Genomic DNA, 144179 nt, shown 5'->3' with positions numbered 1-144179 from the left:
GACAGTGAGATCACCATTGGTGAGGAGGGGGTAGAGGTGAAAATGGGTATGCTTCCTTAGGCTGGGTGGGGTGACTGATGTCTTAGCAGGTGCATAATGGCTGGTTTGCTCAGTATTCTGGTAAGAGAAAGGAGGACACCAGTGCCCACGTGCCATTGGACCTACAGGGTAACCTTGAAGGCCACTTCAAAGCCCATTTCCACCACAAAGCCTCTTTTGACTACTCCTATACAATGACCTTACTCCTCTCTAAATTCTATTTAAAATGTGTCCCTTGCATAGTTTTTGTTTCATTACTCCTCTTCTCATCACATCTTGTTTCTTTTTACAACCACTATGAATTTTGGCTTCATTAAACTCCACCCCCTTTCAAATTCCTGGCACTGGGTGAACAAAAGTCAAAAAAGCCGTGGTGACAGTTCTCCAAAAAGATTGCTCTCATTTAAAGCGGGACAGAAATGTATTTCTCCAACAGGAGACAGGGAGGCAGTCTGGGGCTGCATGACAAATGGCTGGAGAAACAGGTGAAGGAATTTGAGTAGTACTTGGCAGACAACAGGGTTATTAGTGGTCCTATAAGCAAGAGAGGAGAGCCAGGGACAAGACAAATCAGTCTGACCACAGCCTTGCCTACTTCTCACAGGTATTAGGGTTCCATCCCATTGTTCCCAGAACTTCTCAGGTTTGTCCCTACCTTAGGACTTTGACTCTCAGAGTTTCTACTGACTGCAATGCTTTCTCCTAATCTCCACCAGACACACATCGGTCCCCAACATTCAGAGGACAGCTCAGCTGCCTTTTCCTCAGGGATGCTGGCCTGATTCTTCACCCAGGATGGGTTTCATCCTTGAGTACTTTGGCAGTTTCTGAGTGTGCTTTAATTCGTATTTTTCACTTGTGAAATTACCTTCCTTGATTGTTCCACTGACTATTCCAGCCCTTGGATGTAATATCCATAAACCCAGGAGCTGGTTTTCTTATTCATTGCCACATCGCCAGTGCTGGCAAGATCTGTCACATTACAGTCCCTCAGAGTAACTGTATTGTTCCAATGAATGCTTACATGTATGAATGAATGAATAAATGAATGAAAGCTTAGGATGAATTGTGAGGATGTTGGCTCAGCAGTCAGGCAACACCAAGAAACCTGGAAGGCAGGGAGATCAAGGGGAGACTCTGAGAGCCCAGCCCCAAGCAAACAAGGGCAGGGCAGGACCCTGAAATTGGCTGAAAGCTGCAGAAGATGACAAGAGTGAGAGCACACAGCACAGACTTTCTAGTGTAGCTGCCTGGGAAAATAGTGGACCCAATCACAGAAACAGAGAGAGCTGAGCAGAGACTATAAATGGTTCTGTTCTGCTACTTATTAGAAATCCTGGGGTTTTTTTTTAAATCATATCATAAAAGAAATCATTTCAAGGAAAACAAAGTGACTACAAAATGGAAAATATGTATGAATATATCTGGGGTTTTGTTTTCTCTTTCCACTGAGAGTTAGCTTAAGAGCTGCAATATTTTCTATTTAGTGCAATGTCTTAACCAATTAGAGATTATTTCATTTAATGCTCAAAGAAAATCCAAAATACTGGGATTTCTTATTCTATTCTCTATAGAGAAAATGGAGAGAAAAAAACAATGATTATGTGGTAGAGCAGAAATGTAAGTCCAAGCGGAATAATTACTAACACTATTCCCATACTAATTTCATTAAACAAAAGTGAAGGCATGTTTACAACTGTATCTGTTATACCAAGACACAAATTGCCTTGCGCTAACCAAACCAAGCCTGACAATCACTGACAAACTGAGCACATACAACCACAAGCAGACACCAATAGAAATCAATGATCCCTAAACCACGAAATTGAAATTACATAACAAAACAAGGAACTAAAAATTTATGTGAAACGAAGAGCACTCACATCAATAAAAGAATTAAATGCACTGAAGCTCTCATATAGTCAACCAAAGCTGTGGATGCCCTGTGTGGCCACATGGAACTTTCCTCCAATGTCTGGGTGTAAAGTTGCAATCACAACCCCACTCTAAACAGTGGCAGTCCCGAAGATACAAAGCACATTTCCTAATTTGTCTTGTTTATTGTGTCAAATCTGCATTGTGTAAACTCACTCTGCAAGAGAAATTTCCACAATGCTTCAAACAAACTGAGCATGATATAAAATGAGGTGAGTTTGAAGCAGGTCAGTAGGTTGGTATTGGTCAACTGATTGGTTTGTTGACACAGTTCTTACCTCTTACATGTTAAAAACTAACTCAGTGCCCCTTATTTTCTCCTGGCTCTTTGGCAGGTGGCCCCTCTGTAAATGAAACGGATCTCTACCATGCAATTCACTGAAGCACCCCTGGACAAGAAGTCTGACCAGGGAGACACTTTAGGAAATGACCCCATATGCTTAGCACTTTGCCATGTGCTGAGACAAAAGGTGGCAGCTTCCATTTGCAGGAAAGGTCAGAGACCAGCTCCCCAGAGTTCTTCCCTGGCTGCTCTGCCCAGATTTGAGGGGACAAATCCTCTAATTAACTCTGCCACTCCTGCTGCTCCTAGAAGTTCACCCAGAGTCCTTGCCTGGGTGGACAAAATGTCATAGGGCTTTGTGACACATGGAGAGGACCTGGGCCAAAAAGAAGCAACCCTCTGCAGGGATATTGACTTTGGGCTCTTTCTTTGAGTCTTGTGAAGCTACTAACTCCCTGACATTTTTCTCTGACCAAGGCAAAGCCTACCAGCCTCCATGGCTTTAAAACCAGTCTCCTTGGTCTCTCTCTTTTCTCTGGTGTGGTCTTTTTCCAGATTGTCCCATCCCTGACTGCCCTGCCTAGTGCTTCAGAAAGCAACACATCCTATTACCCAGTCAGTTCTCTGGAACATTATTCTAGTAACCCCCGACTATGAGAGCCAGGTGGACCCTCCCAAGCCCCGAGGCTGTGGCTGTGGCTATGGCATGGGAAGAGTAGGTGTGCCTCATATTCTCTGGGTAAGAGGGAGACAAGCTGTTCAGACGCAAGTACACAGAAGCCTAACCTCAGGGCCCGTGGCCCTAATGATAACAAAGCAGGCATAGGAGCTTGCAAGGTTGTTCCCCAGGGAAAAAAAGGTGACCAGCACAGCCCATCAGCCCAGGGTCGCACTAGATGGAAAAACTCAGTGTCAGAGGTCTGGCAGAGTCTGCTCATATGGGTTTTATGCACCATCCCCGGGAACAAGGCTTCTAAAACTGTCGCATGAAAATGGATGAAAAAAATGCAAAGTGGTTAATGTGACACTTTTTTTTGTAACTAAGCAATATACTCCTTGTTTCTCTCTCTTTCAAAACAAATAACTCAATCTTGCTTTAAAAGCAACTAATGCTAAGCAATCATGTTTCTGGGGAGGAAGTTTTGAGTTAGAAACCTCCCTTAAGTTTTCCAAGATTTTTGGAGAAGTTATTAGCTTGGAAATTGAACTTGTTCCTCAGCATCTCCTTTTACTGTCTGTTATACCCCCGAACAGGTGCAACATCTGAAAGACCAAACACCTTGTTACTGCCCAACTCTAAGAGGGCTCTGCTGACTCCTGAGTTGTTCGAGACTGGAAAACAAGACCTCTGCTCTCTGTTCAACGTGTAAACGTTTAGATCCCCATGAGTGCACATCTGTGGGAAATACATACAGATAGCTCTTATCAATCTGCAATCAGGGGAGATTGGTCCAGTATTCCTCTGCTACCCACCACTTTTGTGCCCCTTCCATCCCTGGCTCACCTGTCAATAGCAATGGCCAGCAACGCATTGGTGGAGACGTAGAGAGAGACAGTACGCAGGTAATTGACAGCGGCACATAGGATGTGTCCATGTTCCCAGGAGAGCTGGCGCACGACGTAGTAGTCCATCTCAAAGGGGCAGCAGACAATTGCCACTAGGAAGTCAGAGATGGCCAGGTTGGCAATGAGCAGGTTGGTGAGGTTGCGCAGCTTCTTGTACCGAGCAAGGGCAATGATAAAAACAAAGTTGCCAATGCCACAGACCAGCATGATACCCACCAGGGCCATGCCAATGACAATCTTGGCGGCAAAGAAAGTGCGGGAATTGGTCACATCCTCATCTTCATCCAAGGGCATGTCATAGTCACCATAGCTGAAGTTGAATGGGACAGAAGCAGTTTGGGCTCCCTGAAGGTCAAATGTGGAAAGGAAGGTAGTGGATGCGTTGGTGGCATTTTCATCCATGACCCCCATCACAATCTCCTGGCCATGAAACGCTGTGAGCAGCATTGCTCGGAATCTCCGCAGGTGCTGTCTGTAAAGCTGAAGGTTTCTCTGTCTCCCGACACTCAGCTCTCGCTTGGTGAGTCAGGGCAACCCTGCCAGTGCCCGTAGTGTACAGCAGCTGAGCTCCATCAGAAACCTTGGAAAGACACAACCAGTTGGCTACAAGCTGGAGTGAAACTGGCTCTGTAACTTAAGCAGCTCCATTAGCCACATTCTCTGAGTGGCATCTAGTGATGGTGTAGAACTAAAGGAACCAGCAGAGAAAATAAATGAATGACTACCATCTACTCGCTTGTTGGGAAACCCTGGATTGTTACCCAGGCAATCAGGACTGATGCAGATTCTGGGAGCTCCACTGAAGAGAACAGAACTGACCTTCTCCAAACTCCAGGTGCCATCCTGCCATCCCGAACCATGCCCTGTGGAAAGGCCCCATTCTGGTTACTTACAGCATCCCAGGGCGTGAGGCAACCCTGTCTGCTCTCTTCCGGTGACACACAGCTGTAAATGTCCAGAGCCTATTCTGCAGCCACCTTCCCCCACCTTGCCAGGCTGACTCAGTCGCACAGCCCAAACTGTCATGACCTGAGCAGTCAGGCTTAGCCTTTCCCCAGATTTCTCCACAGCCAGTGACTGCAGTCGCAGCCATGACTGACTGCATGGATCACAAGGGGATCCTGGAGCCCCATCCTTCCTTGGCTGGCATGGCTCCTGGGGTCGAAAGCTTTTTCACTCGGGGCTTCCACACTTGCCAGGTGAGAGATCAACAGTCTGTAAAGCCTAGGACTCGCAAGAGATGCTAGACCCTAGCCCTGCAAGGAATTACCACTGAGTATTCCTCACTCAGATTTTAGGAAAGAGAGACGAATGGAGGGGAGGGGAAGGGGAATCCTGACACAGATTCTACCGTAGCACCTGTACGGGAAGCTGCAATGCTGGGGATAGAAAGTGAGAGCTCTGAAGTCCCTCCCAGGGCCAAAAGACATTAGATCAAGGACATCAAGAGAACACAAGGCAAGAGAACAGTAAGTCTGTGCTTGCTAGCAAAGGGAGACACTGGGAAATCACCTCCTTCTACTCACCCCTAGGATTTCCCAGGAAGCCTATTGGTCACTCTCTTCAAAGCAAGACATGGGAGCTCATCTGTGGGGGGCCAGGATTTCAGTCCCTCTGCACACTGAGGCTCAACCCATAGCTGCCTTGCTCTTCCCATGCCTGAACCCTATTTCTGCTCCTTCCTCTGAGGTCAGGCTGCCTGGCTTAGCCATCCTGCCCTTGGAGTCTGTCAGGTGCAAGAAGCAAAACTAAGACGGGAGAAGTCAGAGACGGCTGCAAGTGGAGGCTGCAACTGGGATGAGACAGACCCTGTGTCTTCGAGGCAAGCCGCTGCTGCAGGAGTCCCGCAACAGGAGCCATGCCACCCCCAAAGGCTCCCAGGTGATAGTAACTCCCTGGGAAGGGCGGACGTCGGAGGTTTAGGTTTGGAAAGAAGTTGTCCAATAATCTTTCTGCTTCATTTTCATTTCCTGGGGAGAAACCCCACTCCCACCCACTGTGGACCTGCTAGAAGCCTCTGTGACCAGTGCTCAAAAGCCCTCTCCAAGCTCCCAACTTTCTCCCGGGAATCTGAGCGGCTGCGCCTACGGACAGGAACCGCAGCCTGGCCCTCTTGAAGAACTGCACAAAGGTCAAGTGCCTTGAACCCCCATCTAAAGCCCACCCCCGCCGCGTGGTCCCTGGAGCACACCGCGAAGAGCGCGCCATACCTGAGCATCCCGCGCCCAACGCACAAGCTTCTGTGTCTTCACTCCAGGACCGCAGGGGAGGCGCTGCTCCCTGGGCTCGCAAGCCGTCTGCAGCTCCGCTCTCGTTCCGGTGCTTGGGTCGTTCTAGCAGATTCGCGGCCGGGCCACCCTCAGCTCTGATCCGCCCCCAATGTTTCTCCGCCCCGCTGGTCCGCGCAGCGCCCGGAGCTCACAGGAGGCTGGCTTGAGGCCGATCTACGAGGTTCCGGGAGAGCGCCAGAGCCCGGCTCTCGAAGCGGGAATTCAGTAGTTGGGGATCAAAGGGGCACACGTGAGGTTGGGCGACAGGAGGGCGCCCCAGGGCCAGAGTGTCCCAGACGCGGAGGTGGCAGCTCCAGGCGTGTCCTCGCCTAAGGGAGCTGGCCACGCGGGCGGCGCGTTCCGATCCCAGGCTGTGTAGTGGCAGCCTGGGTGCTGTAAGCCCATCCGACGCTGGAGGTCTTTGTGCTATGCGGCTGAGCCCGCCCCAGAGTATCCGACGCCTCTGGTTGTACACCTAGCATTCTAGCGCCACTAAAGAGGGCGGACACACCCGCTTAGCCAGAAGCGTTCAAAGGACCAAGAGGGACCTCTTCTGCTGCCCACAACACCGCTCTCACAACACCTGCAGAGAAAGGCCCAAACTCATCCCCTACAAAGCGATCCCAGCTGAACACTGGGCACATCTTCCTTAGTGATTGTGGGACCTGCTTGGTGAGAAGCTCTGCGAGAACTGCTTGCTGGAAACAGTGAAGGTGGCGAGTGCGCACTGGCAAGAGAAAAGACCCCCCATCTGGGTTGGGAAGACTGCTACGACCAGAGCTGATTTACAGAGCACAGATCTGCTTCTGTAACCTGCAGACTCATCAGGAAGTTCAGCAAATGGTGTACAAACAATCCCAAGAACTGAAAGTCACTGTTTCAACAACTGTCACCCCCACAGGTTGTTGGTCCATCAACCATTGACAGATAAACAAAATACATAAGGCATATACACACGATTGAGTGTTTTTGCAGCCTTGAAAAAGAGTGAAATATCCCAAGTGTTGGTGAGGATGTAGAGGAACCCGAAGCCTTGTATGTTGTTAGTGGGAGTGTAAAATGGTGCAGTCATTGTAAATAGCATGTTTCCACAAAACAATTTAAAAGTAGAATTACCGCGTGATCCAGGGTTTTCACTTCTGGATATTCTCCCTAAGGAACTGAAAGCAGAGGCTGGAGATCCATGCACCCACAACATCGCAGCTTTATTCACAACAACTAAAACATGGGAGCAACCCAGCTCTTCCCTTGATAGCCATATAGATCAATAAAATAAGGTGAATATGAGGACTCTTCGAAAAAGTCATGGCAAGTGTGTATGCAGGATGTTTATTTTGATGCGAAAATTGATAGTCATGCAAGGTTTTTTCATACATAATATCCATTTCCTCAAACTTTCTGGAGATGTCTTTTTTGCATGGATTTTAAAAATTAACTTACCTCTGAATCCAATTTCTGCTAACAATTTTTATTTTTAAATTTCAGAATTAGAGAGATAAACAAAAATTCACCAGTACTGGGCCAGGCTGAGGCTGGGAACCAAAACTCCAACAGAGATCTTCCACGTGGGTGGCAGAGGCCCAGTTACTTGGGTCATCACTGCTGCCTGCCTGGCTGCACACTGGCAGGAAGCTGGAACCAGGGGCCAGAGCTGGGGCTCAAATTCAGTCTCTTCGATATGTTAAACAGGACTCTAAATTACCAGGCCGAGAACATGCCCCTGCACTTTTTAAAAATACTCTCATAAATGTTTGTGATTTAAAAGGAAGGAAATTCTGGCATATGCAATGACATGAGCATACTCTTTCAATGACTTAACGTTGAGTAAAATAAGCCAATCACAAAAAGACAGTATGCTATGTTATTCCACTTGCGTGAGATAGCAAAAGTAATCAAATTCACAGAGAAGAAAAGTGGATTTGTCTTTTCCAGGGCCTATCAGGAGGGAATTTTAAGAGTTAATGTTCAGTACTTGTTACAGCAGCACATATCTAAAACTGGAAAGATACAGAGAAAATTAGCATGGCCCCTGCGCAAGGACGACATGCAAATTTGTGAAGCGTTCTGTTTTGTTTTGTTTTTTTTATTTCTTCAGCGATACATTGGTTTTTCAATAGCATGTTATTTAACTTAATGTAGTTGTTAATTTTCTATTTTTTCTTCCTGTTGTTGATTTTATTTTATGGCTTTTTACTTAAGGGGTTGTATAATAACTGTGTAATAGAGACTATCATATCCAGATGTGAAGATACAATGCAGTATTCATCTCTACTTCCACATCAAAGATGGAATCCCAATGAAGCTGTGAAATATATCTTGATAATAGGATGCCAGACTCTCTGCGGTTCTCCATATCTACAATGTCAGGATACACTTAAATCGCAGAATGATGGGCTATACTATTGTAATAATATAAGGGAAGTCAGTGTGGGAGTGAGGGTTTAGGGAGGGGGAAGAGAAATCTCAGAGCCTATGGAATTATATCAGAAGATAATATAATTAATTAAAAATTTAAAAGAATGTTGAAAAGCTAGAGTTTCAAATATGCAAAATGTAGAGAATTTTGGAGGCAGATGCTGATGATGACTGTGCATGAACATAATTAATGCCACCTAGTTATATACTTTGCAATGGGTATATGCGTATTTTATCACAATAAAAATGGAAAAGTAAAAAGGAATAGAGAGCTGGCATATGCTAAACAAGGGAAAATCTTGAAAACATCACACGAACAAGCCAGTCACAAAGAGGCAAAGATGGCACGATTCCACATATACCAAGTTCCTAGAGAAGGCAGATTCATTAGTACCAAAATACTTACGTCATTATCTTCTGCCTCTCAAAATACACACTACAGGATACTGGGATCAAAAGCAGAGCCAGGACACAGGCCCTGTTGTAAAAGGAGAATATGGCAGCACATTTGGTGCTGTAGCAGGAGAACAGAACAAACTGGACAACTACCCCCAAACAAACGATGACAGCAAAATATCTCTGCAGATGGAGTTAATGGATATTGGGAGACTTACATCGTCCTTGGATCGGTGAAGTTGGCAGCATTTCAGAACTATGCAAACCACTTGAATAGGACCCTCAGAATGTATACACATGGAGACTTTAGGTTGATATGTGTACCTCATCCCTGAGTACTGTGATGTGTGGAAAGTCATGAGTGGTCTCCCCCTTTGTCTTGCCTTCTCCCAGGAACAGCAAGAAGAAATAGCAAGTTTTGAAGTAATAAGTTCACCCAATTTATTCCCTTAAGCCTTGATCCTTCCCACCCTGCTCAACCATGTAATCATTATTAAAAATAAAATTTAAAGAAAAAAAGGAAGAGCCAGGACTTGAGCTTCAATGTGAGGTGGGTGTTCTAGTGTCTTGAACATTGCATCAAACATCTCTCTATTCCTGAATTTTTCCAACTGTCTCTGTATGTCTTTCCTAGCAAAGCTTCTTAGTTGGGCAGCCATACAGTATTTGACATTGACTTTCTTTTTTTTTATTAAATTTATTCATTAATTACATTGTGTTGTAATTACATAGAATCTGGGATTCTCCCCCCACCCTCCCCCCATGGTGGGATCCTCCACCTTGTTGCATAACCATAGTTCAAGTTCAGTTGAAATTCCCTCTTTGCAAGTATATGCCAAGCATAGAGTCCAACATCTTATAGTCCTGTCAAGTCCAACTACTTATTGGGTAGACCCTCTCTGGTCTGAGGGCAGAGTCAGCAGAGTATCATCCCGGTCAAATAAAAGCACTAATATACCATCTGCAACAATTAACATCGTTATGGAATTAATTGACATGGTATTGAGCAGTCAACATGTTAAAAATAAATGCGATTTCTTAACCACTTTCTGTGACCCCCCCATTCACAGTTCAATTTTAGTTTATATACTACATATGACATAATATCCATAACATAACATGATATGCTTAACATCATATCATCTTAAATTAAGGCAAACATGTGGTATCTAACCTTTTGGGATTGGTTCATTTCCCTTAGCATTATGGTTTCCAGTTTGGCCCATTTGGCCACAAAGAACTGCATTTTGTTTTTTTAAATAGCTGAGTAGTATTCCATGGAGTAGATGAACCATAGCTTTCTTTCAACTGCCCATAACAGAAAGCATGCTGCCCAGCTTCTCGGTCTCCCTTATGTTTTAGTTAACTGATGTGCCATTAGACAAGTCACATAATCTCTCATACCTCCTTTCCTCATTTACAAAACAAATGAACTGGGACTAGAAAGTCACCATCATGTTCCAGCACTTTAAATTGTATTCCCCCTGGTCCATTTTATTCCCTGTATATCTCCTGTCATTTGTGCAAATGTCATGCCAATTGCAGAAACATCACAACACTTAAAACACATCTCTGAGTCTTCAGTATCCATGAAGTAGATCAAAGAGGATGATAGCAGCATGGGATATGGAGTCAGCTGCATCCTCTTTCCCCAGCTCTGTGCATAGGAGCTGCTTGATCTTGGGCAGTGTGCAATGTGCTAACCAAAGCCTAGCTCTCCTCCTGTGTAAACTAGAGATAGCAATAGCTCCCACTTGATAAGGTTGTTGTGATGCTCATAGAAAGGCAGGTAAGGTACTGAGCACAAGGCCTGGTTCTTAGCAAGCACTAGAAAAATGTCAGCTATTTCCATCCTTCTGGTTCTTTCCCTGCCTTGCTCTGGGAAGTCCTAGCCAATCTTTAAGACTTGGCTGTTTTGACATTTCTCCTAGGAAGTGTTAATTTCCCCAATGATTTTCACACCTTCCTTAATACTTGATGCTTCTCTTTAAATGCATCTCTGTGTGCCAACTGGCTTTTTCTCTTGCACTGTTCCCTGAGGAAGGTCTATGTCTTAATCTTTTTCACGTTCTATTCTGCAAATTCTCTCAAACTTGCTGATGATGGAAACTATCTGGAGTGTTAATTGAACCTACCTACCAAACTCTGGTTCCTCTACTCCACAAAGCAAAGAAATGGGCATAGAATCTGTACATCTCACACCCCAGGTGATTCTTATTATCAAATGTATTGGGGAACCTAGGGCCCAAAACAGAACCTGGCAGAAGAGGAGCCATGGTCTTTTATGTAGCCTACATTTGCCTAACTAAATTTCTCCTTGCTGCAAGATGAAAATCAAAATACAAAATGCATTAGTTATCTGTTGATGTGTAACAAAGGACCTCCCAAATGCAGCAACTTCAACAGAATGTATTTTCTCTCACAGGCTTTCTGAGTATCAGAGATCTAGGGGTTGCTGAGCTGAGAGATCTGGCACAAGGTCTGTCATGAGATCTGCAACAAGGCATCCGTCACAGCTCTGGTCTCGTCTGAATGCTCAACGGATGAAGAATGCACCTTCAGGCTCACTTACATAGTTGTCAAGCTTCCGTTTCTCAGTGGATGTTGCTGCAGCCTTCAAGTCCGCATCTTGCGGGCACAGCTTGTGTGCTACCTGTGTGTTCTCACACATGTCAGCTGATCATCCCGCACTTCTGACATATACTGTTCATCACAAAACAAACTGCGGTTCAGTAAGGAAAGGGAGCCACATGTGTGCAAATCAAGAGCTGACGATGACTGGAGACTCACCTGGAAGCCATCTCAGAGGCTGACTACTCCACAGAACTAAGAATTTTCCTTTCCCTCCTTCAATGTCTTGGCAGGAAATGGCAATTGAAGCAAATGATGAGGTTAACCACAAGGAAGACTCTTTGAACTTCAGAGTGGATGACTTCTAGAGATGGAGCCAGGAGGGCGTAATTGGGGTGATTTATTGTCCAATGGCCTCCCTCACTTGTCCCCTAGAGGAAATGAAATAACACAAGTGAGGCAGCCTGGCAGCCTCTGCCCTATTGTGGCCCCCTTTGAGAAGGGGGGGTGCCTTCCACCCTCCCCTTCTCATTTGAGAAGCACACAGCCATCTGGGGTTCTATGAGCTGTTCACTCAGTTGGAGTTCTAGTATCTCTGTAACAGAGTCAAATCAACCCTTCCTTAGCTTAAATTGACATCTTGGACAGAAAAATAAAAGTTTGTATGAAATCAAAGGAAAAGAATTATAACCAAAATCTCTTATTTATTTATAATTTTCTTCCCAATTCATAGCCCCAGGAGTGGACAATGTGACACAGTGGGTTAAACTGCTACCTGGTATATCTGCAGCCCGCATCAGAGGGCCAAATTCGAGTTCCAGCTACTTTGTGCTACTGACTTGGCTTTCTGATTTACACACCTGGGGAGTCAGTGGACAATGGCTCAAGTACTTGGGTTCCTAATACCCACTTGCAAGATCAGGATGGAGTTCCTGGCTGTCAGCTTCAGCCTGGCCAAGCCTTGGCCATTTGTGGGCATTTGGGGTTGAATCAACAAATGGAAGATCTCTTCTCTTCTCTTCTCTTCTCTTCTCTTCTCTTCTCTTCTCTTTCTCTGCCTTTCTGCTTCTGTAACTCTACCTTTCCAAAAAAAAAAAAAAACCAACTTTAAAAATAACAGCAATAACTTCCAGCCCCAAATACACCAACAGCATGAAAATTTTGTCTTTGGTAGCAATCCCCAGAGATGAGGGCCGAGGGGCCTTGTCTCATCCTGTCTTCAGAGTCCATACCTCTGAGTCAGGAATTTGCCTTGGCAGGGAGTTCTTGCCAAATAAGACAGCAATGACTTGCTTGGGAAGAAGTGCCTTCTTTGGATGTGTCTGCTCCCTGGTGAATAAAGACCTTCCCTGGGCTATTTCTCTCCCTCCTCTTTCTCCTTCCTTCCTTTCACAGGAAGCATCCCAAAGTCCATTTTCATTTATTCATCATTTATCCCATAATTATGTCCCCTGGATTTGGACACAGACATCTTTATCATCTTAGGGTTTCTTCTGCCATGCAACCACTGTGATATTCCAGAAAATACCACACAGCAACATGACTCATGCAGGGCTTTTAAGGTCTTTCAGTGAACACTCACATTGGACAGAAGCTCAACAATGTTCCAAAGGGAAGGCTGATGCTAGCAGTGCTCCTCTTCAAATCCGGTCTCTTGATTCCTAGCCTGTCTCTCTAACTCAGTTGACAGCCACACTTATATCATATACCTGTGTTCCCCTGTGTTCCATTTGCTATTCAGATCCATGATCCATGGTTCCAGGACCTACCCACAATTTGTCCTGTCTGGTAAATTTATTAAATCAGCTTATTTTCTGCTTTCATCAAATTTGTTCTCTCAGCACACACTCTCATCTGATGCCATGAAAGAAAATCAAGGATTCCTGGAAGATGTCAGAGCTGGCTCAAAATTCATCCTGCCTCCTTTCCCTTTCCAATTATCTCTCCAGCATCCAAGTCAGAGATGCTTGGTAAGCTTCCCAAAGCTCACTCAGCAGCACACTGGGACTGCTCTCTGCCATTGCCTGCCACCTGCCCGACCCTGCTGGAGGAGCTGGACAGGAAAATTCAAACAGTGCATGGATGTGTTCTCAGTCCTGATGAAAGTCCAAACACTTCAAGAATGCTCACTCTGTCATTAGTTGCACCATCTCTCTCCTATCCCAAATAAAATAAAATCAATTCATAATGGGATTTTAGAAGCTGACTGAACCATTCATATGTTTATCTGGAAAAATAGGTAACAACATACAGATTTTTTGAAAAAAGGGGGGAAATCTGCTACATTTAGTGTCAAATATCACAAAGATGCAAGATGATAGTGAATGTGAATGTACAGTATCTCCTTTTTGAGATCTGGATATGCCCAGGCGTAGGATCTGATGAGTCAATGGAGTCACCATTATGGGCTATTTTATATAGGGGAAGGGAAGGGAGACATGAATGATGAGGTCTGAGCTCATGTGAATGATCTTTTGAACGTTTATTCTCTTTTGATTCTGAAAGTTAAAGCCTGAAGTCAAGTATTGTTGGAGGTCGGTTCCTTCTGAGACACCGGGTAGCCTCCTTCCTCATCTCTTCCAGTTTCTGAGACAGGACACCTGTGTCTTGATCACAGTTGCATCCCTCCAGCCATGGTCTCCAATGTCCCATAGCAATCTCCTGTGTCTGCCCAGATAAGCAATGCTCCTTATACAAAGGTGCTGGTTATAATGCACTAAGATCCACCCTAATGACCTCATCTTGACCCGATGGCATCTGCAAATATTCAATTTCCAAATAAGCTTACATTCACAAGATTTAGAACTTCTACATACAATTGAACCTATAACAAGTCTATTATGGTCCAAATATGCATGGTGGAACACAACACAGCTATCAAAAGTGGTATGGACTCTTTCATGGTTTATAAATATGATGATTGCATTTACATACCATCAAACCTCATTACAATGTCAGCACATTATCTAATTTAGAAAAAAAAAGAATGCAGGATTGTGAAATGAATCTATGATGCTAGAAGTTAGGATTGAAGTATAGTGGGTACATTTGCAGGAGGGAGATTACTGGAGAGCCAATTCTTGGGGCTTTGTGGGTGTAATATTCTGTGTCTTGGACTTGGTAGCTGGTGACCTGATATCTCCAGGAGATAACAATGCATCCAGCTGTATAGCTAGGACATGTGCAATTCTGGAGTGCACAGTATGTTTCAACAAAAAGCTAATTGGGACACAGTGCTATAAAGGTATATTGATTGGCATGGAAAGCTGATCATGATAAATTACTGAATGGAAAAGCATATTGCAACATGATTCCATTTGGAAGGCAAATATGTGCATGCATCCGAAGAAGGAAATGTCTGGAGGGGGGAAGCAAATAGCTCAACTCAGCTCAGATGAGAAAGAAAATGCAAATGTTTTTTCTTTCACTTCAATTGTCTGCATTTGCTGATTTTTAAAATGAAGCAACATTTTGTCCGTCTTTACATTTTATAAATAAGAAAAAGGTGAAGTAACAAAAACACACAACTATTAGGAACACTAATTTATTTAGATCTTTGTCTTACCCTGTATTTCTTACTCCATATTGCATAGTGCATCATGGAAGGATTTTTTAAAATTAAATATTTTACTTTTATTATAGTAAAGAGAAAATGGCAAGATGATAGAGCTAAATTTAAAAACATTAACCATTTCTGTTATTCTGCCTTTCAAATAATTCAGTTAACATTTTTAAGTCAAAAACCAAAGGAAAAAAATGGACAGTAAAAGATATTCCAAGAAATATATTTGTAAATCTTTTGACATTAAACTATAAGCCCTTCAAAGTCAGAGGGGAAAAAAGCAGAAGCAAAGCTAAAAGATAAATGTCAAACCAGAAAAATATTTTTGAAAAATACAACAAAGAATTGACTCAGCATATTAAATACTGTAACATTTTAATTAGGAAAAATTAATATCTCAAAAGAATAATATGCAAAGTATATGTAAACAGGCAGTTGACAAGAAGAAATGTAAATGGTAAGATGTGTTTCAAAATGTTTATCCTTGCCATTAATCAAACATATGCTGTCTGTGATACCAGTTTATCTATCAAATTAGCCAAGAATATGAACTATGAAAACAGACATTGTTGAGTATTCAAATGAGCACTCAGGAAGTGTTTTAAGCTTTCCCAGATTCTTTCTCCCTTTCTGCACTCTGCCCAGAGCTGCTCTGTAATAAATGCTGGTTAATTTCATACAACCGTTTTCTCTTTTCCGACGTTAGTTCTGCCTGACATTTACTTGAGTCGCTGCCAGAACAGTCAGAGGCACAGAGCCAAGAAGATGACATCATTCAAAGTCAAGTGTCAGAGCTCTGTGCTGCCCGATGGCCTGTGTGTGTAAGAGACACACACACCACACCGGAGAAGGGTGAATGCAAATTATACCTAGCGAAGTTTTAGTCTAAAAGTGTGTAATTAAATCTATCACCTGGTTTATTGAGTAAGTCACAAATTGGCTTCTATTCAGGTAGTTTTCAAATCACATGCTTGTTCATATGTGCATGTTGAGGTTGGGGAGGAGTACTATACTTGACAAAAACCCTGAAAGCACTTTTTGTGAAAGATCGTAGTTGACTTTATGTTCAGTAATAGAACCAGCAACACAGAAGTACTTCCATCAGTAGCCAAAAGCCAGGGGTAGCAGTACCGCTCTGAACAAAATACTTTTCCCTATTAGTAAAGCAGTTGTCAAAGAGCACCAGGAGGGCCCGGCGGCGTGACCTAGCGGTTAAAGTCCTGGCCTTGAAAGCCCCGGGATCCCATATGGGCGCCGGTTCTAGTCCCGGCAGCTCCACTTCCCATCCAGCTCCCTGCTTCTGGCCTGGGAAAGCAGTTGAGGACGGCCCAATGCATTGGGACACTGCACCCGCGTGGGAGACCTGGAGGAGGTTCCAGGTTCCCGGCTTCGGATTGGCGCGCACCTGCCCGTTGCAGCTCACTTGGGGAGTGAATCATCGGACGGAAGATCTTCTGCTCTGTCTCTCCTCCTCTCTGTATGTCTGGCTGTAATAAAATGAATAAATCTTTAAAAAAAAAAAAAGAGCACCAGGAAAGCAAGAGGATTGGGTGGGGAGAGAAAAAAAAGACGGAGATGTGTACCAAGTAAGTAAAGCAGTCAGAAGGATTTGAAGGGAGCTGAAGAGGCTAGGACAGACGTGGGAGCACTTGTCTAACCTCTCAGCATCGGCCACTTCACCAGCTTTTTCTCTGCTGCTGAGCCACCTAATTCAAGCTCTGTTTGTGTGCATCACCTGCTCAGTTGCATATCCCCATTCCTTTTCCTCCTTGCACCAATTACTATCCCAGAAACAATGATCTACATATTTATGTTTAATTGGCATATGAAGTATATAGTCATGAAAGAGACAGGTGTTACTGCAGGAGAAAAAAATTAAAGCATACCAAGTACAGAAAACAAAAATGCTCATCTCATATTCACCTCTATCCTAAACTTCACTATTTGCACTTGGATATGAATATTTTTCCAACATGTAAGGTGCCTTAAAATCAGCTAACATAGAATTCAAATTAGTGTGTCATTTGCATATATCAAAAGTCTATTTGGATAAACGGGAAATTTTAATGAACAGCAAAAGGACAGACTGGAAAGCCACAGATGTTCTCTTGGTGCTAGAGTCTAGCATGCCAATGGTGCCCATGGCTGGTTGGAATATAGTTCATTAACAAGGGTCCAAGATGAGTGAATAGAGAAAAGACATGCTGATTTTAACCACAGAAGAGAAATGAAGCAACTGCATTCCCAGGGGACAGCTGGAGAGAAGTTTGCAGAAGGAAGAATAACGCGATGGAGCAGCATGAACAACACAAAAGAACAGCACCAAGTGCAGACAGCACTGGCAACTCTGGCAGTCAGGGGCTGGAGGAGATACCACCTTCTTAGAGAGAGGTGAGAGGTACCTGTGGCAACTTGTCACTTGTGATAACTTCTAAGGGAGAACCTTGCAGACCACGCTAACTTTGAGTCTGGCTGGTGGGTGGCTGGATGCCCACCTACCCCTGTGAAGGCAGAGCAAATTGCTTTCTTCCCAGCCCCTACAAGGGCACCAACAGCCAGCAGGGAGGTAACACCACCTTAAGTAATAAATTGAGGCTGCTTTAAAGCATAAGTGCATGTGACCAGGGAATTTTTATTAGTGGGGTAAATCTGTGGTCCCCATTGATCATGAGTCTGGCCTGATAGGTTGATAAGCAGAAGGGCACAAACTTAGGCATATAAGGCACGCCCTTCCCCTACCACAGGTGTTCATAATCAGACTACCTAAATGATGCATCGACAGGCATTTGGCTCTGGTACACCTTGGCCTTCTCTGTGAATGGGGCAGGCTTGCAGGGCAGAGAGCAGATCCCCTGCTCCTTGTGAGTGTGGGAGCCCTGTGTGCCATGACTGTAGGAATTTGGGACTGCACAATAGGGCATGGGCTAGAACTGTGGTCCCTGGGCAATCCCTGAGTCTGACTTCAGAGGTACAGAATTCCCTGAGTGACTAAAGTGGGTCATAACTGAGGGCTCTATCCTTTGCATACTTCATGCACATGTGGTGTGATGTGTAGCCACTGTGAGCTTGCCCTGGGAATTGATCAGCTTAGCAGAGAAGAAGTGATACTCTGGTCACTCCATGTGATGAGATCATGTCCTCCCTGCCACCAATAACAGAGGTGATCTACCATGCACCAGACCCTTGCCCTACCCTCTAGCACTGACTAGAGCTCTCTGGCCCCACACAAAACACACTCTTGATATCTACTGAAGTGACAAACACTCCAGTAAGCCACAAAGGCTTATTTCAAAGATAAAAATCCTCAGAGAAGAAAAACCAACAAATGATTCCAAAAATCCCCAAAACTAAACTTGAAAGTACAACATGAACCGAGAAGACAATATGATTTCTCTAAAGGAACACAACACTTCAATATTAGAATATGAAAATAAAGAGATTGAGGTGATGTCTGAAAAGAGATTCAAAAGAATTACTATAAGATTACTCAAAAAACACAGAGGAGCAAATATATGAGTTAAAGAAATCCATACATGACATGGATAAAAAATTTTGTCGGGAGATAGACATTGAAAAGAAATCAAACTGAAACATGGGAAATGACATTAATATATCTACTTAAAATGCACTTGGGATCCTGAACAAAAGACTTGGTAGAAGAAAGACTATACAACGTGGAAGCCAAATCTTTGGAAATATGTCACACAAAAAACAAGAATAAAATCAAAAGTCCTTGTATATTCGAACAATGCCATGGTTGATAAAGAACTTGAAAGATCAATCCCATTCACAACAGCCAGAAAAAAACAAACAAACCTCAGAACAAACGTAGCCAAGGAGGTGAAAGGTCTGTATGTTGAAAATTGCAAGGTTAAAGAAATAGAAGACACTCCCCCCAAATGGAAAAAGCTTACATGTTTGTGGACTGGAAGAACTAATATCAGAATGTCCATATTACCCAAAGCAATTTACAGATTAAATGTGATCCCAATTAAAACCAAGGATGTTCTCGGATCTAGAAAAAACAATGCTAAAATTCATACAGAAACACAAGAGACCCTGAATACCTAAAGCGATCTTGAGCAATGAAAAGCCAAGAGCATCACAATAGCAGATTTGAAGACACAGCCAAGCAGGTAGGAACATTAGTCACACATGAGGACATAGGCTGACTTGACCATATGACAGCTGCCACCTATTGGCTGGATTTGCTGCTGGTTTGAAGATTTCCTCTGGGGCTCTGGATTGCCCCAGCTGCTATGAAAATGTGTCCTCTTCATCCCAAATAGTACTGATTTGCTGCCAGTACCACCGCTGCTCCTTCTGTAAGAGATGCTTCAAGCCTTGGCCAAACACACACACATACCTTCTGTATAACATGTGAGTCATTCTTGACACTGTATGTTCTGGTTATTTCTGCTTTCTGTCCTTTGGTGTTTTCCACTTCAGAAGCTTATTTTCTTGACAATATTTTTAATTTGTCTTCCTTCCCATCATTAATGAAACATAGCCATCAAATCTCTACTATCCCCATATATAACACAGGATCAGCTCTTATAATACACCCCAATATCCTTTGGGGTTGCCTACTACACTGTATAGCTCTGAGGCTGTCACCGTATAATCTTTCACCCTATCTCATTAAAACAGTAAGTCCTCTTGAATGAAGCAATAAGTATTCTTCTGTCAATGTGTTACTTGTATAAGTAGCTTATGCTAGCAGCCAGTTACAGGAAACAACAAGCCACATATTTTATTGAATTATAAAATTCACTGGATCTGTTTTTGATTCCTTGCTACTGGTGTGATAAAATAGCAGAAAATGAACTCAAAACAGATCTGGGTCCAGTTCTGCCACTGTCTGTAGTATTGACAATGCTACCTACTCATTCACAAAACATCAGGTGGGTATTGCATATGTCGAGTGCTGTATTAACCACAAGTGAAAAAGACTCAGGACATAGTCCAGACCCTGTTGACAAAGACAACCTAAATTGAAAGATGACAAAAGGAAGAAAGAGTAAAACACAAGACGAAGGAAGGAAGGAAGGAAGGAAAGAAGGAAGGAAGGAAGGAAGGAAGGAAGGAAGGAAGGAAGGAAGGAAGGAAGGAAGGAAGGAAATCTATCATCACAAATGTGAATACAAAATGAGTGTTTTATAAATTTTTTCTTTGGCCAGAGAGGTCTTCGTCAAAGAGGAACCTAACACAGCCTCACTTGAGCTGTGACACATGCTGACCAGTTGGTTTCTAGCATGTGGTCCAACAGCACTTGTCCTGTATCACTTCCTGACATCTTTCCCTCTTCTTTGGTCCCAGCTCAGAGTCTGGACACTTGCTGGTGCCTTCACTTGTAGCATTGCCTGTCCATGCCCTGTATCTTCAGAAGGCCTGACCTGTACTTCATGTGTATCTTCACTCATACATCACCTCTGAGGAATCTCTGGCACCTGGTTTTAAATTCTGTGTCCCCAGGTGCCTTCCTTCCATATTCTGCTTTATTTCTTATATTTATTCCAACCGAAATTATGTGTTTATTTGTTCATTCTGTCTCTCTGTGAATTTCACAAGAACAGCTTTTTATTCACTTCTATATAGTTCCTATGATCTGGCTCAGAACAAATTAGGATTTCCATCAGTGTTTATGAAATGAATATAGATGAATAAAAGCAGCATGAGTTTTGGCTTGGTTTTGTTGAAACCTTGGGGTAACCAGCCAAGTCCTGAGCCATCCTTTTCCTCTCCATGGAGTCCCTGGTGATACTTCTAGCCCTCATACTGCAAGAATCCATAAATCTTTCCATACAGAAAAGGGATGCATGAAGTTTATTCCTTACTCATTTTTAAATATCAAAACGTAAACTTTGGTCTAAAAGTTACACTGCAATATTCAACCCAAAGACACAAATAACACAATCTATTCTGGCTTGGAGTCCACAGCCTCGTGATGAAAACTGCAGGGTGGATACTCTGATATCCCAATAGTGGAACAGGTCACACCAGAAACAGTAACTGCCTGCAGGACACCTTGAGCTCCTCCTCAATGGGAGCATTTACTTTTCAGCTTCAAACTTTGTTAGAATGAAATTAAAAAGTAAATATAAAATTGCTGAAAATACTGGACAACACTTTTTACGACTTCCTTATTTAAAAGAGCTACAGAGAAGGGTAGGGAGAGTCAAAGAGAAAGGTGTTACATCTACTGGTTCATTCCCCAAGTGGCTGCAACAGCCAGGCCAGGCAGAAGCCAGGAGCCTTAGATCTCCTACAAGGGTGGCAAAGTCTCAAACACTTGGGCTGTGTCTTGCTGCTTTCCCCAGGCGATGAGCAGAGAGAGCTGCACTGGATGTAGAGTAGCTGAGACACCAATGAACAGTCCCCGGGATCTTAAGGGATACCACGGTTGCAGGGCTGGTTTTATTTGCTGCACCACAGTTTCAAGCCCCTGGAGAACATCTTCATATACCCAGTGTGTATATGATTATTCAAAGTTAAATAGGAATGGGCATTTAGCATAACAGTTAAGATGTGGGTACCAGAACACTTAGTTTGTGTGCCAGTTCCTCTGCTTTTGGTTATCTTCCTGAACTACAACACGGGAAGTAGCTTATGATGACTCAAGTAATTGGGTACCTGCCACCCACATGGGAGACCTAGATGGGGTTTCAGGCTCCTGGCTTCAATGCTACTCAGTACACTTAGTGCTGGATATTGTGGATACTTGGGGAGTGACTGAGCAGATGGAAGCTCTTTCCCTATCTGGATAGCTCTCTGCCTTTCAAGTAAAATGAAAATTAGAAATTAGGAAAATTAAATAGGCTGTCATCAAAATGTCAGAGTAAGGAACTCCTAAGTTTCACTCCTCCAAGAAAGCAATGAAGACAAAAACTACTATCAAAAACTGCTATAATCAATATTCTGTCACAAGCATTTGCTATACAAAGAACACTTATTCAAGCAAAACTATGTAAGAAAAGTGAACTTTCTGGTATGTTACTTTTTTGTATGCTAAACCTGTTTCCAGCTCAACAGCTGCCATGGTACCAGAGGAAGCAGAATGGGCCTAACAGGGAATTTTCATCTTTATCTAACCTGTAAGACTCTATGCCATTTGACTTAATACTTACCCAGAGCTACAGCTGCTACCCAAGAAGGACATTCAGTAAACATGTTTGTAACCAATGTCTTAGTCAGTACTATCAAAGGCAATGAACAACAGTTAGACAAATAAGAGACTAACCTCAAAACTTAGAGAAAAATGGAAATCAAGAGCTTTGAAAAGCTCCTGTATAGTCCTGGGAACGTACAAGATGAAATACATGCTCAGAGCTGTGCACCTGCTCAAGAAAGACTTGAAAATGCTCCATATTTTCATGTCTAATTGGCATTAGATGCCACACAAGAGAAATTGAAGCCTGGGAGCAAAGAAGTGAAAGCAAATAGAATCTAAGAGACCTCTGAAACACCATCAAGCACAAAGGAGCACACAACAAAAATACTAGAGAAGAATAATGAGAGATGAATGTAGATAAATTATTTAGCAAATAATGCATATAAACTTTATTTTTAAGATGACCAGATTACAAACCTACACATGCAAATTCAGCAGATTTTAAGATGAATAAACTTAAGGAGAGCCATACAGACAGAAAATCATGCATGCAGTAAGAGAGAAGCCATCCAAATCCAAGACTTGCTCATAAGATTAACAGCTTGTTTATCATGAGATACTATGAAGCCCAAAAGGAGATGGAGAGGCATAATTAATATACAGGAAGGAAAAATGCTGTACAAAAATTAACACAATATATTAAAAATATGGGATGGAGTGAAAAGAGTACTTGAAATGAAATTTATGATGCCATATCTGTACATAATAAAGATTTCCTTTCAATTTAATAAACTAGAAAAGAAAGTAATGATTAAATTTAAAGGAAGAAAATGATAGAAATAAAGATTATAATGGTAGTAAAAAAGAAAAGAAAAACAACATGAAGAAATTTGTGAAATGAAATTTGGTTATTTGGAAAGATTTTAACAAATATTTAAGTATATTTGTGAAAGAAAACTCCAAATTACTAAAATCAGAAATGAAAGTAAATTCATTACTATTGACCTTACAGATATAAAAAGAAGTATACGGAAATACTTTTTTTCAGAGTTTTAGCATATTTCTATTTTGAATTTTGAATTATGTGGTACAATTTCATATAAGCTGGGATTCCCCCCAAACTCCCACCCCCTGACAGATTTTCCCCATTTTACTACAATAGTGTGGTCCTTCATAAGGAATCATAATTCTATTAGTCTCTTATTTAAGTGTACCCCGACATTGTTGGTACAGAGAATGTTAGTCCAGCATCCCAAGGGAAATGCTTTTAAACATTACAATATGTAATCTCTATGAAATGAACAAATTTGTAGAGACACAAATTAACAGAACTGACTCAAATAGAAAATCCAAATAATTGGATGTAAACAGGTATAAATGTGACTAAAGCAACTTTAAAAAGTGTAACAACAAAATCACTTCATTAATGAATTCTACCAAAAATGTAAAGAATAAGCATAAATTATTTTTGAAATCTTTCTGATATTATCATTCCTAACTCATTCTGTGAAGTCAGTGTTACTCTAACCCAAAAGTCAAAGTTATCAGAAGAAAATGAGAAACCAATATCTTTATGAATACAATGGCAAAAATTCAAATTCAGAAAAAACAGCAACAGAACCCAGAGGTAATTTAAAATAATTTTAAACCACCACCTGACAAAAGTTATCCTAATAATGCTGGTTCAGTATCATGGGACTTCAGCAAATTAAAGGAAACTTTGCATTATATTCTGTTTCCAGTTTTTCCAAGAACTTTTTAAAATCCCTCAACTTTGAAAATCAATTAGTAAAATAAATATGATTAAAAGGCTATAGGGCAAACTATAAATGATCATCTTAACTGATACAGGGAAAATTGACAAAATCCAATATGACTTAATCATAAACACATTCAACTAGTAATAGAACTTTCTCCATATCTAAGAGAATCAGGCCATGGAAAACATAAAGCTAGTATCAAGAATGGTGACAAATTAAAAGCTACCATTCCAAAAACAGGAAGGAGACAAAGATGTTCATCCTTATTGCTTCCTATTGGGCTTCTACCCATAACAATCAGGAAATAAAAATAAATAGACCTAGACTGCAAGCAAGAAATAAAACCACCACCTCTATTTGCAGAAGGTATGAATTTACATTAAAAATTCCCAAATTACAAAAATGTGACAATAAATGAATTTTAATAAGTGCAATATTCAAAGATACTTCAAACTGTATATGGAAAATAGAATTAAAAGGTAAATCTCTTCTGGTATAAAGAAAAATTAAGTCCATGCACATTTTTTCATAATGTATATTTTCCATGATCATGAAAATCATCTCACATGCATGCATCTCCAAATTTTGATTTTAAAAAAGTGTCTTTTAAATTCTACTTCCCATGAGTGTTTTAAAAATACCCTCATAAAAGTCAATATTCAAGATCAGTCATATTTATAGACAGAAGAAATAATCCTAAATCAAACTTTAAAACAATTCTATTTACAATAATATATAAAATATATTTACAATAACATATATAAAATATATTTAGAGGTAAATTGTTTAAGATTTGAAAGGCAAAGTCAAAGAGCAAGAGAGAGAGAGGGAAACAGAGATCTTCCACCTGCTGTTTCACACCAAATGTCCACAACAGCCAGGTCTGGGGAAGACCAAAGCCAGGAGCCAGGAACTGCATCCTGCTCTCCCTTCTGGTTGGCAGACACCCAAGTAAATTGAGCCATCTTTGGCTGCCTTCCCAGGCACAGGAAGCTGGACCAGAAATGGGCCTACCACAGCTCGAATTGGCACTGTAGTATAGGATACCAGCATCACAAATGGCAGCTTAATTTTCTGTGACACAATGCCAGCCCCTAGAAGTAAGTTTGATCACGGAAGTATAAGACATACACTGAAAGGTTTAAAATTTTAAAGACCTAAATGGAAAACATCCTATATTTTATGGACTGGAAGATTTAATATTGCTAAAAGAGCAATATTCTCCACAGCAGAGTATAAAAATCAAAGCAATCTTTCTAAAATTTCAACTGTCTTATTTCAGGGATGAACAAGCAGATACTAAAACTTAATCGAAGTACAAGGGCTTTAAATACCTTGAAAAAAATAACACTTTCTGGCTTTCAACCTTACTACAAAGTTTTAATAACCAAGACAGTGTGGAATCAGCGTAAGAATCGACAAAGAGAGCAATGCAATGAAGTTGAGTCTGAAGGTAAACACATACATCTGTGCTCACTTGATTGTGACCAAGGAAGCCACACCTGCTCAAGAGGCAGGAACAGTCTTCAGATGATGTTAGGCAATTAGATATGTACATACATATAAATTAACATGGATTATCTTACATATGATATACAAAAAACGTAAAAAATGATCAAAGGACTAGTGTAAAAGCTAAAATTATGGAACTACTAGAAGTAAACACCAGTATAAATCAGGCAGTTTTCTTAGATAGGATATCGAATAGGACAAGCAACCAAAACCATAGATTGAACCGTATCAAAATAAAAGCTTTTATATATCAATGCACATTAAAAAGGAAAAAGATAATTCACAGAATGGCAGGAAATGCAAATGATAAAAATCTAGTATCTAAATATATGAAGAATTCTTCATCAGCAAGAAGACAAAAAAGCAGGCTGGATTTTTAGTATAGTGGGTTACGCTACCTCTTGCAATACCATCACCTTATATGGGTGCTGGCTTGAGTATCAGATGTTTTACTCCCAATTCAGCTCTCTACTAATGTTCTAGGGAAAGCAGAAGGTGTGACAAGCGCTTGGGCCTCTGCACCCACATGGCAGACCCAGACTAAAACCAGGAACTCCATTGGGAAGTTAACTAGTACTAAAAGACCTCTTTATCTCTCCCTCTCTCTCTTTCTAATGAACAAAATCTTAAAACACACAAATAAGACCTACAGAAAAAAAACAAGTTTTAATTGCACTTTAAAAGAACACTTTCTGAGGATATTTCTCCAGAAACTGTACAGTACTCAGTGAACACATGAAAATAGGCTTACTATATTTGTTACGGGAAATATAAAGGAAAAGCTTCAGTGAAATACCACTGCACATACACCAGGGTAGGTAGAATGAAAACACCAGGAAAAAAACTACTTTTGGTGAGCATGTGAAGAAATTAGAACCTGCATTAGTTGACGAGGCTGTAAAATGATATAGCCATCTGGCAATTCTCCAAATGCCATTTTAAGTCATCCAGAAATTCCATTCTTATATATACCCAATAAAAAGTTCAAGTTCACTCATAAAATTGTACACAGGCATTCATAGCATCATTACTCATAATAACCACAGCTGTCAAAATATTCATCAGCTAGCAATGAATGTAAAAACAAAATGTGTTCTATCCACAGTGGAGTGTTATTCGGCCACAAAAATAAATGAAGTGTTGTTTGTGCTACAACATGGATAAACCTTAAAAACATCATTATGCTAAGTGAAAGGAGCCAGACACAAAAAGCCACATATTGATTTTTCATTGAATATCCAGAACAATTAGGGACAAAAGGCATAATGATAGTGGCAAACAAAAGGGGCGGCAGGAAAAATGGGTAGTGACTGCTTGCTAAGTGATCAATGTTCCTGTCTTCTCAAGATCCACATGTTGAAGCCTTAGCCCCAGTGTGATAGAATTTGGGGATGATACATTTAGGAGATAACCAGAACCAGAGGAAGATAGGAGGGTGTAGGGTCGTATCTTAAATCTAGGATTGCCATTAAACGTTAATAACAGAAAGAATGGCTTGAACAGACACTTATGCCCCCCCCCCTCGGTCCCTATAGTTATGGAGATTGCAAAGTTGAAGCTCCCAACATACTTGGAGTCTGTTAAATACCCTCTTCCAGGTTTTTGGTTGGCTCTGTTATAATAACGTCATGATGGAGAAAGAGATCATCTCATGTCACTCCTCAAAACAGCACTTCTCCCATTCCTGAGAGTCTACTCTCACAACCTGGTTAACTCCCAAAGGTGTCACCACCCAATATCCTAACAATGAGAATCAGAATCGTAATATATGAATTAGGAACAGGCTCAAACATCCAAGTTATAGCAAGCCGTCATGATGGGATTAGTGTCCCATCAAGAGTCAAACACTGGAGTTCACTTTTTGTCATGCAAAGATTACAGCAATGAAGTAGTTCAGGACATTCCGCTCAAACATGGGGCTGTAGGAAACCAGAAGATGCCATCCTTACTTCAGGTGGGGAATAGATATGTTAATGTCACCCTTGTCTCCTGGGGGAAACACTCCTGATAAAATATGCATTTGTTTTGGGAGAGACGTGTTCTGGTGAATCCAAGACATGGTGGGGAAAATACCCCTTTATATTTGGGAAGAAAAATGACTTGGGGACCCAGAATACCCTAACTGCCTACCACCCAGTCTAACTCCTCTCACATTCCGCCCCCCAGAAGAAGTGACCTTAACTGCTGTTAAGGGGGACAGGGACGTCGTTCGTTCTTAACTGCTTCCTGCTGACAGAGGACGTAGTTCAAGGGCAGCAGTTAGGTACTCCTCTGGGGGCCGGTCTAAGGGTCCCCAGTAGAATGTAGAAGTCATCGGAGGTGCCTGGTGGGTTCTTTCCTCAGCTTAGTATAGAAATAAAAAGCCGGGAATCTGTTGCAAACAGATAAGTTTATTTGTGAAGGGACCAGGTGAGCAGGGAAGGGAGAGGAAGGATTATTTTGAACTGGTTTTTGTGAAAAACGGCAGGCAGGGGGTAAATTATGAAAAATTATTTCTTACCAACAGCAATGCACATCTATTTAAAAATCTGCATTTGGAAGTGTACTCATGTCTCCCTCTCTGCATCAGGCAGACAAGAATAACAAACGCGCTAGACACTCTCAATCAATGGAATCCACTTAAGTCTGAGTAACAAACTTTTCCCCAGTGTTGTGGTGCCTTCCCAGGCTGCTCATCTCTGTCAGGCCTTTTCTCACAGCCATTTCTGTCTCAGAGTATCATAAAGTCTAAGATAGTTCTTTGAGATCTACTCCAGAGGTCCACTTGGCATTCTGGGTTATCTATCATGCATATAGTAAGTATCCAAGTCACTGAACTTCTTTTTGTTTCTCTCTTGATCATCTTTTTCGTGTGGAATCGCAGCTAAAAACTTGTGAATGGAAGAGAAAATTAGTTTTTCCTCCTTGACAGCAAGGAAGCCAGCCAGCAGGAGTCCTTGGCAAGAGTCTGACTACACTGGAAACCTTAAAGTTCTCAAACTCCAAAAAGAGAAATAAATGTTTTTGTTAAGCCACCCAACATGTGGCATTTCTTCATAGTAGCCCAAGATGACTCAAATACTGCTTAAAGGGAATAGAATTTTCTTTTGGGATAATGAGAAGGTTTTGGAACTTAAAATAATTTGTGGGTGACATTGTGCATATAACAAATGCCACTGGATGGTTTATTTCAAAATGAGCATTTTATGTTGCATAAGTTAAAGTCACCCTAGTATCATAGAGTCTCTCACATAATTTGAGAAACTGAGTTTGCTTAGAATCAAAACTGAGTTTACGCTGAAAGTCTGGGAATGCTCTTCCTAATCCTTTCCTGGCTAGAGTACTGATTGTGGTGTTGCTCTTGTCTGTAGAAACCTGGTATTCCTGATCACTGTACCCACTGTCTTCATGAGTTCTCATATTCCTGATCGTTCTGTGAAATAAAAGGGTTTCCCTCTTTAATTGTATTTGAATTTTTATATTTAGTGATCACTACAGAAATAATGCCAGGACCTTTACCTATGGGCCAAATACTATTCAAATGTTTTTAACCCCACTCACCATAGCTGGTTTAACTAACATGTTAAACCAATGTATTTCTTTTATTGCCATCTTGTTCTAACAAAATAAGCAGGTAAGTTCTATTATATATGCCATATCCTGTCCAGAGCCTGGGATAAAGATTTTGGCTATAGGGCATGGCTAGATTGACTAGCCTTTCTAAGGACCAGAGTCCTGCCAGGCAGATGCTTGTGAAATAAAGTTAGTAAGTGGTTTTTAAGATGTATTAAGCTTTTTTTTCTTTATTGCAAAGACACATGTCAACAATACCCCTATGCCCAGGGCCATGAACCATGTCCCTGAGAAAGGGGAAATGAGCCCTATGTGAGTATAGGGTAGCTCCAAGAGGTTTTTTTTTTTATTTTTTTGTGACCTGTGGAGTCTTTACTTCTAACACGGGCATTTTCCATGATGGAAAAACCTTCTGCCTCTGACTTACAGTGATTGGTTAAGTAAAGCTTAGCATAGCTGGGGCCAGCTTATAACCCTTAGTAAGTTCAGTTTTGTTCCAGTATCATAAAAGCCTATGCATAATGGCTTATGTCCATTTACATAGTCTGGCTATAAAATGGTATTATAATTTAAGTTCCCATTTCCTGATCATGTTTCCTGTTCCCCTAATTCATATTGTGGGGCAGGAAGTATAACAAAAAAAATTCATCCCTCCTGTAAGATCTGGGGATGAAACCATAATGCATTTAAGAACACATCCTAGAGGAGGGCCACATCTTAAAGAAAATAGAAGATAAAGGAGGCTACAAGTTAGGTTTTCCTTACCATTTCTCAAGAAATACTGGAGAGAACGGAAGTTCTTATTTGCTTTCTTACTTAGACAGACTGGTGGTCTTTCCATGGGTTTATATACTTAAGTAGTCCTTACCATGTAACCTAACCTCCAGTGATTTTACAGAATTAGCTAATCTTTTCCTCATAAGCTCATCTCCACCACCTCTAAGTCTCTTCACTGAGAGCTTGCCCCCTCTTATGGGGCAAGGCTCAGCTCTGGAATCCAGTTCTAAGAGCAGTGACTAGCCCTGATACACAGAAGTCATTGTCAGCAAGGGCAGTCTTGAAAATGTCAATATGGGATCTCATGATTGGAAAACAATCCATTTACTTAGGGTATTTAACTAGAATAGACCATATTTAATTATCTATAAATATATTTATATTATATAACTGGTAAATTACACTGCATTTCAAATTAGGCAGAAAATCTTAACTCCTTTTAGAGTTAGTTCTATCCTATCAAAACTCAGCAAAGACAACAAAAAACTCAAGAAATTATTCCCATGACACACAAAAAATCCTTACTTCCTAGGAAAGTTACGGAAATAAGAAGTCTTGGTTAGAAGAACTAACACATCACACATCAAGTAAGTGGAAAAAAATCAGTCCTGTTTCTGGACTTCTAAGATACAAGAATTGATGAAAATTATTTATTTCTAAACTCAAGCAACACATAACATAATCTCACATAACATTCAGGTTCCACAAACCTTCTATGGCCTTATTTTTCTTTTTATTACTATTATTATCATTTTATGATACAGTTCCATAGGCCCTGGGATTTCACTTATCCCCTCCCCAATTTCCTCCCACCTCACTGAGTTCCCCTATATCATTACTATAGTATAGTTCTTCATACACAGTCATATGTCCATCATTGTGGGCATGGACAATGGCAGAGAGTCCAGCATCCTACTGTCAAGATACAGTAAACAGTTTCATTGGGAGTCCATCTTCGATCTCGAAGTAGTTACGCATACTGCATTGTATCCTCACGTTTGATTATGACAGGCTCCATTACATAGTTACTATACATCCCCTTAAATGAAAAGTCACAATATGAAATCAATAACAGGAAGAAAAAAAAATTTACAATGCCATGAAGTTAAAGAACATGCTACTGAATGACTAATGTGTTGCTGAAGAAATGAAAAAAGAAAATCAAGAAACTTCATGAAGAAAACAATGCTACTGTATGACCTATGAGTCAGTGAAGAACTTAATATGAGAAAAACTGTTTCAAAGATATGAAACTAAAAACAAGAACATCAAAATCCGTAAGAAATAGTTTTTGCTGACTTTTGTTGGTGAGAGGTGTCTCCTACAAGCAGCGAATAGACAGGTTTTGTGTTTTAAATCCAGTCTACTAACTGATGAGTTTAAGCCTTTTACATTCGAGGTCCATATGAATAGGTAGCAACTTGGTCCTGTCATTTTAGCAATTGTTTGTTCACTGATTTATTCTTCTGTTGTTATTTTACGGGGATGTTCTTCACATTTGCCTTTGGTTTTGGTGGGTGCTATTCCTTTTTTCTGTCAAGAGAACATATTGTTTGTAGGGCAGGTTTGGAAGAGGCATGTTCTTTCAACTTTACTGTGGAAAAGTTTTATTTTCAAACACAAAGGAAGCTTTGCTGGATACATTATTCTGGGTTGAAAATTTTTTTGCTTTTAGAATCTGGAATATGCTGTTCTATTCTCTTCCAGCCTGTAGAGTTTCCTGTGAGAGTTCAGCTCTGAGTCTGATTGTCATTTCTCTATAGGTCAATTGATTTTTTTTTTCACGTGCACATTTGAGGATCTTTGCCTTATGCTTGATTGAAGAGCACTTGATTATCGCGTGCAGTGGTAAACATTGCTTTTGGCCAACCCTGTTGGGAGTTCTGTGACCCTCCTGGATGTTGTTTCCCAATTCTTTCTGTAGATTAGGGAAGTTTTCCTTTATTATTTCATTACATAGGTTTTAAACCCAGCTTCTCTTTCTGCTCCTTCTGGGACTCCCATAACTTACATTTGGCCTTTTAATAGTGTCTCTTAATTCTTGAATAATTTTTTTAGCTTGACCCAGCTTTGCTTCTAGGTTTTTTTTTAAACATGAAATATTTCTGCACTCAACTGTACTTGAATTCTGAGTATTATTTATACTTGTAAAATAATGATATATTATTAATATTTATAGACTTTTTGAAGTAGTGATTTGTGAATGTTTGGTTATCTGAAAAGTCTTAGTAGGAAGGACTTATCATTCAATGGCTACTGGTGGCCTGTAAGCTTAGGAGCAGTTGCTGCTACAGCAATCTTGCAGGAGATAGTCACAAAGTTGACTTGAGGTTAGCCACTTGAGGTTCAAATGCCTCATCTGCAGGATGAACCTCTAGAGAATTCAGATGTTGAATGGTTTCTTGATGGCATTAGTTACATAAGGGAGTCAGAAAGACAGATTAGGCCATTGTGGACTTTACCCAGGTAATAGAAGCTCAGGCTGAACTTCAGTGCTTTTCAGTTTTTATAGCAAACCCTCAGATCTGTGGATACTCTGTCTAAACAGTTATGGATAACTGACAGGCCTTAGAGTGCTTATTTGTTTTATTCCAGTTTTGCTCACACTAATTGAAATTGTCTATTTCAGAATCTAGCAACTACTTGGGAGAACACCAACCACGTGGGGGCACAGCCATTGGCAGTGACTGAAAATTATCCAACCTCATGAAATGGATCCACTAACTAGATGAGATAGAGATTTCCAAACCCCAGAAAGGCAGTGTCTCCACCCTAATCAGCAGCTACAGAAGATAAGATTCTGCATCCTCAACAACCTTCAATATTAAGGGTTAGGAAGGGGGGAATGTAGTGAGATAGGCAGCTAGTTCAGGACCACAGATTTGGAGGCCATTCCCCCACCACCACCTACATGTACCCTCCTGCTCACCTGTGATGCTCACCTATCATCATCTGGACCTGAGAGGGGCGGTATTGCATTCAAGCACCTATCAAGATCCATGATAGGGAGGGGCTCACTCACTTGGTCATGTGCTTCCATCACTCTAGCACTCTGACTCTGACCTTCCGAGTACCAGCTTACTCTGTGACTTGACTTTCTAGGACAGACTGAGTGAGGACAGGTACCCCTGAGCATGTCCCCAGTATGTCTGTATTCCTCACCCTCTGTTCACTGCTTGGGTGGGACAGTAAAGATAGCAATGCTAATATGCTTTGTATTTACAATTTGTGTACTTTCAAGAGTTCCAGGAGAGGTGAGGCCTAGCAGTAATGGAATGTGGGCAGAGAAGCCAGGGAGAGGTGAATGTCTGCAGCTTTGTAAGTGTGCCCAGGTTATTCGCTGTAAGTCTCTCTCTCACTCTGTATATATACCAGGGCCACCGCTGGAGCTTAGCAGCTAAAGTCCTCACCTTGAACACTCCAGGATCCCATATGAGCACCAGTTCTAATCCCAGCAGCCCAACTTCCCATCCAGCTCCCTGCTTCTGGCCTGGGAAAGCAATCGAGGACGGCCCAAAGCCTTGGGACCCTGCACCCACATGGGAGACCCGGAAGAGACTCTGGGCTCCTGGCTTCAGATTGGCTCAGCTCCTGCCATTTTGGCCATTTGGTGAGTGAATCATCAGACAGAAGATCTTCCTCTCTGTCTCTCCTCCTCTCTGTATGTCTGACTTTCCAATAAAAAATAAATAAATAAAATCTTTCTTTGGTTCCTAGAAAAAAAGCACTAATAAAAACAGTGAGAGGATCAATTAAGTTCAGAAAAATGCACTGAATACAGAATAGATCTTAATATAAGGGCTAAGTTATTGGCTGTTGAAGATGTAACAAAATCTCAGTGGGTTGGCATTTTGTTTTCTTGTCTATAATTTCTCGGATAGAGAAAGGTGACCTGGGTCTTCTTTAACAGCTAACTTGAAAGAACTGTTCTTTTTTCTGTCCTCAGTTTGAATCATTGTTTAAAATGCTTGCTATTTGAAAGGTTGCTTTTTTAAAAGTCACATAAAAACAAAACATTAAATTCAATGAAAAAAATAAGCAACTTGTACTGACTTTATGCAGAACCTGACTGCCATACAGCAGAGTAAAATGCATCACTCCAAAAGATGCTCCTTTGGCACATTGCTGGATGGCTATACAGCTGTACTTCAGATACAGAAATAACTCTGAAGAGCTGTCCTTTTGTGGGAGATATTTGCATCTGTAAAGAAATCTGCATAAATGAGCTGCAGATGCAAGTAGACTTCCTTCTCAAACCCCCCATCTGCCTTAGCTGAATCCACCAGAGATTCCACATCTCCCCCTCAAGGCTCTTACCTTGAATCTTCCGATTTTTATTCAGAACATAGTTCTTTCCCTCACTTTCCCGTTAATCTGTCGCCGCCATCCACCAGAAGCCTCAATCCCTTATTTTCTTCTGTAACTCAAAATGTCACTTAGATTTTATCCAGTTGGTTCGTTCTTTTCATCCATGGATCCCACATTTAATGCCTTTGGTTTTCTCCATCAGTTCATTTTATTAACAATTATTGGGATTGTAAAGGCACCAGGCAACAAAGGTCTTGAATAAAGGAAAAGAGAAGCAGAAGGGGGAATCACAACTCAGGGAAAGGGAAAAGCTTACATAACATTACAGAAAGGCAAAATGATCTGAAGATCTTGATTACTATAACTGTGATCAGTTATTTAATATATACACATATATATACACACATAGTGTGGACATGGAGTATATTAATTTCTGCTGCAGGTTCTTGCACTTTACAAAGACAAGTGCAGCCACATATAAGGTGCAAAAAGTGATAATAAAGTTAGTTCGAAGGGTAAGAAAAGGAACACATGTGCACACATGAGTAGGGGTCACCCAACACAGAGAAGTATTCATCATGGGTAGGCAGGGGCAAGAGGTTTTACCAGAGTGAGAAGGGGTGAGGGAGGAGATACAGAACAACTGAACAGCACCTCCAGCCATGTTCTACTGTGCAAGAGAGAGCCCACTCCATTGTTGGCCTACTTTTTTTTTTTTTAAGGAGAGATTCATTTTTATTGGAAAGGCAAATGTATTGGAAGAAGGAGAGACAGAAAGATCTATCTGTTGGTTCACTTCCGAAATGGACACAACAGCCAGAACTGAGCTCCTGTCCAAAGCCAAGAGCCAGGAGCTTCTTCCAAATCTTCCACGTGTGTGCGGGGACCCAAGGCTGTGGCCATTCTCCTCTCCTTTCCCAGGCCACAAGCAGGTTTTTTTTTTTTTTTCAAAGATCATATTTTCAAAGTCAATCAGGGTGAGAAGGATCAAGGGTTAGGGAAAAGTGGATATGACCATTATTTCCAAATTTTCTATTTCTTTTTCCTGTTTCTGGGGAAAAGGGAAGAGACAAGGGGAGGAGCCATACCAAGAAGTGAAGCCATACCCAGCTTCCCAACCACCCCAGTACCCAGGGATGGCGAATGGCCACCCCGGGTCCCAATGTGTCTCTCACTCTGAGGGTTCTGCCCAGGTGGTTTCAATAGTTCTGAAATGCTCTCCATCTTGCCAATCCAGGGATGAGGAAATCCGTCCAATGTCCATTTGCTGAAATAGTTGACCTTACAGTCTTCATTCACAAGCAGTTTGCTGGAAGGGAAATGGAGCAGGCAGGTCACAGACCAGAGCCCACTTGAAATCCCAGCGCATGCAAGGAGAGAATTTAGCCACTGAGCCATTATGAGGGCTTTCTTGAGTTGTTTTAAAGCTAGCCTTAAGTGTGGCCTCCTCGGTTGCCCTAAGCAGATTTTCTTTTCTTTTAAACTGGCTCCAGGAGGAGCAGGATCTTCTCCTATTATAGTGAAAGAACTTATCAAATTTTCCTAACCGAAAAAAAAAATCCTGACAAAATCAGCTGTCTGTATCAGAAGTAGGTAAAAAAGGAAAAAAAAGTCTTCCTTAAAGTGCAGCAGCCTTGACATGACAAAGGCAAGCATTTGTCTTATGTTCTACATTGTGAATAGATATTTGAGGCCTTCAACTGGCTCACAAGAGTAGTCAGACTTGTGCTCTTCAACTACCTGTGAAAATGCAGGAAGTAAAATTTTAATTATTGACAAAGGTAGCCATCTTGGAATCCCCTCTCATGTAGCTGCAGTAGGCAAGCTACAATATACTCAGGGAGGGTCACTTTCACTTAGGTGGTATTGGTCAGTAGGAGAGACTTCTTGCCACTTAACTAAACCTCCTGGGGAAAAGGCCTGTTTTTGACTTTGGGGATCTGGCACTGGGACAATTTTGTTATCACACTCCACACTTCAGAACCTTTTGTACCTGGCCCAGAATGGTGATATGCTTTAGTTGATCTTTGAGTTTTTCAGAGTCCCAAATACTTGGGCAGTCTTCCACCCTGCCACTAATTCTCTCTTCATCTGAATGCAATTATAACAAAGTCATCCTCCCTTCCCCTTTTCTCATATTTTCTCTAACAAAAATCAATTGTGGCTTATATGTGACCTCTGTATGAACAGCAGTGTCTGCATTACTGGAGCCTGTTGACAAGAGAGTTTGTAGAATGGCAGCACTCAGATCCAGCTAGAACAGAAACCTCTAACCAACTGACAATAAGCTCCATTATCAAGAAACCTCCGCCTGGCTGAGGCCCTGGGTTCCCCAAACAATCAAGAGAACAAAGCCTAAAAAAGTGTCTAATTATGCATGGACTGTGCTCATTGTTTTATTTTTTCTAACATCCACTGCAATTACCACCCCTTCCCTTTAAACATCTTTTTTGCTGGCTTGCCAGTTAAGAAAGAGCGCATTTCAGATCCAGAGTGCACTCTTTCCCCAAGGCTACCGGTTTCCTGAAATGAACCCTTTCCTCTTACCAACTCTCATCTCTGGTGAACTGACTGTCTAGCATCAAGCAATAAGGGCCTGATAACTTGTCTGGCAGCGTATATAAATTTCTTAGACAGCAATGGAAGCTGAAAAAGGTTGGGAGGTTGCATGGAAAGAATGAATGTTTATAGGTCTATTAATTATTGATTGCTGCATAAAAATTCTTCAAACTTTGTAGTCTCAAACAACAGCTCTAAAACTATGAAGTGCTTCAAACCTAAAATGCTTACGGCAGGACCTGGCAGCCCTTTACGGACAACAGCTCTCATTATCATCCATCTTCTGTGTTCTCGCCAGTGCTTAGAAACATGAGCAAGCATGAGGAGCCTCCGACAGAGCCCGAGTCTGAGCATCAGACAAGTCTAGGTCCACGTTCTTATGCTGTCACTTATTAGTTGTGCTTTCCATTGCCATTTCTGGAAGGCGACTGGCACTTTGCTTCTGTCACAAGTACTTGAGGAAGTAAGTAGATGCATACTGTAACTATCAGAAATCACCTAGAGAAGTACAAGAATGAAAACAGAAATCCACTGTGATAGAACTGGATTGCAAGAACTTTGTTTCACAGAATTATTTTTATGTATGTGAAAGAGTTGCAGGGAGAGAGGGGACAGAGGGAGAAGGAAAGAGGAAGAGATGAAGAGAGAGAAAGAGATCATCTACTGGTTCACTCCCCAGATGATCAAACCCAGGAGCCAGGAGATTCATCTGGACCTTGCACATTGAGTACAGGGGCCCAAGAAACTGGGCCATATTCATCTGCTTTATTCATGCCCTTAGCAGGGAGCTGGATCAGAAGTGGAACATCTGAGACATTGGCACCAAAATGGGCTGCCAGCATTGCAGGCTGTGGTTTGATCTGCTACTTCACAATGCTGGCCCTTCAAGAATATTTTAAAATCAATGTTTGCAAGATCAGATGCCTGTCCAGAGGCAATGTAAATAGTTGAAACTGTAAGAGACAGACAAAACTAGACCTCAAGGTTATCTAACTCCTTCAGGTCTTCCTGTGATGCTAGACATCTTCAGTGTTAGTGTTTATACCAGTTACCAGTTAAATCTGGCTGCTGAGCCATGGTCCATACTGTGGCTGGCAAATACTCCAAGCAACTGAGGGAGGCTGATGGTAATTGTCCTTACTGAAGTCAAAATGACATCACTGAATACACTAAAAACAAGATGCAAATCTGCTAGAAAAGCATCAGCGTCTACTACAGGATGAGAAAGTTCCTAAGAAAACTATGCCAGGGGTCACACCAGGGCATGGTAGGCTCAGCCTCAGCCCGCAGCACTGGCATTCCATATGGGTGCCATTTCATGTCCCAGCTATTCCACTTGGGCTCCAGCTCCCTGCTTATGGCCTGGGAAAGCAGTGGAGGATGACTCAAGACCTTGGGCCCCTGTACCCATGTGGCAGACCAGAAGGAAGCTCTGGCCTCTGGCTTTGGATTGGATCAGCTCCAACGTTTGTGATCATTTTGAAGAGCGAACCAGTGGATGGAAGACCTTACTGTTGCTGCTTCTCTCTGTAACTCTGCCTTTCAAATAAAAACAAAAAATTAAAGAAAGAAAATTGCCAAATTTAACATATCCAACCAAAAAGCTCTATTTAGATATTATTCCTTGACATGACTTCTTATTTAATTAAAGGACTATTCTGAGTTAAACTCTAATCTCATTCAATGTCTTTTGGTGTGTGCAAACAAATAAAGCAATGTCTACTAGCTCTAGTGTGAAAGAAACATTTTGTATGCATGTTAATAAATAATCCTAACTGAAAGCTGAACTAATTCCAGTAAAGGTTTGATGACATTTTTCCCCCATCATTTAGAATCATAGTAAATTTTATGGATATTCATTCTGGCAAATGAAGTGATTTGGCATTACTGTAAATGTTATCATAAATTCAAGTGATAAGTTTAACATTGAAGATGAAATTATTTGATGTGGTGTAGGAGTGAACTGAAACACAGTAATATGGTGAAAACAGCATTCTTATTAAGTTAAGAAGCATACGAATAGAAATACATCTAGAATTACTTGTTTTGCACATAAACCCACATTCATACTCAAAAATTTCAATATTCTAAAAACCAGTTAAAAACTGTGGTTGTCAACATTTATAAATATTACATCCACACAAAATAACATAACAGTCATGTTTTTAAATTATTGGTAGCATTAAATACAGAAAATCCTTTAACTGAGGAGCAGGTGCATTTGTACTCTGCATCTGTTATCAGTCATAATTTAGAAATATTTCTGTCTTTGTAAAGCTACTCGGTAAATTAGTGTTTATTGCAATTGTATGAAAATTTTTAATAACTTCTCTGAGTTTTGGTTGCAGCATAAGCACAAGCTTTTGAAAATCTTCAAATAAAGCACTACAATATCAAAATAACTTAAATGTGAACCTTTTAGAAAATTATAGTTTTTGATTGCAACCACCAGCTGACCGGGGCAATGGACTGTGCCGGGCCCTGCACTTGCTAGAACATACAAGAATTTGGTCTGGGAACACCTCAGACAAAGTTTCTTTGGGGATCCCCCCAATCGAAATGCCGGATTCAGAACCCTAACCAAGAAAAGACAGAAGACAGAACAAGTCAGTCAACCACTTCAGCTATATGCTGGCAGCAAAATACTGGGCAAATGGAGACTCTATGATGGACTATGTCAATCAGTGGATTCTTCAACGACCTCATCGTGCTTGGAGTGGTGAGATTGGCAGATTCATAACTAGTGAACTAGCAAAACCACTTGAGCAAGTATCTCAGAGCATGCCCCACATCCGGGATCTGTGGTGGGTGGGTGGGAAACTGGGTGGGGCTTCTCCCTCAATATCCCCCTTTACCTCAGATACACGAAGGAAACAATATGGAAATAATAGTCTTACCCACTTTCCTATAGCCCTTGAACCTTTTTACCCTAATTAACTATGTAAAGATTGTCAAAAATATAATTAAAAAAAAGAAAAATAAATAAATAATTTTTTTCAAAAAAAAATTATAGTTTTGGAAACACAGCTTTTGAACAGAAATGTTAAAAATTTATCTATAAAAAGATAGAAAATTGCAAAATTAAATGAAAAATTTAGCTGTAAAAATGCTTTGGAATATTTCTACTTGTGAAAAATATTTTTTAAAATTATAGTTTAGAAATACATAAATGTAGAATTCAGTCATCCTAAGTATACTCACGATATCATGTAAATACTCCCCCAAATTCTCCCTCATCTTGCCAAGTTGAAATTCCACAACCGTTAACTGACACCCTGTTTCTTCACTATCCCAGGGCCCTGAATCCACAATCCTACTTTCTGTCTCTATGAATTTGACCACTCTGACTACTTCACACGTGAGTAGAATCATGCAGTATTTGTCCTTTTATGAATGGCTCAGTTTCAATAGCACAAAATCCCCAGGGTTCATTCATGCTGTTTTAAGGCTAAATTATACTCCATCCAATGAGTACACCACATTGCTCATGCAACTATCCATCAGTGTTTATTTAGGTTGCTTCAGATTTTTGATTATTGTTAATAATGCAGTTATGAATATGAATGAACAAATGTTTCTTCAAAATCTTGCCTTCAGTTCTTTTGGATATATACCCAATAGTAGTACTATTCAACTAACTTGCATTGCCCTGAGAACTAGCGATGACCAGCAACTTTTCATAAGCTTAATGGTTACTGGTCATCTTTTGAGAAATCTCTCCTCATGTTTTTTCTACACTTTTGAATATTCATTTTTATAGCTGTTGAGTTGAAGGAATTATTTATATACTGCTGACAACCAGATGTATCATAAGCAAATACTTTCTATCATTCTGTAAGTTGTCTTTTTTATTTTATTGATTACTTAAGATTTAAAGTTTGGATTAAAAAATGAATTTTGGATTAACCTTATCTATTTTTATTTTGTTGCTTGTTCATTGCTGGTATGGAAAAACTCTTTGCAAATCTAATGTCACAAATTTTTCTCTGCATGCTTATCAGGAGATTTCAAGTTTTAGGTCTTATGCTTAGGACTTTGATACATTTTAACTTAATTTTTGAATATGATACATTAAGTATCCAACTTTTTTTTTTTATTTGTGGATATCCAATTTTCTTGCACCATTTGTTGAAAAGAAAATACCTGCCCCATTGAAATGTCTTGCTAGCACTGCAAAACCTATTTCACTGCATATGTGACAGTTTATTTCTCGGGATATTAGTCCTATTCCACTGGTCTGTATGCCTCTTATTATGCTAGTATCATACTATTTTGATAATTGCAGCTTTAGAATGGTTTTCGAAATCAGTATTGTGAGACTTTCAATTTTTCATTCCATTTCAAGATTATTTTGGCTAGTTGGGATACCTTGAGATTCTGTACAAATCTTAGCATGGAATTTTCTATTTCTGAAAACCAGATTTTGATAGAGATTGCATTAAATCTATAAATTTTGGGGAATATTGTGACCATCCTAAAAATGTTAGTCTTATAGTCTATGAATACTGGATACCTTTCCAATTATGGTTCTCTTCAATTTCTTTCAACAATGACTATAGATCTTAGAGTGCAAGTCTTTAGGTTTATTTTTGTTTTATTCTTTTGGTTGCAATTATAAATGGAAATGTTTTCTTAATTTCTACTTCCAAACGTTCATTTCACAATTAAATACTTTTTTTTCCTTTTTCTTAAGAGTGAGTCCTATTCTGGAATGGAAGATTTACAGAGAATGGAAGAGACAGAGAGGAAGATCTTCCATCCACTAATTCACTCCCCAGGTGGCTACAATGGCTGGAGCTAAGCCGATCTGAAGCCAGGATCCCAAGGCTTTGAGCTGTCCTCAACTACTTTCTCAAGCCACAAGCAGGGAGCTAGATGGAAAGTGGAGCAGCAGGGACATGAACCGGCACCCATATGGAATCCCAGCACCTGCAAGTCAAGGACTATAGCCACTAGGCTACAGCACCAGGCCCATACTAATTATCTTTAAGTGTTGATTTTCTATCACTTTGCTGAATTTGTAAAAGTCTCCTATGTATAAATCCATGTAAAGATAATTTTGTTTCCTTCTTTCCAATTTTTTATATATTTTCTTTAATTTTCTGTTTTTAAGGATTTAATCATGTATTTGAAAGGCAGAAGGACAGGGAGAGAGATCTTCATCCATTGATTCACTCCCACAGCCATAGCAGCCAGATATGACTCAGGCTGACCAGGAGGCACGACTTCCATCCACATCTCCTATGTTGGTGTCAGGGGCCCAAACATTAGGGTCGTCTGCTGCCTTCCCAGGCTTGTTAGCAGAGAGCTGTATCCAAAGTAGAGCAGGCAGGACCCAAACTGGCACCCCATCACAAGTCGTGGCTTCATCCACTGTGCCACAATGCCGGCTTCTTTATTTAGTTTTTCGTTTTGTTTTGTTTTGTTTTAAGATCTGTTTGAAGTTGTGACTTACACAGAGAGACAGGAAGAAAGGGGGAGATCTTCCATCTTCTGGTTCGCTCCCTATTAGGTGCAATGGCCAGGCAGAAGCCAGAGCCAGGAGCTTTTTCTGAGTCTCCCAAATAGGTAGCAGGGGCCCAAACACGTGGACCATCTTCTGCTGATTTGTCCAGACCATTGACCAGGTGCTGGATCAGAAGTGAAGTGGCCAGGACATGAACCAGTGACCATGCTGATGTCATAGGTAGCAGCTTCACTATGCCACAATGCTGTCCCATGTATTTATTTATTTAAAGAGACTTTCGATTTGAAAAAAAAAACTTAGGAAAAAACATTTTGCATGTCTACTAATGAACTAATTTGTTAGTTGGTAAATGAATGTGCTTGAAATACTTTAATTGTTAATATGGAAATGATTTTCCCCTTCCACCAACTCTGGAACTACAGCCAAGCTTCTTGAAGTCAAGGATTAACAGCTTAAAGATCAAGTTCCTGCAGTTCCGCTTATGTAATACTTATGTAATACACCTTCACAAGATAATACACTTAAAATATGAGAAATCAGCAGTTTCACTTACAGAACCCAGGTTCATGTTGTTACTTTTATAATGATGGAATAAAATAAGGTACTAAGAAATACTGATAAAAAAATAAATATAACTTTAGTGTTCAGAAGTCCCAGAGTGGTAATTGGTGGTCACTGTGACTACCCAAAATGCACCTGGATATCCTGAATTCACCCCAAAACAGGCTCCTGGCCCTAAAATCATTATGTCTTAATGTGTTTACAGTCTCCACCAGCCAAGCTGGCCCAACTCATTCTCAAGTAGCTGAGCCACACATGCACAAAAAGGAGGACTACGACCTTCAGAGGACCCCAGGAACTAAGGTTGTGCAGCTCCTATGGAACCAAAAACTCAGGAAATCAGTGGAAACAGAAGAGCCAGACAACTTTAGGAAACAGGTGTCTGAGACTACAACAGCCACTGGCTGACTGGTCTCTTCCTCATATCAATCTTGCCCCTTAACCAATCAGAAATTGTCCTGTCAATGGAGCCACACCCTGACTTTTCTTTCTCAGCACCATAAAACTTTCTCCAGACCCCAAAAAGGGGAGTAAGATTTGAGTATTGCTCCCAGCTCCTTCCTTGGTCATCTTTTAATACAATTCTCTCTACAAAAGCTCATGATTCAGAGTTTTCCCTGCCTATTAGTATGGACACACATACCCATAAAGGCTCAGTAATCGGCCTGGAGTTTGGAATGGTTTGTGTAGATGAGATTGCCTCCCGTAGCCAACTGAATTCTTGGATGTGGCACCTTTCACTGACTTGGGAGGACTTTAGCATATTCTGGAATAATCAAACCAACCCTGAGGTTGAACAGAAATTTCCTCATGAGCAACTCGCTCTCTTTGAATGATTTGAGAAAAATTGCCCTGGTATTTCAGGTGTGTGTGTGTGATCTACAAAGCCAACATAGGATGCAACAGATTGGTCCTAAGGAGGTATTTTGTACAGGTAAGATATAACGGCAGCAGATATGGGGACATAGAGCCTACCATAGTTTGTGCCAATATCTTTCTGGGTACATCACATGCATCTTATCCCCTATCCTTTCAACATTTCTTGGTGGAATGTGTTAGCTTCAGATGAAAATCTGAAGCTGACTTAACTTTGGGAGGTTTTGTTGACGCACCACCTTATCTTTCCCTGAGGTGGCGGTAGAGAGCATACATGTAAGGAAGCAATAACCAAATATGAAGAATGGCCAAAAAAACAAAACCAAAAAAAAAAAAAAAAAAGCAAAAAACAAAAAAACACGGCCTGGGAAAGCTATTTCTTCAAGTAAACCAGAATGGACAAAGATTTTTACAGAATATGAAGAATAAGGTGTTTTAAATAAATGTGGGGGGGAGCAATTGAGAACTTGAGGGCATTGTCTACTAGAGCCCCTAATAATTCTATCATCAGCAACAAATAGTTGCTCTTTTGGAAGGCATTGTGCACTAAGCAAAACTGGATATTAATTATGGGTTAGCTTCAACAGTCAGCTATCCTCTAGAAGTCTGCTTTGAAGAAGGCTGTGGAAATAACACAGGTAATCAGATCCATGGGCTGCCTGGAATGATGCAAACACATTATTCTCTACAAATTAAAACACTCTATTCATGTCCAGAGCTTGAAAATTCATTTCTCAGTAAAGGTCAAGAAAAGCAAGCAGCGCTTGGATTTGATTATAAAGCCAGCTGTCAGTCACTGGCAGTGACAGAGGCAGGAAGACATTTCAAGGCAGGAAATCAACTGCTATTAGTATGATGGGGTCCCTGCTTCCCTAATCAGGAGCTTCTTGTTCAGAAATACTTGGTTTATCATGGAAAGAACAAAGCCAAGTTGGCTGCCTACTATAGCTTGTTCCTTTAAATAGCAAGACCTTGGTTCACTCAAATGAAGGCTGATCACTGTATTAACCTGTCATTAATTGTACATATTCTATAGTAATATCCTGAAGCAAAACAAAAGCATGAGATAAAAACTGGAGCCCACAGCACTTTGTACCATTTCAGTTTAGAAGTGAGAGAGCCTGGTCCACACAGGAGAACTGATTCCACCCATGAACCATTAGCTATGGACAACTTCAAAAGGTAGTAGGGATTTGTGAGGAGCATCAGGGTGGGTAAATTGGGATGAACTTGAGCTATTTATGTAGAGTGGGTGGGAAAGGTCAAATTACTTGCCATTTTCCCCTAGAACTGCTTGTCTGTTTGTTTTTTTTGTTGTTTTGTTTTGTTTTGTTTTTGTAATTTTGGTGAATTCACTTAACTTTCCAAATTAATCTACAAATTACAAAGGGGGATAAACTATTTTAAAGGGAGTTATTGGTGATGATCTAAAGATAGCAGTGATTATGGGTGATATTACATATTTTTCTTGTCTTTTTCCCCAAGATGATTCTGAAATAAAATTTCAAGCATATAATTCGGTGTGAATATTTTCAATGTTCACGCATCTTGAGTTATAGGCTAGCTGCCTCTAAATGTTCTTCAGTACTTTTTGTTGGTGTGTTACACACAGGGCCATAGCTGTGGAAGGAGTCTAGCATTGACCATATTATTATACAGTCTTTGTGTTTCTTAATGTGTTCTAAAGCTTTTTCCAGCAGACTAATTTTATCTAATTAGTTATTTCTTCTTTTCTTCATTGCTTGCATCCAATATATCTTGACTCATTGATGATGATATATCTGGATGATATAGGCATCATGATGAAACCAACATACTTTCTGAGGTTAGTGTCTGACCAAGAGGTAATGAACTATATAGAAAAATTTCAGAACATTGACTGTTGTTATCAACTTGAGGAATTACTTACTTTTAAAATATATTTTATTTATTTATTTATTTTAAAGGCAGAATTACAGGGAGAGAGAGAGCTCTTTCATCTGCTGGCTTGCTTCCCAAATGGTTGCAACACTGGCAGAGCGCCAGGCCAAAGCCAGGATCCTAGAACTCCATCTGGGTCCCCCATGTGGGAGGCAGAGACTGAAGTATTTGAGACATTGTAGGCCTCCCAGGTTGCACATTAGCAGAGAGCTAGATTAGAAGCAGAGAAGCCTGAACTTGCATAGACACTTTATTATGGGATGTGGGTGTCCTACACAGTGATCCAACCCACTGTGTTACAATGATTCACCTTTATTGACCTTATTTAAAGGGCATGATTAGATGTGAGCATTTGGGTTAGCAAAGTCACATTCCATTTTGGAGTGCCTGGCTTTGAATCTCGGCTCTGCGTCCTATTCCAACTTCCTCATGCAGATCCAAGGAGGCAGCAGTTGTGGCCTCCGATGCTACCTTTATAGAAGACCTAGCCTGATTTCTCTGCTCCTGGATTCAGCGTGACCCACATACAGTCATTGCAGGCCTTTGGGGAATGAACTGGAGATCAGGGACCTTCTTATATTTCTGTCTTAAATAAGGTAAAAAATGAACAAAACATTGGGGTATGATTAATAACTTTTTCTGTTTGTTTAGAACGATGATCATGAGGAAGAAATGAAACTAGTGGATGGAAGATTTCTCTTTCTCTCGTCTTTCTCTCTTATTATCCTGCCTTTCAAATAAATAAAATGTATAAGTTTAAAAGTGGAAACAAATATTCAATTACATACCTAACATCAAAGATGGTATTATTTTTAAGTCTATTATCTCTCTGGGGCTGACATTGTGTCATACTGGCTTAAACCACTGCTGCGATGTCAGCATCCTGTATAAATGCTATTGCAAGTCCTGAGTGCTCCATTTCCGATCCACCTCCCTGATAATAGGCCAGGAAAAGCTGAGGAACTCACCCCAAGTGCTTGGACACCTATCGCCAAAGTGGGAGTCTTGAATGGAGTTCTAGTTGTGGCTCCATGGAGAGTGAACCAGCAAATGGAAGATGCCCGTCTCTTTCGCTCCCTCCCTGAAACTTTGCTTTCAAATAAAATCTTTTTTTTTTTTTAACTTAATGATAGAGTTTATTCATTCTTATCATCATACCTTTTAATCATTGACTTTCTTTTTTTTTTTATTGTTAACTATTTTGCATTATGTGACAGTTTCATAGGCTCTGGGAATCCCCCCCTCCCTCCCCCTCCCCTCCCCCCGGTGGATTCCTCCACCTTGATGCAGTATTACAGTTCAAATTCAATCAAGATTCTTTCATTGCAAACATATACCAAGCATAGAGTCCAGCTACTTATTGTCCAGATTGGTTGAACAGTTTCTTGGGGAGACCTTTTCTGGTCTGAAGTTTGAGCTGGCAGAATATCATCACAGTCAATTAAGAGTCCCAATATAGGGCCCGGCGGCATGGCCTAGCGGCTAAAGTCCTCACCTTGAAAGCCCCGGGATTCCATATGGGCGCCGGTTCTAATCCCGGCAGCTCCACTTCCCATCCAGCTCCCTGCTTGTGGCCTGGGAAAGCAGTTGAGGAGGGCCCAATGCATTGGGACCCTGCACCCGCGTGGGAGACCTGGAAGAGGTTCCAGGTTCCCGGCATCGGATCGGCGCGCACCGGACCGTTGCGGCTCACTTGGGGAGTGAATCATCGGACGGAAGATCTTCCTCTCTGTCTCTCCTCCTCTGTGTATATCTGGCTGTAATAAAATGAATAAATCTTTAAAAAAAAAAAAAGAGTCCCAATATAACATCAACAGCAATTTGCAATGTTATGGAATTGACATGGTTTTGAGTAACCAGTGTATTAAAAAGAAAAAGAAAAAAAAAAAAAAAAAGGAAAACAAGTTCTAGCCACAACCTATGATTAGCTCATTGACATTTCAATTTTAGTTCATATACAGGACTGGCTGCTCTATACCTTAAAATGGCCATGAAAGGAAAAGGAAAAGAAAAAAAAAAGTACTGCAGAGCCAGCATTGTAACATAAGAGGTTTAACCAATGCTGTTGTCCCTCATGGACACTGATTTGTGTCCCAACTGCTCCTCTTCTGATCCAGCTCTCTGGTAATAACTCAGCGAAAGCAGCAGAAAATGGCCCAGATATTTGGGTGCCTGCACCTGTATGGGAGACCCAGATACAGTTCCTGGCTTTGGCTTTGGCCTGGCCCAACCCTGGCCATGGTGGCTCTCTGAGGTGTGAACCAGGAGAAGGGAGATTTCTTTCTCTGCCTCTCTTGTTCTCTGTAACTGTGATTTTCAAATACATTAATAAATATTTTTAAAACAAAAAAATCTGTTATTTGAGGATAATTGGAAAAGTTCACCGAAAATGAAATCAAAAGACAAATTTATTTTAGTGCAAAAATATTTGGAGTCCATGCATAGTTTTTTTGGTAACATACATTATCATAAACTTTTTGATGACTTCTTTATGCAATTCATTTTAAAAATTATGCAGCACAATAAACATAGCCTTTAACTTCGTTGTTCATGAAATTTTGAAGTACCCTTATACATAAAACAGCTTGTATAATAATCCCACACATCTGGGCTGACCACTGTCTCCTCCCTTCCACCTTAACTTTCCAGCTTTCCTGATGCTTCTGGAACTCCTCAAGCTCCTTCCTGAGCATGACCTTTATGCTAGTTTCCTCTGCTTGAGCTACTCTCCCCCTAGTCACCACTATCCTTCCTCACTCATGTGTAGACTTAAATGTCACTCTTTAGAGAAACTTTCCTTGGCCCTGGGTCTAAAAAAACCTACCACTAAGCCAGGTGTTTGTTCCAGCATTTGAGATGCTACTTTAGATGCGTACATCCCATATTGGAGTGCTTGGGTTTGTGACACAGCAGATTAAACCATTGCCTGCAATGTTGTCATCCCATAAGAGCACTGGTTTGAGTCCGGCTGTTCCATATCTAACCCAGTAGAAGATGGCCCAATTTTCTTGACCCCTGCCATCCATGAACAAGACCCAGATGGAGTTCCAGGCTCCTAGGCTTCTGCCTTTGGCTTGGCCCAGCCTTGGGCATTACTGTTATTTGGAGATTTTCTTACCTTTAAGAAATCTCTACACATATTTGAGCTCTGGAGATAAAACCTTCGCACCTGTACAACTGGATAAACTTTCAAACTCATTACTTGGCAAAGTGCTGCAAGTTCGTATTCCAGCACTCTGTCAGACGTTTGAAAAGACAAACACAACTTTTCAGCATTTCTACTTTCGTCTGCCTCCTTAATTACCGACTTCTGAAGAAAGAAGGAGGAAAGAAAGATCATAGCAATTAACGACTGCAGTTTTCTTAAGGCAATGACAGTTGCAGTGTTGATTGCACAAGGAATCTTCAAAAAGTTCATGGAAAATACAGGAAACTTTTGAAGTGCCTTCGTGTAACTTAATCATCATTTCCACTTCAGTATAATAATTAGAAGGGATCAGTTTTCCTTTGGTTATGCATCCATTCTGATGAGCACAGGAAAAATTTGAACAGTCTTGGGGTAGGTGATGTAAGGAAAGGTTGCAAGCTCTGCAGCCCACAGTAGGACTTGCAGATCTACTTACAGGGTACAGCAGAGAGGGGCACCTTGCTCTGGCTCCTCATCCCCATCCTTGTCCGCATCACCTGGGATGACACCTGATTGACCTGGCTGGGTTCAGGCATCACCCTTGGTCAGTTACTAAGGCCAGAGAGATGAAGTCGTCTATCCACCTGGAGCCCTTTCCTGTCAGCCACTGCTCTGAAAGGTGGGGGATTGAGCAGGGCACCCTCCACAAGAGTTTCCACCAAGGTGGTTCCAAGAGTTTTCGTAAAATTGTTTCTTGATTTTATTTTATTTGAAATTCAGAGAAACAGAGATGGATCTTTCATCCACCGATTCATCAGCCAGATGCCTAGAACTCAATCCAGGTATCCCATGTGCACGGCAGGGACCCAAGCACTTGAACCATTAGCTGCCTTCTAAGATGTGCATTAGCAGAAAGCTGGATCAGAGGCAGGAGAGTCAAGACTTGAATAAGGCACTCCGAAATTGGATGCATGAGTCATAATGGTAACCTAGCCACTGCACCAAAACTTCTTGCCTGGCATCCAAGTTTCTTTAAAATGAAAGGAAGGGGGCTATTATTGGCACCATTGATGCATCAAGAAAAGATCCAGAAACTTCATTAACTCTACATAGTTATTCTCATAGGATCAATATCTCTATTATATTAGGATGTCTTAGGAGAAAGAATGATAATTTTTTGAATACAGATTTATTTATTTTCATTGGAAACACAGATATACAGAAAGAAGGAGATACAGAGAGAAAGATTTCCATCCACTGGTTCACTTCTCTAGTTGGCAAGAGCCTAACCAATCTGAAGCCAGGAGCCAGAAGCATTTTCCAGGCCTCCCACGTGGGTGCAGGGTCCCAAGGCTTTGGGCCATCCTGCACTGCTTTCCCAGGCCACAAGCAGGGAGCTGGATGGGAAGTGGAGCAGCCAGGACTAGAACCAGCACCCAATGGGATCCCAGCACATGCAAGGTGAGGATTTAGCCACTAAGCTATTGCGCCAGGTCCATAATGATAATTTTTATTGGCTCAGGGGAACTATTGACCACAGTCTGAATAAAAAAAAGTTTAGGGAATGTTTACATAAATACCTAGACTTATTTCACAAAAAGGTAAACTGGTTAATTCCTAACAGATTCCTCTTTTTATGAAATGAACTAGCTGACAAGTACTGTCTGCAGACATCAGTAATTATTCAGAAATAACAAGTGTTATATCTAAGAAGAATGTAGCAGACTTACCAAGTAATATAATTTAGCTCCAATTAGCACTTATTTATCACATTATCAAGGGAAAATAAACTTTTCCAGCTTCTAATCAAAGATACTGGGATCCCACTATGCTTAATTCTAGTTTAAGAACAAAAATTTCTCTAAGAAAAGAGAGGAACTTCAATGTTATGCTTTTATTAAGGAAGAATTAACATAATTAGAAAATATCCTAGACTTCTCACTTCAAGCTCTGGGAAGGGAGTAGAGGTGAGTTGGACTCAAAATTAGCTCAAGTTCTTCAACCTGCATTTCTTCATGTGGTTATCTGAATCATAGGTGAAAACTTCTTGGCTTTTCACATTTCTGTGTTATAATTCATAGGATATAATTTACCAGGGATGTTCACCTGCTGACCCAATGATGTCAAGATAGTGCAAAAGTCCAGTAGTGAGACGTCTAGGAGAAACCAGATCATCCCAAACTCTTGGTGGATGCTGGACAGTGCAAACTGTCAGTAGATCCATAGAAGAGGGTAAGAAGATCCCTTCTGGGATGAAGGGTAAAGATGCAGCACTGAGTAGCCCATCCCATTCAACCTTGTCTATTCCTCTCCCTGCAGCTTCCACAAACTCCCCACTCAACCTTTTTTTTACAAGTTTATGTAGGTGAAATGCCTGGAATCTTGGGAGTACTGGGGAATTTGAACTTCAGTTTTGCACTAAGACATTCATTGTTGAAGAAAAGCAGTGGTTTTGACCTGCATCATAAAGTAATTATTTAAAAATAAATAAACCAATAATAAATCTCTTTTTAAAAGTAGAGAAAATGAAGGGACTAGCCCTGTGGCATAGCCAGCAAAGTAACTGCTTGGACAGCTGGCATCCCATATGGGCTCTGGTTCGATTCCCAGCTGTTCTACTTCCTATCTGGCTCCCTGTTAATGTGCCTGGGAGAACAGTGGAGGATGGCCCAAGTGGTTGGACACTCACCCATATAGGAGATCTGGAAGAAGCTTCTAGCTCCTGGCTTCAGTACAGCACAGGTTTGGCCATTGTAGCTGTTCGGGAAGTGAGCCAGCCAATTAAATAGCTCTTTCTTTCTGTAAATTTGCATTTCATATAAATAATTAAATATTTAAAATAATAAATAATAAATCTCAAAAAGAACTCAACACTGAGGTATGAATACAGTGCGCAATTGAGCAGATGTTTTTAAAAGAGAGTGTACAGTCACACATAAGTGTGGGCCAGCCCACATGGAAAGACACCTGTACTGAATGGGTCAGAGAGCAGTCCCTAAGGAGAGTAGGGAAAAGGCCAGAGAAGGATCCCCAAGCAGGGTCGAGAGCATAAGAAAGGCTCCTCCCACATTACTAGTGTCTTCTATGAAGTAAGGGGTGATACCCTAATTGAATATACAGAAGGAAGGGATAGTACCAATAATTTTGTGGTGTGAGAAATATTGGCTGTTTATATTTATGGGTTTTTTATCACTTATCCTCATGAAAAATAACTCTCATATAGTAATCCCAAACTTTACAATAATTAATTGCCATTTGAGGTGTCCCAGAATCTGCTTGACTTTTCACTGTTGAGCTGTACTGAACTGCTCATTAGAGACATGTGAGGGGGCTGATGCAGTGGATCAACAGGCTAATCCTCTACTTGTAAGCACCAGCATTCCATACGGGCACTGATTTATGTCCTGGCTGCATCACTTTTAAGTTTCACTCTCTGATTATGGTCTGGGAAAGCAGCAGAGCATGGCTCAAGATCTTGGGCCCCAGTATCCAATGGGAGAACAAGAAGAAGCTCCTGGCTCCTGGCTACAGATTGGCTCAGCTCTGGTTATTACAGCTATTTGGGGAGTGAAACAGCAGATGAAAAATCTTTCTCTGACTCTCCTCCTCTTAGTAAATCTCCCAATCAAACAAAAATAAATAAAATTTTTTAAAAAGATAAGTGAAAGTGGGTTCACACGATTCCTGTTCTAGAAGCTCTCTTTCAATAGCATCTCATCCAGGACAGATACCAGAAAGTAAAGCGTGGAAAAGCTTGTTGCTACCTACTTTAAAAAAAAAAGCGCATATTTATTTTTGTTGGAAAGGCAGATTTTAAGAGAAGCAGACATGGGCCTGGCAGCGTGGCCTAGCGGCTAAAGTCCTCACCTTGAACGCCCCGGGATCCCATATGGGCACCAGTTCTAATCCCGGCAGCTCCACTTCCCATCTAGCTCCCTGCTTGTGGCCTGGGAAAGCAGTTGAGGACGGCCCAAAGCTTTGGGACCCTGCACCTGCGTGGGAGACCTGGAAGAGGAAGGTGGTGCTCTCAAGAGGAAATTAAAATAATCTGAACTTTAAAAAAAAAAGAGAGAGAGAGAAGCAGACAGAAAGATATTCCAACAGCTGGTTCACTCCCTAAATAGCCACATCAGCCAGAGCTGAGCCAATCCAAAGCAGGAGCCAGGAGCTTCTTCCAAGTCTCCCAGGTGGGTATAGGATCCCAAGGCTTTGGGCCATTCTCCACTGCTTTCCCAGGCCACAAGCAGGTTAATCCTCCACAATGGCACCAGCACCACATACGAATGCTGGTTTAAGTCCCAAGGGTGCTCCATTTCCAGTGCTGTTCCCTGCTTACAGTCTGGGAAAGCAACAGAGGATGAATCAAGATCTTAAGCCATTGTACCCACATGGGAAACCATGAAGAAGTTCCTGGCTTCAGATCAGCCCAATTCTGGTCATTGCAACCATTTGGTGAGTGAACCAGCAGATGGAAGTTACCCCTCCCCCTCCCGGTGCCTCTGACTTTCAAAATAAATAAATAAATAATTAGAAGCACAATTAATATCTTATGATTCAAACTTTCACAAGATTATGAAACTCCCTTATCAGATTCCTGCTTCTCACCACCAAAACTACTGTGCTCTTATAAAAACACAGCACAAAACACACCCCCATCACTTACGTTAATCTTTCAATTTCTCTGGAATAATTTCAACACCATTATTTCCTTTCTACCACTTATTCCTGAAAATGTTGTAACCTTGCATCTGTGCTGTGCTACTCTTCACATCATGATCAGTAACATCCAAGTAATCATTTATCCACTCCACACCTGTGTACCAAGTCTCAGTTGTTCCTATGACTGGGGATTTAGCAGAGAAAAAATGGGGGAAAAAAATCCCTGTCCTGGTGAGGTGTTTATATCTTTAAAAAACAACAACATTTTTTTATTGGAAAGACAAATATACAGAGAAAAGGAGATAGATAAAAAGATCTTCTGCCAGCCGGTTCATTCCCAAAATAGCTGCAACTGCCGGGACTCAGCTGATCTGAAGCCAGGAGCCAGAAGCTTTTTCCAGGTCTCCCATGTGGGTGCAGAGTCTCAAAGCTGTCCTCTATTGCCTTCCCAGGCCACAAGCAGGGAACTGGATGAGAAGTGCAGCAGCTGGGACATTAATTGGCACCCATATGGGATCCTGGTCCCAAAAATCTACCCCAAAACCGCATTTTAAAATTTCTAGGTTATCTAAAATGAAGAGTATTATAGGTCTATAAGCAGATTAAAACAGGAATTTAAAAGATATATTTAATAAGATTAGACTAAGGGGCTTCTTGATAAGTACTCAAAATCTTAATATAAGCATGTCATATCAACAATTTATTATTTTTATCGGTTACGAGAACATGTAGCTTGAAAAAATTATGATAAAAGTAATTTCTACTTACTTTGAGAATTAAGTTAATTAAATGGAACTTCAGCTTACAGTTACATATTTTTCTTAAATATTTATTTATTTTACTTGCAAGTTAGATTTACTGAGAGACAGAAAGATCTTCTGTCCACTGGTTCACTCCCCAAATGGCTGCTACAGCCAGAACAGAGCTGCTCGGAAGCTGGAAGCCAGGAGCCAGGAGCTCTTCCAGGTCTCCCACATGGGTTTAAGAGACCAAGCAGTTGGGCCATTCTCCTCTTCTTTCACAACACATTAGAAGGGAGCTGGATTGGAAGTGGAGCAGCTGAGACATGAACCAATGCCTATATGGGATGCTTCCACCACAGGTGGAAGATTAGTTTGCTATGCCACTGCATCGGCCCTGAGACTTCAGTTTATAAACTGTCAGACAGAGATTAAATTACAACTATGAGACACAAAATAACAATGCATGCATGAATATTTTCTTGCTATCGCCCAGTTGAATCTACTTTCAAAATCCAATAAGCGCTAGTTTCCCCCACTCTCAAAGGGTAAAAGTCACAAATAAGATTTTAAACCTCTTATCTAGGATATTTTAAAAATTAGCAATATTGTGACAGCTGTGATTTTCTTAAAAGCATGATCCTGCTAGAAAAATCATTTCAATAAAATGGAAGAGGCATATTTTCCCATCCATGACATAATTTAACTGACTGTACTTACACAGTACTCTATGAAGACAGGACCTTTGGAAAAAAAGATCAAAGCTTTATGCTACCCATGATTTTCATTTTTTATTATCAACACACAAAGTACAAGAAAAATAGAAAACTACTGTTCTTTAACTTCTGTCTTGTTCCTATTTCCAGTTGCTTTAAACATGACAGAAACGCAACAAAGTCTGTTACACTGAAGGCTAACATTTCAATGTCCCCTTTGCAAAGAGTCAATAGTAAAAGCCATAGCTATCAAAAGAAATAATGATCACTGAAGAATCCCCTTAGTCTGTGATTTTTTTCTCATACAGAAAAGGTAAATTTGAATGATCCATTATTGCAGAAGAGTTACTTTTTTCTTTTTAAGAACTTTTTTGCTTCTCTCAAAAGCTCTTCCACATCTTCCTTCTCCTCATCTTCCTTTCCTGGCTCCCAGTCGGGATCTTCATCTGTTGGATCACATTCTTCTTCATCTTCTTGAAAGCTGTCACTCAGGTCACATTCATCAGGTTGTTCGTTATCTTCATCTACAGCATTTCTCACTGAAAAACACAAGATTGAGACACGTGCATCCCTCATCACTCAACCTGCCATTAGAGATGCGCAACTGTCAATTGTATTTTCGCACGAAGAGAAGTTAATTTTATAAACACATATTTTACTACTACCATTTTTTTAAAATACACTAAAACAGTAATTTGCTATTTATTAAAGGAATTAAAGTGGTCATTGCTACTTATTGTTCTAACTTCTCTTATAATGAGGCTGCTGAAACTACAATGGCCTATGCAATTCAAAACACTGGGTCCTTAATAATGCTGCAACTGGGGCACATATTTGGCATACAGGTTAAGCTTAGAAGGTCCACATCCCATGCTATGCTTCCCTGTGTCACAAGGAAAGGATATTCCAGACAGAGGGTGATCCTTCAGCCTATATTCCAGGAGGAAAACACACAACGGACAGGCCACAGCCAACTTGCAGCTGCTCCATGAAAGACAAACAGGTTTATTTTTTCATTAAAAGGCAATGGACATTGGACAGCAAACCTAGGAAAATGTGATTGACACCCCAGGGTTATGATCAATGAGACTACTGGAGTTTAGATACTTCCTATTTACTCTGTGTTTGCTTTTTCAAAATTTTATTATTAAGTTGAAAGGTAGAATTACAGAGACAGAGAGAGAAAGAGAGAGAGAGAGAGAGGGAGAAAGAAATAGAGTGAGAAAGAGAGTAAGCTCTTTCATCTGCTGGTTCACCCCCCCAAATGGCCACAATGGCCAGGACGAGGCCAGGGCAAAGTCAGGAGCCTGGAACTGATCCAAGTCTCCCTCATGGGTGGTAGAGACCCAGGAACTTGGGCTGTCCTCTGCTACTTTCCCAGGTGCATTAGCAGAGAGCTGGCACATTAGCAGGGAGTTCAGGCAGAAGCAAAGGAGTTGAGTCTAGAACTCATGCCCGAATGAGATGCCCATAGGGCAGGAGATGGTTTTACCCCTGCATGATGATGGCCCCAGGACTTCAGGTACTTTGGAAAGTTTAGTTTTATAGATTTCAGAAATCTGTACAGTTCATGTTTCAATAAATATTAGGAATGCTATGGTAACAGCCATTAGGATCTCTATATTTCCAAGTAATAGTATTAAGAATTATTTTTGTCATTAAATTAATTTCTTCCCTTATCCCATTCACCTGTATACCAAAGTAATCTACAATAAATCAGTGGGAAAGTCTAGGATTATGTGGAGGCATTTAAAAAATAACCAGGACTCAGTACCTTGGCACAGTATGCTAAGCTTCCACCTGTGGCTCTAGCCCATGTCCTGGCTGATCCACTTCCAATGTAGCTCCCTGCTTATGACCTGGGAAAGCAGTAAAAGACAGCTCAATTCTTTGGGTCCTTGCACCCACGTGGGAGATCCAGAAAAATCTCCTGGCTCCTGGCTTTGGATCAGCTCAACCTTGGCCACTGTGGTTACTTGGGGAGTGAACCAGCAGATGTAAGATCTCTGCCTCTCCTCCTCTCTGTAACCCTGACTTTCAAATAAAATTAATAGTTAGATCTTTAAAAAAAGAAACAACTAAGGGAAATTTTCTGAGTGGCAGAAGTCAATCCCAGACGAACAGCTAAGTGCACTTTGGTATATGCTTTGGGTGACATTTTCCTAAAATGTTCATATGTAATAAATAGAAATAACTTAGAAACAAGCCAAGGAATTTGATAGGGGGAAAATGGGTATAATTTTTAAAAAGTAAGTAATAAACCTGTTCTTTAATTCCTCTATAATTCAATACATTTTGTGTATTTCTTACAACAGTCCAGAGAGGATTTGAAACAGCTAATAATAATAACGTAATAATAAAATACAAATAAAACTAGAAAATAAGAACATAAAAATAGAAAATATGTTAACCTCCATTTTTAACAGAATATAGACAGAACATGTGTCCCAAGTTTCTTGGTAGTCAAGTTAAAAGGCCACATAAAGATTTGTAGAGTTCTCATTAGCATAAGTTCATCAGTCCCTTAGGTGAAATCTTGCATTATATATATTTTTTTGTGTATATATCTTACCTCCTGGTAAATCTTTTGAGAGCATATTTTCTGGGTAGCCCATCTCAATTGTCTCTTTTTCAACTACAAAATGCAATTATTATTTAGAGGGTGGCTTGCAGCTGGGGAAAGTAATTAGGTATTAAGAATATCAATATCTCTATTTGTATCCATTTCCTAAAGGGAAGTAGCTCATATACATGACTTGTTTTTGAAGATGTGTGTGTGCGTGACTGCATGGCATATGGTAATGATGTCTCAATAGCCTATTTTCCTTCACATTCACAAAAGATCTTGGGAGGGTGTATGAAAGACTGACATAAAGCTCGAACAAGTGTGAGATACTCTCCAAACCTCATTTACCACTGCCTCTCAGTCTGCTTTGCTGGATCTTTCTCATCTCATCTCCCTAACTCAAAACTTCAGGTGTGAGATTACAGTCTCTTCTCTTACACCTTAAACAGATGATTCCTTCCAGTCCTGTAAGCTAATTTTCCAAATGTATATCTTAAGCCCTGAATCATCACCCTGAATTCCAGACTCATTTATTCTGACTGCTACTGGGGTGGCTAGCAGGCATGCAGACAAAACATCTCCAAAACTATAACTTGAGTCACTTCAGCCAAATTTGGTCATTTTTTATCACTTGTAACATATGACTTCTCTAACCATCCAACTGTCTAGCTGTTCTTGCAAGAAGCCTTAGGAGTCATTCCTGAATGTAGCCCAAAGTCCAGCATCAGTGTGTCAAGAGATTCTATTGGGCCTACCTTTCAGTGTTTCCATCACTTCTCACCACATCTGCTGGGACACCCTGCCTGGTTCAAATGCTGTTATCTTCATCCTGCATGGATTCTTGTCTATTCTCCACAAAGAGATTAGAGACATTTACAATAGCTTTCTGACTCAATATAAATAAAATATTAAGTCCTTACTTCTTGGTCTTGGCTTCACAATAGGCCCACTGCTCACTTTCTAATCTTATCTCATGCCACTCTCTGCTTACTTTCTTTGCTCCAATTCCAACTGCTCTTTGCTGCTTCTAAAACAGTCCAAGCATAACCATCTCTAGACTATTCAACTCACTGTTTCTCTGCCTGTCAAGCTCTGCCACAGATAATCATTTGGATACTCCCTCTTTGAGGCCTTTACTCCAAAGTCAGATTATCTGATGGTGCTTCTTTTATCCCCAGTCTGAAATGACACCTCCCAGCTGCACACACATATGCACTTGCTATTTTATTTTTTAATACAGATTTATTTTTCTTCTTAGCAGCTATCATCACAGTGATATCATACAGTTGTTTATTTTTACATTGTCAACCATTTCAAAGAAACTTTTTCATACAAGGAAGCTTTTTAGTTAAGAGACCTAAGCAAGTCAGTCATAAGGAGTAACATCATAGAAGAATCCTTACCCACGATCTTGGTATTGTACAGAGAAAATGACCATTATTAAAAATTTTATTGAAGCACAAAAATAACATGAGATAGAACAGTGGCCATTTAATATTTTAAATCAATAGCAAAATATAACTTTCTGTGGTTTTGTATCTTGTAGTTGTCACTTCTTACAGATACACAAAGAATTAAACAGCACAATGTGATTTTTAAAAATTGAGAACCTATTGCATTTTCCTGAATTAGATTATTATTACTACATTTTAAATATAATTGCTGAGTTTCTGGAAAATCAAAACTAAGCTATTTCTTTCGCAACAAGTTGAGCTTGGGAGAAAATTTTTTTCCTGCCTTTACTGTATTTCATAGAGTTTCTTGCTAAAGTTGCTGCTACTATTTGATTGCTTATATCTAAAAAAAATAACATGGTTTGAAAAAAAAAAAAAGAATGCTGAACAAAGGGGACAGAAGTTCAAATATGTATTAGTAAGCCCATAGCCCTATAACAATTAACCTAATGGAATTATTTTCTTAAATCTATTCATAGTGAGTAAGTGACCTCAAAGATCCTTTCTAACTCCAGAATTCTATTAAGGCCAACATATGATTCTTCTTCCACAGGTCACTGAAGCAATGTGAAATGTAAACACAGACAGACAGCCTGTCCACATGAAAGCAGGAAAAGGGAAATAAAGTGCCACTCATTTTTTAAAACTGATGATTAATGCTTAACTATCAGAACAATGAAAATATCTTTTATAAAAGGTAATATAGCTTTTAACATATGTAAAACATGTTACTAACCATACAGCAATCATTGCCTTTTTATTTCTGCAGGGGAATTTTTAATAACAGGATAATTTTGAAGTTTATATTCCATATTTCCATTACAATTTAAAATTTTATAAGCAATTTTCCCTGCAAGAACTAAGTTGGCAGTACTACTAAACAGAATGTCATGTCAGATTCTTCTTAAAATAAATGCTGATTTTACATGAGGAAAAATATTTTCAAGTTGGCTATTTTTCCAAGTAATTTTCAGAATTTTAAACCCTAAGATAGCCAATGCTTCCTAACAGATTGACAGCTCAACACCAAGAATTCTCCAGAGTTTCCTTTTCTTCTCCAGTAAATCTCACATTCAATATCTTGTGCCAAAACCAAGCATTGTTTAAAAAAAAATGTGGAAGGCTGACGAACTCTAAACTAATTTGATATATAAGAAAATTAACAAATGACACCAAACAAATCTATAAAAAAAAATCCAGGATGAACTATACAAATTGTTACGGTATAGAAGAACTTTATAGACTGAAGTGTTTCAGGAATGGTACAAATCAGAAGTTAAATAGTAAGAGTTGAATGTAATTTTTATAAAGTTGCAAAATCTGGGGACTTGCATTGTGGCATAATGGGTTAAGATGGTATCTAGGATGCCAGCATTCTGTAGGCACTGGTTTGAGTCCCAGCTGCTCTACTTCCAATCCAGCTCCCTACTCACAGCCTGGGAAAGCAGTGGAAGATGGTCCAAATGCTTGGGATGCTGCATCCGCTTAGGAGCCCAGAAGAAGCTCCTGGCTTCAGCCTGGCCTATCCCTTGCTGGTGTGCTCATTTGGAGGGAGTAAAACAGCTGACGGAAGATCCTTCTCTTTCTTTCTCTCTGTATTTATGGCTTTCAAATAAATAAATATATGATTTAAAATTTTTATGTTTATTTGAGAGACACAAGAGAGTATGTACATCTGATGCGCACTCCTGAGACAGTCCGACTATAAACCTAAGTCACCGCTATCCCCTTTGCCTCATCCCAGTTCCTACACTACAGTGTGTTAGTCTGCCAAAACCTCTCGATTCTTCCTTCAAAATCTCGTATCCAATTCTACCACTCCACATTCATGGTGGCCAATCTAGTTCTGGCCCCTTATACAATTAATCTCCAGGAAGCCGACTTACCTCTGATTCAGATAACTTATCATCACGAGCTCAGTCTGGGTATAATACTGCCAAGGCCAAGTCTTTGAGGATTCCCATATCTGGCATCAACACATTTTTCCAGCATCATCCACAGAAACATTAAAGACTCTCCAATCATTTAAACTGACTCACCTTGGTAACTCTGAGCACAACAAGTCTTTCTCAGTTTCCTTGGCCCAATTATTACTTCGGGATGCCCTATACCCACCCACCACAGTTAAGAACAAGGATGACTGAAATCCAACCACCTTAAAGACCCACTTAATTTGCAACCTCCACATCTAATGCATCCTAATAATCTCTAGTAGAAAATGTTGCTTCCTTATTAAGATGTTAGAACATCTTTCCAAAGGAGATAGTCAGATCTAGTGTTGATAATTGATTACTAGTTCTCATATCACTGAATCCTGATTCACATGGATGTCATAAAACAAAGGGATAAATGAATGGGAAAGTGAATCAAGATACACCAGCCCCAGCTGTTCCTAGCATGTGGGAGCTTTCTCTCTGCCTCTCAGACAAGTCAGTCAGACAATGAATCAACACAGATAATCCTTACAGTGCAAAGTCATGTTGCTAGTCAATGATTGGGGAAAAATCCTTGGTATATAAAATATATATATAACACAACCTTTTCATCTTTGATATAACAAAATAATTAAGATAAGCAAGTCAACAAATTTATTAAAATATATTTAAACATCTTTCATTATATCTGGAAACTGCATCTAGATTACTCAAATATCTCATTTTAAGCTTCCTGTAAACTTACCTGGGAATGTATTATGTCTATATTCTATCTTGTGCTGGGGATTCTTCCTGGAAAAAGAAAAGAAAGTCAAAGTGAGATTTACTTACCCAATTACTAAAAAGAAGCAGAATTATTTAAATTAGACTCAAATACTAAGAAACCTCCAAATGAAAGTCGGCCCCAATTGACTTACTGGAAAGCATTTGTTTTTGAATTACTGAGGAACTACTTTATGTCAGGTGAACAACACAGAGCTCTTATTTCAAGAACTTACACTTCAGATAGACAAGCACATTTCTGAAACATCATTTAAATTGTCTTCACATATATGCAAATATAATGTGAAACTATAAGATATGACACAAATATCCAATGTTTAAATCATGTTTATTTATTTGTTATATACATAGAGACAGTGTCCAGAAAAGCATTTTAAGGCACTTCTTGAACCCAAAGAAAAAAGTATTTAATGAACAGTGATCATCTGTTATGAGACAATGGCAAAGTCAATTTTTTAATATACATTTTATTATTATTGCTATCATTTTATGATACAGCTCCATATTCCCTTATCCCCTGGGAAAGTCAATTTTGCTGGAAAGTTGGGAAATTCATATACTCCAAAGACAAACAGAAATTACAAGTTATCTGGGATTAAGGGACTGTTTCTTATTATATGTGCTCATCATCTTATTATTTTATTAAACATTAAATGTTTTGGTCCCTCATATACACAAGACATTCTCTAAATGATACAAAATAGTTCCAGCAGCAAAAATCCAAAGCATCAGTTGTTGTTCAAGAGTCACTTGATTGCCCCTCTCTTAGGAGACAAATGACGGAGGACTGGGTACATGCACAGCAGATAGCAGCTGAGGTGTACAACTTCCTAAAACACTTGTGTCAGAAGAAATTGCTTATACAAGATGAAGATTTTATTTCTTCATTCACTCATAAGTGTTTGCTGAATATCTGACTACATTTTCACTCAAAACAGGCATTGGGACTAAACTAACAAGATGCACACGCCTCACGTGTGCTTGCCCTGGGGAGACAAGAGTTGGGGGTTGAGGCAAGACTGACATTAGTAAAGCACTGTCTTTTTATTTATTTATTTTTGTTTATTCTTAATGTGTCTGAAAAGCAAGGAGGGAGCAAGAGGGAAAGTGGGAGGGAGAGAAGGAGGAAAATCTTCCATCATTCCAGCCAGGATCCCAGTACTCAGTCCTGGCTTCCATGTGAGTAGCCGTAACACAAGTACTTTGGTTATCGCCTGCTGCCTCCCTTGGTGTACATCAGCAGGAAGCTGGAACATCAGAAATGGAGCCCAAATTCAAACCGAGGTGCCATAATAAAGGATGCAGGATCCTGAGCAGTGTTTTAATTGCTGCACCAAATGATAATCAAAAGCCAGATAAACATTTTCTTCATTGAAAAATAAGAACTTTGGTGGAAACAGGAAGCATTCCCTATGCTGTTGCTTAGGAAACAAATACTAATCAAGCCTTAGATGTTCACTTCCTCACAGTGAATACCTTGGTTCTTTAATTTTCTTTTCAGTTGGGCAAATAAGAAAATTTAGCACACATATACTGTAGGTTACAAACTTTTTTTTTTTTTTTTTGGCAGTTTTCAAGGTTTTATCTAAACACAAATAAAATGCGCACTCCAGCTAGCTATCCATTTTCTTCACTGTGCAGCCTGGCATCGGGGTTGGTAACTCGGATGGCCAGCTGGGCTGCTGGTTACAAACATTTTTTAAAATTTTTCTAATTGCTGTCATTCACTTTCATATTCCAAATCTATGTTGATGAGTAAAAAAGGCAACAGTCTCAAAGTGAAACTCTACCTGAAATCTAGTCTATGAATTACAGAATGTAACACCAAGGATGATCTGAGAGGCCGACCCATCTCCAATCGTCAGGTGAGCAACATGGGCCTAACAAAGTGACATTTTCCCCCAATAACTGTGCATCATATTAACAGAGGTCGATACATTTAGAGACTAGATTTAATAACTTTCTGCAGTAATCAGGTGTTAAATGTTCCATTTACAAATTCCTTAACTGATCCAGTGTGAAAAATGGATCTAACTAGCTTTATTTTCATTATTTTAAAACATACTGTGTTTAAACGATTTCATAATAAAATTTCACTTCAAATGTTATATTTATCTCTGCCGTGCATTAGGCACTACTCTTACATTAGTGAACAAAGTAAAATAATTTCTACTCATACAGAGCTAGTTGCTTTATAAATATTTCTGACCTGTTTCCACTAAAATCTAATATTTCATTTGCTCTAAATATTAGTTTTATCTTAATCCTAACTTATTAACTAATAGGAAGCAATTATAAATATATAACTTTAGATTAGTTGATAAAACCTAGAATTTTACTTCCCAGCATGCTAGTTTGTTATACAGTTCATCTATGAGAATGTGTGTATATATTTATTTACCTTTATATATTTTGTGCTTTGCATAAGACTGTCATATCAGAGAGAACATGATGTTTGTCTTTCTGGGACTGGCTATCTTCATTAGGCATAATGCTTCCAGTTGGGACCATTTTGTTGTAACTGTTAGGATTTCATTCTTCTTTATAGCTGAGAAGTATTCCATAGAGTAGATGTACCGTAATTTATTTATCCATTCCTTCGTTGACAGGCATCTGGGTTGATCCCATGTCTTTGCTAGTGTAAATTGTGCTGCTATAAATATAGGGTTTCAAGTCACCCTTTCAAAAGCAATTTCATTTCCTTTGGATATCCCCAGGAGCGGGATGGCTGGTCATGTGGTAGAGGAGTTCTCAGTTGTCTGAGCCTTCTCCATGCTGACTTCCACAGTGGTTGTATTAGTTTACATTCCAACCAACAGTGGATTAAGGTGCCTTTGCCTATACCAATCATACCATGATAAGTTTAAATAGCGGGAAGTTAAACTTGTAACTGTTATTAAGGGGCTATACTGTGATGAGGGGAAATGACAGGAGGGAGAATAGGGACAGAGGAAGGGGTGATAAGGGATGAAACCCTAAGCTACAACACTGTTTAGTAGAAAATAATCTTTTTAATTAGAAAAATTGAGTATTGCTGCTTAAAAACCATAGGAATCATGGAATGCATTTTTCAAGCATGGTATTTTTTTTAAATGCTTTTTAAAAGATTTATTTATTTTTACTGGAAAAGCAGATTTAACTAGTGTTTATCTTAAAAATTTCAATTGAAAACCCTAGACTCTTTGTAACATCATCCAATAGAACTTTCTGTGATGAGGGAAATATCTGTCAGTGTCCAACAGAGTAGCTACCAATCGCATGTGGCTACTTAATCATACATGAGCAATTAAGCTGATTAACTGAATTTCAAATTTTATTTTAATTAAAACCACAAAGGGGGTCCTCTCTCCCCATATAAGATTAACTTAAAATAAATAAAATAGAACAGAATACTCTTTCATACAGACTGATCCTCAAAAAAGTGAAAATTCTATTGGTAGAAATGCTAATATTGAAAGTAAGAGGGTGGTGACTAAATTAATATGAGAGTAGAGACTAGAATCAGGGAATCCCCAGTTAGAATCCTAGAGCAGCCACCTCCTAAACGCTGTCTAAGTGCCAGCTTGCTTATCAGTACACAGGAGCTAATAACAGAACCTATCCTTTTGTGTGGATTTCTGAGATAATACATGGCAGGGCCTTAGACTAAGAGCTTTGCTGGGTGGTAAGCAATCAATGTGAGCATTGCTTCTCGGCCTCTTGGCTAAGATCAAGTGCAACAATCAATGTGAGACCTTGATTTACTCACTCTCACTTCAAAAAACTGTCACAGGACACTTATTATCAGGCCCTGTGTCCAGTATCAGTGACTCTCCTCATTGCTAATAACTCTTCTTTGGGGGGGGGGGGAAGGTGGGAGCTAACTTTCGTACAAGAATGCAAATACATAATTAATTGGTGGTTATAACTCCACATTTATAAGCAGTGGGGAAAAATGATTGCTATAGAAGATGATGTGTTTGTACTAATTAACCCAAATTTGACCTTTCGATGTGAAAGAAACACAAAAGGAAAAAAAGAAAAAGGAACAGAAAAGAAAGAAAAAATGAACTGAACTAGCTGTGATGAAGGCAGCTCCAGGTGAAGAAAGCTGTGGTGATGATTTGCAGGATGATCTTTCCTTACTGCACATGCCGGCACAGGTCATCAATTCGTTTCATTCTGTCTTTATTTAACTGCAACGACTGCTCAGGGAGCAAGCAACAGAAAGGGAGAGACATGAATATCAAAAGTATCCTTCATCATTAATCTAGGGAAAAATATTTGTCATCTGAGATATTATTTTAATAATTTTTATTTTGAAAAATACTCAAGTCATTAAACAGTGAACAAAAACAGCACATTGAAGTTCCATATAGCTTCATCCAGGTTCTTCTATTGATCTCTTACTATCTTTCTACAATCATTTGCAGCTTAAAGGTTTTTTTTTTAAATATATGCCTGCTTCAGGTAACACATAGTCCTCTTTTTCCCTGTTCTGCCTTTAACAGAATAAGATTATTGAAAAGTTAAAAATGGTTTCAATCATTTGCTGCTGGAGCCTCCTTCAAAAGCAGTTTCAGAAACTCTCAGGCAACTAAATGTCAAGCTTTAAAAACAAGCAGAGAAGTGGAACTCAGGGCATTAGCAGATACTCAAGCACAATCTATGCACCACATAAACCCTGGCTTAAAAGACTGCCCGCATCAGTCATCAGGCCACAAAGATTAAAAGGGAAAGGAACTTTTTCAAAAGGCAAAGTGAAGAAAGAGTATCAGAAATGGAATGCAGGGTAATTTCAGAAGGGGACTTCTCTTTTTTTCTGTCACCTTCCAAATGTACCCACAGTTGCTCACGCTCCATCTCCACACTTTAATCTCACACACTACCAGGGAAAGGCAAGTCATTTCAGAGAAAGTGAATGAATGAGTAACAAAATGGTCTTACATTTCCATATTTGAAAGAGGAATAACAGGAAATGTATTATGAAAATTTATATTCACAGAAGGGAAAAAGCTTCCAGCTCTCTATGCAGATTTTCATCATCTGCCTGACCAAAAAAAAAAAAAAAAGTTCTTCCTTTCAGACTCTAATAGGTTCCATCCTTTCCTAGACAACTTGCTATATTCCTAAGAAGGACAGTATAAGATTGGGGTGCACACTAGAAGAAGCGTAGCAGAGTATGTGTTTTTTTCACATTTAGACACCAAATTTCTAATCATAACAAAAATTAAAATTCTTAGTACTGTATCTACCAAACCATTGAATCTGTCAAAACTGATTAAAAATTATTCAGAAGAAATCTATTTATTGAAAATTTTGTTAACTGTTTCATTGAAAAAGAAGAGGAAAAATATCCTCTGTGACAGGATCAAGTTTGCTACTTTGGGTATTTTCAACTGAACTTCAGTAAGAAAGTGAGCCTGAACAGACAAGATAATATATGCAAAAGCACTCAAAATTTAGATACATTTACTTTGCACAATTAAATATTTGAAGATTTTGAATGCTAAATCCTTAAGTTATCCTCCCTTCCAAATCTTCCGTAATTTGAACTCTAGAGGAGCAGGTTTTGATTCTTTTTCATTGACAGGCGCCTAATTATATAATATTTTCCAAGAATATTTTTCTGACTACACTGCTTAAGGTCAAGTTATACATGCAGGAAAATAATAATCATTAGGAAAAAGCTCTAGGATGAATGATCTATCCTTTGATACTTGCCACATAATTTCTAGTATTGTCATCCACATTTTCAACACACACATAATTGCACATGTGAGTGCATGTACCACCTCTCTCATTTGCCACATGATTAGGTAGAAAATGTAGGATTTTTTTTTTACATTTTTAATAGCAAAGTACTTTTACTAGTTCTTTTAAAATGTAGTATCCAACTATATTTTTCATAGATATACCTAGCTACTGGAATATAATCAACTTTTTCCTTCAAATAATTTTAGTGAGCTCTTACATGAGTTTGTAAAATTAAACAATTTAGCTTACTTTTAGTTGACAAACAAAAGTTGTGCATAAGAGTATTTATAGCACAAATGATCCCTTGGACAAATATTTCCAGAACTCAACTAGCCTCTAGTTCCCAGTAACCATTCCACATGGATATCATATGAAAACAGTATTTGTGTTTGGCTTATTTTATTTAATGTAATATTTTCCAGGTTTATACACATTGTCATAAACAACAGAATTTCCTCTGTTTTAAAAGCTCAATAGTATTTCATTGTGTATTATAACTCATATTTTTTTTCCACTTGTCAACTGATAACACATTCTCATGATATACACTTAGGCTGAATCCATTTCTTAGCCATTGTGAATAGCAAGTCCATAACAAACATGGAAGTGAAGATATCTCTTCAATTTATTCATTCCTCTTTTTGGCTATACAGTCACTAGTGGGCCTGCTGGATTGTACAACATTCTCTGTGTTGCTGAAAAACAAAAACCAAACCAAACCAAAATACCTCTAATCCTTCCAATTTGGCACGCTCACTGTCCCATGAGGTACCTGAGTGAACATGTGGAATAAACATCTTTACTGAGCTCCATGTATAGACACACCATGAAACCTTCCCAGAGACCACTGAACCCCACCCAAAAGCCACTCCATTTGTAAATTTAATTAGGGCACCACCTATTGGAAAAAGGGGGAACCTGAATTGGGTTTCATGATTCGCCTCATGATCATGCCTGTATTGACTTTTGAGTGTTTATTATCACTTCAAATAAACTCTTCCTATTTTTTATACTTTTTGTATATAGGCTCTGCCAAGAATTCATCTTTTATGACGATACAAGAACCCTGGAATAAATACAGCTGAGGACCCTAGTCCCCACAAGAGTTTAATTTGAATTTCAGGGTTTATTTCTGAGGAAAATATTGGCATTTTATAGCATTAACTTGGCAGATCACTTTGAGTGGTACAGACCTTTTAATGGCCATCCAATTGATTAATACGAAATCTCTCTAATTTATTTGTGCCTTCTTTAGTTTCTTTCATCCATGTGTTATAGTTCTCAGTGTAAAGGTCTTTTAACTCCTTGGTTAAATTTATTCCTAAATATTTTATTGTACTTTTTGACATTGATATGACATTGATTTCTTTTTTGTATATTTCACTGTTAATGTGTACAAATGCTACTAATTTTTACATGTTGATATTGCCTCCTGAAACTTATGGAAGTCTTTATTAATTCTAACAGTTTTTGGATGGAGCCTTTTGAGTTTTTGATATATAATATCATGCCAGCTGCTGTATTTTCTACTTAATGGGGAAAAATCTTGCTTTTGTTATCTTTACTTACTTCCTGGTCACTGCTGGATAGAACTTAAAAATCATTTGCAATACAATGTGAGGAATTCAAATTCTTCATTGCTCAGCATAAAACATGGCTTCTAATAATCTCGGGACTTAAAAATGAACTTTCTTGTCTCTCTATTTAGTAAACTCTAATCCATATATTCTTGTGTTTTTCCCAGAAATCAACCCTTTGAGAGTCAGTTTTCTGTTGAAATCATCCCAGAAAATGCTTAGTTAAAAAGATTCTAAATGACCTGAAATTGCATTGCACTTAAACTGATAAACAAAGAACTCAACAATTTTTCCTACATATTCCTAACACTAAAGTATGCTAGAATTTCCTGCCATTAGCAATTTGTACGGCTTTCCCAGGAAATGATGAGGACATGGCAATCATTCATCAGACTCCATTGCAGTGAGGTTCCTGAGATGCAGACTGTGCAGCTTTGTAAGACACTTAGTTCTAGTCAATTAATCACTCAGGTCTACTAAGAACACTGAGAGTCTCTCTGCTTAAGAGAAAGACCAAGTTGTTCTGTCTTGGACCAGTTCTCATCTGGCTTTTAAATTTTAGATTACTAGCATTACAATAAAGAAGGGGCTTAGACTTGGGATCAGAACAGCTTAGGCTGAATTAAAACTAAACTACAGAGCATGTCCTTTGAATCATGTTCCTTTTCTTGTCACAAAACAAGGATAACACTGGGTACCACATATGGAGTCTCAAGAATTTGATAAAAAAGACTTCCATAAGCAGTTGTAGGCTATTAAGTATTTTATAGATGTCAACTATTTTCAGACACAAAATCAATTTCACTTCAAGATATCCAGTAGTAGCAGGAAATTCTATATGCCAGTAAAAGTAATTGCCAATTAATATTAAGTGGCTGAATTTTTCCTTCAATAATAATAGAATCCTTGTTATATGTCTGCTAATCACATTTCACGCATTATATTTTTAACATTTTGTCTATTCCTTCTTTATTAGCTATGTGAAGTATTTTAATGAGAAGCTAAATAAGTTTCAAGTAAAAAAATATGACATAATTTATCTTAAAGAATTACTGCTTCTGCTGCCATCTGAGAATGAACTACGGGAGGGCAAGCAAGATGTCAGGAAGCGACTGCTGTACTCCAGGCAAGGCACAGTGGTGACAGAGGTGGTGAATTACACAAGTAGTCAGGTTTCTAAGTTTGCCTGTTTGTTTTGGAGAGAAAGACAACATAAGAGAACATTCCCTTTAGCTGACTCATTCCTCAAATACCCAAAACACCAGGGCCGAGATGCAACAGGGAATTCAATCCAGGACTCCCACATAAGTGGCAGAACCTTATTTATCCTGAGCATCACCACTGTCTATTAGGGTCCTCATTAACAAGAAGCTGGTATCAAGAAGTGGGCATTTAAAACCAGGTATTTTTTTTTAATTATTATTTTTTATTCATTAATTACATTGTATTACATGACACAATTTCATAGGTACTGGGATTTTCCCCCCCCCTTCACCCCAAACCCTTCCCCCATGGTGAATTCCTTCACCATGATGCATAACCACAGCTCAGGTTCCATTGGGATTCCCTAATTACAGGCTTACACCATACAGAGCCCAGCATCCCACTGTCCAGTCAAGATCAACGGCCTCTTAGGGAGGCCCTCTCAGGTTTGAAGGCAGAGCCAGCAGAGCGTCACCTCGATCAATTAGAAGCTCCAACATATCATCAGCAACAGTCCAAGTACGATGAGGCTGGTGCAGAGTCCACTGATTGACAGTCTATCTTAGAATTTCCCCTTGTCCAGGTTTTTCGCTGCAAGCATATAGCTGAGGTGGTTGATTGATCTACTCCATCTTCCATCTTTTTTTGGTTCACTCCGATCAGCTGGTGGTTGTAACCCCTGGGTTGGATCTATTCTGAGCCCCGACCTCCATTGGAACCAATAAGTATTGCAGCTCTCCCCAGCTCTGCCCATCACACACTCATCCCTCACCTAAACCAGCGGGAGGAATGCTGGTCGGGTGCTGCATTCCCTACTGGCACAGGCCATTTCGCCTTGGTGTTTTGTACTTTTTTTTTTTTTTCTTTTTTTATCGCAACCAAGCTTGGCCAGGCCCCCACACAGTTCCAGCGCTCGGGCTTGCCAGTGGATGACGTGAACTGACTCAGCCTGGTCTGCCCCAACCCGAGCCAAGTGCATGCCAGTGGGTCACTTTCCAAAGCCTCTTCTGGGTTGTTTACCTCCATGCTTCCTTAGGTTATTTGTAGGGTCAGTGTCCTGTCAGAGGAACTGTTCAGATTCCTCCCTCCGACTCCTTCCTGGTGTCAGGCTTCACGCATACTAGCAGGTCCTTCAGCCAGCACTGCTCTTCGATCCATTCTGGTTCCTGCTGTTGAGAGTTTCAGCCCAGCAACGGCTCGTCCATATCCACGTATATCTCATACATGGCTCAGTTGGGGTTGAAACCTAGCCAAGTCCGTCCAACATCTATCCTGGTCCTCCAGAGCACCAAACTGTGCTGTGGTCTAATCCGGCACGGTGCGTCAAGTCCGAATCGATATTTGTGCCAAGGGATTACATGACCCGACCAGAACTCGGGTCATGTAATCCCTTGGCACAAATATCGATTCGGACTTAGGAGATGGACATCTTAACTGCCATGCCAAACATGCCCCCCAACATATGTTCAAGGCACAATTGTCAGGAACTATTGATGGACTGAATGAATGATAGGAAGAAAGGAAAGAAGAAAGAAAAGAGTTAGGAATGCCTATTGGTTGTGAACCTGAATGTTGAGTGAGCAATTGGGAAAAATATTTTAAAATAATTATTAAAAAAATGAGTTATTTCTGATGTGATAAGTTTGAGCCACCAATTATAGTACCATACAAAGGTATTTAAAAACATAAATCAAGAGTCATTAAACGGAATTTGCTCCCCCCAGGAAGTAAGAATGAAGAGGGGAAGTGATGTAAAACTGTATGGAGTTCCCAGACTATAATCAATGCAATGTATTTTCTGCATTTTTACGAGGAAATGAAACTTGGGAAAAGACAATGAGTTATACAAAGTTATGCTACAAAATTGGCAATGACCACAACTAGAACTGAAGTCTGCTGATTTAAAAACTCATTATCTCTCCATCACGAAGAACCACTTGCAGATTAAGCAATGATAGTAAGAATATAATATTAATTTTTATATTTATTTACTTTCCAAGATTTGGTAACTTGATACTATGATGTTAAATGAACCTAAAGATATGTTTTACATTAACTCCTAGACACACTGCCTAGTACATATTTGAGTCTCAACATTTACTCAATAAATAGTCATAACATATTCAAAATAAATAATTTATCTTGCATTTTTCAAATGTGACATATTTTAAAACCTGAAACAAAAACACAATACCTAATTTATTAAATAGCCATGTCTTAAAATTTAGGAAAAAGAGAATTAACAAATATTTTCTTCATTAATTAGTGAAAGGATAAATTAGCACAAAATAATGTAAACACTCCCTTGCAAATCATTATGAATACCAGAAGAACTTTTAACATTGTTATTTACGTAAAATCAACACCAACAGAAAATAGTTATTATTTAAAAATACAGATATTTAGATATATGTAAAAATTATAGAATCATAGTACATTCTGTCAAGGCTAAGTAAGTAAATTTAATATTGATGAAGTCTAACAAATTAGGATTAACTATTATGTAAAACTACAGTAAATAGTTACCACTAAATCTAAGATAATCTTACACAAAATTGAAGAACTTTTTTGTAAGAAATCAAATGATGAAAGTTTAGTTCCTTATATGAAGAATCTTTTAAATTAATTAAGAGTTACCAAATTTGATTATTCTTAACTAGAAATGAAGTGACTGCTAGTTTCACATGACTGATTATAGAAATCGCTATCACCTGACATCTACACTCACTTTAGGAAGACCACATTTTTTTCACCTCAGATGATATAATATGAATTCTAAATATATGCATACTTGTTTTTCTTTTAAGTAGCTTCTAAAAATCATCACCATAGAGTTTGAAATATAAATCCAAATAAGTAAAGAAAATACTGTAATAACGTGAATACCATTCAAAAAGAATAGCAGCAAAAGTTTTATAGCATGGTGATAAATCTGGATCAGTAACAAAAATAATTAATTGACTTACAATCAGATAAATATTTTGAAAAAAAAAAAAGAATCATGCTTGTGGCAAAATATCCTGTTCATAATTGTTGTAACTAAGTCATTCCTCTTAAAAGACACGGACAAAATTTAAAATAAAAAAATAGGGCACTAGCCTTCAAAAAATATCAAGGTGTCAACATTTTCATTGGCATGATACATAACTGCTAAAGGTTTTGCCCAAGTTTGACTTGACATTGTTACATTAAGTTAGTTGAAAACAGATTCTATGCACTTCTCTATATGTGTGTGCTTTTCTGCATTTAATGCTCTATTTAGAGTAACAACAGGAACAATACACTGCACAAAATCTTATTACTCATCAGAGGAAGTGACTGAGTCAGAAGCAGGGACAGTACAATCACTGGGTTATGTTGGACATTAAGTATCTAATGTTCTAACTCAGACAAGTGCCTTGACCTAATCAAATCCATTAAGCTGAGTGAGTCTTCTGGCAAACAGCAGTGTAGAGCAAAAAATGAATTAATTAGCTTAGTGAGCGAGATACTTAAGATGACAACACTAACTAGTTCTTTCAAGTGAACATTTTTAGAAGCTGAATTTAATTTTGCTAGGTAAAAAAATGTATACAAGGAAACTTTAGGAACACTTTTAGTGTAGGAAACAGTAGAATTTAATAATTACGAAATATACTTTTATAAACACCAACCTTCTTTACTGGATAAGCATGGAAATCTTTATTTTTACTGCATTATGCATTTGGTATATTTCCCTGTTTAAATTATTGGATAGAATGGCTGAAAATAAAATATACGCATACATACAGTTTTGTATTTTTCTATTTTCTCTGCAAGGACACAATTTTGACTTCACATGGTAATACTTGGAAATACAATACTACATAATGTAGGTAGCTGCAAGCAGTATAGGACAATGATAATGTAACAGTGCATGAATCTGAGATCATCTAGAACCATCTGATAGCACTAAAACATATCTTGTGAAAAAGAATAATATATTCTCATATACAAGACTGATGTAGAATAAGCTGATCATAATAATAGATTATTTTCACAATGATACACAATAAATCTACTAGATAACAGCTAACTAATAAGGAGACAATATAGGGTATACATAAAGTTACATCACAACTCTGCAACCAAAGTTTCTACTATCTTCCAGTCCTATAAATTCCATGATTTCTTCAAATTACCTTATCTTAAAATTTAAAAAGTTTTTTTGCTACGTTTTTAATGCCAAAAAAATTACTTCATCATTAGGTTAAAAACACAATCACCATTTTACTTTAGAAACTTATTGCTAAGTGTTGGAGTCAGGCAATGTTCTGGAGCAACTGGCTTAGAGGCGGGGAAGAGATGTGAGTCTCACTAACTCTGAGGAGTTAGCCATGTCATTAAATCTCTCTTTCCCTAGGCAGAGTAGGTGACCATATGCAACATTCTCCAAAAGTCTCTCTGAACTGTAATTAAAATTAGCAATGGTACAATAAATCTTAAGCTTCTACCTGGAACCAGAATCGGGTTGAAAAATTCTCAGTAGACTGAATCAAAATACATCATAAACCATATCTATATATATAGGTATATTTACATATTAAAGTTTTTTCTTCTTTTTTTATTTTTTAATAATCTTACTTAGTTGATTAGGGTACAAAGGGTCAAGGACTACAGGAAAGTGGGTAATACCATTGTTTCCACACTAATATCATCATTTTTTTCCTGTATCTGGGGTCAGGGGAGAAACAAAAGGAAAAGCCCCACCCAGCCTCCCACCCATCCCAGGTCCCCAATGTGAGTCATACTCTGAGGGTCCTGCTGAAGCAGATTTGATAGTTCAACAGTTCTGAATTGCTGCCAATCTCACCATTCCAATCGCGATGAAACCTATTCAGAATCCACTGGCTGACACAGTCTCTTCATGGTTGGGGTTCTGAGATCAGCAATTGAGTTGGAGAGATCTCCAAAGAAACTTCATCTGAGATGATCCCAAACCTGATTCTTGTGTGAGTTTGCCAGTACAGGCACTGTCATATTAAAGTTTTTACTGGCATACGTAGGCTACTGGCCTTGAAAATCTCTTGACTACTTACTATCTGACCTTCTCTAAGACAGTTGATGACAAAGAAGCAGCAATTTCTGAAATCATTTTTATGAGCAAGATTTAATGTTTTGTTTTCTTTTTCTCAAGAACAACATATTTGACTTTTGCTTCTGGGAAGGCTATATACATCTTAGTAGACCAATACTCTAATTTTTGTTTTACAACTAGCAAAAAATGATAGATTACAAAAATCACCCTTATGACCTAACTGTGGAAACCATAAAACCTTTAGATGATCTAGAATCCCCAAAAGTTAAAAAGCGATTCCTACATGGGCTGACAATCTTTAGTTTTCCTCCCTCAAGGTATTTGCCAATTCTTTGTGTGAATAAAGCATTGGATTTGAATCAAGTGGAGGAACTAGTAGAGTTTCTCACGCTTTTGCAGCAATTTTTTTTTTGACATTTTGGAAACACAAAGATTTATTTTTTCTAAGAAATATCTGGCAAGGAGGTTGATAAGCTTAAGGTTGTGTATGTAACCTCAAAACACGCAAGGTGAAATCTCCCACTTACAGAAGCAAAGTCACTATCAAGAAGAGATCTGTAACAAAATATAATTAATCTTTCTGAATAAATTTGTCAGAATTTAAGATGTGTTAAACAAAGTACTGGGATAAACTCACACTCTCCAAATAGAACTTCCAGAGTTATATAGAAATCTACCTTTCAAAGAACAGTCTTTAAAAAAAAAAGTAATAGAACAAACTATAGGCTATAGGTAGACTGAATTTCACAAAATCTCCAACCTAGCTATTTTCTGTCCCAATCTGTGCATAGAATGAGATTTTTTTTAGGAAATAATGCTGTAAAATCAAGCATCAGACTCAGCAAGTCACACAGCAGGTCTTTTATTTCCACAGGGGAAGAAGCTGCAGGGAGAACAGGAAGCAGAGAGAGATATCAAGGGAAGGAGCGTGCATTTACAGCGTAGGGGCGTTTACCACCAGAGAAAAAGAATGAAAACATGGATAATTTCACTTAAATTGGAATATACAAGAAAAGATATTACAGAACTGGAAGATACAATATCTGAAATTCAGAGCTCTGAGTTAAGTAACAGACTACACAAACAAGAAGATGATGTGATTATTAAATTCAAAGGCAAGTCAATAACAAATATCAAATTTGAAGTACAGACAAAAGAAAAGAAGACAAATGGAAAGAACAAAACAATGTAGAATAGACATGGGATACAACAAAAAGATATAATTAAGTCACTAATGAGGAAAAGAGAGCAAAAGTAATTTCTGATCATTGCTATAGAGTCCCAAAATTAATGAAATGCATCAACCCACAGAAAATAAAAATAAAAATCAGTGAACCTCAAGTAAGGCGGATTTAAAAAATAAAAGTCTGAGCATGTTAGTTCAGTAACTGATGACACAGACGAATCTCTTGAAAATGACCAAAGGAAAGATCAATTTCAAAGGAGCAACAATCAGGCAGACAACTGAAACTATTTTACAAGAGTAAGCGGCATTACATCTTCAACATGACAAGAAGAAACAAGCTTGCTAAGCCAGAATCTTTAAGCATTAAAAAGAATCTTCAAAAAAAAAAAAAATAAGAATGTTTTCACCTTTGTTTTCAGATACATAGAAACCAAAAGAATTCTTTCCTGGCAGATTTGCATCGCAGCAAATACCCCCAAAAAACTCTTTAAGACTAAAAAATAATGCTCAAGATAAAAGGATAAAACCCAAGGAAGAAATGAAGTACACACAAAAGACCAAATACATGAGTAAGCAAAAAAGCGGATATTTAATATTCTTAAATAATGTGTCCTCTGAATTCATATGTAGAGAAAAAAGACATGATAGCAACAGTTTTTTTTAAAAAGTGTAAGAAGAAATACTTGATGTTAGGGTTTTAAACTGAGAAATGGTAAAGCACCAATTAGGTAGACTAATAAATCACTGATGTCTACAAGGCAAAAATAAAAGAATATATAAACTAACAGGCAACCAAGGAGGAAAAAATGCAATGAAAATATTTAATCCAAAATAAGCTAAAGAAAAAAATGGAACTTAGAATACGTGGAACAAATAAGATATTAAAAAGGCAAAATGAAACTCAAAGAAATTAGTGATTGCATTAAATGTAGTTGAACTATGCACTTTGTGTAAAATGCTGACAGACTATCAGATTGGACTAAAAACAAAAACTAATAAACCAGCTATATACTATTTATAAGAGAAACACTTTAAATAGAAGTATATATATTGAGAGTAAAAGGATAAAATAACTAATGAAAGTTGATATGACAATGTCACACAAAATTGGAGATTCAGTAATCAAAGACCAATATCAGAAACAAGACCCCCAAAACTAATAATTATTCACTGGAAAAAAAATTCAAACAATACTTTGAAAGCAATAGACAGCTAGTAAGCTGAGAGTTCACACAAAGAAAAAGGGAAACATTTCTGAGTTTCCCATTTTTATGGCTTTCCTACTAAGGATTCCAGATGGTGCATTAAGAAAAACTGATAGAATTAAGGGAGGAAATAGATAAGCCTCTAATCATACTTAGGATTCTAGCTTCCTTCTCTTGGTATCTAAAAAAATAACTTCAAAAAAAAACTCAGTAAAGACATGAAAGAAATCTGAACATTACTACAGCCACCAGGCCCAATGACACAGAACCTGTTTTCAGCAACAGCAGAATACATGTTTAAGTGAACATGCTAGGTTCAACAGAAATAGGCCATTGTACTGAGTCCAAAAAATTCAATAAATTTTCAGAGGTAAATTCTAAAGGATATATTATATAGACATGTGAAATTAAATTATAAATCATAATGCTGACATCAGAATTATCCCTGAACATTTCTAAATATCAAAGTAGTCCAAGAGGGTCACAACATTCATACAACTAGACAACCAGAACAATTTTTAGAGCTGGTACCTAATCATACCTCTAGCATTACCTGCAAATTATTAGAAAACCACAGGAGTGTATAAGAAACTGTACCATGGTAATGGCATCAGCAAAATACAGACGGGGGAATACTCCTCAGAACAAATGATGAGCTTTCTTCAACACATATTTACTAGGAAAACAAGTCAAGAGGACCTATTAATTAAATAATTTAAGAGGAAATGGAGTTGCTGTTGTGGCACAGCAAATAAACCTGCTACCTGTGAAGTTGGCAGTTGAGGTACCCCAGCAGGTGTCATTTTTTAAAGATTTATTTAATTTTTATTGGAAAGTCAGATACACAGAGAGGAAGAGAAACAGAGAGCAAGATCTTCCATCTGTTGATTCACTCCCCAAGTGGCTGCAACAGCTGAAGTTGTGCTGATCTGAAACCAGGAGCCAGGAGTCTGCCGGGTCTCCCACACGGTTGCAGGGACCCTAGGCTCTGGGCCGTCCTTGACTGCTTTCCTAGGCCACAAGCAGGGAGCTGGATGGGAGGCGGGACTGCCAGGATTAAAACTGGTGCCCATATGGGATCCCAGCACATACAAGGCAAGGACTTTCGCTACTAGGCTACTGCACCAGGCCCCCAGCGGGTGTCTTAACCACTGAACCAAATGCCTGTCCCCACATTTTAACAATCTTGAAAATTTCAATAACAAACATTTAAATTTTCATAATTATTTAGCTCTTTGTGGAAATTATTTTTGTTTTATAATTTCTCCATGCATAACTGATTATAGCTATTTTGAGGAATGTAATACTTCTTGAGATTATAAACTCTGGAAAATTGATTTTCTAACAGATTGGCATTAGAACACAGAAATGGGTTGATTTTATGTATTGATTTTTAAATCCTGCAATACTGTTAAGCATTATTAATATTTATAATTTATCAGTAGGCTAGTTTGTATTTCCTACATACAAAAATAATACTATCTGTGGACACTGAAAGCTTTATTCTTTCCTAATCCTTATATTTCATTTCCCTTGTCTTGCTACACTGTTTTAAATCTTGAATACAATCATAATAGATGTCACAGTAATGGACATTTTGTTCCATTTCAGATTTGAGACAGGAAATTTTAGATATTTTACTTCTAAGTGTGATATTTACTATGAGTATTTTTATAGCTTTTATAGTAAAGGAACTCCCATCAATTCCTATCTTGTAATGTATATTTATCATAAATGAATGCTGGGTTTTTTTTACTTTTTAAATGTTAACTAACTTATTTTTATCTACTCAAAAGGCAGAGTAATAGGGAGGGACAGAGAAATAGAACCTTTAATCTGGTTTTCCACCCAGATGTCTGCCTGTGCTGGGGCAGGCTGGTCTCAGCATCCTGGGACTATGTCTCTCTACCACGTGGACAGCTGCTGCTGCTGCCCGGGATGCGGCCACAGGAAGGTAGACTGGAAGAGGAGGGGCGAGGACTCGAGCTAACGCTCTGATTTGGGATGCTGCTTTTCATCAGGTTGGCCTTTTTCTCCAAATCCTCTAACAAGATTATATGTTTGTCCTACTTATTCTGATGACTTGGCAGAGCACATCATTCTGTAATATTAAATAAAACATGCATTCCTTAGATAAACCCTATTTGATTATATCATATTTTCCTTTTTAGCTACTTAATCTTTTTTTACTTCAGGAAATTTATAATGAAGTTAAAAATTGAAGTGTATTCTTTAACTTCTCATTCCCATATTATTCTGCTGGGTTATAGTTTCAAGTTTATGTTAGCCTCATTAAGACAAGTTGGGTGATACACCCTATTTCAATTTCTTTGGAATCGTTTATATTAAACTTGGGTTCTTTTTCTTTAAGTGTTTGCTAGAACTTGTCATGAAAACGAAATAACTCTATAATTTTTGTGGCAGCCATGTACTTATGTATTTAATTCTTCAATGTTCTAATATTAGAAGCTGTAATTTTCCAAATATTTGTTAATTTCTTCAAAATATTCAAGCTTACTCCAAAGTTAATCATGATATCCTTTTATTATTTCCAGAATGCCCTGCTCTAACAGAATACATAACTTCTCAAGCGTTAGGTTGTCTTTTGAGTTTTCTTTACACTCTCAGAAACTTATTTTGCCTTTATTATTGAAAACCATCATCACAGAAACAGCAGAGTCAGTAAAGAGGCCAGCACGTTCAGAAATCTGAATTCACAATTATCTAAGCAATATGGCTGTCGAGCATTAGAGCTCTCAAAAGTTAGAGTCACTCTTTCTTTCTTTGCTAGTGTGGTCCATTTCAAGTGCAACAATTTTAAAATGATCTTACTTGCATGTTAGCAATTTAGGAATGAAAAACAATTTCAGACACTTGTAAGATTAATAACTTCACCAACTGAGCATTACCTAAAAGAAATATAATCCTACCTATAACCAAAATGAAAGCCTGCTAGTAACAGATGGTTAAAAGCTAAAAGTTAAAAACTTGAGAGAGAAATGGCCCAAAGCTAAATAAAGACATAAATTAGGGATAAATTAAGAGAAACTGGAGAAGTACAACCACACATTCCAGTTTACACACCTGTAACAGGATGCTCCATAGGGACACTCAGGCCGGCCATCCGTCTCCTCTTGACCTAGGACTGGAACATCTCCATAATCACTGTCACCAGGGTGGCTGAAGTGTTGAAAATGGACAGGATTCTTCCTACAAGAGAGATAAATACTGTGTCAGAAAAAAATAATCAGGGAAACAGTCTAGATTCACAGTGGATACAACAGCAGCCAAGCAATACACATAGGATTATCCACAAAATGAACCAATGTGCAACACTGTTAAAAAACAAAGTTTAGACGTCAGAGCAGAGGCATAGCCAACTAATCACCCACCTGCAGTGCTGGCATTGCAACTGGGCGCCAGTTCCAGTCCCAGCTGCCCCTGTTCCCTACAGATGGCCTGGGAAAGCAGCAGAAGGTAATCCAAGTGCTTAGACCCTTATACCCATGAGGGAGACCTGGAAGAAGCTCCTGGCTCCCAGCTTTGGATTGCAGGCATTTGGGGAATGAATCAGCAGATTGAAGACCTCTTTCTATCTCTCCCCCAGCTCTCTGTAAGTCTGACTTTCAAGTAAAATAGATGAGTTATTTAAAACAAATAATAAATAAAAATAAATTTCCAAAAATAAAGTTGAATGTGCTGGTGCTGTGGCACAGCTCGTAAAGTCACCTCCTACAATGCCAGCATCACATATGGATGTTGGTTCAAGCTCCCTCTGCTTTACTTCCAATCCAGCTCTCCGTTAATGTGCCTGGAAAAGCAGCAGAAGGTGGCCCAAGGATTCTGAGTCCCTACCCTCTATGTGGGAGACCTGGAAGAAACTCCTGGCTCTACCCTGGACATTATGGCTTCCTACAAAGAGCAGATGAAAGATCTCCATCTTTCTGTCTCTCTCAAACTCCTTCAAATAAATAAATACATCTTTAAAATTGATGATTCCTACTAAGTACAAACTCTCATGGTGACACAATAAATTCCTGATGTCATCTGGATATCAGTATTAATGGACACTTTGAAAACACATCTATATTACACATATGTATATGTGTATGTAATAAAAAATATCATAAAGATGATTTAATAAAACAGAGTACTCTTTGTTTATAGAGAATGTGAAGAATGTCTCCATGTGTCCCTGTCAAATCATGATAGTTGACAAATATCAAATCAAAAGCATTACTTCTACTTTTTGGTCAGGGCTCTTTTATACTCTTAAAGATTATTAAACTCCTGAGAGTTTCTGTTTATGTAGGTCATTAATCCTAACAGATAATAAATATCAGATATTATTAAAAATACATGTACCTAAAAACAATGATAAACACTTTACATATGATCTTAAATAATATGTCAGTATTTTTTAAGAATTCCTGAAGAGGCTTTACAGTGTGAAAAACATTTTTATTTTTAACACATTTTTTAAATTTACAACTTTATTAACATAAGGAAAATGGATTTCATGTAGCTCAGAAAAAAATCTACTTATGCTTGTTTCCATTCCCTCCATGTTTCATTCTGTAATATTGTTGTAATCAGTTTTTATTTTTCATTCATTTTTAAATTTTAATTTTAAACAGCATTTAATAGATTCAATGTGACTTTCATAGATGCAGTTTTAACATCATAATGAAATTCCTTTTCTCCCTCCCACTCTTACTCTGTCTCCCAAATTCCTTGCTTCTCCCTTCCACACACCTCTTAAAATATAAACATTCTGAATGTACATTACAATAAAAGACTTAATACTTCAACAAATAAGATTAATGAGCAAAATGCAAAACCCCTACTATAGCGGGAATATAGACAATTCTATAAAATGAACATTTCACTTATATCAAACAATTTTAAAAATACAGATCATTAAGATGATAGTAACATAGTAATATTAACCACTGGTTTGTAAAAGTATATTTGCAGCAATACAAAGATACTTTTTTTGCTTTCTGTGTTTGCTCTGAAACTTTTACCTCCTGTTAATAAAGAATACGTGGTATTTGTCTTTCTAGGTCTCGTTTATTTCACTCAACATAATAACCTCCAGCTGAGTTCACTTTGTTGCAAATGGTAAAATTTAATTCTTTTAAACAGCTGAATAATAATCCATTGTGTATATATGTCATATTTTATGTTTTAGTTAATTTTATTGTTTTATTATTACAAAGCTCCATAGGCTGTGGGATTTCCCCTCCCCCTCTCCTGCTGATTTCCCAACAGCCATAAGTCCATCATTTTGCTATCTAAGTGTATCCTGACATTATAGTATGGCAGAGTCCAGCATCCTATTATCAAGATATATATAACTGTTTCATTGGGAGTCCATCTTTGACTTGGAAATAGAGATGCACACTACATTGTATCTTCACATCTCAATGAGATAGTCTCTTACAGTTATTATACATCCCTTTAAATGAGAAGCCATAAACAAAATCAACAACAGGAAGAAAAATAGAAAATCTACAACATGAAGTTAAATAACATGCTAGTGAATGACCAATGTGTCACTGTACAGTCTTTCTGGAACCTAGTGGTCCTTAGGTCTGAAGGCATCCGGACGCATTATGGGTGGAACCCGTAGTTTCCCAAGTTGGTGCTATTTTCGTTGTGAGACCAGTGGACCAGTGTAATGCATTGAGCCAGAAGTAAGTTCTCTCCCAGCTCAGTACCTGTGCCCCTTGCTGCTGTTTCTTCAGCCCCACAGCACTTTCCTCAGTGTACAAAATGGCACCTGATGTGGCACTGGTGGAAGTCTGGGCCTGCTGACCATTAGGTCTGGATGTTACCAGACCTACTTCAAATGAAACCTGTAGGATGCCAAGTCAGTACTGTTTTTCCTGTGGGACCGGTGTAATGCATTGAGCTGGATGTAGGTTCTTTCCCAGCTTACAGCATGTAGAGTTCACTGTTGTTTGTCCAGCCCATACCCTCCTCCTACCACATACACACACAGCCTTTTGCTTAGTACACAAAATGGTGCCCAATGTGGCACCAGTGGAGATCTAAGCCTTCTGGTTGTTAGGTCTGGAGGCCACCTAGATCTATCTTGGCAGGAACCTGTAGGATGCCAACTCAGTACTCATTTCCCTGTGGGACCAGTGTAATGCATCAAGCCAAAAATGAGCTCACCTCTGACTTAACTACATGCGCAGCTCGCTATTGTCCCTCCAGCCCCACAGTCTTTTCCTCAGTACATAAAATGGTACTCTATGTGACACTGGTGGGAGTCTGAGCCATGAAACCCATCCTGTTCCTGCAACCACCAGCTTGGACTCTGCCACTCTTCTGCTCATGGTTGAATCAAGAAAATCATCAGGATGGATAGTTCTATTGTCTGGGTTCACCTGAGCACCTGGTCAATTCCCCTTCCCATTTGGCTGTCAGTGGAGCTCTGATCCCCGCTCGCTGACCACCACTGGAGTATCTGATCACTGCAACACCACTCTGTTGGCTCTGCTGATTCCCTGTGTCCATGGGTCTGCAGGTGTCCCTCTGCTGTTGGCCTGTCTTCTCCTATAACCCGGTACTGCTGCCTCCTGCTTCACCCTGGCTAATGATTCTTCATCTTTTTAGATGTGTCCTCGCCCTATTCTCCTGAAAAACATTTTTAATACGTAGCTTAAGAGAGGCATCTGGCTTCTCTTATCTGCTTCTGCATTCAGTCATTAACAACAACACCAGACATGTGACCTCTGGGAGACTCCACTGCACACATATGAATAAGGGAATGACAGAAAAAAAGGTACACATTAAAAAAAAACCTGAACAGACTCTCCCAGCTGCATGGCTGTAGCCAGTGGAACTCTGTTGGTATATGCAAGATCTGTGGCTAGGAATAGGCCTGGTTGGGGAGCTAAGGGGATGCCCCAGCTGGGCTGGCATTCCTACTGGGGAACGCAAAAGCCAGAATCGGGGCATTGTGTCAAACTACGTCAAACTATGAAATGTATGCCAAACAAAATAAACCATATAACATAAAATGTTCTATCTTAACCATTCTAACAATGGTGTTCAAAAGTATGAAGCATATGAGTTACTGTGCAACCAATCACAGAACTTTCCATCTTACAAAACTCTATACCCATTAACACCTCATTCCTGTCTTTTCCCCTCCCCCTATTGTTATAATTTCTGTTTCTATGGATTTGAATATCCTAAAAACTTCACAGAAATAGAATCATACAGTTAAGCATGTGTCTTTTTGTGTTTGGTTTATTTCATTGAACATAATGTATTCAAGGTTCATCCACAACGCTACATATGTCAGAATTTCCTTCTGTGGATGCACTACGTTTTGTTTACCCATTCCTTCACTGATAGACATCTGGATTTTTACCACCTCTTGGCCACTGTAAATATTTTCTGCATGAAGACTGAGGTCCAGCTAATGTTTTTTGAGATCCTGACTTCAATTATTTTGGAGGCAGAGATGAGGCATAATATGATGATTCTATTTTTAAATTTTTTTAGGAACTTTCATACTGTTCTCAATAGTGGCTGCATTTTGCATTCCCACAAATGGTACACAAGGGTTCCTCATTTCTCAAAGATTCCATAACTGGAATCATAGTTAAGTTAAGTTTTCAATCTCTAAGTTCCATTAATTTATGACTTCAGAGTTTAAACTCCTGGATGAGCATGGATGTTCATTTTGAATATACTTACTATAAAATGCAAAGAGTTCATTTGAAAAATAGTTTGAATTTTCAATTACTAAGACTGTCACACATAAATAATTCTAGCTTTATTTCTTTCTTTTCAATTCATATAAGCTATTTCATTTTGTTTTTTGTATTAGCAATGATTTCTAATATACTGTTGAATGGGAGCAGCAATGTTTAGAGGAACATTTAAAAGGATAAACTGTTTCCAATATCATAGAAAAACTTCAATATCTTACCATTAAAAATGATGTCAGGTGGACAGCATTTTTGCATGAGAAGTTTAAACAGTCATCTGTGAAGCCAGCGTTCCATATGGGCACCAGTTATGTTGTGCTTGCTCCACTTCCAATCTAGCTCCAAGCTAATGCACCTGAGAAAGGAATGTAAGATGGCCCTGGTCCTTAGACCTCCGCACCCACATGAGAGCCCTGAATGGAGTTCCTAGTTCCTGGCCTAGTCCTGGCTGTTGCAGTGATGAACAGATGGAGCACTTCTCTCTCTCTTTCAAAAAGATAAATAAATATTTAAAGAAAGAATGAAGCCCGTCAGTTTTTGTAGTTTGTCAGTTTTAAAAACCTGAAGAAGTCTTCTCAATTCCTTTATGGTTAAGAATTTTATTTCAGGAATGTGTTGAGCTTTTTTAAAGATGCATTTATTTGAAAGGCAGAAATCAGAATTCATAAACTCCACCCAGTTCTACAATGCGGGTGGTAGGGGCTCAAGTACTTGGGTCTTCATCCATTGCATTCCAGAGCACATTAACAGAGAGCTGGATCACGAACAGAGCAGCCAGAACTTGAACCAGCACTCTCACATGAAATGCCAGCAATGTAAGTGTCAGCCTAATTCACTGTGCTGTAGTGCCCATTCTGATTGTTGAATTTTATTAAATTATTTTCTCTGTTGAAATGATCTCTATGACTTTTCACCTGCATTATGAACTGAATTGTGCCCCATCTTAAGTTGAAACACAAACCTGCAAGATGAGTAGATTTGGACATAGAGCTGTTAAAGATATAATTAAAGTCAATCAGGTTGATAATATGTCCTTCTCACAGAAGAAGGGACATCAGAGAAGTGTGAGCGCACAAAAAAGACCAAGTAAGGACAAATTGAGAGAGTAGTCATCTGTAAGGCAAGCAGGGAAAATTAAACTTGCTGATACCTTGAAACAGGAGTGGGGAATTTTTCTGTTAGGGGGCATTTGGATACTTATAACATTCATGGGTCATACAACATTATCAACTTTAAAAACTACTATAGGTGTACTAAATTTTTAATCCTATCTGCAACTGCGTTGGCAAAGCCAGACCAAATGATTTTACAGGTCTTGATGTGGCCTGGGGACTGGACATTCTCCACCTATGATCAAGACTTCAGCCACGAGAACTCTATGAAAAAGAAGTTTCCTTTGTTGAAGCCACCCAACCCAGTCTGTGGCAGTTTGTTATGGCAGGTTTAGTAACTTGATACAAATACTAAACAGAATCTTTCAAAATCAAAAGCAACAGAAGATTTATATACTTGTAGTCTACAACATTACAGATGAACTCCAGTCTAAACTAAGTGGTAGGAATAATGCTATGGTATAATGGATAAAGCACCACCTGCAGATGCTGACATCCTATACAGGTGCTAGTTCAAGTCCCAACTGCTCTATTTCTGATCCAGCGCCCTGATAATGTGCTTGATTAAACAGCAGAGAATGGCCCAAGTGCATGGGCCCCTGCACCCATGTAGGAGATCTGGAAGAAGTTCCTGGCACCTGATACTTGTCTTCAGACCAGCCCAGGTTCAACCATTGTGCCCCACAGGAATGGGGCCACAGATGGAAGATCTCCCCCTCTCACTCTTTCTTTCTCTGACTCTGCCTTTTGAATAAACAAAGTCAAAAATATAAAACTAATTAAACTATAATCATTAAATAATTAAAAATTTAATGATTAAACTATAATAATATGTTATAATATATAATACCTACTATAATCTAACATAATATAATAGGAATTCACAGCATATAAAATTAGATTGGTCATTCAGTAGTATGTTACTTAACTTCAAGTTGTTAATTTCCTATCTTTCTCCCTGTTGTTGATTTTGTCTTATGGATTTTCATTTAAAGAGATGTATAATAACTGTGTAACAGAGACCATCTTATCAAGATGTGAAGATACACTGTAGTATTCATCTCTACTTCCAAATTCAAGATGCACTTCAGATGAAACTGCCAAATAGATCTTGACAATGAGGAACTCTCTGCCATTGTCCATACCTCCAATGTCAGGATAAACTTAAATAGCATAACGATGGACATTTGACTGCTTATGAAGGATTATACCATTGTAATAATATAGGGGAAATCAGCAGGGGAGAAGAGGGAGAGGAAATCCCAAAGCCTATGGGACTATGCCATATAATAATGAAATAAATAAATCTTAACAATTAAAAAAAAACAATACAACATATTGAAATGAAGTATGTGAGAAACTAAGGAGCACAAGAAATACATACATTGCTATTTTAGAGGGATCATGGTGATTGAAAAAATATAAAGAAAAATATGCAAGTAGAATCAGATGCCTAAACACAATTTAAAATTACTTTAGTGGTTATGTTGTATACCACTATGTATGAAACGATCTCTGATATCTAATGGGCAGGTACTTAAGTCTGAGTGAATTTCAAGTCTGGATTCCCCACTATTCAGAGCTTTGCATTTGTCAGCATGTCTACATATAAAACACTTAATTCTCTACAGTATTTTAAAAGCTTCTGACATGATTGGCTAGAATGTATACTGAGAAAATGCAAACCAGTAGAAACTTGATAAAGCCTCTAACTTCAAGGCCAATGGATCTATCAGGCTTTTAATACACCATACCTAATAATTACACAGCTACATACTGCTCAAATAATGAAGCTGTTTGTCATCTGTAATTATTTTACCTGTAGCAGTTTGCCCCATACATGCAGGATGTCCTCTTGATTCCGTTTTCCTTAGAACCTTCTGGAACTGAATCGGGTGTCTTTGCACGTGAAAGATCAGGACTGAGGGGATCAGAGCTAGATTCAGGATGGGGTCCTTCAGACTCATTGTCCTGGGTACTAAGGCAGCTCTCAGAACCACCTTTTGCCTGATCTTCTCTACTTGGTATTTCTTCAGTGCCAAATTTCTGTTCGGAGACCTCACCAAACTCCTCTACTAGGATTTCATCTCTCTGTGTAGCAGTCTTCATGTTATACATCTCTGTCCTGCTTAAACTGATTGCAGAAAGTGACTGTGGTTTTTCCTATAAAGCAAATCATAAAGACCAGAAATAAATGAGACATTTTCAAAAGAAATAAAAGGTGGCGTTGGTGGCACAGTGGTGAGCATAGCTGCCTTCCAAAAGAAATAAAAACACTTAAGCATAAAAGCACCAAACCACAACATCCACATAATATGAAAGACTTTAAGATTCACATTTTAAAATTACTAAAAATGCTAGTATGTTCTATATCTCTAGCTTAATAACTTTAAAAAAATTTGCAATGAGAAAATAAATTTACATTTGCAATAAACTTTTAAAATCATGACAAAAATTCACTGAAATATAGCTACAGAGGTACAGCAAAATGTGAGAAAACATGATTTTAGGATAATCTTTTCCCAAGGCATTTCTTATATGACACTGTTCAACCTTGCATCATGCTCTTCATAAGCACTATCCTTATGCTTTCCTATAAGTTGCTTTGATACTTTGTTTCTACCCCCTAAGTAGTGATTTTCCTGGCTGAATGATGAAATTGTTCTATGCTCACAGATATACTTGCATGATGTTATGACATTATTAAGTCACACACATGAAAAACTACTCTTTGAAATGATCCAAAACAAGTTTTACTTAACCAATTTAAAGGTGTTTTTGAATCAATTAAATATTTGCTTTATCACTGCATGGCCTTTTTAGTTCATTACAATCATCACGAAGAGTAAGCCTAGACTGGTTAGAAATGAACTCTCGATGACTTACACTTCCTGTGGAGTGGAAGCATTGCTCAGTTAACTCCCTTCCTCCTGGCCATCATCTGCTATGTGATGACAACAGGGCAGTTACACACGAATGTCCAACCTCACAGCAAAGGACTCACACATGCTTGCTGCCATCTGGAAAAGGCTAGTTTTCATTTTACTTCATGTCTAATAGCTCAGATTTTTCAGATACCATTAGAGTGGCTTGCTTAGAACTAATTACATGGCTTAATATTTTTATTTCTTTTTAAAAAAACATATACTTAACTTTAAAGTTATATCCAAGCAGAATAATGACTTTGCAAAAGAAAGGTAGGCCTGATCATTGTTCTGAGGAGTAACAGAAATCTATGAGGAAAGCAGTCACTTGGTTATCTCTTACAATTGACCCCTGGCTGGCGCACATCCACATACCACATCCCTCTTTCTAAAGAAAGAACTAAAGAAAGAAAGAAAAAAAAATATAACTAGTGGTTAAAAAACTACAATTGATTTTACTGTGAAACATCACACGGACACTGAAATAGTAAGATCCACAGATGATTTGAACTAAACAATGAAATAGACACCCATGATGCCACTGTTGCAAAAAGAAAAAACTCGTTTTGTATCTATGTGTGCATATACTTGTATAAATTAAAATCAAAATGTTTAGAAAGGTATGAACCAAAATGTTAATCAGACAGTAGGATTAAACAATGAGATAAATTTGTCTTATTCTTTACTGGACATGCTTGTGAATATTCTTGCAAAATAAGCAATGCATTATTTGCTATATAAAGTGAAAACTGAAAGAAACAAAATACAATAAATGAAATGTATGGCATATTTCAATTCCTTCTACTTCTATGAAATATAAACAGATATTTCCTTTAAAATATTAACATGTTCACACAGAATATATTTAACATGTTAATTTATTCTAAAATAGAAGAGAGTCCTTGTCAAATATCAACACTATGAATAATGGTTCTGAAATACATTTTAAGAGGCACTAAAGCTAACTTTATAATGTTCTTTATTGAACTCCTTGAAATATTGAGATACAACAGACCTTTGGAACTCAAAACTCCAACATGCACGGTGTTAATTCTTTATAAATAACCCCAAAACCTATTCAGTGTAGTCATTTCTAAGTTTGCTGAGACACAAATCTGTACTCTGCCAATTACAAAGTTCATGAACTACAAGTCACTATCTGGAAACAAATGCAAAATATAATTAAAAGTGGGACAACTGGACAAGAAAGGAGGTACTCTGTAATCGGAAGAAGCAGGAGAAATAAAAAGAGCCCTATTTTCCCTGAACATTCCACATTTCTTGTTTCTTAGATTACATGACACTGTAAAAGACTAAGTGTGGAGGGCTGAAGATTCATAGAGGGACCAGATGCCCTACCATGTAACATGCACAAGAGACCTCAGGTGTGCTTGGAGGTGGCTAATGTGTACTAGCAAGGCTATTAAAATAGTCCATTAGCTTGTACAGCAAGGCCTTTCCTCCCCTACAACCATTTCAAGTTTTAATGTACTAACAAAAGACAGGATAAAGAACTTCACCCTAATACAAGCTCAATGAGTTAATCTGTGGTTGCTTCCCGGATGCCCTTGGCAAGAACGCCTGTGCTGCATTGAAAGTCCTGCATTAGTTCCATTAGCACTCACATGCCAGTGACTTCTCTGGGCTCCCACTTCTTCCTGAACCTCAAACTCATATATTCAGATACTAGTCAGACGTTTCTTCCTCAATATTCTGTGCACCTCAACTCCAAGCACCAAATCCTGCCTCTGTATTCTCTGGTATAAGTTTCTGTCAAGAGAATTTGCCCATTCATTTTAACCAGAAATTTGGGAGTGTTTAGCTTCTTCCCCTAACTCTTCTCAGACCTGAGCAACAAGTCCTAGAGTTTACTTCCTTTAATCCAGCATCTTCTCATCATCCTCAAAAGTCACTGCCTTCGCTCAGAATTTTGTATTTCTTCACATAAAACCATAATTTTCAATTCACAATTTTATATCTTGCTCTCCTCTGCAGAGTTTTCAGGATTATCTCCATAACAGAAAATACCTCAGGTTCCTCACACTAACAAGCTGTTCCATAATGCTGGTCACACTCCCAACTCAAGATGTGGGCACAGTTTGCATCAAGAACTCTACAAACAGTAATTCACAGCATAAAGGATTGTGTCCCTTTGTTTGTTTGTTTGTTTGTTTTTTGCTCTTATACCTGCTATTCCAACTACCTAAGCCTGTTAAGTTTCTCTGACTTTAGGGAGGGCCTTGTATCGCAGTGTGGCAGATGGCATAACGGTGAGAAGACACGCAAAAAGGAGAAATCACAGAGCAGTACAGCAATCCAAAGATCTGGAAAGGGCCAGTTGCTACCTATATAACAACCTATTCTTTTTTATTATTATTAAATTTATTCATTAATTACATTGTGTTGTAATTTCGTAGGAACTGGGATTCTCCCCACACCTCCCCACACCCTACCCCCATGGTGGGTTCCTCCACCTTTATAACAACCTATTCTTGCAGGATCCCATAAGAAGTGCAGCCAAAACAAAACTACAGTTCTAGCCCTAGGCCTTAACAGATCTGGTGGTTTCGACTTTGACCCTTTTGTAATCCAGCTGTCCAATAAAAATACTCAGCTTGTGTCACTTAATTTTAAGTAGAAGTCCCTAGTCATCCCACCAACTCTCTCACAGCATGATTCATGTAAGACATCTCTGAAGCCCCAGCCTCTGTCAAGACCCAGCTGAATGCAATTTAATTGACAGCAAAACCATGTCATAGAACAGCAGGCTCTACTGAGTCCAGCCAACTCACGCACTTAAATAATAAAATCACTGTTGTTGTTTGCTTCACAGCAATAGACATCTGATATATTCCCGATTGCATTTTGCTTAAGGTGTTTCAGTTAGTCTAATTCTGTCATTTATAACGGTTTCTAATAGATAATATTAAAGAAATACCACTGCCTTAGTTCAAGTTGTGCTGTTTTAATTTATAAGTAATAGAAAATTATTCCTTCATAGTTTTGGGGTGTGAGAAATCTGAAATCAAGTTGCTGGTGTGCCTCCTCACATGGCAGAACAATGAAAGAAAGCACCCCTGTTAAGTCCTTTTTATATCAGCATCGATCCTTTCAGGAGGGTGGAGCTTTCACAATCCACACACCTCCATGAGTTTCCACCTTCCAACACCTGTTGCATTGCAGTTCAAATTACAACATGGGTTTTTGGAAGGAACAAAAACATTCAAACCACAGTACTGAAATTTTGATAGGGCTTGTGTTTGTCCCCTCACTGCTTTATGTGCTAGAAGCTTGATCCAAGTGTGGCCATGTTGGGAAGTGGTAGGATCATTAACAGGTGGGACCTAGTGAAAGGTGATTAGGTCACTGGGAGTGCTCCACTCAGAAAGCATAAGTGTACTTCTTATGGGATCCTGCAAGAATAGGTTGTTATAAAGGTAGCAACTGGCCCTTTCCAGATCTTTGGATTGCTGTATTACTCTGTGATTTCTCCTTTTTGCATGTCTTCTCACCGTTATGCCATCTGCCACACTGCGATACAAGGCCCTCCCTAAAGCCAGCAGATTGCACTACAGTTTTAGACCACTACAACTGTGAGTTAAGTAAACCTTTTCTTTCAAAGTCCCTACTTAGCTTCAGGCATTTTCATATAGCAACAGAAAGTAGACTAATATAAATAACAGCTGTTTTCATTAAATTTTATAAATTAAAACACTCTCATTATTACTGCAAAATAGACATTGAAAAACTGGAAGAAATTACCAAAAAGCATACAAAAATTAATGAAAAATATTTTACAATTGTCTTCATAAAGAGAAGTTAGGGGGCTGGCGCAATGTCTCAACTAATCTTATGCCTGCATGCACCAGGATCCTATAAGGATGCTAGTTGATATGACAACTGCTCCACTTCCCATTGAGCTTCCTGTAATATGGCCTGGGAAAACAGTAAGGGATGGCCCAGAGCCTTGGGACCTTGAACCCATGTGGGAGACCAAAAAGACACTCCTGGTTTTGGATGGGCTCAGGTCCAGCTATTGCTGCCATTTGGGGAATGAACCCGCAAATGGAAGATTTTTTTGCTCTGTCTCTCCTTCCCTCTGTAAATCTGCCTTTCAAATAAAAATAAACAAAATTTTAAAAAATATAAAAGGAAGCTTCAAGAGTCATGAAATGCTTAATCATAGTCAAATATCTATGGTGGGAAAATCCATTATAACCAAAATGAAAAGACATACAGAATCTGAGGTTCAAGCTTCTGTGTAACATGACCTTGGGACTCATTTTACTCTGAGGTATTAAACGATGGCACATCATTAGTTCTGCACTTTGAAGGCACATTAAAACTGCAGGAGTTTATCTGAGATCCCAAGTGATGCCCAGGCCCCACAGAGCAAATGAAGCAGAATCTCAGGAACAGGACTAGTAAGGAATAGGTGACTTCTCTCTCTTCTCTCAACTGCCTTTGCTCTTCCCTAAGAAATATAATTGATTATTGCTAAGTAAATTAATCTAACTCTCTCCTGCAAGTCTAGGGGGGGAAAAAGCTACTAAGTCCTGTATCACTGGCAAGCTCCTACCATGACACTAGAAAAAATGAGTTTCCAGTTTTTGTCTCATGTTTTCCTTCCATCTGCTCTGCACGGTGGCTATCCCTTCAGGATTAGCTATTCACCAGTGTTAAAACTGAAATTGGACCAGTTCAGAGGGTGAGTTTAGAAGACCTTACTTCAGTCTTAGGTCTCAGTCATTCTCTCTGGCCCAGCTTTACCAGAAATTCCTGTGTATGAAAGCTTGAGCCTTCTCTCTCCTCTACAAGGAGAGAGAAACATCTCTAGAACATTTAAGAGAAGGAAAAGCAATGGGCCAAGGAGAGCTGAGACATTCCTGAGATGTAAGCTTTGGCATTAACCTTGATGTCATCAAAACCTCATAAATATCTTGAAGATCTTGGATCTACTTACTGCTCCCCGCTATAATCTTCCTATTAAGAACATATTTCTTAAAGTCTTTCTGGTGATTTAAAATGTTATGTACTGGAATAAGCACACTGAAACATAGCACAAATTCTGTTCTGAACAAAATAATTTCTTCTCTTGGAAGAAAGCAGGCCAAGTCAGAATCCACACAACAGACTCATAAGAGCTCAAAGTTTATATAAAAGGAGAAGTTCAGTTTAGAGTTTTATGGCCAATACACATGAACCAGAAGACACTTGGCTTCCATTTATTCAACACAATTCCTGAAGTGACAGTTAAGTCTGTGTTGATTATATCCCACCTCTCCAGCTGGGAGTGATGCTCCAGTGATAGGCTGGGTCCTCTCCAGGGAAAGCAAACAGGAGTGAGAGCAGTTTATAAAAATGAATGGCCTCTAGGATGGCTATTGAAATTTCCTTCATTCCAGTACATACTGTTCTAAAGTAAATCCTATTCCTTTGTTTCAACTTGCACCAAAAAGATAGGGATGGAGAGAGCTCAGTCACTGGTCTACAAAGATCCAGACAACTATCTTCTTAAGCTAGTTCTCATCAGAAAGGAGGAATGTTCGAACTTTGTATCCTGGAATCATTGCAGTCTCTCTTTTTGCAAAAGCATGCAATAAGTAGGTCTCATTTTCTTAGAGCATTCACTAACAATGCATAATTTAGTCAAATTGTTCTAGTGAGTTAGCAAAATCCAAAAGAGCAGGGATAAGATCTATAAATACAGTTAATTTTCCCAGAAATGATCCTACAACAGAATATTAAGAACTATCCCATCATTATTTCTTTTCCTCGTACTTAGCAGGAAAGATGTGGTTATAAGCAGTTTCCGAATAAGCAAAAGAATAAAGGCAGCCAGGTTTTTCAGAATGGAGGGGCCAAGTTTTGACCAGAGGTAAGTAGTTCCTGTCCTTTTTTCTTGTCTGAAGAATTTGAAGTGTAATAGCTTTATATTCTACAATGAAAACACCATATTAAAGAGGATCTTAGTAAACCAAAAATTGGACTAATATTTGTTGTCATAAACTCAGAAATAAAAAACAGTTTGTTTCTTCTTGCTATGTACAGCATATAGTTAATTCCCATCTAGCATAGTTGACAAAGAAGAGAACTAAACAATGAATATTTTAAAATCACCTTGGATGAAATGACGGCCTCTTCTTGATCAGCAGTTTTGAACTTTTTCCCTGTGTCTTGTTCTGCTAATATTGTTTCAGAATTTCCTGATGAAATCGACCTTTTTCCTCCTTGCTGTGTTATGTTCACCTGGGTTTTACTTTCACAGATTCTATCTTTTCCACTTCCCTGGATTACACTGTTATCTTAAACACACACACACACACACACACATACACACACAAAGAAAAATACAAAAGTTAGCTTCTGCATCTTCACATGTCAACAATTTACCCCAAAAAAGAAAAAAAACAAACGAGCAAGTAAAATTAAAGTTAAACTTACAATAATTCCATCTTGGAACCACTTATTTGCAAACCTCAAAAAAAATTAAGCAACACAATGGCCAAGAGTTTCAGCCCTGGAGTCTGCCAGGCTGAGACACCAATGCAAAATCTATTCCTTAACTCACTTCAGTAAGAGAGATGTCTCTAAGTAGTGCTTTTCATGATACAGAAAATGTAAATTATAGTAACTCACAGAGTTCATAGAAGAAGTAACTGAAGATATACATATAAACTATCTAGCAGAATACTTGATAATGTCAGATGTGTGTTAGATATTACACTGAATTTCTCCAATAGAAAATCCATGTATCTATAGTTATCAAATGAACTTTACATATACTGAGGCCCTAACATTTACAGTGAGGAATTCACTTTAATTTAAAGGCAAATATGAACCCAAGATAATACAAAAGGGAAAATGTCTCCACATATACATATAGCCAAATTCAACACAGTATGAGAACATAAACTAATCAATCACATAATAAGAAAAACAAAATAATTAAAAAGAAACAAGTCATGATTAATTGTCCTCCTATGTATTAGAAGGCTAGCTTTCAGAAGGTAGAGGCTGTATATGCATTATTCACTGTTGTGCCTGCAAGTATGCCCAGCATAAATCTGGCACTAGATAAATGCCTCTAGGTGAATTTTGAGCATAAATGTAATTTGTCCAAATATACCATGAAGAGCCTGCACACAGGTATGTATAAGCCATCTTTGGTCACTATTCTAATCTTTTACATTAGGGGCTAGTTGTGTCTATAAAAAGCAGAGAGAAAATGGCGTAAGCTCTGAGACCATACAATATCTCTAAAATGAAAGTAGCTATTGGCAATAAGTCACAGATGACCATGGTTCTAACCTAATAAAATTTTATTTACAAAAATAAGCAGTGGGCCCAACATAGTCCATGGGTTGAAATCTTCTTAGCCTTATTCTAAGACTTACTTATTTGAAAGGCAGAGAGAAGGAGAGAAATAAACCTTCAATATATTGGTTCGCTCCCAAAATGCCCACAACAGCCAGCCCTGGACCAGACAAAGGCAAGCAGCAGGAATTCCAACTTGATCTCCCATATAGATGGCAAGGGTTCAAGTACCTGGGTCATCATCTGCTGCCTTCCCAGACACATCAGCAGGGAGCTGGATTGGAAGCAGAGCAGTGAAGACCCAAATTGGCTCTTTTTTTTTTTTTTTTTTTTTTTAAATTTTATTTTAAATTCATTAATTACATTGTATTATGTGACACAGTTTCATAGGTACTGGGATTCTCCCCACCCCTCCCCAAACCCTCCCACCATGGTGGATTCCTCCACCTTGTTGCATAACCACAGTTCAAGTTCAGTTGAGATTCCCCCATTGCAAGCCAAATTGGCTCTTTGCATGGGATGCTAGCATTGCAAATGGCAGCTTAATCCACTGGATGCTGATGCCAGTCCCTTGCTCAGCCTTATTTTAAAATATATTCCAGTGGTCTGAAATAACATTCCTTCTTTAAATTCAGGAGAGCAATGGCATTGGAATACTATCCAATCAAATCACAGTATCAAAGGAAGCAATATAAAAATAAGGTAGAACAATTCTCCTTTATCCATAGTTTTGCTTTCTGTGATTTCAGTCACCTGTGGTTTGATCACCCAAAATTAACTGTGGAAAATTCCAGAAATAAAATATTCACAAAACTTTAAATTTCATACCATTCTGGGAGTGTTATGGAATGTTCTACCTTGCCCAAAATGTAAGTTATCCCTTTGTGCAGTGTTCCCACCTGAGAACACTATCTAACAATTAGTCATTTAGTCAATTATGATCCATAAAGACTGTAGTAGCATACCAGTGTTTAGCATTTCATAAATGCCAAGATGTCCTGAAGTGTTTCCTTTAAATCAAAATATTGAAGTATAAAAGATACTTGGAAGCAGATTATATTTACATAACTTTCATTACAGTAAACTTACAATTATTCTATTACTATTGTTGTTATTCTTTTATTCTACCTAAATTATAAGTTGAACTTTATCATAGGTATCATGTACATGAAATAATATATATGTAAGATGCAGTAGTTGTGGGCATTGTGGTACATCAGTTAAGCTGCTACTGTGGATGACTGTATCCCACATTAGTACACTGGCTGTGCCCAGTCAGCCCTACTCTGATCCAGCTTCCTGCTAATGAATCCTGCGAAGCAGCAGCTGATGTTCCAAATGCCTGAGCCCAGCCATCCACATGCTTACCTGGCTTATCCTGTATGAGTGTCCTAATCTCACTATGATCCAAACTAGCACAGATTTATATAATGTACATAATGTATTTAATTTAAAAAGCTAGAAGATTTCTGTATATGAAGAATACTAACTTCCAACTAGGATAAGCACTCATTTGTTCTGTCAATTTATAGAAAACAATATACAGGATAAAATGGCTAAATAGCTATGTATCCCAAAGGAAGCCATTACAAAGTAAAGAAAAAATATTTTTGAAAAACCCAACTGAAAGCACTGGAGAGAACATAATGACAGCTAGAGAAATCTAATCTTGAAAACTTAACTACAATCTACCGGGTTTGTGAACTGATCTAAGTCAAAGTCAGTGACCCATCAGAACAAATATATTTCTCCAAAAACACCTAGAATAAATCATTCGGAACACCTGCTACCTAACAGAAAATTACTAGATAAGTGATACACAGGAAAACGTGATCCATATGAAGAAAACAAGCAGTCAACAGGAACTAACCAGGAAAGGACTCAAAAATTATACCACACACATAGATTTATTGGATATAATATAAATATGATCATAAACCCTGTGGAAATTCTAGCCCCACTGGTTAGCTCAAGAATTGGGGTGGTGATGGACTAAGCTAGGTATGATCAAGGAGCCTGCCATCAATCACAGGTAAAGGAAACCACAACAGACTGGACTGGTCAAGGCAGCAGCACCTGAATCTGCAACCTAAATAGGGTGTGGGGTGGGCCGGGCTGCAACGCTCACCAGTTCATACAAGGCCAAATGGAAGGCCAGACTGCGCCAGGCACTGGCCTAAAACCCAATGGCATGTATGAGAACTGGGTCTGGGAGTGGATCAAGTGGAAGAACTTGGGAAACTCCCCTGGTGAGTCATAGCTCCCGCTGGTGAACATGTGGTCCAGACCTGGGGGTCAGACAAGCTGGGCAAAGTAGCTCCAACAGCTGGCTAATGTGTGAATTGGTAATGGAATGGGATGTACTGGGCAGGACTGAGCAAACCTTAGCCTACAAGCGAAACTAGAAACCAGGATGGAGCACAGGTCATGCCGAGCTAGGCTCTTGCACCTACTGGTCTGCATGAGTCAGGGACACTAAGCCACTGTCTAAGGCAGAGGCCAGGACAGGTGAGGGGCTGAGCCAAGCTGAGTCAGAGCAGCCACTGGCATGTGTGTGATCTAGGGCTGGGAACAGGCCCAGTTGGGGAGCCTGGGTAACTCCTCTGGCAGGATACAGACCCGGCAGGTAAGCGCAAGAAACATGATAGGAAACAGTTCAGAACAAGCCATGGAAAGTTTCCCACTGGCATACATTTGGCATGGGTCGGGAGCAGACCAGGCTGAATCAGTTCATGTCATCCACTGGCAAATCCGAACACCAGAACAGAGTGTGGTTCGAGCCAGGTTCGGTCGCGACAAAAACCAGTGCACAATATGGAATGCCAAGGTGAGGTTGCCTGTACTGGATGTGACCACAGTACCCAACAGCATGCGTGAAAACCAGGAAGGGAGGGGGCGCAGCCGGCAGGGGGAATAAGGGGGGGTTCCCTTGCTGGACAGCTAATCCCACTGGAGAGCATGAGCTGGGATAGGGACAGACCAGACTAAGCAGGGCCACAACACCTGTGAGCCTCATATGAAGTAGATCAGGAAAAAGCCAGGCTGGGCTGATTATTCCTACTGGTGCAAACAAAATTAGAGTGGGTGAGGGCTGTTGGGGCCTAGCTGCAGCATCAGCTAGCAGAAGCTGGCACTGGGGGCTAATTCTGTCAAGTCAAACCACAGAACCACCTAGAGAGTGCATAATCTGGGAGTGAGAGAGACCTGGGAGGGAATTAGTGGGCTCTTCCCTCTTGGGTTACCACTCCCACGGGAGGGCATGAAAACTAGGACAGGGGCTGGGGTGGCTAGACAGAGAGACACTCAACAACATCCATGAGGGCTGCATAGTGGAGCTGGATAGATGGCACTAAGCTTCAATACCCATCGACATGTACGAGAGCCAAATGAGATGTGAGACAGACTGGACTAGTGTGGTACACATACTGGCAAACCTAAGTAGGGGGCAGGCCTGGTGGGGGTTATGGGGAGTCACCCCAACTAGGCTGCAGCTCCCACTCTGTGCTGGGCAGAACCAGGCTGGACTGCAACACCCATTGGTTCCAGTGGAAGTCGGAGCTGAAACAGAACCAACCCAGCAATTGCAACCACCAGCTGATCGGGGCAATGGACTGTGCCAGGCCCTGTGCTTGCTAGAACATACAAGAATCTGGTCTGGGAACACCTCAGACAAAGTTTCTTTGGGGATCTCCCCAATTGAAATGCCGGATTCAGAACCCTAACCAAGAAAAGACAGAAGACAGAACAAGTCAATCAACCACCTCAGCTATATGTTGGCAGTGAAATACTGGGCAAATGGAGACTCTATGATGGACTATGTTAATCAGTGGATTCTTCAACGACCTCATCGTGCTTGGAGTGGTGAGACTGGCAGAGATTCATAACTCGTGAACTATCAAAACCACTTGAGCAAGTATCTCAGAGCATGCCCCACCATCCGGGACCTGTGGTGGGTGGGTGGGAAACTGGGTGGGGCTTCTCCCTCAATATCCCCCTTTACCTCAGATAGACAAAGGAAACAATGTGGAAATAATAGTCTTACCCACTCTCCTATAGCCCTTGAACCTTTTTACCCTAATTAACTATGTGAAGATTGTCAAAAATATAATTTAAAAAAAAAGAATGATTAGGTCATGACAGTGGATATGAATGTATTCATGCTTGTAAAAGTAGATGACAAGGGCCAGCACTGTGACTTAGTAGCTAAAGCCACTGTCTGTGATACCAGTTTCCCACGGGTGCCAGTTCATGTCTCAGCTGCTCCAGTTCCAATAGTTCCCTGATAATGGCCTGGGAAAACAATAAAAGATTTTCCAAATGCCTGGGTTCCTGCTACCCAGGTTAAAGAGCTGGTAGAAGCCCATGGCTCCTGACTTCAGCCTGCCACAGTCCTGGCCACTGTAGCCAGTTGGGGAGTAAGCCAGCAGATTTAAGATCTCTCAATCCCGGGCCCGGCCGCGTGGCCTAGCGGCTAAAGTCCTCGTCTTGAAAGCATCGGGATCCCATATGGGCGCCGGTTCTAATCCCGGCAGCTCCACTTCCCATCCAGCTCCCTGCTTATGGCCTGGGAAAGCAGTTGAGGACGGCCCAATGCATTGGGACACTGCACCCGTGTGGAGACCCGGAAGAGGTTCCAGGTTCCCGGCATCGGATCGGTGCGCACCGGCCTGTTGCGGCTCACTTGGGAGGTGAATCATCGGACGGAAAATCTTCCTCTCTGTCTCTCCTCCTCTGTGTATATCTGGCTGTAATAAAATGAATAAATCTTTAAAAAAAAAAAAAAAAGATCTCTCAATCCCTCCTTTCTAATTCTTTCAAATAAGTAAATCATTTTTAAAGGGATCACAGGACCAGAGCTCAGGGTCTCTGTCACATGAGATATGGAGAAGGTAACCATTTATAAGCCAGGAAAGGTATCCTCACAGGAATGCTACTGTGCTGCCACTCTGAACTCAAACGTCTAGCCTCCAAAACTGTGGGGGAAATAAATGTTTAGCCACCTAATAAATAGCATACTCTAATAGCAACATGACCTAAGACAAACTTTCACAAAATGGACTCTTTTCAGTAATAATTGCCATTACATTTTTTTTCTTTTTCTTTTTTTTTTTTTATTTGGCCAATCCATCATTACTCTAATATTAAAATCAGACAGGAAAATTTATAAGAAAAATACAAGTCAATATCACCCAGAATATAGAAGAAAAGTACTCAGAAAGTCAAACAAACCAATTTACAGCAGCATCGTAGTTAAATGAATTTATCTAGTAATACAAAGTCGATTCAACACTCAAAATCAATTGATATAAGCCAAATGAACCATATGAACAAAACAGAGAAGTAAAACCATATTATCCTCTTATTAGATGCAGAAAAGCATTTAATATTTAACATTCATCAAAGAAAAAACTCTAAGCAAATCAGAAATAAAAAGAGGAATCTATGAAAAACCTGTAATATCAAACTTAATGGAGAAAGGCTCTATTTGCAAGACTATCAGAAGCAAGACAAAAATGTCCACATTATTTATTTATTTATTTTCAACATTTATTTTCAACATTTTACTATACTTCATACATAATGCAATTAGAACAGAAAAAATGTAACAAAAATGAATAAATGGAATATTCACTGAAAAGGAATAGAACTGTCTCTTTCAGACAGTATTATCTGCATAGACAATCCCAAAGTATCTATATAAGAAGTTATCAGAACTTACACATAATTTTAACAGTCACAACATATAACATCAATATACAAAAGCCAATAATATTTCTAAATACCAGCGAACCAAAAATTTAAATTTAAAAATAAATCTACAACACAGCAATGTCGTTTCTGCAGCAACGTAGATGGAACCAAAGAACATGGAAAGTGAAAGAAGCCACCATACAATCTCACTTACAAATGGAATCTAAAACAGCTGACTTCATAGACAGACTACCAAAAACAGATGAGGAGGGAGAGAGAAAAGGAAGACATTGATCAAAATGCACAATGTTTCCATGAGACTAGATGAGCAGTTTCAGTGAGAGGTAATAACATATCGCATATTTCAAAACTGTTAGTATACATTATACATTACTAATATTACATATTAACATTCACATCACAAAAAAATAAGTTGGAAAAGAAATAGATATGCTAACCAGCATAACTGAATCCTCCTACAACTCATACGTAGGTCAAAACAACACATGGTATCCAATAACTATGCATAATTGCTTAAATTAAAAATAAACTTAAACAAAATATTAGTAACATCATATTGCAGGAGCGACAAGAGAGTAAACTACTGATGTGTATTTGACTAACGTTTGCAATTTAATAAGTCTTATCTTCCTGATAACTCCTCCTTAGAACACAGGAACCTCTCTAATATGAAGACCTGAGAGTGCTGAACTGTGGATGCTTAAGGCTGGTACCAAACCAAAGCCAGGTGTGCCCAGAGAGCAGACACCAAGAGCTCTGGAGGGTAAAGGGGGAAGCAAAGGAAAAGAAGGCAGGTTTCCAGAAAAGGAAAGGAGCAACTTACACAATCCCTTGCCTCCTATGAGAATTGATTTCCTTATCTGGATTTACAGAGCCTCCCTGACAAACCTCACAAATTCCCCTTCCCTTAAACTAGTCTCTAAATATTGCCTAAATAAGATAATTTTTAAAACCTTGAAGCAACAGAAAGACCCAGGAAGAAAGGTATAAATCACTGTGATATCGACCAAGACAGTGTGTGCCAATACAAGATCACATCGTTGAATCCCCCAGCACATTATAATATCAAATGTCTGGACTTTTTTTTAATTACAACGATTTTAAGCACTCCAACTGTGCCAGCTTTTTATCTTAAACTTAACACCAATAGATTCATTTGAAAATCTGTATTTGTATGCTAAGACTAGCGTTTTAGACAGCAGCACTTGTCAAACGAAAGAAAGTAATCAGCTTGATGCTTCTTGACAGGTGGTAGAAAATAACTTGTATTTTAAATTAGATTTCATGTATATATAAAAAAAAAAATTTTAGGATAAGCTAGACACAATCACCACTGTATGAGCATTCGTTCTGAAACAACTTCGAAATTCTGCTTAATGTTTTCCTGCAGGTCAGCCTTGGCAGACACAAACTTACCTTCACTGATAACAGATACTGAAGAGTTTTCATCGCTTAAATTTTCTGCTAACATCCAAGCTGGAAGGATTCTTTTCCTCTGGGCAGGGTTTAGTTGCCGACCACTGAAGTCTCCACAATCAGCTGCAAAAGACTAAAAAGGCACCTATAAGTCACTTCCTAAAGTGATTTCTCCTGGAAATCGCTTGAAAAACATGTTATGAATAGAAGAGATCTTGGATTTCTCACCACACTTGCTGTAGCAGTGGTCTGAGCCCTGGATATTTCTGTGCTTCTTCCTAGCTGTGAGGCATCAGGTGTCTTATCAGGTGAATTAACCACAGGAGATTCTGGTGTTTCATGTGGCGTATCATCTTCATCAAGCATTTGGCTGTTTCTATAAGATAGAAATTTGATTTGAATCACTTGAACTTCATAACTGCAACATGGTTGGGCACCATTTCTTTGAAAAGCAAATCTCATGTCCAGCTTCCTTCAGTCCTGTTCTCTCTCTCGTATTCCTTCCCTAAAGATAAATACCAGCCTGAATCTAATGACTATTACATTAACACATGTTTTATATATTTTTTTGCACATATGTATTCACCTATTGTCTCACAAGAATAGTACATGCTTTATATATTTCTAATGTTTGGGCTTTCTCAACATAGTAAGATTTATCCATATTTTAACCTGCAGCTATCTTGAGTTCATTTCCTTGAACACATTACAGAAATATACCAAATCTAGTTAGCCATTTTCAAGTTTTTTTTTAAAGATTTTTTTATGTTTATTAGCAAGTTAGGTTTACAGAGATGAGGAGAGAGAGAAAAATCTTCTATCTGCTGGTTTACTCCTCAAGTGGTAGCAACAGCTGGAGCTGAGCCGATCCAAAGCCAGGAGCCAGGAGCTTCTTCTGGGTCTCCCATGTGGGTGCAGGGTCGCAAGGCTTTGGACCATCTTCTATTGCTTTCCCAGGCCATAAGCAGGGAGCTGGATGGGAAGTGGAGGAGCTGGATGGGAAGTGGAGCAGCTGGGACACAAACCGGTGACCATATGGGATCCTGGTGCATGCAAGGCAAGGACTTTAGCCACTGAGTCATTGCACTGGACCCATTTTTCAAGTGTTTTAATAACTAAACTGCATACTGTAGCAAATGCTCTCATCCATCAGGGGTCAGTCAGTAAAAGCACCAGATGTGGAAAAAACTGATTTCAATTTGGAGCCCACCTCTGTCATATCTGCCATATGACCTTGAAAAATCTCTGCATCTTAAATTTCTTCATCTTTAACACAAGGATTTTTTTTTTTATTGGAAAGACAAATTTACAAAGGGAAAAAGTCTTCCTTCTGCTGGTTCACTCCCCAAGGGGCCACAACAGCCAGAGCTGAGCCAATCACAAGCCAGGTGCCAGGAGCATCTTCCAAGTCTCCCATGCAAGTACAGGGGCCCAAGGCTTTGAGCTATCCTCTATTGCTTTCTCAGGCTACAAGCAGGGAGCTGGAAGAGAAGTGGAGCAGCCAGGACAGGAACTGGCACCCAAATGGGATCCTGGTGGCTGCAAGGCAAGGATTTAGCCACTAGGCCCTAATACCAGGCCCTAACAAAAGGATATTTTTTATATATTTTTTAAAGATTTATTTATTTTTTATTGGAAAGGCAAATATACAGAGACAGGGAGGAAGATCTTCCGTCCAATGGTTCACTCCCCACATGGCCACAATGGCTGGAGCTGAGCCAATCCAAAGCCAGGAGCCTCCTCCAGGTCTCCCATGCAAGTGCAGGGTCCCAAAGTCTTGGGCCGTCCTCGACTGCATTCCCAGGCCACAGGCAGGGAGCTGGATGGGAAGCGGGCCACCAGGATTAGAACCGGCACCCATATGGAATCCCAGTGTGTTCAAGGCAAGGACCTTAACCGCTACACTATCGCGCCGGGCCCTAACACAAGGATATTAACAACTCATATAGACTGTCATGAGGACTAAAATGTTTTAAGAGGTCAGCATTGTGGCACAGTGGGAAAAACTGCCACCTATGAATCCAGCAACCTATATAGGCTCTAGTCTGAGTCTCAGCTGCTCTGCTTCAAATCCAATGCCTGGATAATGCCCCTGGAAAGCAGAAGAGGGTTCTGGCCATCTAAATGGGATGAAGCTCCTGGTTCATTTACGTCAGCCTTAGCACAGCCAGTCGTTGTGGCCATTTGGGGAGTGAATCAGTGAATGGAAGAAAATCTCTGTCTCCTCCCTTCTCTCAGCAACTTGAGCTTTCAAGTCAATTTTTTTTAAGTTTCTACATAATGGCATAAGTGATTATCCTAGTGCTTAAGATGCTGAATAGAATAGCTTTTTGCTATGTTTGGCTCTTATGCAATAAACCAATAAATCAATGTTAGATTCCCTGGACAAGGCCTACCCAGTAATAGTATATAATATGCTTTTTACATAATGCTGGATTTGATTTGTTAGTGTTTTGGTATGATGAATATTTATCTCTAGTGTATTATTTTTTCTTATAAAGTCTCAGCAGATTTTGTTATTGTGATTGTGGAAGCTAATAAAATGAGTTGGGAAGTATATCATTTTCTATTTTGTTAAGGAATATATAATATTGACATTGCTTATTCCTTGAAAGTTTAACAGAATTCACTAGTGTACTTTCTTCAAGAAAAATTCATAAATTATGCATTAAAGCTTTAAAATATTTCAGAGGGAGAAAGGGAAAGTACCCCCATCCCTTGGTTTACCCCACAAATGCTCACAATGCTTCTGCGTGGAGCTAAAGCCAGGAACCGAGTGAGAGTCATCAATCACCTGAGCCCTCGTCACCACCTCCCAGACCTGCATTATCAGGAAGCTGGAACCAGAACCAGCAGGGATTGATTCCAGGCATTCCAACGTGGGAGTGAATGCATCTCAACCGGTGTCATAACTACAGCACCAATGCCCACCTCTCAAGTTTTTTTAAAGATTTATTTATTTTTATTAGAAAGGCAGATATACAGAGAGGAGGAGAGAGAGAGAGGAAGATCTTCCATCTGCTAATTCACTCCCCAACTGGCCGCAATGACCAGTGCTGCGCCGATCTGAAACCAGGAGCCAGGAGCTTCTTCCAGGTCTCCCCCGTGGGTGCAAAGTCCCAAGGCTTTAGGCTGTCCTCGACTGCTTTCCCAGCCCAGGGAGCTGGACGGGAATTGGGGCTGCCGGGATTAGAACAGGCGCCCATATGGGATCCCAGCACGTTCAGGGTGAGGACTTCAGCTGCTAGGCCACCGCGCTGGACCTCTCAAGGTTTTAAACAGATGTAGGATTTCACTTATTTCTGATTCGTCTCTTAATTTCATTACTTGAGAGGCAGATGCACAGACAGATAGCCTTTCTACCTGCTGGTTCACTCACCAAATGTCCACAGTAGCTGAGACATGGTCAGTCCAATCCTAAGAGCCTAGAACTCAGACCAGATGTTTAATCTGAGTGTCACGAACACAGGTTCTTAAGCTATTACCTCTGCCTCCCAGGAAGTTAGAATGGGAAGTAGTTCAGACTTGAACCTGGACTCGAATCTAGGCACTCAAAAAGGCATCCTAGATACCATCTTACCTGCTGCACCAAACTCCACTGATCTATCTCTTCCTGTATTTGCTTCAAAAATGTACCTACTTCAGAGGTGGGGAACTTGCAGTTGTGGGCTGTGATAAGCCTATAAAATCATTTGATCTGGCTCTGCCAAGGCAACCACAGGCAAGATTTGAAATTCAATAAATCTATAGCGGATAAATTTTAAGTTGGTAACTTCGTATGGCTCCCAAATGATGTTATAAATATCCAAATGGCCCTTGGCAGACAAAAGGCTCCCCATTCTTGAACTGTTAAATTCATGATAGAAAGTGTTCAGTAATATTTTTCCATCATTCCTTTAAGGTCTATAGTATTAGTAATGATAGCCTTCCCTTCTATTTTGGACATTTAGATTTTTGTTTTTATTTGTTGTCACCTTTTTTTTTCCGGCCTAAGTACCTTATTAAGATTTTGCCAGTTTTACTGTCTTTTTTAAGAACTCAAATTATGCGTTTCTGATGCTTTCTTTCTCTGTTTTCTATTTGTTTTTCTTTTAAAAGATTTATTATATTTTTATTGAGTCAGATATAGAGAGGAGGAAAGACAGAGAGAAAAATCTTTCATCCGATGATTCACTCCCCAAGCAGCCATAACGTGTGGAGCTGCACCAATCTGAAGGGAAGAGCCAGAGCCTCTTCTGGGCCTCCCACATGGGTGCAGGGGCTCAAGGCTTTGGGCCATCCTCAACTGCTTTCCCAGGCAGGGGATTAGAACCGGTGCCCATATGGGATCCCAGTGCATCCAAGCTGAGGACTTCAGCCACTAGGCTACTGCACCAGGTGCTCTATTTGCTTTTTTTCTCTATTTCCTTTCAGATTAATTTACCCATGGGCTTTCTTACAAACATACTGTTTAATTTCAAAATGCTTTAAGATTTTTATAGATACTGTTTTGTCCATCTGCTGTTACAGGTCCAGTTTAACATTCTAGCAGTTAGAAGCTGTCACAATGCCATGTGATCTTTCAAGGACTGTTTCAAAAAAGTAATGTATGAAGTTAAACTTTATAACAAATAAGGTTTATCCTAGTTCCTCAGTTTTATTCTACATTTGCTGCTACTTCATATAGTAAAGAAGAGTTAGATCTAGCCTAAGTCAGGGGTTAATAATTTTATAAAACTTACAAAGAAGAAAACACACTCAACTTCAAATGAACTACCTTGGTTTCTATTAGAAGGAAAATGCACGGGCCCGGCGCATTAGCTTAGCAGCAAAAGTCCTTGCCTTATGCGCACAAGGATCCCATATGGGCACTGGTTCTAATTCTGGTGGCCCCACTTCCCATCTATCCTTGTTACCCTGCACCTGCGTGGGAGACCTGGAAGACGCTCGGTTCAGCTCTGGCCTTTGTGGCCACTTGGGGAGTGAATCAGCAGATGGAAGATATTCCTCTCTGTCTCTCCTTCGCTCTGTATATCTGACTTTCCAATAAAAATAAATACATCTTTTTAAAAAGAAGGAAAATACATTCTGAATACAACATAAAAGATACTAACTATGAAGTAGCAATCACTACTGAGACATAATAATTTTCTAAAGTCAACTGCCCTCTAAAAACCCATACATGCACAAACACACAAATTGCAGAGCTACCATATGTCCAATACAATTTAGTTCTAGCAATGATTTCTACTGAAACATTTGTGATGAATGAGCAATTAGATTACTCGTATCATTACTTTCATTTCATCAGGCAATCTTACCTCAAGGTACATTCCAATTCTGTTTCAGACTTTGCAGAAAAAACACAGAAAATATATTTGTCAACCAAAAGAGAAAAAGTATCCCCAGGATTCAACCAGTGCCACAGATTTTTCTTCATAGGTAAGAGCTCACTCCTTTTAGAAGACTGATAAAAACAGGGGTTTGTGTGTATCTAAAAAGAAGAAAGAAACAATGATGGTATAATTGCAAATTATGACAAAAACACAACTAAATATGGACTAGTTCAGAACTTTGGTATCAAAACAATCTATAGCTATATACAGTAAAAATGTTAATAAATCTGGCACCCATACGTACCACAATCATTATTTAAATATAAAATAAAAAAATTCCTCCTTATAATTCTCCATAAATCAAAAACAAAGTCATCAACCAACTGGTTAAAATATTTCCTCTGTCTTGGTTAAGAATGAGGACAACATTAGAAAGAGGGACGTGAAAAATAATTTTCTTTTTTTTTTTTAAGATTTATTTTATTTTTATTACAAAGTCAGATATATTGAGAGGAGGAGAGATAGAGAGGAAGTGGAGCTGCTGGGATTAGAACCAGCGGCCATATGGGATCAAGGCAAGGACCTTAGCCACCAAGCCACGCTGCCGAGCCCGAAAAATAATTTTCAATGTGGAAAATCAAGACCCCCAACATTTATATCCAAAATGCATTCATCTTCCAGTAAAAGACTAGCTAGCTTCCATCACTTATTTTAATCCTAATAATTTCTCAACACAATTAAAAAATGAGAAAGCAGGGCCCGGCGGCGTGGTCTAGCGGCTAAAGTCCTCGCCTTGAAAGCCCCGGGATCCCATATGGGCGCCGGTTCTAATCCCGGCAGCTCCACTTCCCATCCAGCTCCCTGCTTGTGGCCTGGGAAAGCAGTTGAGGACGGCCCAATGCATTGGGACACTGCACCCGCGTGGGAGACCCGGAAGAGGTTCCAGGTTCCCGGCATCGGATCGGCGCGCATCGGTCCCTTGCGGCTCACTTGGGGAGTGAATCATCGGACGGAAGATCTTCCTCTCTGTCTCTCCTCCTCTGTGTATATCTGGCTATAATAAAATGAATAAATCTTTTAAAAAAAAAAAAAATGAGAAAGCAGAGAGAACCATTTGACCTAGAAGATAGAACATGCAAATCCTTTGTTAAAGCTCTGACTTATATGTGTCAGGATTCTAACTCCAGCTTCTTGCTAACGAAGATTCCGGGAGGCAGGGTAACGATTCACATGGTTCACTGCCACTCAGGTGAGGGACGTGGATTAAGTTCTTGCTTCCTGGAATTTTCTTATTTGAATGAAACTCCTATCACATAAATCATAATCCATATTAAAACCAAAAAACCTTACAATATCCACTATTCTGAATTGTTTGCTACTGACCAATTGACCATCTTCCTGTTATCAGAGATAATACAATTCCTAACAAGTGGAGGCAGACCTGTTACACTACATTTTAAAAATATCACTTTACAAACAAGCTCGGGGACTGCCAGGGCATAATACGCTGATCCTCCACCTGCAGTGTCAGCATCCCACATGGACACCAGTTCATGTCCTGACTGCTTCACTTCTGATCCAGCTCTCCGCTTATGGCGTGGGAAAGCAGAGAGGGATGGCACAAGTCCTTGGGTCCCTGCACCTATTTGGGAGACCTGTAAGCAACTCCTGGCTCTTGGCTTAGGATTGGCTCAGCTCTAGCCATTGCAGCCATTTGGGAAGTGAAGCAGTGGATGGAAGATCTCTCTGTGTGTCTCTCCTTCTCTCTGTGATTCTGCCATTCAAATAAAAATAGACAAATCTTCAAAAGAGAGAGAGAGAGAGCAAATTCAGGAGCAAGTACTGTGATATGGTGCTTAAAGCTACTGCCTGTAGTGCCTACCTGTTTGAGTCCCAACTGCCTGATTTCCTATCCAGCTTCCTGCTAAGAATGTGGAAGTTCTAAATCCTTGGGCTCCTGCACTGAGACAGGAGATCAAGAAGAAGCTCCTGGCTCCTGACCTCTTTTGCAGGCATTTGGAGGAGTGTATCAATGAATGGAAGATCTCTCTCATCTGTCTCTCCTTCTCTCTTGGTAATTCTGCCTTTCAAACAAATAATCTTTTTAAAAAGGTTCAAGTTGGCCATTTTTGAAGGTCAAGCATTCTTTTGTCATTATGGCTTTTCAAAATGAATAACTGTTAATGTATAACAAAGCTATAATAAAGCACATCTCTGATTTTTCAAGTATACAGTAACTTTCCTTTCTGCCCTTCTTCTATTGCCTCAGTTTAAATGAAACTTTCTAAAGACATCAGCACTGTACAGTATAGCAAAGTAATTATCAAGCTGGGATTAGACATAGACCATTCTAAAAAGGAAAAAAAAAAGATCTTTGATTCCATAATGAATACCTAGTTTAACTTCGTGAGGACAGGCTGTCTTTGCTATGTTTATCTGCTATTACAGACACTTCTATGCTTTACATTTCATTCTAAAAGCAGACAGAGGAGACAAAATATTGCCAATCCCAAAATCAAAGGGAATAGAAGCCAGAAGTTACCTAATGCAGAGACTTGGTGCTGGTATATGCCTTTTAACCTATCAATGACAGTGTAAATGCAAATGTTAAGTAGATTATTCTACAACTTAAGATCCACTACAATGGATACTTCATGAAATGGAACTAAAACACAATTTTCTGTAGCTCTCTCTTGGACATATCACTAAATATGACAGATTGATGTATATTCCCCAAGAGGGGAGTTTCTCCATTTTCTTTTTATATGGAAAGCATTCAAATGAGTTGAGAATAGTATATTATAATGTTTACAGATATTTTACAAGTACACATATAATTTCATGGGACAGAAAAACAACCCCAACTCAGGAATTTTGTGCTAAAAAAAAAAAGCACAACTGCCTAAAGGCTTATTTTGAGGCTCACTACCAAAATGGTTTATATATAGTTCATCCAAATCCAGATGAATGACATTTTATTACAATGAAATGAATTACTGACAGTCATGAATCAACCCCGAGGACAGAAGTTACAACTGGTGATACAGTAATTTACACAAAATATTATCATTTTGCCTTTATAAAGCATTTTCTCCCTGCTGATCTCAAACTGTACATTAAATTTAAAGGACACATTTTTTAAAAACTTAGGAATATCATCTCCTTATGAACCAACATTATCTCTTTATAATACTTCCAAGAACCACTAGAAAGCTAGAATTTATATTTTTAAGATTTTATTAGAAAATCAGATGCACAGAGAGGAGGACAGATAGGAAGATCTTCGTCAATTGATTCACTCTCCAAGCAGCCGCAATGGCTATAGCTGCGCCTATCCGAGGCCAGCAGCCCAGAGCCCCCTTGAGAGTTCCCATGTGGGTGCAGGGTCCCAAGGCTTTTGGGTCATCCCCAACTGGTTTCCCAGGCCACAAGCACAGAGCTGGGTGGGAAGCAGGGCTGCCAGGATTAGAACCAGCACCCATATGGGATTCTGGCATGTGCAAGGCGAGAATTTTAGCCACTAGGCTACTGCGCCGGGTCCTAGAATATTTTTTCAAGTAGAAAAAGAGAGAAATTCATCCAAGGTACAAATAGTCATTGCCCTATACTCAACTATCATCGTCAAAATGAAATCTACTTTTCTCACTTGGTGGTAGGGTTAGATTTAAAAGTTAAAGAAAGGCAAAACAAAACTTAAGTATGTAAATATAAACATGTAAATATACATCAAGGTTTAGAGCACAAAGAAGGGATCATTATAATAAAACACTTGCTACATTAATTCATATAATTTTAGAATTTTTTAACTAAAATTTTCCTCGCAACATTTCATTACAGCTATATGTATGTAAGTTGCTTAAGTATATGAAAGATTTATGATTGATCAGGGAACAAAAAATAATTTTTTAATATTTATTTACTCATTTGAAAGGCAGAGTTTATAGAGAGAGAAGAAGAGACAGAGATATTCCATCCAATGATTCACTTTCCAAATGACCCACAATGGTCAGAGCTGGGTCTCTCACAGGGTTGCAGGGTGTGGGGAGTGGGGTGTCGAAACGGCCCCCAGGAACAGGAAAGGCTGTGGTGGCTGGCCCAGGGCCAGGAGGTGGGGTTGATCTCACCAGCAGGTAAACAGGAAGTCACAGGGATAGGCTGATGCCCTTGTTGCGCTTATGTCATTGCTACTGGCCTATCAGGTAGCACCAAGTGGACCAACAGGGAGAAGTGATTGGTGGAGAGCAGTATAAAAGCAGTTGCTAAAAGCTATAAAATCTATAAGACTGAGGAGAAGAAGGACGGGGAGAAGAACGACGGACGAAACGAGGAGAACAGGGCAGCAGAGAGGGTTAGAAAAGCTAAGGGAAAAGCTAAGACCTTCGGGAGAAAAAAGCAGCGGAGAAAGAGTATAAAAGCAGTCACTTTTGGCAATAAGGGGTCTGGTTGCGGTTCTGGCTTTTCTCAGACCCTCAAGAGTGTGCCTCGTTGTTAGTGTTGCTGCTGGTCAGCGACAGCAGGGGACCAAGACTTGGGTGATCTTCCACTGCTTTCCTAGCAGGGAGCCAAAGCAGAACTCGAAACAGTGCCCATCTAGGATGCTGGCATCTCAGGCAATGGCGTTATTCACTACACCACAATGCTGGCCCCAGAGAAAAAAATTATACTTAACATACATTAAAATAAAATGAACTTGGGGTCAGCATTGTGACATAACACTTCAGGCCATGACCTGCGACACCAGCATTCCATACTGGTACCACTTTGTGTCCTGGATGTCCTTTTTTCAATCTAGCCCCTTGCTAATATGCATGGGAAACCAGCAGAAGATAGCCCAAAGGCAGGGATCCCACAACCCATATGGGAGACTTAGGAGAAGCTCCTGGCTTTGGCCTGGCCATAACTCCCTAGCTGTCATGGTCATCTGGGAAGTGAACCAGTGTACTCTGTGTGTGTGTGTGTGTGTGTGTGTGTGTGTAACTCTGTGTTCTAATCAATAAATTTTTAAAAATACTTATTTCTTTTTAATTGAGAGCTAGCAATGTGTAAAACTCCATCCTAGTCTCCCACATGATTACAGGGCTGCAAGTACTTGGGCCACCATCTGTCACTTTCCAAGGCAAATTAACAGGAACTTCAGTATGGGATGCTGGTTTTATAAAAAGCAGTTTGTACCTGCTGCACATTGCAAGCCCCCATGAAGGTCCTTGTATACATCTCATGATGCAGGATGAAGTCCAGCCTGAAGAAAACACATATCTTTATCCTTCCAGTTTTCTTTCTTTCCTTTCCTTTTTTTTTAGATGTATTTTATTTATCTGAAAAAAGAGTGTGGAGAGTGAAAGACAAACCTCTTCTATCTGTTCATTCCTCAAAATGCTGCGATTGCTAGTGACTAGGCCAGGCCAGAGTCAGGAACCTAGAACTACAACTGGTCTCCCACATGGAGCAGCAGGAGTCAAAGAACTTAAGCTATTATCTATTGCTTTTCCAGGTGCATTAGAAAGAAGCTTTACAGCTGACATTTCAACCAGCTCTTCAAATGCCAGCACTGCAGGTGAAAGTTTAACCTGTGGCGTCATACTGCCACCCTCACACATATTAACCTTTAAAAAATAACTTCAAAATGCTTTCCAAAGTTGCTATGACATCTAAGCTTCCACCCACAATTTATAACTATCTCACCCATTTTACAGCCACGGTGTAATTTGAAATTGCTTAGCTTTTACATTTCTGACAATCTGTTGGATATGTAATGTTATCTCACTGGAGTTTCACGTGCATTTCTCTGTTTAATAAGGTTGAGCATCTTTTCATTGTTAATAATCAGGTTTCTACCTCTGAAATGCAACTCAAGTCTTTAGTCCATTTTTCTAACATTATTTCTCATTAATTGAATGCACATTTATGTTGTGCATATCACTAATTTTGCAACTACATTTTTAACTTAAACTTTTTAATTTAATTTTTAAATTTAATTTTTCAAAATTTCCTGGGCCGGGTAGGACGGCTCAGAGGCAAGATCCTCATCTTTCACGTGACGGGATCACATATGGGTGCCAGTTTATGTCCTGCCTGCCCCACTTCCCATCCAGTTCCCTGCTTATGGCTTGGGAGAGCAGTAGAGGATGGCCCAAAGCCTTAGGGCCTTGCACCCATGTGGGAGACTTAGCAGGGGCTCCAGGATTCTGGCTTTGGATGGGCTCAGTTCTGGCCATTGCTGCCATTGGGAAGTGAACCAGCACATGGAAGATCTTTCTCTGTGTCTCATCTCTGCAAATCTGCCTTTTCAATAAAAATGGATGAATATGGGTATGGCATGGTAGCCTAGCAGCTAAAGCTCTTGCTTTACACGTGCCAAGATCCCATTTCAGCACCGGTTTGTGTCCCAGTGGCCCCACTTCCCATCCAGCTCCCTGTTTGTGGCCTGGCAAAGCAGTCAAGGATGGCCCAAAGTCTTGGCACCCTGCACCCACATGGGAAACCAGGAAGAGGCTCCTGCCTCCCGGCTTTGGATCAGCTCAGTTCCGACCATTGTGGCCACTTGGGGAGTGAATCAGCAGACAGAGATCCTCCTCTCTGTCTCTCCTCCTCTCTGTATATCTGACTTTCCATTAAATAAATAAATAAATCTTAAATTAAAAAGAATGAATCTTTTTAAAAAATCTCTTTCATTTTTATTAGTATATTTTATAAGCAAACATTTTTACTGTAATTCGATTTTTATAATTTTTCTTCTATGGTTTCTGCTTTTGATATCTTGTTCAAAATTCCATCCCTATTCTCAAGTCATAAAATACAGGGTTTCTTCCTATATTATCTTCTAGAAGTTTTATAGTTTGTACTTTTACAACTACTTGACTGAACTTGACTGTTGGGTATGAACTGGCTAACGATGTATTTTGTTTTTGTTTTTGCTATCTTTTCCCAAACTGTCCCAGTACTATTTCTTAATAAAAAGTTATTGTCTAGTGACAAGCAAAGCTAGTTCTGATCCATCCAATTTCTAGACGTAAGTCTGAATCTAAGATTGCTTTCAGTTCTAAAATTTTACTCAACTGAAGACACTGAAAATTCTTGCTAAAATAAATGATCAGTTAATTTAAACTTTAAGAAAACATTTTTAACAAAGAGAATACCTAGTGGGAAAGAATCCTGACATGGGAAACATAATGCACAATAACAACAACAACAACAACAAAAAAAAAAACAATGCACAGAATTCAAAGAACCTAGGTTCTAAATCCATTCTATAGCTTACTGAGTCTGGAAGATTAGATTTTCTTCAGCTGGCCTTAACAGTCTATGTGGTTGTGGCATAGTGAGTGAAGCCACCACTTGTGACACGAACATCCCATATGAGAGTCCTGGCTGCTCCGTTTCCACTCTACCTCTCTGCTAATTCTCCTGGAAAAACAGCAAAAGATGGTCCGAGTGCTTAGGCCCCTGCACCCACATGGGAGACAGGGAGTTCCTGGCTCCTGGATTCTGCCTGTCTCAGCCCTAGCCACTGCAGCTAGTTAGGGAATAAACCAGTGGATAGAAGACTTTTCTCTCTGTTTTTCCTTCCCTTTTTTTTTGAAAGAAATAAGACTTTTTTAAGCACTAAGAAAAGCATAAAAATACTTACCTTCAAAAAAAATACTTATCTAGTTGATAAGGTCATAATAGTATTTTAACAATAAATATAAACATGCACCAAAAGATAAGTATCACTAAAATACGCTTTATCATTCCAAACTTCAGAGTTTCGAGAATTATCCATTTAGTTATTTGAAAAGTCAATAGACACAAGACTACACAATAGAGTCAGAGAGATATTTTCCATCCCTTGGTTTCCAAAATACCCACAGCCAGGGCTGGACTGGGTCAAACCAGGAGCCCACACCTCAATCCAGGCCCACCACAGGATGACTTGAGACATCATCTGCTGCCACACAGGATACACCCTAGTAGGAAGGTAGTATTCAAATTGGAGCTGGACTTAAATGCAAGCACCCTGATCTGAGACATGGGCTTCCTATATAATGCTTTAACTACTGTAACAAATGCATATCCCCAAATTTCCATTTTATATCTGCAATGTTATATGAAAATTTGTTCTAGTTTCTGAAGTATATTTTCTGCAGTTTGGTGCTAAATATTTATTAATGTCATCAACAGTTGTTTTATAATCTGAGCATAATCTAATTAAACACCCAGTAAAGGTAAATGAAGAATGTTTTCAAAGAGGAGCTTCACAGGGGCCCATGCTATGGCCTACCCCTAGACCCTCTGCTTCTGATCCAGCTTTCTGCTAAAGTGCCTGGGAAAGCAGCTTTAGCTCCCCCCAAGTACCTGAGTGTCCAACACCCTAAAGGAGACCAGGATGGAGTTCTTGGCTCCTGACTTTGTCCTGGTCCAGTCTGGCCCTAATCATGGCAAAATTTAAGGAGTGAACCAGTGGATAGAAGATTCTCTCTTTCTCTTTTGTTCTTTTTCCTTCCTTCCCTCTTTTCCGCCCTTCCCACTTCTATCCTTCTTTCCCCCATTCTGCTTTTCAAAAAAATAGAATCTTTAAAAAGAAAAATAGGAGCCACCTTCTTTAACTGAACATTGCTAAAATCCCACATAGACATTTAATCCACTAGATACTAGATAAAGTTACTTAAGTATACTTACCTTATATTGTAAGTACTCATTTGAATGGCTACAAACAATGTAAAATATATCTAAACACTTTTTATCAAAATATAGATACAACTCCAAGTAAGCACCTTTATTAAGCCAGTTTGGAAAACATTCTAGCTGTCAAAATAAAAATGTCCTCAACTAACACTGAGGAAAAAAATGTAAATAAGGCTAAAACATTTAGGCATTAGTAAACAGAACGATTTCTTAACAATTTATTATTTTATACACACACACACATATACATAGAGAGAGAGAGAGACAGAGAGAGAGAAGAGGAGAGACAGAGAGGAAGATCTTCCATCCGATGATTCACTCCCCAAGTGACCGCAACGGCCAGTGCTGTGCCAATCCAAAGCCAGAGCCAGAAGCCTCTTCCGGGTCTCCCATGCAGGTGCAGGGTCCCAAGGCTTTGGGCTGTCCTCCACTGCTTTCCCAGGCCAAAAACAGGGAGCTGGATGGGAAGCTGGATGGGAAGCAGGGCTGCCTGAATTAGAACCAGTGCTCATATGGAATCCCAGAGCGTTCAAGGCAAGGACTTTAGCCACTAGGCCACAGCGCCAGGCCCCAACAACTTATTTTTTATACCTAAAAATGTAAGGCCTCATAAATTTTGTTATAACTAAATAGTATAAGCAAGTAAGATTTTTATTCAATTGTACACAATTCAGTTGATTAACTTGCTCACAAATAAATGTAATGAGTTCTTAATGATAGTTATTTCATTATTTATAACTACTGTTACCAAAAATTTTATATATCAATTGGATCAAAAATAAAGCTACAAAAACAACAGGAGTTACAGATGCTAATCAACAATTTGTCTCTAAGAAAGGAATAAAAATACTTTAGTTTATTGATGTGTTTTCTGCGACATCTGCATTCAGCTATCACTAGGATTTGAATATTAATAATACAATTCCAGAAGAGTCTATCAACCAACCTGCAGGAGCTAATATTCTATGCTTTGGTATTAAAAAAAAAAGTCAACTAGAAATCCAATTATCTAAAACTATTCAAATTATCTACATATCAAAATAGTAAATATTCATTGTAAGCGCTTCCTCTCATGAGCATGAACAACAGGGGAGTGTTATGGATAACTGTCTCTGAAAACTCATGCAGCGACTTAAACTCTAATACCTTCTTGTTTAAAGGTGGAAACTAGATCTTATGATGGCATCTGAGGGTAGGGCCTGTGGGAAGACTTCAGGTCTTTGGAGGAGCATGCCCTTGAAGGGTGGTTCACCCAAGAGGTTTCGAGTATTTGAGTTCAAGTTTGGTTTTCTTTCCCTTTTGTGGCTCACCTTGTGAACATTAACACCATGTTCACCATGACCAGTCTCCTCAAGCAGCCAGGCCACATGATCCTGGATCCTCAAACCGTAAGCTGAAACAAACCTATCCTTTTCCAAAGAAGTTCTTCTCAGTTATTTTAGATAGAGTAACAGCAATGGACGAGAACAGGGGAGTGAGTCTAAATCATTAAGGAAGTCAATATTAAGTTGTGGGTCTTTCACTTAAGGAACCAAATGCATGTTTGCTATCGAGGAAAAAGAAAAGGCAAACCAATAATATGTTCTATCAGAAAGGGAGGGCAGGAATTTAAAGCTCCATATTTTCTTCCCCTTAATGTGTTCCAGTTACAACAACAAACTTTTTTTTTTATTTTGGAATACCAGGATTCATTAAAAAGTGATGGAGAATAGCTACTGGAAAAGTAGCATACATTCATAAAAATCCATGTGGCTCTCCCCACTAGAGATGCTACATAAAACTCTCACCACAGTGTTTGCTCATGAATTCAATAAATATTTAGTGAAGCATCTACTCTGTGGCAGGTTAAGTCCTGCTGCTACAAAAACTGGTCAGAGTTCCTATAGTTGATAAACTTATAATCCAAAAGTCCTATCTAAGATGGCTAAGAGAGTTAGGAAAGATCCAGAGATTAATAACTGGTGGTTAAAAAAATAGCGCCCAGGAGTGCTGACTGCAGGTATTAACACTTTTTCAAGACAAAGCAGACTGAAAATGAGACATCATGCTTTTAAAAAGTTAATTCAGGGAATTAATATTTACTCTAGCAGTTAGGATTCACATCTGGCTCCGGCACTTCAAGTTACTACAGTGGGCAGAGGGCAGGGTAGGGAGTGACAGGTAACTGGGATCGTGTCACCCACGTGGAATTGAGTTCCTACCTCTTGGCTCCAACACTAGTCCAGCCCCAATCATTGCAAGTATTTGGGGAGGAAACCAGCAGATGGAATTTCATTCTCTCTCTTTCCAAAATTAAAGCAATAAAAATACAATTCTAAAAATTGTTTTTTCAATGTTAAGATAGTTGACTTCAACTTCATTCAAAAATAAGAAGCCATTTTCTGATATTAATTCTCTATTTTTACACTATATGAGAAAATAAATACCTCATCAGTAACTGAAAAAGAAAAAAATAGAAAGCTAAAATAAATCATTAACACATACTTACCGGCTTGATTCGAAGCTGACCACCTACCACCTCAAGAATGGCATGTCTTCTGGAGACTCTCTTATCTGTTATCTACACAGAAAAAAATAAAATTTCAAACACAGCCACCACTTTAAAAACAACAAAGCAACTAAGCAAACAAATGCCTTAGCAACAGTTCTGAAACCACTGAGCTACACGTGACACAAATCATTCAATAAAAACTAAATAGTGAAATGACTGTCCTTGTTCAGGATAATGAAATAAGTCAGGGAGTAAGAGACCCGCCCAGTGTCACGAAAGAAGAAATGACACGGCCAACTGAGATGGATGGAAGCTTAGGACCTAACAGATCCCATATCTTACAGAATGGTTTTTATTCAGGACATACTTATAGTGGGGACTTTTACCAGTGAAATTCACAAAGTGGGGTCCAGAGGTGTACCTAACAAATATGTACCTTTGAAGAAATACTTCAAATATAAGAAATATATAGTATGCTACAAAACCAGAGGTTTTAAAATCAGGAAGTCTAGGGCAACCATAAGCCAACAAAGCAGAAGACCTAGAAGAAATAGATAGAATTCTCAATACATACAATTTACCAAAACTGAATCATGAGGTAATTAAAAACCCAAATAGACCGGACAGGGTCTCTCCAGGAAGCTGAGGAACTAGATTGGACTATAAGATGTTGGCCTCTATGTTTAGTTTATGCTTGCAAAGAGGGAATCTCAACTGTACTTGATCAGTGGATATGCAACAAGGTGGAATATTCCACATGGGGGGAGGGCGGGGGGAGGGGTGAGATGATTCCCAGTTCCAACGAAACTGTATCACATAATACAATGTAATCAATGAATAAAAAAAAAAAAAACAAATAGAGAGGGGGGAACCTAAATTAACCTATAACAAGGACTGAGACTGAATCAGTAATTAAATTGTTCCCAATAAAGAAAAGCCCAGGATTTTTCTTTACTACTTTTCACTACTGAATTCTATCAAATTTTTTAAGAAGAACTTATTCCAATCCTCCACAAAACTACTCAAAATAATAAAATAAGAGGCAATCGTCCCAGACATTTTCTATGAAGCCAACATCAGCTTAATGCCAAAACCAGATAGAGAAACAACAGAGAAAGAGAACTACAGACCATATCCCTGATGAACATAGATGTCAAATTCTCAATAAAATACTAGCCAACAGAATCCAATAGTATCTCCCCGAGACAAGGTAGAGCTTATCCCTGGTAGATAGGGATTGTTTAAAATTCACAGATCAATTAATCTGATACATCACATCAACAAAATGAAGGATAAAAAATATATGATCGTCTCAATAGATACAGAGAAGGCATTCAATAAAATCCAGCATCACTTCATGCTAAAAATCCTAAACAAGACAGGCATAGAAGGAACATTCTACAACACAATCAATATAATATATGAAAAACCCAATGCCAGCATCATGGGGGAAAACTGGAATGGGGAAAAACTGGAAGTTTTCCCACTAAGATCTGGAACTAGCCAAGGATATCCACTCTCACCATTGCTATTCATCATAATATTGGAAGTCCTTACTAGTGATTTTAGGCAAGAAAAGGAAATTAAGGGAATTGAGATTGGGAATGAGGCATTAAAATTATCCTTGTTTGCAGACGACATAGTTCTCTACACTGGAGAACCAAAGGACTCAAGAAAGAGGCCATTGGAACTCATGAGAGAGTTTAGCAAGGTAGCAGGACACAAAATCAATGCACTTAGGACTCAGCAGGATGGCCTAGTGCTAAATCCTTGCCTTGAATATGCTGGGTGAATATGATGCTGTTAATAAACTTTGGCTATTCACCAACAGTCAGTAGTCCTTGTATGTGATTATTGGCTCTAGGCACAAAGTCCTTCACTGCTGGACAGTGAACAGGGCTGTACATACCTGTACACACATGTATACACACACACACACAGTTCTCTGAAAAGTTGATAGATGGGACCTGCAATCTAGCATAGTAGGCTAGGCCTCCGTTTGTGGTGCTAGTATCCCATATGGTCACTGGTTCTAAACCCGGCTGCTCCACTTCTGATTCTACTTTCTATTTATGGGCTGGAAAAGTTACAGAAAATGATTCAAGTTCTTGGGCCCCTGCAACTACTTTCCCACACCATTAGCAGGGACCTGAATCAAAAGTTGAAAAGGTGAGACATTAACTAGTACCTGTATGGAATTTCAGCATTGCAGGCAGCAGCTTTACTTCCTATGCCACAACACCAACCCCAGTCAAACCACTTTAACTATCAAGGTTTTTACACACTGAAATTGTAAAACTTTATGTTGTGTGGCAATGAAGCTTGTGCCAGGAAAACACGGACAATGAAGTTATAGAGTACGTCAATCATCTTATCGGAACAGGCATTTAACCTACTGTTTAAAATGTCTGTATGCCTGTGTTCATTTCCAGCTCAACTTCCTGTTTCCAGCTTCTTGCCAGTGCAAACCCTGGGATCCAGCTGGAGATGGCACAAGTAATTGGTACCCTATGACCCGTGAGGGTCAGCTGTGGCTGTTGTAGGCATTTGGGACTAAATCAGAAAAAGAGAGAAAGAGAGAATGTGTTTGTATCTTTCTGTAGTTATGCCTCTCAAATAAAACATTTTATCCGTATTAATATTAATCATTTCAAATGTACAGGAATTTGCAATGAACTTCTTCCCAGGTTTACCCCACTTAGTAGCAAGTCTTCATGCTCTCACACTATAAAGCTGTTGTTTAAAGTGGCAGCCCTCACCATGCGTTTTAACATGGGCAGAAGAGAATCAAACACACCTGTCAGCTCCAAATGCTTTAAATAATAATAAAAAAAACTACAAGGTGATTTGTTCTTCACATTTTTCTTTTATATCATTCATAACTACTTCTAACATCAGCCAAACTTCGTAATAGAATCTGATTATTGAATACTGATTTCAAAAGGAAAAACAACTTACATTTTTACTTTTAAAATCAGAAAACATCCAGGCGCATGTCACATTAGCAAGCCTTTAACACAAAGAACAAGCTGCAAGTAATGTAAGGATCAGCACCTGTTGCCAGCACAGGCCTAAAATCCATTACCCTTTAACCAAACCAACAGGACTTGAAGGGATCATTAATTCCTCAACATTAGGCTGCTGGATGATGCCTATATCCTATGAAGCTTTCTAACTTACGAATTTTAAAAGAAAAACCTGCCAGAAAGTTCCTTCATATGTTTTTTTTTTAATCAGCTAATAAACCATGGAGAAAAGTAACAGGATGATACACGTTTAAATAAGCACTGACCCAAAAACAAAGAGCAAAACAGCATGTGACTTCAACTTTCACACCTGCCCATTCAGGTCAAGATCAACTTCTACAAGGCACCCTTAAACTACTACTCCTTTTCCTGCTCCCAAAAGGGTCCTAGGTAAGCCCCAATGGACCCACCGGGCACTGCCAGGTAATGAGGAACAAGGAATAGTTGTTACTCCCTGGAATCAGCTGAAACAGATGGTTGGACCAGACCAAGGGAAGGCACCTGGAGAGAAGGGGCCCACATGCATCTCTGCTGAATGTTAGAAATGCTAAATGTGTACACATATACTTAGGAAGACACCTACAGCCTTCCAGGGCACAATATGCAAATTTTCTAACTCCCATCCCTCCCAAAGAGGAAACACAGCATATCTGGCTTGGGACTGCTTGGAGGTCCAAAACTTATAGAAGACCTTTTAATGATCTGAGGAGCAATTTTCCATCTGAACAATAAGAGCAGAGAATTTTGAAAGTCTTAAAAGAAGTTGGTGTGTATGATCTCTAATAACTGAAACCCTATACACACTATTTAATGGTTAGCTATTGATATGACTGGAAAACAAAGCTTATCAAAAAAAGGCCCCTTAAGCTCTGCCAAAGAGACCTGAGCCTAGAAATGAGCCGAGAACAGATCAGGATTGTTTGGCCTGTTTCATCCGGAAAGAGCAAGATGCGATTGCAAAATACTTCACTCTTTGCAGGCCAAGCCGCAATATTCCCAACCCACGGCGCGACCACTCTTCCTGAAAGGCGAATAAAGGCTTTCGTGTGTTTGAATTTTTACATCTCAAACTTTAAGAACCATTCGCAGTACATGGCCCATCTGAACAGAAGCGGCATTGCCCTCTGTCAGCCCAGGGCCACTCCCAAGTTTGCCAATCCCTGGATAAGATGATAATCATGATATTACAGTAGGTGCTTTTCAAAAACATTAACAAATAGTTGTGGGTGATAAAATGTGACTGAGGTAAAGTGTTGTCCCAAACGCAGACAGGCAGGATCGCGTGGTAGGGAATTCTGCCAGGACCAGAAGCAGGGCCGCGGCAGCCATTAGGGCCTTCGCACGGCTCTCTGGCCCGCCGAGCCCCCTCCCACACTTACTCCCAGCAGCGGCCCGCGACCGATCACCGTCTCCCCGGGCGCCAGGGCCACCCGAGGGCCGCCATCCCGCGGCTGCAGCTCGAAGCCCCCGGACATGTCGGAGCAGGGCCAGGCCCCTTCGCCAGAAGACGGCCCAGCAGCCGTCTTCCCAAACACACGCGCGAGGAATGTCCAGGCCTCGGCAAAACACGGAGGTGGAGAGGAGCTATGACTGGGTTCCCCGGGGACGGCGTCCACCCGGCTGCGGCCGCAGACCGGCTTCCAGAGTCCCGCCCCTCCACCTGGGTCGTGACGCACTCGGGGATTCCCCCACTGCGTCTTCAAGAATGTAGTTTAAAAGCCCGGGTTTGTATGCCCCTTCCCTTCTCGCCACCCATGAGGTCCGGAGCATTCTGGGCATTGTAGTCCCTAGCGCCTTTCTTCCCACTTTATTCTAAGATGAGACTCCCTACAGAAACTACAATCCCAGAAGGCAGTGCGGGCGCCTCTCTGCGCCTGTGCGAATTCTGTCAGCCAAGCGGCCCTTGAGGGGCGGGATGTGGAGGACGATGGGGAAGGTTTCGAATTCCGAAGGAATTAAACCGCGGGAGGAGCAAGCACCGCGGCCCAGTAGGTAGGAGGGTCTTCCCTTCCTGACGGCATTGGTGCCGGCGTGCTCGGGGGCGCGGCCTGGGCGCCAGCGTAGCCTTGTCTTCCGCGGCCTGGAACCGTGGTGAGCCTGCGGATTGTTGTTCCTTTACCAGCGCCGGTTTCAGGAGACTGTAGCAGAGGTGTCAGACACAAGAGAAGGATGGCTCCAGTGGGACGTGGGGTCGTCACTCCGGAGCTGAGGAACCCAGACGGGGTGGCGTCCCCCTAGAACCAGTGGGATCAGAGAGGCTGCCCACCCCTGCGAATGCGCTGCCTGCGACCCCAATCTCCGGGTGACGTTAGAGAGGGGGGCTAGCGCTCACCTAATTGCAGAGGTCATTCAGCAAAGGTCGATTGGTGAGTGAAGTTAGAAAAGATTTCAGGGACCTCCCGAAGGCAGCCCCCGCTGTTGATTGAAAATTCCCCAGTCAGCCCCTGGGGAAGTGGCAAGCATTCAAATGCACAGAAATGTTCCCCTAAAACAAGATTTTACACAAGAATATGGGGGTTTGGCTTTGGTTTGTGTTGATGATGGGAAGAAGTAAAGTGTGTGGTGGCCACAACTTGCTCTTGTTTAGTGCTTTATTAAAAAAGAAAAAATCTGTTTTTCACTAGTTTGCTTTCTTCCCCAATCTCTGGAGAGGACGTGTTCCGTGGAAGAGACACTCACTTTTAACCACCACGACTATAATCTGGGTTATAAACAACCTAATGAATGAGCGTCACCATGATCTTGACAAGCCCTGAGACAGATATTACATAGTACATCTAGTTGAGTTAAAAGGCGTGTTTAGCTGTATTTCAAACTCTTCTTCCTGTGTCACCACCTGCTATCAGAAATGGAAGTGCCAAATGTAGTAAAGTGAATGTAAGTACACACAGGCGGACTTGGCAGAAATACCTCAGGAAAGGTGCTGGACCTAAATTGGTTTTCTTTTTTTTAAGGTTTACTTTTAATATTGTGCATGCTCATGTGGGCCTGCAGTTAGGATGGGGAGGGTCAGATGAGAAGGAAGGTGAGTAGGACACAATTTCAGTCTTTTTTTTTCCCTCTTGTGTCTACAGAAGAGGAGGGGGAGTCAAACTACATCAGCACCCAGGGATGGGAGACAGTCCTTTGATGACATCCTAGTGGCCCCCAGTGTGGGGCAGAGTGTTCTGAGAGTGTTGCTTAAATGGTTTCCACAGCCCTGAGATGATGTTGGTTTCATTGCTCCAGAACTGTGAAAATCTTTCCAAGGTCTTCTGGTTGACAAAGTCCACCTTAGTGCATGAACACACCCAGGAACATGCTGCAAAGCTTGGCCAGGAGAGTGGTGCAACCGGTTCTGCTTTCCATCCTCTAATGTGGCAATTGGTGTTCCTTGCTGGCATAGATGAGCTGGCTGTCATATTCCCTATGTTCAGCAGTCTAGTCGGGATGACCAGCACAGGATCAGTTTCAGTCTGTCACCTGTGCCAGCCAGCACACATACCAGTGTCTGGCTTGGTCAGTTCTGCCTTAGCCCTATAGCTCGCATGAACCAACAGGTGCTACAGCCCAGGGACTTTAATTATCACATGCTCTCAGTGACTGAATTACAGACATTATCTGTGGTTGTTCCTTGCTGTTGCTTGATGGCTTCAGGGACTCTTAGATCTATTTAATTAATGTTTGTGGGATAACTTCAAAGAGTCATTTCTGAAATATCCACCTTGTAACAGGATTGAATATTTGAAATTTAGGATTATTATAAGCCAGATGCCATCCTTTTGTCCATTTCACATAGTATTTGTATCAAAAGTGACTACCTGTACATTAGGTATAAGTCCCACTGATTTATGGTTAAGTCACAAATCGCAACTGAAGAACTGTATACCACAATATCAGTTTCCACAAACAGCAAGGACTCAGGAATTTTTCTAAAGTATTTGCAATAAATACTTGAGTATGTTCTCACATTAGCGATTATCACCACTAAACTCAGTGATTATAGTCCAACATGGGGAAGAATCATTTCCTTTTTCTAGATAATTTTTTCAAAGATTTATTTCTACTTCAAAGACAGAGTTATAGAGAGAAGAAGACACAGAGAGAGAGAGAGAGAGAAATCTTGCATCCACTGGTTCACTCACCAAATAGACCCAGAGGCTAGAGCTGAGCTGGATGGAAGCCAGGAGCCAGGAGCTCCCTCCAGATCTCCCATGAAGGTGCAGAGACAAGGCTTTGGGCCATCCTCCACTGCTCTCGGGTCATCAGCAGAGAGCTGGATCAAAAGTGGAGCAGCCGGCACAGGAACAAGCACATATATGGAATACTAACCCTGCAGACAGAAGTTTGGCATACTGTGCCATGGTGCTGGCCACTAAATAATAATCTTTGGTAGCGAAACAAATTTTGAAACATTTATTTTAAAAAATAACCTTGTGATGAGTGCCTCCCATGTGCAATTCAAATGTAAGACTAGGTGTTTCATAAATGTCATCTCTTATCTTTGCAAGAGCATACAGGAGAGAGGTGTTGACTCCCTTCTACTCAAGTCAAAACATCAAAGTTCTTTAAATCACAACCAAAAAGCTTCTGACTCAACAGGATTTATAGTCTGGTCTAAAGAGATTGAGTATATTTAAACTTTGCCTTTTAGGTTGCATATGAGGAAAACTAAAGCATCAAGGTATGAAGAAAAATTCTAAAAACAAGAACTCCAGGGCTTCTGATATAGAAGTTAACTTCGTGAATGCTGAACAGGAAAGAAATGAGAGTCAAAAATAACTTTGTTGAACAGCTGCCTGTGGAAGTCACGCTTAAAATCTTCAGTCAGCTAGACATTCGGAGTTTGTGCAGGGCTTCCATGACGTGCAAGAGCTGGAATTATGTGATAAGAAAGAATGATTCCTTATGGAAATCCCACTGCTTGACCGTAAGAGCTGTGTGCCAAAGAGAAATAGATGACGACCTAGAAAATGGCTATTCCTGGAGGGTAAGTTTAATCCTTGCAGTGCATAGTGTTTTTAACATGCTGCAGGAGCAGATTTCAGTCCTCACTTGTGTTTGGAGGAAGTAGAATTGTATATGCAAAATAGTATGCTAAGTATGTTGACTTGGAAGTGGGTTAAAATTGAGCTACTGTTCTTCTGAGAACCATATTCTCCATCTATTCTCCCATCCATCCTTTTATATTTTTTAAAATCCTGAACTCAGGATTTCACTTCTGTTACTGAAGAAAAAGTGGCTACTTTGTTTTACTCTACCTTATCCAAAACTTATGGTAAATCCTGGCTCAATCTGTTTACCTGTACATATTCACATACATTTATTAATATATGTGTATATCAGTGTAAATGTTGTCTTCCCAGCTCTTTCCACCAGCTTCTCTAGTTCCAAACAAATTCAGTACTGACCACTACTACATTCTTTTTTAATGATGGTTTACCTCTTGCAGGTAATACTACTAAGGAATTACCAGAAGAGTAAAGTGAAACATGAATGGCTAAGTGGCAGATACAGCAACATATGTTCTCCAGTTAGCCTACCAGAGAAAATCATGTACCCCATGGATGCAGATACATGGGGGGAGATTCTAGAAGCAGAACTGGAAAGATAAGCAGAAAAAAAAAATCAGAAACAGATCTCCCAATTTGGAGAGTTTAAAATGACTCTGAGCTTGTTGTGTGAGGTTTACCTTAATCTGCTTATTTTCTGTCACCTTTTAATATTTAAAAGTGAAAATAGTATAATAGTAAAATTTTATTTTTCTTTTGCACTAAAGTAAAAATATTTTCTGATTTTATTGTAATGTGGAAATCATGAAGTGTTATTTTTACAAGAAATATTGATGGACTTGTTTCCGGATGCAGCATGTTTTGGTGTTAGTATGTCACAGGACTCTCAATGATAGAATTTGACTGGTATTTTCAACTTAATGATAGTTTGAAAGCTCGGGAAATCACTTGAAGAAACTGACTTTAAGATTCATTAACTGGTAGAAATAACCAGTCTCCTAGGAAAACCAACTAAATAAAATGAACATATTTCCATGACTAGTAAACTTATTTCAATAACTTTAAAATTTTCATTTCAGTGGACTTCAGATCGAATTGTCAAATAGTGAACATGTCCTAAAATTTGTTAAACCTGTGATTTAGTTTAAAATTAAATCTTTAGGCATAAAGCTTGTCCTATTACTTTCCTACAAACTGGGGGTTGCTTTCATGGGGCAGAAAATATATGGAAAGCTTTCAGAATAACGGCATCAGAAGTGCCATCCTGTTTGATGGTGGCTGAACCTTCCAACATCCTTATAGCGCCATCTAGTGTACTTCTCCTAGATACCAAGACAAAAGGACCAAGTTCCTTAGCTTCCATAGTGAAAAGAAAGAAAAGTAATATTTTTAAGAAACCTCAAAATAATTGTTTTTGTAAAGTTTAGGTGTGCAGAAAAATTTGTTTCTTTTAAAATCAAATTATATATGTCTCACTACAGTAGCTTTATCACTCTAAATCTCTGGTCAGCATCATAGTAAAAAGTGTCTAAAGTGTTTTAATTAGTTGAGGTTTTCTTCTTATAATTTGCTCCATAGAGGGGAAAAAAACAAGTTGGGATGAACTCAGTGTTTGTCAATTAGACAAATATCATAGAGATGCTCCACTATACAGATTCCCTTTGGTGGACAAGTGGGTGATTGTCTTCTACTGTTGTCTGTGTAGAGTTGGAAGAAGCCTTGAAAATCAGGCAGCCCAGTCTCCAGGGCTATTCAGTAATTTCCTCTGTAGGAACACCAACCATCCAGCCAGCTCAAATGCAGAATTTACAGTGATGGAATCTCCATCACGACACCAAACAGGCCTGTATTATTCTAGGGTTGCTGTGCTCTTTAGAAATTCCTCCTCATTGAACTGAAGATGACCTTTCTGTAACAGTTGCTTGGTTCTGCCCTCTACAACTGGACTTGTCCTGGCCTTCTCTATGATTACCTTTCAGGTGTTAAAGATGTCTAGCCCATCTCTTTCTGTGTCATGTTCTTAGTTCCTTCTGCTAACCAGAGTGTAATTTTTAGGTCCAGTAGCATTCTTCCTTCTGTGCGTGTTGACAAGGTATACCTGGAAAGGAAGGGATATTGATAATTTGTTTAAATAAGTGATGGTAAGAAAGCACTGTAAAGATTTTCAAAGTATAAAGAACATTAAAGCTATAAAGCATTCTACTGAATAGCATCTGTACAATAGTGTATAAGTACTTATGGTGTTCGTAGCTGCTATTTGTAGTGGATGTGGCTTATCTTTGTGCAGTCCCTTGTATTAATGGAGATCACCCTAATCCAGGGGAACCACCTTGCTCAGTCTTCCTCAGGCTGGTTATTTACAGTATCCCGCCTCCCCCAACTTCTGTATTTGGTTCAGGGCTGAGAACATGACCCAAACCAGCCTCCTCCATAAACTGCAAGAGAGAAGCCTTCTGCTCTTTGGTGATAAAACTGTTTTCCATCACATAGAGAAAGCAGAACCTATTAAGAGAATATGAAGCCAACAGAAGAAATTAACAGTTGCAGGGAGAGGCCTACTTGTAGTCAAGATCTTTCTTGCAGAGTTTCCAGGTCTGCTCACCCAAATTAAAATTCAGTTTTGGCATTTGTATTACAAGCCCCACCTTTGTGATTTCCTTTTCCTATAGTCCAAGTGTTATTATCCATAACTCACATTAGTATCTTAATTTTTATCCTTACAGCTGATAATTATATGTCCACATAGAAAGGATTCCTTGCCTCATCACTCATTCACTTCTTGAGCCACTGTAATCCTGCCTCACTCATGTGATTTAAACTTGTTATCCAAGTAACAAGAGACTTAATTACTAGATTCATTGGCTATATTTTAGTTGCTAATGTATTTCACATAAACATTCATTTCTTGAAACCTTCCTCTTAGGTTTGGGATTATAATCTCTTGGATTTTTCCTTTCCTGGTGTAACTAGTCTTCTCAGTTCCTTCTCACTTTTCCTCATCTGGTCTTTAAAGTTGATGATCCTCAAGGTTCAGGACATGGTCCTCTATATATTTTGGACATCCTGGGTGATCCCAGCTACTCTTCCCATGTCAGTCACCATTGCTGGTACTGATGACTTCCCATCTGTGTCTCAAGATCAGATCTTGCTAAACACATATGCCAGTCTGTCTAGCTAAATCATGAACTCTCGGATCAGGACTCATCATCTCACAAAGCTGGTTCTTCCTACAGACGCTAGATTTGCCACTACCCTGAGACAGTCACTGTTTATTCCTTTTTCCTGTCATTCTCTAGAGCCAAACAAGAGTCAATTCTTGCTGATTTTATCATTCACATATCTAAGTAGTATGACCCTTCTCTTTTTCTCTGCTTCATTACATGATTCTGATTTTTATTTGAAGTTTGGATTTTTACAATAACTATCAACCCCTAACCTAAACTCATTGCAATTAGCTAGAAAGCTTATCCCTAGCAAAGCCTGTGAGGCATTTAATGATGCAGTCTGTCCTGTATGTCTAGCCTTTCCTCTCATAGCTGTTCCTTATTGAAACTTTCAGCTGTGTCACACCAGACTATTTGTAGTTCTCTGAACATGAAAATTATCTCACTTCCCTGCCTTTCCATAGCATGTTTGATATCCCTATGCTGTTCTTTTCCACCAATAATTCCTTTCTTTCAAAATATTTTATAAAAGTTCATCATTCTGGCCTGGCAACCATCCCTAATAATCTGGATTAAGTGACCCTGGTAAGGTTCCTGTAGTACTTTGAGCATTCCACTGGCAAAGCCTTCATCCTGTATGAAATTGTCTATCTTATTTGTTTCTCTACCTCTTTAAGCCATGAACTTCTTAATGCAGGGACTGTTTTTTTATTTATTTTTGTGTTCCCCAAACTTAGTACATAGTAGATATTTCATAAACATCTGTTAAATTATTTATGTAATTATTTATTTTAACCCTACCATGAATGTATAATAAAAATAATTTACTGTATTGTTATGGACAAAATTTACTGAAATGTAATGTACAGTCCTTAAAAATATATGTGGTGTTGATCTTAGTTCTATTCTTCTCTAAAGCTGTAACAGGAAAATTGGAAACTAGAATTATAATGTCTTTTTAATAAACTCTTCAAAACAAACAATCCCAAAATATCACGGATTATTTTAACTTACTGGCTAACCCTAGTTAATTTTAAGCATTACCTGTGCAAGTTATATGAATGAATTTTAGAATTTTTAGTACTAAAACATTAAAATAACTTTACAATGTGTTATAAACTATGACTATAGCTTACACTGAAAGGATAACTTCAGAACTTAGTGTTGCATTGCATGATGTGGACTTCAAATGATCCATGTGTTTATCAGACCATTAGCATGTGTGAACATGAGTGGGCGGGCAGAATAGATGTAGGAAGTACACTTACTCTTAGATAAAAATAACATGCTGAGTACACCCACTGTGTAAAATAAGAAATATTACTAAGCAAAAATACTAGAGAACTTTTTTTTTTCATTTTATGACACGTTTCATAGGTTCTGGGATTCCCCCAACCCCTCCCCATTCCCTTCCCCCATACTGGATTCCTCCACATTGTTGCAGTAGTACAGTTCATGTCCAGTCATGGTTCTTTCATTACGAGCATGAACCATGCATAGAGTCCAGCTTCTCATTGTCTAGATGATTTCAACCATTTCCTTGGGAGACCATCCCTGGTCTGAAAGTAGAGCTGGCAGAATATCATCCCCCTCCAGTGAAATGCCACAACATAACATCAACAACAGTTTACAACATTATGGAGTTAACTAACATGGTACTGAGTGACCAATATGTTAGAAAATGCAAGTTCTTAACCACATCCTGTGACTACTTCATTGACATTTCAATTTTAGCTTATGTACAACCGGCTGCTATACACCTTAAAATGGTATAGGGTACTATTCAGCTGTCTCGTGTCTATTTTCATTTTTTATATTTAGCAGTTTATAGTATTGAAGCATAATTTTTACTGAACTTGGTGAATTTTAGGATAGTCCAAACCGGCTTATAACTCTAACAAGGCATATGTTAACAATTGAGGGGCAAAACAGTTTTAGAACTTCTAATGTATTTAAATTTGTAATCTGTTTAAGCTCTAGTATTTGTTTTAAAAAGTAAATTTAGAAACTTTGTTATTGTCTCCAGTTTGTAACCCAACATTAGACCAAGATATAAACATCAGTAAAAATCTGTAGGAATATAAACTTTGCAACTCAGAATATTTGAATATGTATGAGCCCAATTTGTTAAATATACTCCTAATTATTTGAATTTCACCTTTGCTTTGATGTTATACCATGTCTTCTCTCCAAGAAGGTATTTGAAATACCCTAATAAGGGTATTGGGAAGAATACACAAGGTGGAAGATCACATGTTTATATTTAGAGTTGAAAATAAAAAATGGATGAAGTGAACATAACAGATTAATTATAATAGCCAACATTCACTGAGTGCCTGTCCTGTGCCAGGCATCTTGTTCTCACTGTACCTCCACTTTATGATTCAGAAAACAAAGAGAATGAGCTGACCAGTTAAGTTTACCACCACATTCCAAAACCTGTAAGACTATGTGAAACATAGTAGTTACTCAATATATGTTTACTGAATGTATTTATAAACTGTTCATAAGGAAGAGCCAAGAATGTTCCTCCAAGGTTTTTTTTCTGAAAAAGCTTCAAACCAGGGCTTGGCATGATAACCTAGTGGCTGAATCCTCGCCTTGTATCCGCCGGGATCCCCTATGGGCACTGGTTCGTGTCCTGGCTGCTCCACTTCTCTTTCAGCTCCCTGCTTGTGGCCTGGGAAAGCAGTGAAGAACCGCCCAAAGCTTTGGGGCATCGGAGACCCAAAGAAACTCTTGACTCCTGGCTTCAGATCAGCTTCAGATCGGCTTCGGATCAGCTCAGCTCCAGCCATTGCAGCCACTTGGGGAGTGAGCCAGCAGATGGAAGATCTTTCTCTGTCTCTCCTTCTCTTTGTAAATCTGCCTTTCCAATAAAACTAAATAAATCTTAAAAAAAAAAAAGAAAGAAAAACTTCAAACTCATTTGGAAATAAGTTGCAAACATGATGACACTTTATACCTAAATACTTCAGCATGTATATCTTTTGACAGTAGGTGCACATTCTTGTGTGAAATTTGCCAAAACTTTTTGTTTAAAATTGATTTATCTATCAGTGTGAAAGAGCAACAAAAAGACAGGAACAGATTTTTCATCCCCTTAATTCACTTCTCAAAAACTTGCAACAGCCAAGTCTATGCCAGGCTTAAGCCAAGAGCCAGGAACTCTGTGTCTCCCATATAGGCAGTGGGGTCCCAAACACATGGGTCACTGCCTTCCCAGTCACATTAGCAGGAATTCGGGTCAGAAGCAGAACAGCCAGGATCCCAGCTGGCACTAGAGTATGGAATGCCTGCATCTCTAATGATGCATTAGTAATGCCTGCATCTCTAATAGTGCATCAACAATGGTTGCCTAGCCTGCTGCACACATCAGACCTAAGTCATCACATCTAAATCTTGTTATATTAATTCAATAATATCTAATTTACAATCATACTGTAATTCTTTGGCTCCCAAAGTATCTCTTACAGATTTGCTTAAAGTTCAGGCTGCAAACAAGCTTTACATGTGCATATGATTTTTATGTCCCCAATGTCTTTCAGCCAGAAACATTCTGCCTTTCATTTTGTTTTGCAAGATATTGGCAAGTGTTTAAGGATTGGAGCTAATTTATATGACAGAATATTGTGTAATTGGTATTCCTGATTTTCTTTTCATCACTTGATTCAATTACAACCTATTTAGCAGTTATGCTACATATGTGAAGTAATATTGCATCACATAAAGGCATGTAATATCTGATCTGTAGGAGATGGGATAACTAATTGGAGTGGTAATCACTAAATCTCTCCCCTTTTAGGACATTTCTCCATAGATCCAAGGTTCCTTTCTTCAGCAGTCCATTTCTTTGGCCAACTCTATGTTAAGTACTTTATAGAGATCATCTAACACGTGGCTGGTTTTCTCCACATGTTTGCCAAACACTGAAACTGCAGAACTAGAGAGTGTGAAGCTGTTAGAGACAAGAAGAGAAATTTCTGTGCAGTCTTGTTCTTCGATTGGCGTTGAGGGCCCAGCAGAAAGAAAGAACTTGATGAACCCAAGTTGGAATCCCTGACAGGTTCCAAGTAAAGAGCTCCAGCCTCAGTTCAGCCAAATCCCTGCTTTCCTGTAGGCATGCAGAGCTTCCTGCTTGCTGAGAACGGGGTGACTCCTCCCAGGTTCTCATATCCAATGTCTCCATTCAATGAAAGATTATTTGACATGCTAAAAAATAGAACTAAGTAATTGGAAATCATGAGAAGAAGAACAGATAATAGAAACAGAATCATAGGGATTTTAAAATAGCTATGATTCATGTTTTCAGGAAAATGAAAGGAGCAATAATGCAAATAAAAATAAGGACTTCTAGAAAATTAGAGAATGAAGAACTCAATGGAAATTCCAGGAATTAAAATATAGTAACAGAATTTAAAACAGTGTGTATATTTAATAGCAGAATAGAACACTTCAAAAAAAGCATATGTAAACTAAGACATTGAGCAATTGAAAAATGCTTAGGGGAACACATGGAGAATAAATGAATTTAAGAGGATTTAGAGATTATGAGACTGACTGCTAATGTCTGGTATATCCACATCAGCTTTCCAGAAGAGGTAAAGAGGAAAAGATGGCCTTCAAGTTTATTGGGACACTGAAAGATCTGGGAAAGTTCTCAAGCCTTTTGGGAAGGCCATGGAAACAGCAGAGAAGGAGGGCAGGGAATCCCAAGGCAGAAGCCAGAGATTGCCACAAAGGCTTTCTGCAGCATCACTGCTGGTGGGATCTGACCGAGGCAGGCGACAGCCCCAACTGTGCTGAGAACAGACTGCAAATCACAGTGGCAAATGGTGCAGTAAGAGAAGAAGCCACTCCCCCAAATGGAAAGAGTTATCTGGAGAGACACACCAGGAGTAGAAGATGGCATGCTCACATCTGCTGCCAAGCTGTGATTGCTTCCCCTGGATGCCAGCAAAAGAGGGAAGAAGGGAAAAGGAAGGAGGAATTCCACGTAGTGGTGACAGAATAAGAAGTAAAATGCAAGGGTTTCACGTAGGAACTTTACTTTGTAATGAACAGGTTCCAACTTTTGCATAAGACATACTAAAAAAAATTACTCCTTTTATCTGAAATTCAAATTTAACAGTTTCATATCCTACCTGGTGACCCTAAGCTCAAAAGACCTAGTCATGCACTGAACCTGAGCGAAGAAAGAATACGGTGGGTACTGTCAGTGGACAAGACTGATACAGTGTGTCTCACCCCAGTCCCAACTCCACTTTCCTCGAGGAACAGAAAATGGAAACTGATGAGAGGTGACCATGTATGGAAACACAGACTCTTCTGGGGCCTGCTTTACTGAGACTTCATTCAGCATGTCTCAGTTCCACCCCACTGTGGCAGACACAGGCTGTTCAGGGACTTTCTTCTAGAACCCAGGTTCTAGGGAGAATGTAGAATGGAAGTCTGTTTTGCCTTGAAATCCACAAACATATCCGGGGCTTTCAGTACTAGAGAGAGGTAGGGCAGGAGCTGCAGAGATGCCTCATGTAACTCTTTTTCTCTTCTCTAAATCCCTTTTTAAACATTTTATTATGGGAGAGTTTTGAACATATTGTCATTTAACACTCAGATTCACATTTCCCTGAGCCAAACACAGAAAAGTATATTTTCAAGCTTCTGAATGTGTGCCAGTTTAACAATCAAGTGTGTTTTTCTAATGATTATTAACTTTTTCAAATACCCAGTAAAGTCAAAAGAACGTCCTCTTTGTAAATTGAATTTGCATTTCTCTTGTCATAAAATGTATATGATTATGGACATTTGTATTTTTCTGCATGTATGAATCCTCATTTTTTCAATTTTTGAGTTATTTATAAATTAGGAAAGCTAACTCTGTTACCTAGATTGTAACTATACATCTCTCAGTTTGTTGTTTGTCTTTGGATTCTGCTTGTCGTGACTTTTTCTGGAGTTTCTATTAATGTCAACATTATTGATCTCTGCTGCTCCATCTGGCTGATTAGTATGGTTTAAAAGACATTCCTTACGCAAGATTATCAGCAAATTCATGTATGTTTTCTTCTAGAATGTGCAATGACTCATTTTTTCCACTGGAGCTTTTCCTAAAGTGTGATGTGTGTCCAGGATGCAAAATTATCTTGTTTCAATAGCTTTTTAGTTATCTTGAGATCATTTGCTAGTAAGTCTGTCTTTACCCAGTGATTTGCAGTGTCACCCTATTTGTAAGATCTATTCTATCCCCTTGGGTTTTCTTCCTGAACTTTGAATTGTGTATCCATTCTATCCATCTATTCATGAAACAATGTTCTACTTAGGACTTATTTGCATGGTACGTATTATCTCTCTTCCTTGATCCCTTTTCCCCCTTAATATTCCTACACCTGTGTGTGTGTGTGTGTGTGTGTGTGTGTGTGTATATATATATATATATATATATATATATATGTATTTGTTTTCATGGTGGACTTTGGAACCACAGTGTAGTCCCAGGAAAAATGCCTGTAATTTTATTTGGATAATGGCAAAGTAAAGCTAATTTAGGACCCAGTGCAATGGCTCAATTAGCTAATCCTCCCTCTGCAAGTGCCATGATCCCATATGGGTGCTGGCTTGTGTCCCAGCTGCTCCGCTTTGTGTCCAGCTCCTTGCTTATGGCCTGGGAAAGCAGTGGAGGAAGGTCCAAAGCCTTGGGATCCTGCACTACCTGGAAGACCTGGAAGAAGCTCCTGACTCTAAGCTTCTGATCAGCTCAGCTCTGGCTGTTATGGCAATTTTGGAAATGAACCAGCAGATGGGAGATCTCTCTCTGTTTCTCCTTTTCTCTTTGCAAATCTGCCTTTCCAATAAAAATAAATAAACCTTTGAAAATATAACATATCATTATGATGTCAAGTTATCCTATCCAATACCAAAAAATATTTTCATTTGCCTTTCAGGAATATTTAAAATTTTCTCATCAGATTTTTACTCATTTCTTTTTTTAATATTTATTTATTTCATTGCATTATGTGATACATTTTTTTTATGCACTGGAATTCCCCCCGCCCCTCCCCAAACCCTCCCTCCACAGCGGATTGCTCCACCTTGTTGCATTTCCATAGTTCAAATTCAGTTGACATTCTTTCATTGGAGGTTTTGACCAATCATAAAGTCCAACATCTTATTGTCCTGGTAAGTTCAATGGTTTCTTGGTGAGACCATCTCTGGTCTGAAGGTAGAACCAGCAGAGTATCATCCCAATCAATTAAAAGCCCAACATAATATTTCCAACCATTTACAACATTGTGGCATTAATTGACATGGTATTGAATAACCAATATGTTACTAGGGAAATGTATGTTCTCGACCACAACCTGTGACTTCCTCATAGACATCTCAATTTTGGTTTATATTCAACCATGTTCTATATACCTTAAAATGGCTTAGATTGCTATTCAGCTGTCTCTTGTCTATTTCAATGTTAGTATTTAGCATTTTATAGCATTGAAGCATGATTTTGCTGAACCTGGTTGTTTTTCGGGTAGTCTAACTCTATAACTTTAACAGGACAAATGTCAACAGTTTAGGTGAGCATGTTTAGGAGGGGTGTGCAGAGAAATCTTCAACACCCCAGTGAGGAGTAACTGATCTTTGTGTCCTACCCAGTGAGTTATAAGTGCATCCCGGCTGGCCGCTTCCTGTCTGTTTCTAAGCTTTCCTTGTTGTTCTCTGTCTATCTATTCTAGTTTGTTTGTTCATATGTTTGTTTGTTATGAGGGGTTTCTTGAGCGCTCCTGATGGTTATTACGAGAGGGGGTGGGGACCCAAAATTGGAACCAGGCAAGGACCAGAGAAAGCTCCTCTCCCTAGTCCCGAAGGAAGTTTACTGTTCTTCTGTTTCTGCGGACTGCTCAGGGATCCTGGTTGTCGTTCCGATGACCCTGGATCCTGCAAGGCAGGAATTGGGCTTCTTCCATCCCACACTGTAGGCCCAAATGGGTGTGGGTGACCTCAGAGTTCTTGGCCTCTGAAGGCACTCCTTTTCCCCCGTGGTCTCCTTGGCAGTAGGGATGTAGTCCTCGGTGGTCGTACTGATAGTCCTTGGTGAGGATCTAGGAGTCTTCAGGGTTGGGATACAAGCCTCCTCCTGTCCCCCTGCTCCACTCTGGGGTCCCCCCCTGCTCTATGCGTATGACCTCCTGTTAAGAGGTTGTTAGGATTGCTCCTGATTCCCCCCACATGTCTTTGTAGTTTTGCTATTGTCTAATGCTGACTCGAGTCTGCTGTCTATGAGTTACCAGTTATGATCCTGATGGGTTATACTTCCCTCGTCTTCCTCACACCTACTGGGGTGATGTAAGATTTCTCTGCTCTCCCTCCCCATTTCCAAGTATCATAGGGACTTACAAGTTTATTAGGTTTTACAATTCTTGATGTAGATCATAAGCAGTCTGACTCATATGGATTGTTGGTTCATTGGTTACTTCACAGAGATACAGGCTGTTTGGGGTTGAAATAATATTACTGTTTTCTGGATTGACATCATTTCATAACAGCCACATCAATCACAACAACAACAACAACATCAACAACAGAGTATAGCACCCTGATAAAATAATGCGCCTCTGAGTAACCAACACATGCTTAATTAAAAGGAAACACAGAAGTCTTTTGGGAAAAATGATGCCACTGTCTGCTTCATGAGCATGTGATGAATTCTACTAGTGGAAAGAGATTATTTGGGAGCAATCAGACTGACATAAAAACATTACCGCAGTCTTGTTCAGTCTGTCCTGCCTCTCATTAAACTCTGGAAATTACTGATGCATTTTGAAGCCCAACTCGACCCGACCAGCCCTCTACCCAGCCCAGATAAATACTGGCATATGCGTTTCTGTTTAGCAATCCCACCCCTATCTTGGTTTCGTGTTCATCAGAGGGGTAGTTACCTAGGAGGAAGATGCCCACTATTTCCCTACTAGGCCACTCGAGCTTCTGGGTCTTGATTTGGTTGGTAACTCAGTCTGGTTCTAATAGTTCTTATGGATACTCTCATCCAAACCTTCATGTCTCAGTCCCACTCTTGCCCTAGTGTTTATGTTTACTATTGCTGGGAATCACCGGAAATTCATCTCTGACCTACACAAAGGTTGGCTTTATTCAAGAGTGTCCCTGGGCAGCTTTTTCTGATCGTAAAAATTCTGTAGCTCGCTGCCGGGTGGCCAGCAGGCAGAGCCTGGCACCATTTGGTGCACTGGCCGCCCAAAGCCACGGACCCCCTCCCTGCCTTGCGGCGGTGGTCTTGACATGCTGAGTCCTTGTTCTCGGGTCTGGCCTGGTTGGGCCGCTCCCCCAGGGCCGCCCCTAGCCCTGGGGGGCAGCCAGCCACCTCTAGACCAGCCAAGGTTCCAGTCCCTCCCCCACTCACCCCACTTCTAGCTTATGGCCAAGGGGTGGAGCTAGCCCTCTAGCCCGGATCCGGAGGTTCCCTCATGGCGGGCTTACCCGGGGGGAAGCGGTAGCACTTGGGCCTGGGAAATAGCCAGGGACCCCCTCACTGCCTTGCGGCGGTGGTCTTGGCATGCTGTGTCCTCGTTCTCGGGTCCGGCCTGGCTGGGCCGCTCACCCAGGGCCGCCCTGAGCCCTGGGGGTTACTCATTTCTTCTTCTTTTTTTTTTTTTTTTTAAAGATTTATTTTATTTTTATTACAAAGTCAGATATACTGAGAGGAGGAGAGATAGAGAGGAAGTGGAGCTGCTGGGATTAGAACCAGCAGCCATATGGGATCAAGGCAAGGACCTTAGCCACTAGGCCACGCTGCCAAGCCCACTCATTTGTTCTTAAATGTTTTTTAAGTATGTAATATTTTCTTGTTGCTATTGCAAGAGAAATTTTTTGTTCTTTTATTTTCCTAGTAGCTATCATTTATACACATACATATTATAACCACACCCACACGATTTCTGTATAATAATTTTGTAGCCTACTAACATACTGAATTCTTTTGTACATATTACTGACACCAGTGATTGTGTTGGATCATCCAGATATATTGTCCTATCGATTGCAAATAGAGTTTTACTTGTTTACCAGTTCTTATGCCTCTGTTTTTTCCCTTGAATGAGTATATACACCAAGACTTCTAATATGACATTAAATAGTAATACAGCTAGTGAACATTTTTGCCTTGTTACTTGTCTTAATGTGAATGCTTCTGGTATTTCTCCATTGTAATATAGTCTCTATTGTCTCGTTCTATCTTTCTATTTTAGTCTCTATCTTTCTATCTATAGATAAACAGATATATACATAGATCCCTCTCCCCCTTTTTTCTATGTAATTCATTTCAAATACATGTATATATGTATATTAATATGAAATGTAAAGTCAGGTTAAGATAATGTCCATTAGCTTCTGTTTTATCTGATACCTTATAAATTTTAGGGATGAGTTCTGAATTTCATAAGGGGACTTTTTGGAATCTGTGATTTAAGTTACACAATTGGTACTTGAGAATTTTTATCAACAAATGTTGCATTATTACTCTCACCATAACAACAGCTCTTTAGGTTGTTAAAGTACATATATGTCTTCTTAGATCCAGAAAACCAACAGTGTTGAAATGGTATTTTACAACCTGGAAAAACTTGATAAACTGGCTGACTGCCTTCCTGAAAACAAAGACAACAATTCCTTGCATTGATTAACTACATTTTATGTAGCCATTTACTCACCAGTCGTGATGGGTGATTTTTAGCAGTATTATTTTAAAAATATCAAAATGGAGGCTGATGGAAATAAAGAGACTTGAGCAAGGCCAAACATCCTGTGTGTGTGTGGGGCGGGAAGACAGATCCCAGTCCACGGCTGGCTCTAAAAGGTCTCTGGCCACATTCGGCTGGTGAACTAAATGCCCATCGACTGCCAGCAGAGGGAGCCACATTTCTGTTGGAACCCAGAAAAAGCACTAGAGTTGGAATGGCAGTTCTTGTTCCAGACACTTCTGCTCTTTGGAAATTCTCAGATGTCAGGATTTTGAAAGTTACGAAAGTATCTACCTCATAGAACTGTTAGGAAATCAGTAGCCACACCCATCTCCACATGCCCCACTCTTCTGCTGTGTCAACTACTACTACTACTCCTGATTTGCTTTCTCTGGACATTTGAGTTAATTTTTGAATATGGTATTAAGGAATTTTTTTTTCCACATGTAACTCTCTAGCACCACTTGATGAGAAAACCATTTTTTCCCACATTGAATGGTTTTGGTACTCTTAGTGAAAATTAATTGACCTCAGGCCAGCATTTAGTGCATCAGTTAAGGCACTGTATCCTTTGTAGGGAATATCGGGTGCAAGTCCAGGCTACACCATTTCAGTCGTTTTCTGCTAATACACACCCTTGCAGGCAACAGATGATGGCTGAAGTCTTGGATGCTCATAACCCATGAGGAAGTCCTGGATTGAGATTTGGGCTCCTGACTTTGGCCTGGTGCAAGCTTGGAAGATCTCTGTCTCTAATTTGTTTCTCTTTTTTTCTCTCTCTAATCACATGTGCATACTTTTGCCTTTCAGATAAAGTGAAAATAAACAAAAACATTATTTCAAGAAAATCAACCCAGTAGAGATAGGGTTCATTTCTGGGGCCTGAGTTCTATTCCACTCATCCATGTGTCACTGGTCAACACAGTACCCTACCGTCTTGATTGATGACTAAAATAGGAAAATGTGAGTCTTCATCCTTTCTCTTTGATTGTTTTGATTATTCAGAGTTCCAGGCAGGAGGGTAGTTTTGTTATTTTGCCTTGACTTGGCTTCTGAGGGCCTGAGCTTTCTTCCCTGCCAGTCTCGGCAAGTAGTATATCTTTCTTAGCCTCAGATTTTCAGAAGGCATGGCAAAACATTTGCACTCAAGAAATGGTGCATTTTCTGTATTACGCAGTTTTGTGCAGGGAACAGCAGGAAAGGAGATAGGGCCACAGGGACATTGCTGACTCTAGTTAGCAGTGAAGCCGCAGGCTGTTGCTTGCTGTTGACCCACAGGCCTGCTACTGACGTTGAAGAGGCAGGCACTGCCCTTGAGAGAGGGCTGCTCCCCACAGCTCAGGCCACCTCTACCTTGGGGAAACCCTAGCCCTGTGAGTTACGTCAGCACAGAGGTCTCTCTTAGTAGTTCTGTGGCTTGTCAGCCTTGCCTGCAACCTTATTTTTCCATACCTTCATTCTATAATTCGGGTTTTAGAGTTAAAATTCAGCGAAGTTGTAACATTTCAATTTTATATGCATCTTCTTGTCTCTTTTCACCTCTCTATATTTGTTCTCCCTGTTTATCATTTAGCTTGTTTTAGTTTTGTCCTGATTTTACCCTTCTTTTAGGAGATCTAGAGCTTTGACTTATCACTCTGTCTATTCTTGACTTTACAGTGTATATTTTATTCTTTTTGGCCTTCTTTTTAAAGTTTAGAGCCCTGGCTTTTAACCTTGATATGTATTTAACTTTTTAGTTACATCTCTTTTAATCTTTTTGCTTTTAAATTTTTAGCTAACTTTATTTACTTTGTGGATTATTTATCATTTTGTTTATGATTTCTTTTTATATTTTAACTTAAATTTCTATTCAGTTAGTTTAATCTGTTCTGTTTTGTCCATAGTACTGTTGAAAATCTTTTGCTGGTTTATTTTTTATTTAACTCCTAACCTGGGAACGGGTAAGATTTATGTGTCTAAAACTAACACAGCTATACCAAGATCCACAACAAAAACAGGGACTGTTGGATACTATTTTCTAATATGCTCAGGGTTTTCTGTAAAAGTAAATGCTAGGCAGACAGGAGGAGGCTTGTATCCCAACCCTGAAGACTCCTAGATCCTCACCAAGGACTATCAGTACGACCACCGAGGACTACATCCCTACTGCCAAGGAGACCACGGGGGAAAAGGAGTGCC

The 144179-nt window shown here is 39.5% G+C and overlaps 3 protein-coding genes, 1 long non-coding RNA gene and 1 other non-coding gene across 6 annotated transcripts in view; 2 read left to right on the top strand and 3 right to left on the bottom strand.

Annotated features, from left to right (window-relative positions):
* Nucleotides 1-6609, bottom strand: part of PROKR1 (prokineticin receptor 1) — an 11696-nt gene extending 5087 nt beyond the window's left edge. The window contains exons 1-2 of the mRNA XM_058667910.1: nucleotides 6034-6609; nucleotides 3762-4403 (exon numbers count right to left, since the gene is read on the bottom strand). Coding sequence (XP_058523893.1) covers nucleotides 3762-4270 — 509 coding nt within the window. The 5' untranslated portion in view covers nucleotides 4271-4403; nucleotides 6034-6609. The remainder of the gene's footprint in view (nucleotides 1-3761; nucleotides 4404-6033) is intronic.
* A 1452-nt stretch (nucleotides 6610-8061) lies between these two features.
* LOC118760725 (U6 spliceosomal RNA) lies at nucleotides 8062-8167 on the top strand. Its single transcript, XR_004996953.2, has one exon. It is a non-coding gene; the product is annotated as a U6 spliceosomal RNA (small nuclear RNA).
* A 46577-nt stretch (nucleotides 8168-54744) lies between these two features.
* On the bottom strand, nucleotides 54745-125443 carry APLF (aprataxin and PNKP like factor). Of its 2 annotated transcripts, none has more exons than XM_058667901.1 (10): nucleotides 125425-125443; nucleotides 120064-120135; nucleotides 108897-109069; nucleotides 103825-103972; nucleotides 103597-103729; nucleotides 95272-95456; nucleotides 88047-88390; nucleotides 80467-80592; nucleotides 61382-61428; nucleotides 54745-55221 (listed from the first exon to the last, which is right to left on the bottom strand). In XM_058667901.1, exons 3-10 carry the CDS (start codon nucleotides 109013-109015, stop codon nucleotides 55028-55030), a joined length of 1296 nt encoding a protein of 431 aa, XP_058523884.1. In that variant the 5' UTR covers nucleotides 109016-109069; nucleotides 120064-120135; nucleotides 125425-125443; the 3' UTR covers nucleotides 54745-55027. The 2 variants fall into 2 exon arrangements, with proteins under 2 accessions (XP_058523884.1, XP_058523883.1); XM_058667900.1 differs by lacking the exon at nucleotides 125425-125443 and adding an exon at nucleotides 124472-124789.
* A 504-nt stretch (nucleotides 125444-125947) lies between these two features.
* FBXO48 (F-box protein 48) lies at nucleotides 125948-129661 on the top strand. The gene is given in 4 exon segments (XM_004580081.4): nucleotides 125948-125969; nucleotides 127726-127847; nucleotides 127849-128061; nucleotides 128524-129661. Coding segments are annotated over 3 exon segments (465 nt in total). The 5' UTR covers nucleotides 125948-125969; nucleotides 127726-127757; the 3' UTR covers nucleotides 128686-129661.
* Nucleotides 129662-129961: 300 nt separating this feature from the next.
* On the bottom strand, nucleotides 129962-142065 carry LOC131481002 (uncharacterized). The gene is made up of 2 exons (XR_009245975.1): nucleotides 141969-142065; nucleotides 129962-130181 (listed from the first exon to the last, which is right to left on the bottom strand). It is a non-coding gene; the product is annotated as an uncharacterized LOC131481002 (long non-coding RNA).
* Nucleotides 142066-144179: the final 2114 nt, after the last annotated feature.

Source organism: Ochotona princeps, chromosome 8, assembly GCF_030435755.1.
Source record: "Ochotona princeps isolate mOchPri1 chromosome 8, mOchPri1.hap1, whole genome shotgun sequence".
NCBI classification, from domain to species: domain Eukaryota; kingdom Metazoa; phylum Chordata; class Mammalia; order Lagomorpha; family Ochotonidae; genus Ochotona; species Ochotona princeps.
The sequence above is the reverse complement of the archived record's forward strand: the minus strand, read 5'-3'. Positions and strand labels throughout refer to the sequence as shown.

What these genes read in the sequence shown, in the direction of transcription:
- APLF (XM_058667900.1), bottom strand. Translation starts at nt 124,567, where the DNA reads ATGTCCGGGGGCTTCGAGCTGCAGCCGCGGGATGGCGGCCCTCGGGTG. An exon ending in CCACTGCTACAGCAAGTGTG is followed by an intron (nt 103,730 to 103,824) that starts GTGAGAAATCCA and finishes GTGCCTTTTTAG; the next exon opens with TCTTTTGCAGCTGATTGTGG. An exon ending in TAGACATAATACATTCCCAG is followed by an intron (nt 55,222 to 61,381) that starts GTAAGTTTACAG and finishes TGTGTTTTTCAG; the next exon opens with TGAGAAATGCTGTAGATGAA.